This window comes from Miscanthus floridulus, chromosome 19, assembly GCF_019320115.1.
Source record: "Miscanthus floridulus cultivar M001 chromosome 19, ASM1932011v1, whole genome shotgun sequence".
Lineage (NCBI taxonomy): Eukaryota > Viridiplantae > Streptophyta > Magnoliopsida > Poales > Poaceae > Miscanthus > Miscanthus floridulus.
Window position 1 is genome coordinate 115,956,312 of NC_089598.1, and position 144,179 is coordinate 116,100,490.

General features: G+C 45.0%; 1 long non-coding RNA gene and 1 pseudogene across 3 annotated transcripts; both read left to right on the forward strand.

Annotated features, from left to right (window-relative positions):
* The first annotated feature begins 24,480 nt into the window (after window positions 1–24,480).
* LOC136529382 (uncharacterized) lies at window positions 24,481–62,702 on the forward strand. 3 transcript variants are annotated; one of them, XR_010777277.1, is made up of 6 exons: window positions 24,481–25,721; window positions 25,880–25,942; window positions 26,063–26,172; window positions 31,711–31,785; window positions 32,420–32,519; window positions 62,600–62,702. It is a non-coding gene; the product is annotated as an uncharacterized lncRNA (long non-coding RNA). The 3 variants fall into 3 exon arrangements; XR_010777276.1 differs by lacking the exon at window positions 62,600–62,702 and having other exon boundaries at window positions 24,481–25,727; window positions 32,420–33,118; XR_010777275.1 differs by lacking the exon at window positions 62,600–62,702 and having other exon boundaries at window positions 32,420–33,118.
* A 4,783-nt stretch (window positions 62,703–67,485) lies between these two features.
* On the forward strand, window positions 67,486–71,075 carry LOC136526667 (cytochrome b561, DM13 and DOMON domain-containing protein At5g54830-like; annotated as a pseudogene).
* Window positions 71,076–144,179: the final 73,104 nt, after the last annotated feature.

A 144,179-nucleotide genomic window follows, 5' to 3' on the forward strand; every position in this document is an offset into this window, starting at 1 on the left:
GCTAAGTGTCGTTTTTTTGCGTGGACTCTCCTACATAAAAGGATTCTCACAGCAAACAATTTGCTCTATCGGGGATGGACAAATGAGACACTGCAAGCTATGTGGGAATGACCTTAAAACACCCTTGCATTTATGCAAAGATTGTCCATACACCAAGGAAGTGTGGGAGATCTAAAACAGCGGTTGTAGTTAACAGCGATACGGTCGGTAAATTCCTCAGGCTCCTTACATAGCTTCTGGTGGAGATGCAGACACAAATTTGATAAGAATGAGAGGAGAAAAGTGGATGGGATCTTCATCTATTTTTGGTGGTATATTTGAAAGGAGAGAAATAGGAGACATTTTCAGCAGAAGGCCCTCAACCCAATTCAGGTGGCCACACTATGCAAGGATGACAGTATAAAGTACAGGATCGCCATGGCACCAAGGGCAGTTGCAGATGATATTTAGGATCTTTAGAGTGCTTGCTTTCTTTCCCTGTTGTCCCTTTGGTGCCTTGGTTGTTTTTTTCGTTCTTGAATAGTCTTTCTTTTGTCCCTCCTATTTTCAGTAGTCGCGCTCAGGGGTGGTAGCTCTATAATGGTTGGTTTAGTATTGTAAATACTTCCAAATCGTTTTTTTTCTCTTTTCTATCGTCTAATAAAAACTATGACAAAGCTTTTGTCGTCCTTTCTTAAAAAAAAAACAAAAGTTTGCTAGCACACTACTCGCGCGATCGCACGGCTCCAGCTCATAGCAGCTATACGTTCCTCGTTCTGTGAACGTCGTCTTAGTAATGTGGATGTCCTTGATTCGAAAATATTTACGTTCACGTTATAAAATGACATCCTAAGTTCTTGTTCCCATACCACATTCCGTCTCTTGTTGGAACATGGCTGCTAAGCTCCAGCATGCCAATGCCTCTAGCGTACGTTCTGGATGAAAACGTACGTGCCAGCTATGAGAGGCGCAGGGCCCTCCGCGGCTATCTGCAAACATGCACGACAACCCGACCAGTGGCGAAGCTACACGTAGTGTCGTGGATGCGGATACACCCACAGAAATTTTGAACATCGGTGGATATGGTTAAGTTTTCATCATGGTGATGACTTAAATCTACGCATCTACATGACAGTCGCACCGTCCTCATATTTGCTCTAGCTTCGCCACTGAACCCGACCGTACCGACTACCGAGCTAGTACGCGCTCCACTCCACCGGATCGCTGGCCGCTGGGGAGGAGGTGGTGGGTGGCACTGGCACGGCAGAGCTCGCACCGCGGCCGATGCCGCAAGGCCGCCCAGGCCCAGCCAGCGCCCAGAGCCCCTCGTCCACGTGGCTCACCGTGGGCACGCCCGCTGCCACTATAGCGATCCTGATCGACGGGCCACTGCCTGCCCGTCGTCTGCCCCCACAGGCCACAGCATCCATCGCGCGACCGACCCATGGGATAACGTCGCGCGTACGTGGTACGTCGTCGTCCTCCGGTCCGGAGTCCGGCCGGCCTGGCGCACGCACCGGCGGTCAGGCCTGCGGTGGCGCACGGAACTCTGCGCCAGCCAGCTACAGCTACAGTACATCCGCGCTTTGCCTGGACTCGCTTTCACAGAAAAAACAATCTGGCAAAGGGCACGGACTCGCTTTCACAGAAAAAAAAAAAAACAGGCGTGGGTCTTACAGCGTGTTGAGTTTCCACCCCAAAATCCAAAAAAGTACTACAGTATCCATCCCATCGAATCTTGCGATACATGCATGGAGCATTAAATGTAGACGAAAAAAAACTAATTACACAGTTTGGTTGGAAATTGCGAGACGAACGTTTTAAGCCTAATTAATCCACGATTGAACACTATTTGACAAATAAAAACGAAAGTGCTACAGTAGCCCAAATTTCCAAATTTGGACAACTAAACACGCTCTTAGTGAATAGGTTGGACGAAACAAATAGCACGTTGGCTTACTCGTATCTGGCTTATAAGTCATGTCTTATCAGCCAACAAACAATATTTTTCTCTTACATCAAACCAGTCAACAGTACTTGTCAAATTAGCTCAATCGAACAGGGCGAAAATAGTGCCACAAATTTTGCCTCTTTAGTATTTAGGAATAGAGGTACGATCTGGACATGGAAATCACAATCAGACGATCTAAGCGTGAATTTGGAGGAGATTAGGTGATGGATGAAAAAAAATAGTTTCAAAGAAATTTTGCATCTTTAGTATTAGGTATAGTAGATATAGATGGATATAGATTCACGTAAACTCGGTCTGTCATCTGATGTAAGTTTATAATAAAATTACCTGAATTTGTCTTTATCAGAATGAAACCAGATTTTACTATCCATATTTTTAAGCTACTTACCCTGCCACCCTTCCCAAAAACCATACACGCACAAGTACCACTTTTTTCCACGTGATAAATCATAGGTGATAAATCTTCTTTCTCCATTTGTCAACAATGGCATGCATCTATTCATTTATTGCACTTGTCCTATGTCCCTTAGGTGAAACCTTGTCCTTAGCGGCCTTCAAGTCAATATGACTATATTACTACCCGTTGTGCTAAGCCCCTCCCCACCCGCCCTTTCTATCTAGTTGTCTACTGCCGTCTGTGCTCGCTGGCTTGCATCACCTCACGGTAATCCACCAGAGTCACTGGTGCTCCTTACCCAACAGCCTCCTCTAAGCCTGGAGACTCCAATTCTGCCTGTAATCCTAGAGCCTTAACCTCGAAACTCTAATCTCTTAGCATGTCTATTGGTGACGGTAACACCCTAAATTTGACGTAGTTTAAAAATCACTAAAAAATTGAACTTTTTAAAACTTTGCATAGGAACTAGAGTATATAACCAACATAGATAATATTTACTAAATAAATTAACATAGGAAACAAAACTTGATGTGTAAAACTTGGTGTGTGAATGTTTGCTTGACTTGTTGAACTTATGGTTGTACACTTTTGCATACCCATGAATTCAAATTTGAATTCAAAATCATTTAAACATATGCACATATGATCTGGGAAATAGAAAAGAGAAAGGAAAATAAGAAAAGTCACTTGGGTTCAATCTCTCCCCTCTCTCCCTTTTTGGCCCGCAGCAGCAGCCCATTCCCTCCCCTCTCCCCTTCCCTTCGCCCACGTGAGCCGACCGCAGCAGCCGCGGCCCAGCTCCGGCCCAACGCGCGCCCGCGCCCCTCCCTTCCCCCCTCTCCTTCTCACTGACGCTCGGGGCCCGCACGTCAACTTCGTCGTCCACCTCGTTGCCGGCAGCCGTGCGTCAACGCCCCGCCAGCTCCACCCTGGTGCCAGCGGAGGTAAACGACGACACGATGCGATCACGGGACCCAACGGCGCCCTCTTTTCTCCTCCCTCAGTGTGAACTCGTCAACGCCGACGCCATAGTCGTCTCCGCACCGAGCTACCGGAGTAGTCGACAAGGCATTTCGCCGTGTGCATGGGCAAGCACCAGCTGTGGTGAAGTGACCTGACGAGGTCAACCACGAGCGCGCGTGGTGGATAAGAGCGTCGGGAAAATATCTTGCCGCCAGGACACCGACCTAGCCGGCCAATAAATAGGCCCGGCCGGCGAAGCTCTCGCCTCGCCCTCCCCACCATCCACTCTGCCGAGGACGGGAACACCCCATCTCCCCCTCTTCCTCTCCACCTTTCCCCGATTTCCCCCAATTCGGGAGTTCGTCGGCGCCATTAGCACCACCTCCCCTCTTCTTCTTCTCCGCTGCGCCCTTGGTTGATTGGAGTGACCGGTGAGTCCCTGAGCTTCTCCTTTTCCTTTTGCGGTAGCTAGTTGATAGTCTATGCCTCTGTGCCGCGCTGCCATCGAGCACCGTGCCCGCTAAGCCGCCGTGGCCGATGGCCGTCGACCAAGTTCTGGCCGGGCACTACACCACCACCACTACACTCCCCACTCACTCGCACACACGAACACGCAGTTAGTTGTTTAGGCTAGGGCCTTTAGGGCCGAATGCACCGCACGGCGCTGCCGCAACCTCTCTAGCGAGCCGCCACCACCATCGTGGGCACCCGCTGCCGTCGGAGACCCCGCCACCGGCTGCGGCGTGACCCTGTGAGCACCGTCCACCACTCATCCATCACCGCCGAGGGCTGACGCCGCTGACGTAACCCACTCCGGCAAGCTCAGCGCCTCCTCCCCTATTTCCATCACCAGCACGGCCACCATCCGTCGTCCCCCTCTCCCCTTCCTCTCTATCGCTGTCATGTGGGACCAGGTGGAGACGACGTTGCCGTCACCACACCGTCCCCGTCCGTCACCTCTCTCCCCCTTTCCTTCTCCGTCGCATGGGCCCGAGGCCATAACACCGACACCACCATCATCTGCTGACGTGGCGGGCTGGCCCACCTATCACACACACACACCACACACATAGCGCGGGGTACGCTTTAGAAAATGCTGGGTACACCCGGCTAGTGTACACAAAGAGCTAAAAATACATCTTCCTGGCTTAGAAAAATTCCAAGAAATTTTGTAAATAAATTAGATGCATTAGGGAATTTAACCATGTAGTTTGCACATATTTTCATGCACCAGAAAATGCACATAAATTTCTACCTAGTTAAATAGCTATAGAATAAACTTCTAAAATATATAACTTTTAAACCCTTACTCCTTTTCACAAGAAACCACCTCTAGAATTCATCTAAAATCCAACCCTATCATTTGCACCTAGTACCACCATATTGTTCTATGTCTACTTTTGCCCTTTGTTTTGTGGTTAGCGGTAGTATTATTTCGATCGATACGCCAGCAGACGACGGTAATTGTCAGGAGGACAAGTACCCAAATTTTGTAGATGTGCCGGAAGGTGACAACGATGAAGGCAAGTCCTAGCTCCCCTTCCTACCATTTTGCTTTAAACCACTAAAATGCTAAAACATGACTATGGAGATTATTACCCTAGAATATGAGCTCGGTTGCTAGATTAAGATAAATAGTTATCTTGTTATTTTATGAGCTCAACGCTATGGATAGATATTGGGATAATAATGGAATTTAAAATTTGTTAAACCTAAAACTAAACCCCGACATGGCGTGAGTGGTGGTAAACTATGGAGATAGTTTACCATGACAGAGATGCTTGGAGAGGATTCCTATGGGAGATACTCGCCTCGGTCACATAAAGTACCTCTCGTCTAGTGAAATATTATGTACAACCACATGTCTATATGGGTAGGCTGGATCTCACACCCCGTTAGATAGAAGTATAATTTCTACTAGGAGGCTGGTGTAGGCAGCAGAATATCAGGAGCCGACACGGGGGATAGGTTTCTTCCTTAGTCCGGTTGGTGTGGATGCTATGTGATCTTCCACGTTAAGCTTTTGGTTGTTGGCCATGTTCGAGCCCTTGATTATTTTTTGCAGTGTTCGAGCCATGTTTTCTTTTGTGATGATTTGGTATCATCACGTTGGGGAGATTAGGTATCTTCCTGGTATTTGTGTTTTCAACCCCTGAGAAGCCATAGTAGAATTATATGGACATCTAAGGTCACGCATATTCAGGTACGAGGTCTCATTAGGTCTATTTTGTCCACTGATCATGGATGAGGTTGCAGCTATTGTGTGGGAAAATTTGTACACCTCTGTAGAGTTACTTAAACCTATTCGAATAGCCACGTCCTTGGAATGGGCAAATGCTAGGATGAGATACTATGATTAGTTTTACCATTATGTGTAATGAAACTGGTAATGGAATTGATACTAATCCGGGTACTAGTGAGAATGGTAATACTCTGTTAGGGCCCAACTCTTAATTATAATCACCACTACACTTCTATTTCTACCCTATGGTTAGGGCTTGCTGAGTACATATGTACTCACCCGTTATTGACCCACAGACCTCGGCACGGAAGAAGACTATGACTTTGACGAGGAATCGTACCACGAGGATTAGGATTTCCGTGAGGAAATACGTTCGTAGGAGTATGACATCGAGGCTAGGGTTTCGGCCACGCTCAAGTTGTCTGTGGAATAGGACACCGCTTCATTGTATAATAATCCTGCTCTAGAGACCACCAATAATGTCGTTTCACGGCGTAGTATTCCGCTAGTCATGTAGCCTATGACCATGCCCCGTTGGGCCATTGCTGTAAGACCTTATTTCTAGATATCAATAAAGCTCGGAACCTTTAATTATATATCTATGTACCATTCTTGTGAGTTGGTGTGAATTTGTGCGTGATCCTAGCGCAAATACGGATGCACTTAGGACTCTCAAATTGAGGGGCCGACAGTGACATTATGGTATTTGTTGGCATTTCTTAGCATCACTCCTGCCAGAAATGCGTTGTTGGTAATTATTGAGGACACTCATAAATTTTTATATATATATTAAGTATCCGCAAGCGCACAGATAATATACCATTATAGCATTTCACTCGGGAGTATACCGGGTATTGTTATTTATATTTTCCACAGGGAGGAGCGATGGGATGGCATAGAGATATTAACAAATATGGATACTTATGACACGATAATTAATTTTCATGCTATAGCAGGGGTAAGTCAAATGATAAATAAATGATAAGTGTAAGGCATTGATAGTAATCCAGAGATAGAAATAGATACTTATAAATGCAGTATGGCTAGGCAGGAGATTAGTTAAGAGCAAAAGATTCCAAAGTCATTCCTTATTTACTAAGTCTTTTGTACACCCAAGTATATACACTCTCATCTATAGCATAATTAACTCTATATCTATGCATAAGGAACATTACTAAGGAAGATTAAGAACAGAGCTTGTCTCCCTTCGCAACCGGGTTCTACTTGCTCTACAAACGGGGAGTGGATTACAAAGGACTCAACGGGAGTGTCACATTCCCGATCTACCACATGACCTAGAGTGTAGAATGCATCCACAGGTAAACAATATTTAAGCACCACGCTTACATAATGTTGACCACTTAACTTACTCGAGTATTGAGCTAAGCGCTTTTGCGAACATATGCATAAATTCATTATCAATCATGACTATATCAAGCATATAACTAGAGCAAACTAGGAACATAATAAATAGCGACATAATATCAAAACATAGAGGGATACAATGGATATACCGGCCTCTAGACGGCGAATATGGAATCCTAAGCAATAGCCCAAACTCTACTTGAATCTTGCTAGCTAGCCTATACTAGAACTTTGAAGAATTGGAGCTCTATTATCTTCTCTCTGAAAATCCTAATTTCTGGTCTGATATTGACTTATGGCAAATCTCCTTGAGGGAGGGGGGTAGGGACTAATATATATAGGTCGGAGCGTCAATCCTGAGCCCTCGAATCAAACTGACTTGAATAAACGGTGTAGATGCAATCTAGGTGGAGGTGGAGAACCGACTTTCGAAGGAGGGGCTGATAAGTGGGCCCTAGAGGCCGGACAGCCTGCCGGCCCCACCTGGTGGTGCCTCGGCCTTCGCTTTGGTGTGGTGTCTTCTCGAGTCTTCTGGAACCTTCTGGGGAAGTTTTCGCTATGGATAAGCGTGATTTACTTTGACGATTTGATCCTCCTTGACGGGTTTCTAGATAAACCCTGCTGAAAACACAGACTCACCAAAACTCGTGAAAATTATTAGTTTAACCCCCTAAGTCTATGTTGGTGATCATTTTTATGCATTTATTCAAGTTATGTTGACAGTTTATGATGGATGGTAACTACCGTTGACAGTATTCTTCTATGTTCTAAATTCGTTGGAGAATATTTTAGGCGTTTGAAGAATAGGAGGTGTGATGGAATAGTGCACTAATTGATATTTGAAACTATTTTAGCCATCCTACCTTAGAATTTAGGCCATCATCCAATAATTATATCAACATTTCTTCTTGCCATAACTTACCTTCACATTATAGATGTACATTCACTCTTTAGTTGTGCCATCCTATATTCTCCTGACACATCTTAGCCTTGGAACTCTTGATGGTGTCGTCCTATCATCTACACATGCAACTATCTCTATCCCATGATGTTTAAACTTGTCGGTGTTTTGAGTAAACACCAACTAGTAAATTTATATTTTATTGCGCGTTGGGCCCGGATGGTGTGCTAAAAGACATAAGGTTTATATTGGTTCGGGTAGAATGTCCCTACATCTAGTTTGTTGCTGCTGCTCATATTATTGGTACTGAAAGGTTCGTAGTAGGGGGTATAAATGGTCGAGAGAGGGACAGGTCCCAAGTATCTAATGGAAAGGTTGAAAGAGCGCTGAGAGCTTGGGTGCTGCTTAGCTATGTGTTAGGTGATGCGTGGTGTGTTGAATTGATCCATCCCCTTAGTGGGGTGCCCTGCCCTCCCTTTTATAGATCAAGAGGGAGCAGGGATTACAAATGGGAGAAAGAAGAAAAACCAGAGACAAAGAAGGTCCTTCGAAGGTGTCGGGTCTTCCTTTTCCTTTAAGCCTGCCCTACTGACACAACAGACGGTGCCAGGGGTAGCATGTTCGGTGATCCTATTAGGGCCGTGCTCTGGCTTTGTTTAGCAAGTGGTCATGTCCCATCTTGCTCTGGCGGGCGACGCGACGCGCTAGGGTGACTAGTCGTGACCATATGGGGAGCAGATGGCATAGAGGCCCCCATATTCATTACTATAGATGACATGAGTTTTCTCTTGGATCATAGCAGTTGTCGTATGTTTTCGTCAGGATTCATGTCCAAGGGCAAATGTCGGTGCCCATAACACTGTAGGACAAATATCGGCGCCCACAACACTATTTGGGCTCCGACATGCCTAGAAGGCTTAAAGCGCCCATCTGGTCATATCGTTTTGGTACTCTCCTGTGGGTGTGTAGGGTATGGTCCTCGGTATTGCGGTTGACTTGAGTGCCCCGCTCAATCTACGTGCGCAGTTATGAAGGAGCAGTGCACAGACATCGGGAGAGGCGGAGCCTGCCCCTAGACATCGAGCGAGGCGGAGCCAGCCCTTAGTCGTCGGGCAAGGCAGAGCCTGCCCCCAGACATCGGGTGAGGCAGAGTCCAGCCCTCGGGGGTCGAGCGAGGCGGAGCTAGCCCTCGGATGTTGGGCGAGGCGGAGTCCACCCCCAAACATCGGGCGAGGCAGAGTCCAGCCCTCGGGGGTCGGACAAGGCGGAGCCAACCTTCGGTCATTTGGGCAAGAAGTGTAGTTGCGTTCTTATCTGTTTAGAACCATCAACATTTGATGGTTATTAGCTCCTCCTCTTTGGGTACCCCGATATTGTAGAGCATGGCACGGTGGCCGCAGTTGTATTTAGAGTAGAAGTGGTCAGCAAATGTAACCATTTAAGTTATGGGGGAGCCCCCGTGTGAACAACTTTTTGTATTCATGAATACATCAGTCTCTTTTCGTGATGAAATCACTTTAGAAGGCAAAGCTTGTCCCATCCATTTCCTAGCAATCATCATGCCATTCGGTCGATTCGAGCTACTTGCTGAAACAAAAATTCCCTGTGGATATAAAGGATGCGGACATCCCATGTAGGAATTTAATTAAGCAGGGAAGCCAGGCGGTGAAACTTGTAACAAATGGACAAGCTTTCAATATTTTGTTACAACAAATAGCTTCTTATTTGTTCTTCCCTTTTTTGTGTAAAAAAGGTTTAGCGCATCCCGACTCTTTTCGTGGTTAAGGTCACAAAAACTCACAGTGCGGGCGAGCCAATTCTAATCACGCTGGTGAGCAAAGAGACCATAGCCATCGGGGCATGGGTTTCCTGCAGTCCTACCAGTTATACTCAGGAATTGTAAAGGATGCGAACATCCCGCACAGGAATTTAGTTAAGCAGGGAAGCCAGGCGGTGAAACTTGTAACAAATGGACATGCTTTTAATATTTCATTACAGCAAATAGCTTCTTATTTGTTCTCCCCTTTTTTGTGTAAAAAAGGTTTAGCACATCCCGACCCTTTCCATGGTTAAGGTTGGAAAAACTCACAGTGCGAGCGAGCCAATTCTAATCACGCTGATGAGCAAAGAGACCATAGCCATCGAGGCATGGGTTTCCCGTAGTCCTACCAGTTATGCTCAGGAATTATTCCATAAATTAAGCTTTTAGGAATTAACATGAAAAAGGAAGGGCATGCGCAAAGAATGTTTGTTGGATAAACGAGCTCACATCAGCCCCCGAGTGAGGTCCAACCCTTTGCCGTTTGCAGGGGTCAGATGTCACGAAAGATCGAGGATTTTGATAACAAAACTGATAAGAGGAAGTATGTGTTTATTTAGGGGTAAAAACAACGTACATGCTCGATGTTCCAGGCATTGGTGAAGACCTCACCGTCGATGGTTTTCAGCTTGTAGGCGCCTGATCGGAGTACTTTCATGATGATGTACGGCCCCTCCCAGGGCAGGGAGAGCTTGTGGCGGTCCTTGTTGCTCTGTACTAGATGAAGGACTAGGTTTCCAATGTTGAAGGCTCGGTCCCGCACCCGTCGGCTATGGTACCATCACAACGCCTGTTGGTACTTGGCCGAGCGGAGGAGGGCGATGTCACGTGCTTCGTCTAGCTGGTCAATGGCATCCTCGTGGGATGCCTCGACTCCCTGTTCATCGTATGCCCTGATCCTTGGCGCTCCATAGTCAAGGTCGGTTGGGAGGACGGCCTCAGAACCATAGACCATGAAGAAGGGTGTGTAGCTGGTGGCTCGACTGGGAGTTGTCCTTAGGCTCTAGAGTATCGAGGGGAGCTCGGCGACCCACCGTGCACCGAACTTGTTCAACCGGTTGAAGATCCTAGGCTTGAGGCCTTGTAGGACCATGCCGTTTGCGCGCTCGACCTGCCCATTCGTTCGGGGGTGCGTGACGGTGGCCCAATCGACCCGGATGTGGCATTCATCGTAGAATCGAAGGAACTTTTTTTAGTGAACTGCATACCATTGTCTGTGATGATGGAGTTTAGGACTCCAAAGTGATGGACGATGTCGAGGAAGAACAGTACGGCTTGCCTAGACTTGATCACGGAGATCGGCTTCTATCCATTTTGTGAACTTGTCTATGGTAATAAGTAAGTAGGTGTATCCTCTAGGTGCCTTCTTAAGAGGTCCAATCAGATCAAGTCCCTAGACCACAAAGGGCCATGTGATGGGGATCATCTGGAGTGCCTAGGCTAGGAGGTGAGTTTGCCGAGCATAGTACTAACACCCTTCGTATGTGCACACGATCTGCTCGGCGTCTGCTACTGCAGTGGGCTAGTAGAAACCCTATCAGAATGTATTTCCAACCAAGGTTCTAGGCGCAATGTGGTGACTGTAGACCCCACCATGGATATCACTTAGCAAACGCTTCCCTTGCTCAATAGGGATGCAGCGCTGTAGGATCCCGGTGTGGCTTCGTTTGTAGAGTTCACCCTCCACAAGAACAAAGGACTTGGCGTGGCTTGTGAGCCGTCGAGCCTCTGCCTTGTCTATCGATAGTGCATCATGGAGTAGGTTGTTGAGGTAGAATGTTCTCCAGTCGACCAAAGGGTCGGGCTCTGTTGCTAGATCTTCTTCAAGTTTCATGACCTTGGGCCTAGACAGAGCCGTCGGTTGGTTAGCCCCGAGGCTGGATCGGGCAGACCATCGTTGGCCTATTTCGACCCTTCGTAGCACACCAAGGGTTTGTGTTGGTCATTGGTGAAGACACCTATTGGCACCGACTCTTGGCCAAATGCCACCTTTGCAAGCACGTTGGCTGCCTCGTTGAGGCGCCTTGGGATGTGATTGAGTTCGAATCCGTCAAATTTGTCCTCCAGCCATCAAACTTCTCAGTAGTATGCAGCCATCTTGGCGTTGTGATAGCTTGACTCTTTCATGACTTAGTCGATGACTAGCTAGGAGTCGCCCCAGACATCGAGGTGTTAGATGCCCAACTCGATGGCAATGAGTGCTTCATACTCGGCCACATTATTGGATGAGGGGAAATGAAGACGAACCATGTACCTCATGCGTACCCCGAGGGGTGACACGAAGACCAGCCCCACGCCAGTGACCTTCTTCATTAGCGATCCGTCGAAGTACATCGTCCAGTACTCTTGATCGACGACCGCCGTCGGCATTTGGACCTCGGTCCACTCTGTGATGAAATCAGCTAACACCTAGGACTTGATCGCTGTCTGAGGGGCATACGAAATGCCTTGATTCATCAACTCGAGTGCCCATTTTGCGGTTCTCCCTGTGGCATCTTGGCTTTGCATGACCTCACCGAGGGGGAAGGATGTCACAACCGTTACCGGGTGTGACTCGAAGTAGTGGCGTAGCTTCCTCTTTGTGATGAGGATAGTGTATAGGAGCTTCTGGATCTAGGGATAGTGGGTCTTTGAGTTAGATAAGACCTCGCTGATGAAGTACATAGCGCACTATACTTTGAAGGCATGCCCCTTTTCTTCCTGCTCCACTACCAGGGCAGCGCTGACCACCTGTGTGGTGGCCACAATGTAGAGCAGAATGTGTTCTCCCTCGATGGGAGGAACTAGGATTGGGGCCTTTGTTAGGAGCTGTTTAACCATGTCAAGTGCTTCCTGGGCCTCAGACATCCATTTGAAGTGATCGGCCTTCTTTAGAAGTCGATAAAGGGGGAGACCTCGTTTGTCGAGGCATGAGATGAAGCGGTTGAGTGTGGTGAGGCACCCTGTAACTCGCTGCACCCCCTTTATATCCTAAATCAAACCCATCCTTGTAATGGCTGATATCTTCTCTGGGTTGGCCTCGATGCCACACTTAGAGACGATGAAACCAAGCAGCATGCCCCTCGGGACCCCAAAAACACACTTCTCGGGATTGAGTTTGATGCTATTTGCTTGGAGTTTGGCAAAGGTCTGCTCAAGATCGGCTACAAGGTGGTCAGCTTGTTTGGTTTTAACCATGATGTCATCCACGTAGGCCTCAATGGTCCACCCGATGAGGTCCCCAAAACACTTGAGCATACAACGTTGGTATGTAGCCCCAGCGTTCTTCAGACCGAACGACATTGTGACGTAGCAGAACAATCCGAAGGGGGTGATGAATGATGTTGTGAGCTGGTTGGACTCTTTCATCGCAATTTGATGGTACCCGGAGTATGCATCAAGGAAGCAGAGGGTTTTGCACCCCGAGGTAGAGTTGACTATTTGGTCTATGCACGGCAAAGGAAACGGATCCTTTGGGCGTTGTATAGTCAACACATATCCTCCATTTCCCACTCTTCTTTTGTACAAGAATGTGATTGGCTAACCACTCTAGGTGGTATACTTCCTTGATGAACCCGATTGCCAAAAGTTTTGCTATCTCTTCGCCGATGGTCCTGCGTTTCCCCTTGTCAAAGCAACGCAGGCATTGCTTCACCGGCTTTGAGCCTAGGTGAATCTTCAAGGTATGCTCAGTGACTTCCCTCGGAATGCCTGGTATATCTGAGGGTTTCCATGCAAAGATGTCTTTGTTTCCGTGGAGGAAGTCGACGTGCGTGCTTTCCTATTTGGAGGAAAGCATGGTACCAATGCGCATCATTTTGCCCTCTGAGCTGTTAGGATCTATGAGGACTTCCTTAGAGCCTTCTGCTAGCTCAAAGAAGCCAGTCGACTTCTTGGTGTTAGGCGCTTCTTCGGTGACCTCCCTCTTGATGATGGCGAGCTCTCCCAAGGTGACGATTGCTGCGGCATGACCGCAACACTCGACCTCACACTCATAGGCACATTAGAAAGAGGTGTCGATGGTGATGACCCTGCTGGGGCCTAGTATTTTTAGCTTGAGGTATGTATAGTTGGGGACGGCCATGAACTTCGCATAGCATGGATGTCCCAGGATGGCGTGGAAGGTTTCGGGGAACCCAACCACCTCGAAGGTGAGGGTTTCCATCCTATAATTGAATGGATCCTCGAAGATAATGGGTAGATCGATCTGCCCAAGTGGCATGGCCTACTTTTCGAGCACGATGCCATGGAAAGGTGCTTAGGTTGGGTGGAGGCATGTCCGGTCGATGCCCATTTCGTCGAGCGTCTTGGCGTACATGATGTTGAGGCCACTGCCTCCATCCATCAATACTTTGGTGAGCCGCTTCAGACCGACGATCGGGTTAACTATGAGTAGATATCTCCCCTAGATGTGGGATGCTCTCTAGGTGGTCGGTCCGATCGAATGTTATGGTGGACTCTGACCACCGGAGGAGGGTAGGTGTGGCCGGTTCAGTCGTATAGACCTCACGACGCGTGACCTTCTGACAGCGTTTGGAGTCGTAGGCCACCGATCCTCTGAAGATCACGAGGCAACTATTCGGTGTCGAAAAGCCATCGTCCTTCTCCTCGGCATCATCCATGGTGGGGGTCGGGTCCTTTTTGTGCTCCCCTTTGTTGGAACCTTTGGACAAGAACCGCTGCATGAGGCTGCAGTCCTTGTACAGACGCTTCACCGGGAAAGCATGGTTCGGGCATGGCCCCTCAAGTAGTTTTTTGAAGTGGTTCGAAGTGCCCTCCGTGGGCTTCTGACCATCCTTACGGTCAGCAGCAGCCATGAGCGAGTCCTCATGCTGTTGCTTCTTGTTCTTCCTTTTGACAGAACGATTGGAGGTGCCTTCACTGGCACCATTGTCTTACCTTGCCTTGCCCTCAAGACGATAGAAAATCACTTCAACCGCTTCTTCTCCTGAGGCATGGCTGAAAGGTCCTTGTTTGGTTTTGGTAATTGAGTAACAACTTAGGTGGACTAATTGTGTTTATGTGAGATACACAGGTGATTAGTCCACAGGTACATGTGTGTGAGCAACATATGCCATGAAGGTGAAAATGGCTTGGAGATGTTGCAAAGCTCACACATGTGATGATGAAGGAGCTTAAATGCACATGAGACATGACATTGAGTCATGTGATCAAGGTGGACAAGATCAAGACAAGACTTGGCTTGATGGATCGGTTGCAAGTGTGAAGGGCAAGTCGGAGGGTTTGGAGTGATGGACCGTGTGGCGGTGAAGCTTGAGCAAGACTTAGCGCCGATGGACGATGGCAACGGTGAAGAGCAAGTAGAGTCAAGATCAATGAACCAATATGATCATGTGATGATATGAAGTGGATCATATCATTGTTGATCGTGTTGGTGCATGTGTTGCATCGACATTGAAGGAGATGGAATGGAATGCGCAAGGCAAAGGTATAACCTAGGGCATTTCATTTCATCGGTCATAGGTGTGTAGAGAAGTTTATGACCGGATTTAGGATAGATGGCCGTACTATCAAGAGGGGCAAACTTGTTTGCATATCGGTCATCTAGTGCCACTCGAGTGATCTAACTTTGCATTGTCGCTAGGATCGAGTGGCGTGGCAAGTTGAGTGGCTAACATCCTTTGGGAAATGATTGTGAAAAGCTAACACACATACACATGGTGGTATACACTTGGTGGTGTTTGCAGGGGTGAGATGGGTTTGGGTCTCTCTCTATCGGCGCTTTCGGAAAAATGGAATGCCTATTTTCTATTGCACCGGATGCAAATTCTTGGTGGTTAGCACATTAGAGCAAGGGTGAAGAAGTTAGAAGTGAAAACGAGTTGGTCACGAAGACGCTGGCGTCGGTCAACTGATCGGACGCTAGGTCTGAAAGCACTGGACGCTGGCTGGCTGTGTCTGGTCAGGCTGACGTACGATGACACAGAAGCTGGAGTGTGACCGGACGCTGACTGCGTCCGATCAAGTGTGACCGGACATGTCCGGTCGAGGTCGGTACCTTACTGGAAATGACCGGACGCTGGGGGTTCCGCGTCCGATCAGTTGAAAGTTGCTGCGTCCGGTCAAGTCAAGTGACCGTTGGAACCGAGACACATGGCCGTCTGCGGGCGACCGGACGCTGAGGTCCAACGTCCGGTCAACATGACCGGAGCGTCCGGTCGGCCCAACCGTTGCCTAGTGAAGGGGTAACAGCTAGTTTAGCCCTTGGGGCTATAAATAGAAGTGGCCTTCGGCCATGGCTGAAGTGGAGCACCTTGGGGGACTTTGTGTCCATACTTGAGAGTGCTTAGGAGCCCTCCATCTCACACATACTTGATAGCGATCATCCGATTGTGTGAGTGAGCGATTCTAGTGCGATTGCATCATGAGGTTGCATCGAGTGGCACTAGGTGATCGAAGTTGCAAGCCGGTGGTGCTTGTTACTCTTGGAGGTTGCCACCTCCTAGATGGCTTGGTGGTGGTCTCCGTCGAAGCGCGCAAGAAGCTTGTGCGGCGCTCTGGAGAAGTGCTTGTGAGGGGCATTGTGCTCACCCCGCGGGAGCCGCGAAGAGCAACTCTAGTAAAGCGTGTCATTGAGCTACCCTCACTCAAGAGGTAGGTTCTTGCGACGCCCGACGTGCGGGCTTAGCGGGTGATGCTAATTAGCTGCCGAACCACCAAGTGAGCGGTCGACACAACAGGGACTAGCATGTTGGCAAACACGTGAACCTCGGGAGAAAAATCATCGTGTCAACCTTGTTCTTCCCGTTGGTTTGCATCCCCATTACACAAGCTTGCCATTACTTTTATACATATTAATCTTGTGTAGTTGCTCTTGTAATTAGATAGCTTGTGTAGCTTGCTAATTACCTTCTTGCTTGTGTAGCATAGAAGTAGCTCCCTTGCATGGCTAATTTGGTTTTAGTAACCTTGTTAGTCGCATTGCTTAGTTTGTGTAACTAAGTATTTGCGCTCTCTAATTAGGCATTGGTTGCCTTGTTATTGAGCATTGCTAGTGAGCTTAGTTAGCTTTGTGCTTTTGCTTACTAGCATGTGTAGGAGCTCCCTTATTGCTTAAAATACTAGTGGCATAGGTTTGTGTAACCTTGCTCTTAGAATTGTTTAGGAGAGCTCTAACTAGCCCGACACCTTTGTTGCATAATTGTTATCTTTGCAAGGTGCTAGTGAACATATATAGTGGGGTATAGTCTTGGCTAGACCGATAGTTTTAATTCCGCATTTGTATCGGTTAGCCGACGTGTTTAAGTTTTAGAAAAGACTATTCACCCCCCCTCTAGTCGCCATCTCGACCCTTCAATGGCTGGTGGCGATGTCCAAGAGTTCCTTGGAGGTTCACGAGCCCTTGCGTCCCAGCTTATGAACCAAAGACTCATAGGTAGTCCTGGATAGGAAAGCTCCTATTATGTCAGCATCGGTGACGTTAGGTAGCTCATTGCACTGCCGGAAGAAGCGTCAGATGTACCCACGAAGGGTCTCACCGGCCTTCTAACGATAGTTTTTGAGGTCCCATGGGTTCTCAGGGTGCTTGTATGTGCCCTGGAAGTTCCCCATAAAGATCTCCATCAGGTCCGCCCAACTCTAGATTGTATTAGACGACAGGTGTTCCAACCACGCTCATGCCAAATTGGCTAAGAATAGTGGAAGGTTGCATATAATGAAGTCGTCATTATCCGCACCACCGGCTTGGCAGGCAAGCCGATAGTCTTCGAGCCATAATCTGGGGTTTGTCTCCCTAGAGTACTTTGTGATATTGGTCGATGGTTGGTACCTTGGCAGGAAAGCAGCGTTGAGGATGTGACGGCCGAAGGCCTAAGGGCCCGGGAGGCTAGGGCTTGGGCTTTGGTCCTCGCCACTGTCGTAGCGTCCATCGCGACGAGGATGATAGCCGCGGTGGGCTCCTTCTCTCGTGTCATCGTAGGTACGTCTACAAGCGTTGAGGGTGCTACGTGCGTCGCAGTTGTAGCCGAGACGCTGATGTACCGGGACCGTGGTGCGCTGCCTGCCACCCTACGGTACCTAGTGGACTGACGTGTCCCTGTCGGGTTGCTCGGAGAGCGTGCATTGGCTGACATCGACCTCGCTTTGCCAAGACAATGAACTTTCTGCCTACTGCGCCGCCGCACGCTAGAGTAGCGTGCGAATCTCATGGTGGGCATGATGGTCCTCGGGCATCGTGGCCTCTGGAAGGCCATGGAGCAGGGCCGCTGCAGCGGCAATGTTCTGGCTTACACGAGCGAAGCGAGGAAGGGTTTCATCATCGACGATGATCCTCCGATACACGTCATGGGCCATGGCTCATGCACGCCCACCGTCTCCTTGATGCTCGATCTCCCGATCGAGCTCCATGGATTCCCACATAAGCTGGAGTCGCGCTTCCTTGATCTCTTGGTATTGGGCTTTTAGCCGCTCCACCCCCATATGAGGTGGGGCCGCTGTCTCCCCCTCGGCCTCATCACCGAGGTTGTTCACTAGGGTATCCTCCTCCTCGGAGACACTTTCGATATGCCCCTTGGGGGTACCCGTCATGAAGCATTCCTAGGAGGGGTGATGACTCCCCCTGCTGGAGTCAGAGCCAGAGGATGACCCCGGCTCCTCTACGAGGAGGTTGTGGAGAGATTCCGTGACATGTTCGATCACCCCCAAGAACTCATTGTTTGTGGGCGGCAGGACCATATGTCGTGCCACAAGGTGGCTGACGTTCACCGTAGCATTGCGAAGACCGAACGGAAGCGCTGTCGGGGCACTCCGTATGTGGTGTTCTAGAGAGAGAGGTTCTCCTTCAATGAGCCGCACCATGTCATTGGTGTTAGAAAAGGTGACACGGCGCTGGTCTTCCCTAGATGGATGGGGTCCTAGGGAGACAACGAGCCAGTGCTCAAGCCTCTCGTAGTTGAGGCCGATGGAGGGGAGAGGTTGGATGATGACGTGAGCCAACGCCAACTCTCTTTCCACCGTGATGATGAAGTCTAGGTCTCCAAAGAGCATGTGTGCACCCGGGACCCAGCTGATTCTGTGGCTAGCCATCCGTGGCCTGATGTTAACGTTGAAACGCGCAAAGGTCCCCTACCTAGTGCGCCAACTGTCGGTGTTTTGAGTAAACACCAACTAGTAAATTTATATTTTGTTGCGCGTTGGGCCTGGATGATGTGCTAAAAGACACAAGGTTTATACTGGTTCAGGCAGAATGTCCCTACGTCCAGTTTGCTGCTGCTGCTCATGTTATTAGCCCTGAAAGGTTCGTAGTAGGGGGTACAAACGGTCGAGAGAGGGACATGTCCCAAGTCTCTGATGGAAAGGTTGAAAGGGCGCTGAGAGCTTGGGTGCTGCTCAGCTATGTGTTAGCTAATGCGTGGTGTGTTGAATTGATCCATCCCTTTAGTGGGGTGCTCTGCCCTCCCTTTAATAGATCAAGAGGGAGCAGGGATTACAGACGGGAGAAAGAAGAAAAACCCGAGGCAAAGAAGGTCCTTCGAAGGTGCCGGATCTTCCTTTTCCTTTGAGCCTGCCCTGCTGACACGGCATATGGTGCCAGGGATAGCACGTTCGGTGATCCTGATAGGGCCATGCTCTGGCTTTGTCTAGCAAGTGGTCACGTACTCACGTCCCATCCCGCTCCGACGGGCGTCACGGCGCGCCAAGGTGACGAGCCGTGACCCTACGGGGAGCAGATGGCGTAGAGGCCCCCACATTTGTTACTGTAGATGACATGAGTTTCCTCTTGGATCATAGCGGTTGTCATATGTTTCTGTCAGGATTCGTGTCCGAGGGCAAATGGCGGCGCCCATAACACTGTAGGACAAATGTCGGAGCCCACAACTCTGTTTGGGCTCTGATATTCCTGGAAGGGTTTAAAGCGCCCGTCTGGTCATATCCTGATGGTACTCTCCTGCAGGTGTGCAGGGTATGCTCCACGGTATTGTGGTTGACTTGAGTGCCCCGCTCTATCTACGCGCATAGTTATGAAGGAGCAGTGCACAGACGTCGGGCGAGGCGAAGCCTGCCCCCAGGGGTCGGGCGAGGCAGAGCCAGCCCTCGAACGTCGGGCGAGGCGGAGTTCGCCCCTAGACGTCGAGCGAGACGGAGTTCAGCCCTCGGGGGTTGGTCGAGGCGGAGCCAACCTTCGGTCGTTTGGACAAGAAGTGTAGTTACGTTCTTGTCCGTTCGGAAACATCAACGTTTGATGATTATTAGCTCCTCCTCTTTAGGTATCCCGGTATTCGGTCCCCAACAAAACTCTTACTCCCCTTTGTCCATGTTGGTAGACCATCAAATTTAGAGTAGTGTTTCTCTATTGTGAAGTTGGTGCTCTAGAGCTGTTTTTACATAGCTAGAGCTCTTTTAAACAAGATCTTAGAGCATCTCATTCTTGAAACGTTAATTTTCCTAAGTTTTAGGAACTTTATAAAAAAATATCTACCTTTATATATCCAAATAAATTATTATAAAAATGTCATAATTAATCTATTGACATTAATTAATAAAAAATATAAACATTAGTTTTTATTATATATTTAGTTAAATTTGGAAAAATAGTAAAGATTTTACATGCCGGAGGGTTGGCGCATGCAGAGGGCCTCCCAGCTCGCGTCCAATGTGGGATCGCCATACGGGCCTTGTTCTTTTATCTTATAATTCGTTTTTTTTGGCTTGTTTTTTCAGTTGGAATAATATTTTTCTTTCTCAACAAATCAGTCGGAAGAGTGTTTCGGCTTGTTTTTTCAGCGAAGCGAACGGAGCCACGATTGCTGTATAATGCTGCACTAATTAAATTAGGCCTTGTTTAGTTCTTCTCCCTAAAATTTACTCTCTATCTTATCGAATGTTTAGACACATGAATGGAGTATTAAATATAGACTAAAAAATAACTAGTTGCACAGTTTATGACTAATTCGCGAGACGAATCTTTTAAGTCTAATTAGTTCATGATTTGGCAATGTTGTGCTATAGTAACACATGTACTAATAACGAATTAATTAGACTTAATAAATTCATCTCGAGGATTATTAACGTATTCTGTAATTTATTTTATTATTAATATTCAAACACCACACGTGACATTTCTATGACACCCGACATAATACCCAAAACTTTATACCCTACCCGACATAACTGAAAAACGACGACGAACCTTCCCGTGCTCTACAGTACTAATCTGATCCTGACCCCTAGGCTCTCTAGGCCTGGCTCGTCCGCTCGTCCCGTTGCACACGTGAGAGACGATATGATGGGGGTTGCTACAATATTTTTGCAGGAGAGACGGAAACCACTATGAGCTGCACAAAGAGAGCTTAAAAAGTAGCTTCACTCAGATTTTAGTTGTTTCGAAGAAAAGAGAGAAAAATATGTTTATAAACAGTGCCTGCTACAATATATCACTACCACAAAAAGTATGTATAGAAACGTGACCACTTTTATTATTGAAGCGGCTCAATCGAGGGCCGCCTTGATAGAACCTTGTGTAACGATCTATCTACAGAGGCGGCTCAATCGCTATCCAGCCCGCCTCTATAAATGGATGATAAAATATCAGGTAAAGCAGAAGCTGCAAAGAGCTAGCTATGACCCTGGTCGCTTCGCTGAAAAGTCATAACTGAAAGTACTGTTCACTGATTTGTTGTGAGAGAAAAATACTATTCCTTCGCTGAAACAGTACGGCTCATAAGACAAACGAACAAGGCCTATGTCTAAGAAGGGACCTAGTACATATAAGAACTTCTCTGTATCCTCTAGCAGGAAGCCTTTCAATTGCACTGATATGCTAAGATAATTTCGATTTAGTGGATCAATCAGAATCCGGGCACCTAGCTTTAACAAGAGGTAGCTGAGTCCTTTTTTTGTACATGTTTAACTAGTCATATAAATCCTAGAAGTCCGTACATTAGTGCACGGAGAGAGAACAACATGTGCAAACATTTATAAGTGCCAAAAAATTGTATCAAGGTGTATCACTACTATATAAACCATTTTTACAATGCAATTTTCACCATCGGTTGTATTAAAATCAACAATGATACATCATCACTGCCGATTCATTACAAATCCGCGATGAAAATAATTATATACGTCAATTTGCTGGATTGGTTTCCGTCGTTGGTTCAAGACATAAACTAACCATAAAAGCCGGTCAAGAGTATATAAGTGATCACAAACCCTAGCCCACACTCTCTCTCTCCTTCACACACACACACACACTCTCCTGGCTCCATCTCTTACTACTACCCACGTGCACTCCCTCGGCCAACTCTCTCACCGGACACTGCCCTCTTTATAGATGTCCAACGGGCCAGCCCGGCTCGGCTCGGCACGGCAACGGGCCGGCACGGCCCGATGGGGGTCGGGCCAACAAGGCACGACGTGCCCTGCGGGCCGTGCCGCCATGGGCTTCGTGCCTGGCCGACGGCCCAGGCACGGCCTGCTGGGCCATTTTTCGTGCCGGGCCGGCCCGAGAAGCACGGCTAATCCAGCGTGCCGTCCCGGCCCAAGGCCCACTACACCGACAGAGAGAGAGAGAGAGAGAGGGGGAGGCCAGGGCGCCAGGCCGCCGTCGTTGCTTCGGAAGGCCATGGACGACGCGACCTCTCCATCCGCGGAGGATGAGCGATGAGGAGGCCGGATCCGCGGAGGATGAGCGATGAGGAGGCCGGATCCGCGGAGAACGAGGCCGGATCCGCGCAGAGGAGGCATGTGGAGGAGCAGCAGCGCGTGGCGGTGAGGAGGAGGTGGCCACCGTCGGCGGAGGCGGGTTGGAGCGGAGGTGGGATTCGGCAAACCGCGGGGAAGCAGGAGCTCGAGGCGTTGGCGGCCGGCGGGACGGAGCTCGAGCACGCCGCACTCGCACCCAAGGCGCGGCCTCGTGGAGGGACAGGAGGAGAGGAGCCCGAGGCAGGTCGCGGATGGCCGCCGTGGCATTCTGCAGCTTGTGCGCGAGGAGGAGGCGGGCGGCTGTAGGGCGGAGAAGCAGGTGAACGGCGGGGAAGGAGAAGGCCGTGTCCACGCCGTGCGGTGCGGGGAACGGGATTACGGGAGGTGGCGGCGGGGAGGGGGAGGGGAAGGCCGGAAGGGAGTTAGGGTTCGGCCGGGGGTGGGAGCGTGCGCGTGCCAGCGTGGGGCTGCGGCTGCGCGGGCCGCGGGGCCATATGAGGAGGGGGAGGCGGGGACGCTGGACCGGCCGCGCTGGGCCGCGAGGAGGGGATGAGGAGTGAGGAGGGGGAGGGGGCTGGCCGGGCCGCTGCCGGGCCGGCTGACTCAGGCCGGGTCGTGCCGTGCCAGCCCACGGGCCTGAGCAGCGGGCCAGGCACGACCTGCTGCCTCGGGCCGGGCTAGCCCGGGCCCGCATGTCATCGGGCCGTGCCGTGCTCGTGTCGGGCTAAAAAAGCAGGCTTCGTGCCGTGCCGTCGTGCCTCGGGCTGCATGGACAACTATAGCCCTCTTTGCTACCCTCCCTGGTGGCGCAACGACCTCTTGAGTCTGTCCTTAGCGATACGCGGTGCGGCCCGCCGGCTCAGATTTATCCTCTCTTGGCATGATGGTGGTGAGGGGCCACCCCTCTCCTGGCGTGGTGGCGATCCACTCCCCTCTCCAGACGGCGGATCTAGGCAGCGGGTGAGGGCGACGACGGTAACGACTGTCTAGGATAGAGTTTTTTTTCTTGAAAAGGTTATTGGCTTCTTATCATAAGATTATAAAATCAACGATTACTTTTTTGTCGACAAGCAAAATCGGTGGTGATAAAATTATTATAATAGTGCATATTTGTTGATGAAATAGTATCAGATTTGACAAGAAGAAAGAAAGTACTCCCATAACATTAAAAATGCACGCTTCCTAGAGTGCTGGTGCTTGAAAACGCAAAACCAAAGGCACTTGACAACTGAACAAAAGAAATCAAGGAAGAAGCTCCAGAGCCATCTGATTTAGATCCAATGAATGAGAGTCATTGTCTGATTAGATGAAAAATTTCAGGCACCAGAAATATAGTTGAAATACAGCTAGCGGATCCCTTAAAAATGCTCTCTTAGACCAATGGTGATGAGTTTTCGAAAAGTCATTACAGTGGCTTACAGCAGTGACTGAGAACAACATGGCCGAGGCCGACGTGCCGCATGAACGCAGTTCGATGCCACAAGCAGAAGCGACGGCAGGCAAACCAACGGCCGAAACGTCATCGGCTCAGGTCGAGAGGACGATGCAAGCCCGCCCACCCCCCCGCCGTCCTTGGACCACTGGGCTGGCGGGCGGCTTTCTGTGCTCGGGGGGTGGATGGACGGTGGTAGGTGGTGTAGTAAAATTTAGGAGGCGTGTCCGAAGCACGTTGCACGGGGTGTTAGGATACTAATAAAAAAACAAATTACATAATCCGTCAGTATCCTACGAGATGAATTTTTAAGCATAATTAATCTGTCATTAGCACATGTTTACTGTAGCAAACATTACCAAATCATGAACTAATTAGACTTAAAAGATCCGTCTTGCAAATTAGACACAAATTATGTAATTAGTTTCGTAATTAGTCTATATTTAATACTCCATGCATGTGTCAACATTCGATGAGACCACGACTAAAATTGAGGAGAGGCAACCAAACACCCGTTTACTGTGTCAGATTGATTAGCAAGCCGTCCATTGCATGCCCCAATCTCCCGCTGATTCTGCTGCTGATCCAATCTCCCGCTGATTCTGCTGCTGATCCAGTCAGCGTACTACGTGCTTAATAAATAATCTCGGAGCGGCCTCACCCCCTTCAAGCTCAGCGTAGTACTGCCTTAAGCCCAGGTACAAGCCCCCGCCCCATCCAGCTGGCAGGCCATCACCCACACCCACTCCCACTCTCTCCGTTCTAGCTTCCTCCTCCTGCTCCAAGTACGGCTGCCGCCGCTCATCACCGGATCAAGAAGAACGGCCGATGGATTCGATCGGTCTCCTATCCAAGACGACGAACTGCTCCATGTTTTGATTGTGTGTTTATTACTCGTACGTACTGTACTGTATTTAGTTGCAGAAATAGGAAATAGCAGCGGTGGATTAGGCCCTGAAGAGATTGACAGAAGAGAGCGAGCACCCGGCGCGGCGGCCGGCATGGAGCGCATGCCGTCCCCGTCGCGTGCTCGCTACTCTTTCTGTCAGCCTCTCTGTCGTCCTGGGCCGACGCCGCCGAGCCTTGTTGCTCTGATCTGGGCAGCAGCTGCTGCGTGGCTACTGGTGCTAGTGGGGCGGCAGACGCTGAGACGCCACTCGCTCGCGCGGTGGAAACTGTGCCAGGATGCGCAGTCGCAGAGATGGACGACACGCATGCTGCGAGGGGACGACGGCTTTTGCAGGCACCAAGGACATGTCGCCTCATTATCTTCTAGATTTCCCATATTTTTTTCTCTCAATTTGATTCCTTTCGGTCAGGCTGTCGGGGGCTACTACCGAGGAAGAGGAAGAGGATGAGGCCGCCCGCCCATAGAGAGGAGCAGGAGCAGGAGCAGCCAAGCCAAGAGTACTTCCACGCCTCTCATGTGGTAGGTTTCGCAGTACACTAAAAATCACTTCCAAGGAAGGAGCCAGTCCGTGGTAGGTTTTGTGGTACACTGAAAAATGATTGGTACTACTAGTTTTATTTGCCGTTTATTTTTGCTTGCATGCTCCTGATGCAAGATTTTCTTCTCTCCCACTTCCTCACACTCCGGTCTTGCTGCCTCACCTCACCTTGGGAGCTGAATCATGACATGCCGACAGTACACTGCGGCACTGTAACGATTTAACAGAACAAAGACCGCATCATTTCTCCCTCTCTCACTCTCCCTCTCCCTCTCCCTCTCCTTTCTTTCTCATGGTGCGCATGTCGTCTTTGACACTGTAGCCATTATTCTAGCTAGCTCGCGCTGTTTCTGCTCTTGCTTGCTCGGGTTCTTCGTCTCGAGTTCTTGCTAGGTCCTCCTCCTGCGGCCATGGCGATCCAGGTGGTTGTTGCGCCGCCGGTGCTAATTAATAAGCTTCTGTTGGCTCAAAAATGGAGCGTGGAGGGCACCATGTGATGACCCAAATTTGGCAAAGACCCTGGACTCGACTTGCTTCTGCCAGATCTGGTTTGCATCTAAGGTTGGAGTGAGTACCTTCTTCTTCTGGTCTCTCTCTACGCACCGTCCACACATTTGGTTTTTTCATTCATGGTTTGGGCTGCCCCCCTCTGCACGAATTTTCATCTCCTCTCTCTACTACTCATAACATATCCTCGCCTCTCTTCCTCGACCTCTCAGATGCACGTACGCAGGGGTAGAGAGAACAACGCCGCAGCTCGTTACTGATGAAGAGGGTTGTTGGTAAGAGTCATTGCCCTTTTGTTTCATTGGTTTCATGGCTTCACTTCACAGTGAGTGACCTACCTATTCACAATGCATTTCTTGTGGTCCATGGCTATTCGCCTATTCTTGAATCCTCAGTGACTCATGTGCTGTTGCTGCTTCCATCGTCGTCGTCTTCTTTCCCAGGATATGGATTTGAGCATCATGAATTAATGGGGAACATCATTTGCAAATTTTACTTGACCAAGGTATGCATGCACAGACCCTTTTCTTTCTACTAGCTAACTGGCATGAGCTCTAATGCTATCTCTGAGGATATATAAAGTTCTATGGTTCAATATAAATTAATAGATTGTAGCTTGTTACAGTGGTTGCATGTGTTTACTGATTTTTTTTTTTTGAGGAAAGTGTTTATTGAATTTTGATGGACGAAGTTATGTTGGAGCTTTGGATGTTGATATGTTGCAACATTTCATTTAAAAGTTCACTCGTTTTACCCAAAACATGGCTAGAAATTAAGTTATTTGAGCATAGAAAGACCATTTCATGAGAGAAGCCCATTTGTTAGCATCTGTGGTTGAGTACACAGAATGGATTGCCTGCTTTCAAGTACTGTCATCTGAGTCTATCTCTTTCGGGAAAATGAGGTGCCGATTTGTAGAATATACAACTTGGTTGGTTTTTATTTTCGCTAACCACTGTGTCTTATGAAATTGAGATAATTCTAGCATGTAACCAAGATTTACAACAATTTGCTCTCCATGTTAGCTAGTGGAGTATACGGTATTTGCAGACAATGAAACCATTACATGAGAATGCACAACCGTAGTTTGCGTGCAATTTCAAGTGTATGGAATTGGTTGTCTTAGAATATTAAGAACTGAATTTAAGACCATGCAAGCTAATTTCATATCAAATAGTTCTATTTTTCTCCATGGGATGCTAGTTTTTTTTTTTATTTCAAGCTAGGCCATTTAATTTATTAAAAATCAGTAGCCCAGGATGGCTGGCTTCTTGTCATTAGAGACGAAAAAGTACTATTGTATCCATTACACTTCATTATTTTTTTTATAAATGTACTCTTAATCACTTTATAAATTTACATTGTCTTATTTTTTTTGTCCATGGTAGTATATAAGATGCTGCTTGTTTCACATGCGTATCTACAAACCAGCAACATATGATGACCAATAGAACTATATGTGAAGTAGCATGCATGCAGTTGCATATACTGATATACTTGTGTCTAAAATTCGCATTTTATTTCATTAAGAGGAAGTAGAGAAACATTACAAGCTACCCCTACAATGGTAAGCGCCGGGCTTACCAAAGAGGACGAGGACCAAAGAACACAAAAGAAAGAAGAAAACACCAAAAGAAGCTTGTTCATCTTAGTTCTATATATTGCTGTTGTTTTAGCCTATTGACTGAACTGCACTAGTCCACCAAATACATATACAGTTGGAAAAGAATCATAATCCAAAAGATTAAATTTGTGATGTGGTATGACACCAATTCTGTCTTGAATTGACCATGAATATGTAAGATGAGAGTACACAACTGCTGAAATGTCAAAACAGAAGGGTCTCAATGTAGCTTAGCCTGACCGTGAATAGCATCATACAAACATTGATTCACAATACCTTTATATGAGTGGTAAGGCATGTCTTCTATTACTTGAATCACCAACTTGAGTAATTCTCAACTCTAATATACATTTATATTATATTAGTTATTCATAAAATTATCTAGAAACATCATACTAATTACTCTAATGTCTTTGCTTGTGTCAATAATGGTTGAAGAAGCAATAATAGACTTTACCATAGAGTTTTTGCTTCCTCTTGTGTACTCTTTCCTTTCATTTATTGATTAACGATCAATAAGCTGAAAACTTTGAAAGAATTGGTTGTGTGTGCAGTATCAGAGGCAGAACTGTTCGCTTTTTCTAAAAAAAATTACTAATTACATTGTTATTTCATAGTGCCTCTTGCATGCATGATTGAATATGAACCTGGACCTTGATTTTGATCTGCCATATAGCAAGTTCATTCCTCGCATTCATGTGCTGGCTAGATTTTCTCAAAATTACATATGGTTGGATAATACAATTGTATTCATTCGATAGACTATAAGGTGTAAACCAAATATATGTTCTTTGCACAAAGGGTGGGATTAAGGATGTATCCTAGCTGTACAGAGCAGTAGATCATGGGCTAGGAACCCCAGCTACTAGGATTCTCATGACATGGAAAGGGTAATTTAGGTGAGGAGTAGATCATCAGACTAGTGGTGACAAACTAGCTGTTGCTATTTTTATTGGTGCTTCACCCGGTTTCTTAACTTGACCAAACTTTATTAGCCCAATTATTTAGTTAGCGGATGGCTGTGTTGTGGCACAGTACATCAGTCTTCTATAGCTCTATTGCGCAGCCAAATTTAAATTCACTTTGTGGCAAAACTGATGACTGTAATTAATGTAGGTGAGTTGTTTCTTACTACAAACTGATTGTGGTAGGCCGGCCACTATTGCATCGTTTCTTGTTTTTTTTTGGGTGGGGCGGGGGAGCATCGTTTCTTGGTTTGACCACCAATTAGTGTTGCTCTGAGCTATGGAGCCAGCACTGTAGTGTTTTATTACATGTAATCCTAAATATCTACCGCGACCAACTTCTCCAGTATAAATCTGCCACTCTGGTGCAGTCCATTGCAGATCGCTCACAAAGTGTGGCCACACCATAATACCCTTTGAATGGCCTTGCAAGACACCGCTACAAAGGTACCATGGTGTTGGCAAACACCAAGAGTAACATATGTGGATCTAGTGGCGGACCCAGGATTTGAAACGAGGGTAGTCCTAATCAAATTTTTTCAACACAATATAATAAAATCTGAAAAAATTCGCTGACCAAAAAATTGCAATAAAATCTAAAAAAGTTCACTCACTAAAAAAGTTGCAATAAAATCTAAAAAAGTTCAGTGACTATAGATCCAATCAGCCCAAGCCCTTCTCTCGCTCAGTCACTGTCCAGCGGGCATACCTGTCAGGCTCTTCCCCTACCTCTCGATGTCGCCTCCGCCATCGTCGGCGCCCGTGCGACGAGGCCGCCCCACGCGACCAAGTCCGCGGACCGAGCACCGCGCGGAGCCAACCCCCTGCCCCCCTCCCGCTACCGCGTCCAGCAGTCCACCGCACTACGCCCAACGCAGTCGCTCGCGCCCTGACCCACTCTCCCGCGCAACCGAATCGCGGCCGCCATTGACAGCGAGCTCCACGACCTGGCCCTTCCTCCTCCACTCGCCTCCGCGTCCATAAATCCCGCCCCCTCAGCACCGCAACCACACGCCGCAACCGCTCCGCCCATCCCCGAACCCTCTCCTCTCCCCAGTGCCTCCATCCACTGCCGCCACCGCATGGACGAACTCCATCTCGAGCTCTTGATCTCCCAACTCTGAACCCCTCCGGCGCAAGCACAGCGGTTGCGGCCACCCCGGCTCGTCCATCGGCTCCGACTCCCTTCCCATTGCCGCGGCCGCAGCCTCGTCCTCGGCCGGAGGGGGTGGAAGGAGGTCGGCCACGGGCGGCCATGGATGCGGCCCTGGAGTCCTTGGCGAGCTGCTCGGCGGCGGGTAGTCCCGGGCCTACCTGGACTACCCGCTGGGTCCGCCACTGTGTGGATCACTCACTAATCCAAATCAAATTTTATAAGTTTGACTAAGGTTTGTAGAAAATATCAGAAATATTTGTATCTCCAAGTAAGTTAATATTATGAAAACATATTCCATTATCCATCTAATGATACTAATTATATACCATAAATATTAATATTTTCTTATATATATTTGGTCAATGTTGAAACTCTTTGACTTCCTGGGAAGTGAGAATGACTTTCTTTCGCTATATTCTCTAAGTAACGGACAATAATAACCATAGCATATTACTCTCACACAGGAATAACTATACTACACTGGTAATGGCTCCTTTGATGAGCTTGTAATAGGCACCATCAAATGGCCCAAGTGGCAAAACCAGCCCACCCCGTACCATGCCGGGCCAGGCGGGCTGGCCCGAGCCTCTGCACATCATGCTCACGCCATGGCATGGCACGACTCACTTGTGGCATGCCTTTCGCCTCTCAACTTCACAACATGTGTGTGCGCACAAATATCACCTATTTAAGTTGAGTCAACCTTTAGTCAAAATGCCATATGGGACTAAGACTTTAATACACCCTAGCATTTAATATGGGTCTTAGGATTTATTTGATTTTAATTGAGTAAAAATAGGCCAAGCCCAATTAAAATCAACATATGTTGTCCCTTATGTGCTAGCCATCCAATTCATTGAGTGCATGATGTGGGTCGTCCAATTACAGTTGGGTTTGAGTTCTTGCCCACTCGGGATGTCATGAAACTTGGTAGATTAGTCCTTATTCCTTACGCATCTGTGTCCCTTGCCACCTCCCCAATGCTCCTCGCCTCCCCTCCCGGCCCTTAGTTCAATCCCGTCCTTCCAACATGGTTGCTCTCCTCTCCTCCGCCACGTCAATATGTAAATAATCCACTTGAGTATTTTTGTGTTTTGACATCTGAGTTCTAGTACACACCTCATCACTCTCCCTCCATGTCTTTAGATGTCACCCTGTTGGTCGCGATTGGATGAGGTGTCAGCCGGCCACATGCATGTCATCCTCTATTTGTCAATCAATCTCTTATCACTACTACACATATCCTTTTTACAGACGACAGCGATTTTTAACAGAGGCGGATGACATAAGAGATCACCTGTAACTAGGACGTGGAGCACTGTAGTTCATGAACCGCCTGTGGAAATCAAATTTTAGGGGCAGTTTTGTAGAATATGCGGAGTTGGGGCCGCATCTTATAGCTTTGGAGGCATCGCTTCTACTTGGTTTCTCTATCTGTTTCGGTCAATCTAAGCTAGGTTGTGTCGTGACTCGTGAGATTTCTTTCATGGGTTATGGTGACAGCAATAGGAGCTTGGTGATTGAGGACTTAGGTTTTGGGGAGGCTTCAAGGGTAGTACTAGCTCTTGAGGAGGGAGAGAAGATATACAAGATGGCGGCTAGTGGCCCATGCAGCCTCAGACACAAAACAGTGGCCCAGGCAGTGAGCAACAGCGCTGGTGGTGCTGCGTCAACCACCACCACAACGCTGCACAGCTCAGCCTCCACCTTCATGTCAATGGCACCACACCAGGGGCGAAGGTACACTACTTAGGGGGTGCAAATGCACCCCAAAAAATGGAAAAATAGTGAGTTGGATTAAAATTTCATCATATATGCACCCTTATGGACTTGTCTATGCACTCACAAGGCAAGTGCACCTCTTTTAATTTGCTCTAGCTTCGCCACTGGGCACCACCAGCAGACAGTATGACAGCTATGTCCCACAACTTTGTGCCCCTGTGAGTTTCATCTTCCTTGGTCATTTTGTGCTGTTGTTTTGGTTCTGGTGCAGCAGCTACCAGCAGGTTTATTTCATGTTGTTGCAATTGTAAATTTGTTAGTTACTGGTTTAGTTGTTTGAGTTTTTGAATTTTCTCTTCCATATAATGATTAGCCAAAGATTTCCTGCATACTGGAAAGTTGTGGAAATTGTTAAATGCAGTAGGTACCAATTTCATGTAGTTATTTTGAAGTGAAGACACCAGACAGTATACCTTTGCTCTTTTCTGTGCCACACTGAGAGCTTTGTATCCTCTGTTTGCTTGGCAAGGTCAGATAGCATATCCATATTTATGATCTGGACTTACTGTTTTGCAGTGTACCATCATCTTTGTCAATGTCCATACCTCCTGAGCTTTTCCTGGGGAAATCCCATTAATTTATAGATTCCTGGTATGTGATTGCGTCATTCCCAACATCTTCACTAACGTGAATAATCTTTGCAAAGTGAAGGGAATATCCAAACAGCCACTGATGTGCACTATTAAGTTTTAACTTGATCATTGAGGCAATTGCATTATTTTTATTTATGTATTATGCAAAAGAATATCCCCTTACCAGTTTGCTGGTAATGGAAACGAGATAGGGAAAACCATCCGTCATTATGTCATAGAGTGAAACAAACAGAAGATCCGTTAGTCCTATATATTTTCTTCATAACAGTTGAATTTTGTTCTCTAAAATCAGGTGAATCAAAAGTAAGGACAATTATGTCTAAGCTTTACATTATCTTCTACATGAACAAAAATAGGGAAAATGTACATTTCCAACTCTTAAGCCCTATATATTCTCACCATTCAATTGGGCAGTGATACGTACAATTATCCTTGCATTGTTGTCACTGGCATTAGAGACTAAGAAATTTGGTTTGGCAATATGAACAGTTATCCTTTTCATCCTGCAGGCCCATCAGAACTCCTATTATTATGTGGGCTTCAATAACAAAATACTGTTATTGAATTTCAGCTAGTTAAAAATGCTCTGATCTAATCCCCGCTCTGATAACCATTCTGCTGAAAAATGACAGTTTTATTCAGTTGGAAAACGTGGATTTTTTTTCCAAAAAAGTTTGCTGGGCCACAAGCTCGAGAGAAGTTCACTTCGAAGATATGTTGTGATTCGAAAAGGTAATGTGATAAAATCTAATTCCATCTCTGTGAAGTTTGCCCTGTCCTCTTTTGAAATTCTATGCTAAAGCTTAAACTCATCATCAAATGGTAACACATTATTTTTGTAATATCCTTATTTTTTAAAAAGAAAGAAAAAATGTGTGGACCAAAGTTTGACCTTTTGAACCACAAGTAGTATGGATGATCAGAGATGATGGTTGCGTTGAGCTCGCGGAAATGAATCTGTTTGGCTACTAACATGTATGATTTGGATATCGGGTATGTCTATGGGTTGCCAACCAAATTCGGGCCATCTATTCACCAAGGGTTTCTGTTCACGCTACAGTTAAAGACTAAGACCGTCGTTTCCTGTCTGCCGGTCCTATTCACACCGCCTCCGGACTCTGTGCCGCCTAGTGCCCCTCTGTGCCTCTGTTCCATATGCATAATTTGTTTTACCCCGTAATATGTCTCAAAATCTGGGATACCTTATGTCAGGACTGAGGGAGTAGTTAGGTCCTAAACAGTTCTAGATTGGTTTGGGTGTTTCAATTGGTTGTCAAATTTGTCATTGGTAGTCTGTAAATATGTACAGCAACATTATTTTAATTTCTAAGAATTATTGGTGCTGAATTTCAACAGTGTTGATACAAAAAATGTAGGTCTCATTTATCTTTCCCACGGTGCTGGTTTCACTCAAATCCGATAGGCAGTTTAGGAGTAACAGTTAAAACAGTGCTGCTGTCAGGTTAGGAATTTTCAGTGCAGAAATATTTTCATTTATTTTTGACCAAGTCAGATCCAAAGTTAGACATAAATTCTATGTAGATGTCCGAGATGTATTTACGTGATGCGATTAGTCGAGTAGTAGATTAAAAAATATGGCCGAAACAATGAGCAACTTGGAAATCTAGTCAAATTTTCAGAAACCGTGATAATTTGCAATTTAGGGTTTTAGTGAAGGATTTATTTTGGTATTCGTGAAATAGAGTTGTGATCATTGTGGAGTAGTTTTTTTTTAAGAAAAGGAAATATATTAATATCCTACCTTCTGCATCGATCAATGCATATGGCTGTTCTTTATTACAAACATGAATAAAACGGTCAGGGAATCTCAAATACATGGTTTTGTGCCATATTGGAAAACAACACCAAAACCCGCTACTGAAAAGCACGTCTATTACTAAAACTCTAGCCGTGTCTTGCAAACACTTCCATCGTGACTGTCTCAATGGTCTTGTAACCCATCTTCATCAAATGACAATCCTCCTCCTTATGTAACAGGGACTAGAACCTGGTCCAGTAAGTCCTGCAAATAAGATGCTGCTACAACTTTGTCAAACACAATGGCATTTCGTGTTAACCAAATCGCCCAACAAATTACATGCACTTGCACCCACAAGAATCTGAGATTTCAGTTTTCTATCTATCCCATCCAATCAGCCTGTAAACAGATTGTGTACACTAGTTGGAGGTAATAGATTAAAGGAAACATGAACAATTCTCCAAATAAACTTAGCAAAATGACTGTCAAAAAGTAGATGTTGTATAGACTCGTTCGAAGAACAGAAACAACACTTCATATCTTCTTGCCACTGCCGTCGTGCTAAATTATCCTTGGTTAGAATTACTCCCTTGTACAAGTACCACATAAAGACTTCGATTTTAAGAGATAGTTTTAGTTTCTAGATTAATGTGTTATATGATATAGCTTCTGCTCCTAAAAAAGCTATGTACATCGAATTGACAGAAAACAACCCATTCTGATGTAACCCCCACACAAAGCGGTCTCTCTGATTTGTTAGTTGTACATCTGCCACCATAGCCACCACATTCTACCATGCTTGCAAGTTAACACCCATTAGAGATCTCCTAAAGGCTACATTTAACAGTATCGTAGACAACACTGATCCTACATACGCATTTTTCCTTCTCACAGTGTTATATAATGCAGGAAAGAGTGATTTTAGTGGACGCGATCTTATCCACGAGTCCTCCCAAAATCGCACTTGAGACCCGTTACCTAGATCAAACTTGCCCAATGAAAGGAACTCCCTCTTGACCTTCGTAAGGCCAGCCCAAAACTAAGAATCCCCGGGCATGTATTGAGCCTGCGTCAAACTTTTGTTCCTTAGATATTTATTCCTAAGCAATTGTTGCCAAACCCCGTCTCCATTCATCAACTTAAACAATCATTTGCTTAGGAGGCACTTATTGTGAACATCTAAATTTAGGACTTCCAACCCTTCTTATTCTTTCGGTGTGCAAACTGCCTTCCACTTAGTCAATCTATACTTTTTCTTATGTTCATCACTCTGCCAGAAAAACCGTGATCTAAAGTAGTCCAACTTCTTCAAAACCCCTCGAGGAATTTCAAAAAAGGACAACATGAACATGAAAAGACTACTCAAAACAGAGTTAATTAAAATAAGTCTCCCTCCTACTGACAACATCTTACTCCTTCAACAATTGAGTCTTTTTTGAAATCTTTCCTCAACATGTTTCTAGTCCTTATTCACGAGTTTTCTATAGTGCATAGGAATTCCTAGGTATCTAAACGGGAATGGCCCTACATTACACCCAAAAATTTGTGCATATTCATTTTGATTGGCTTTGGCAGCCCCGTAGCAAAACAATTCACTCTTATGGAAATTGATGTTGAGTCCTGATAATTGTTCAAAAGCACAAAGCAAGAACTTCATATTTTTGGCCCTCTCTAGATCATTGTCCATAAAGATAATAGTGTAATCCGCATACTGAAAGACTAAAAGTCCCTCATCTACCAAATGCGGAACAACCCCTTTGATTTGTTCAGCCTCTTTAGCTCGTGAAATAAGGACAACCAACATGTCAACCACTATATTAAATAGAATCGGAGATAACGGATTCCCTTGACGCACTTCTTTCCTTGTTTGGAAATAGTGGCCTATATTATCATTGACCTTTACTGCAACACTCTCTCTAGAGATGACTTTGGATATCCATTCACACCAAGTTGATGAGAACCCTTTCATTCTAAGAACTTGTTGTATAGGCCCTGTTCGCTTATCTTATAATCCGTACTTTTCAGCTTGTTTTTTCAGTCATAATAGTGTTTTTCTCTCATAACAAATCAGCTGGAACAGTGTTTTAACTTTTTTTTCAGCGAAGCGAACGGGGTCATAAAGGGCCACTTTAGTTTATCGTATGCTTTTCCAAAGTCTAGTTTTAAAATGACACCATCTTATTTTTTTTCTATGCAACTCTTGAATTGTATAGCGACCTAGGATGAAAGTTGTCTGAGATGGCCCTATCAGCTTGTCAGACACTTTCAATAATCTATTATTTAGTACTTTTGTAAAAATCTTAAAGCTCACATTTAAAAGGCATATTGGCCTATATTGCTGTATCCGGACCGCATCAGTAATCTTTGGTAATAAAGTAAGTACCCTAAAATTTGAACTATGAATGGGCAGTCTCCCAGCATGGAATTTATGAAAAAGGCACTTCAAATCCGACTTCACAATCTCCCAAAAGAATTGGTAGAATTCAGCGAGAAAGCCATCCGGACTAGGTGCCTTGTTATGTTTCATATCCAAGACTGTCATTTTAACCTCCTCACTGAATGGAGTCATCAATACCTGTTTCTCCTCCTCTAAAACTTGAGGTATGTCATATCTCAAAGTCTGATCCATTGAGAAAGAATTTTGTATATAAGGTTCAAACAATCCTTTATAGTATTCAGTTATAAAATTTTCTAGGTTCGCATCTCCAACAATAATTCCTTCTTCCTGTTCTAACTGTGCAATTTGCCTCCTATTTGCCACCAGATGGAAATACTTAGTATTATCATCTCCTTACAATAACTTTGTTGCTTTTGATCGTTGGAGCCAGTAAATCTCCTTCTCTCTCAGCAACTTAGTTAATTGCCCTTTGAGGTGATGTCTAAGATCCTCCCCTTGCGGTGATAATAGACATGCCTCTGCCTTTCTGTCTAAGACATCTATCTTGGCTAAAAGATTAGATTTATGCTTCTTGTTTTGTGAGACTAAATTCCTAGCCCATCGTCTAAGGAAACATCACAATCTTATTTTATTTTGCCACCGTTCCATGGGTGATCGACCCCTATCCTCAGATTCCCAAACCTCTTTCACCATGTCAAAGAAACCATCTCTTGTTAGCCATCCCAGTTCGAATTTAAAATTCCTAGCATTGCCTCTATGAGATGGTTCCCCTCCATCTAGCAAAAGCGGTGTGTGATCTGAGATTTCTCGGGTAAGTGCCTGAACGGAAGCTAGCGGAAATTTTTGTTCCCAATCTGTTGTTACCAAAATACTGTAACACCCTCGGTGTTACCGCTTAAACAACTTGCTAAACTATATCATGAGCATCATGTTTATGTGTCAATGCATGTGATAAAGTGTGTAGATTAATTTTTGTAACTCAAAATGATCAACGAAAGTGCTAAATGAAAGTTGATTCAATAGTCATGTTATATCACTTAGGGCTTAAAATCAATTTTTATTAAGAAAAAATACTATAGAACATGTATGTGACACTTAAATAAAGTTGGAAGTACAAACTTGGTAGATGACAATGCAACATTTGTTTCGGTAAATAAATGTTGTCCAATAGTATTTTTGATAGCTCAATGATTGAAGTTGGAATTTAATTCCCGCCTCTAGAACTAAAATGATCAAGTCTGAAAACCTAATGACGATGCCATTTTGGCAATTAAATTTTGATTAAAATTTTAAACACTAGATTCGTGTTTTTGCACTGTTGGTTATACCAAAGTGAGTACTTGAGCATGGTGTAGGTCGAAGTCGTGTTGGAGATCACGTTGCTCTCGTAAAAATTGCCCAAACTTTGTTAGAACGCGTTGAGGTCATGTTTTGGCGCTCCGTTCGTGAAACTGCGCCTAGCCTGACGAACTTATTTTGGCGTGTCTCTATATCTCTCTATAGTTCATCTAAGTTTGCGTTTGATGCTCCTTGGGATAGCCTTTAGGACCCTCTTGTGCCTTGGCAAATTGGTTTGGTATCAACCGAGCTGGGTTGGTTTTGGTTGGAGCTTTAAAATTCGTGCACGCCACTAATAGCAGCCGCTCAGTCTAGGCTCGCGGTCACCGTGCGCTGTCGTTGGCTGGCCATTCATGGCTTTGGCCACGCTGTGGGCTGGTCTCAGAGGCTGCTGAAAGCTCTAGTTTGGTTTTGTTGAATTGATGAAACTCTAAGTGCTAACCTAGTTTATCAAGTGATCATGAGATACGTAGCACATTCCAAGTGGTGAAACAAATGAAGATCATGACATGATGATGGTGATGCCATGGTGATGATCAAGTGCTTAGACTTGAAAAGAAGAAAGAGAAAAACTAAAGGCTCAAGGCAAAGGTATAAATGGTAGGAGAAATTTTGTTTTGGCGATCGAGAAACTTAGTGAGTGTTATCACATTTAGGATCGATAGCCGTACTATTAAGAGGGGTGAAACTCGTATCGAAATGCGGTTATCAAAGTGCCACTAGATGCTCTAACTCATTGTATATGCATTTAGGATCTAGTGGAGTGCTAGCACCCTTGAAAATGTTTGTGAAAATATGCTAACACACATATGCACAAGGTGATACACTTGGTGGTTGACACATTTGAGCAAGGGTTAGGAACTTCACTGGCGGAGTGTTCGTCCGTAGAGTGCGGACAGTCCGATGGTGCCACCGGCACCCTATATAGAAAAGACGGAGGTCACTGTAAGTGACCGGACGCTGGTCTCGGTAGGACCGGTGTGTCCGGTCAGTAGAAGTGTGAAGACGCTGGCGTCGGTCTCTGACCGGACGTTGGGTCACTTAGTGACCGGACGCTAGAGGGTTGCATCTAGTCCTGCTGACGTGGTAGCGCATAGGGGAGACGCCGAGTGATCGGACGTTGGGTGTGTCCGGTCAAGCATGATCGGACCGGTAATGATTTCTCGCTTCTGGATGCTTACTGGAAACGACCGGACACTGAGGTTCAGCGTCTGGTCACTTCACAGTAGCGCGTCCGGTCATCACTTGACCGTTGGAATCGAGTGCTCAGTATTTGAAGAGAGGAGACACGTGGCGTGCATTGCACAACCGAACGCTAGGGTCCTACATCTGGTCGATATGACCGAAGCGTCCGGTCATTCCGTGTTGTGCCCAGTGAAGGGGTACAACGACTCTATTTCATGGAGACTTCTATTTAAGCTCCATGGTCGGCTCAAGCTCACTTTCTTAACCATTTGCATTGACATAGCAACCTTGTGAGCTTAGCCAAAGCCATCCCACTCATCTCCATCATTAATTCATCATCTTTGTGAGATTAGGAGAGAATTCAAGTGCATTGCTTGAGTGTTTGCATCTAGAGGCACTTGGTGTTCGTGTTTCACTGTGGGATTCGCTTGTTACTCTTGGTGGTTGCCATCACCTAGACGGCTTGGAGCAGCGAGGATCGTCGAGCGGAGGTTGGTGATTGTCTCTGGCTTCGATCATGGTGATTGTGAGGGGTTCTTGACCTTTCCCCGATAGAGAGTCAAAAGGTACTCAAGTGAATTGCTCGTGGCTTGTGTGATCCTCATCTTGTGTTGGTTGTGCGGCACCCTATTGAGGGTTTGGCGTGTGATATAAGTGAAAAGACAACAAACAGGGAAAGAAATAAACATATAAGTGATAGGAGGAGACAAGTTGGGAGAGCAAGCTCATAAACTTGTATGGTGCATTTGAATGTATATTTTATATGTTTGCTTGCATGGCACAAGTTTTAAATTTCAATATCTATGCTGGTGTGGTGTATGCTAGTTGTAGGTTTGAATGATGAAATAAAAATCTAGCATGCATAGGTTATCTAGTGATTTCATTTCGAAGTATTTTCAAGTGGTATTGCGCTAACTATGGTGCTAAGGATGGTATATTGGTGAACTCCGATTGGTATCATGGTTCAAAGGTCCATCTTTTATACCTTAGCATCATTTGGTAGACAGATCACTTGTTTCATGGTCATCAAAAAAGCAAAATAGTGTTGCATTATCAACTGCCGAAGCCAAATACATATCCGTCGGTAGTTGTTGTGCACAAATACTTTGGATGAAGGCCACTTTGACTGACTTTGGAATCATGTTTAAGAAAGTGCCATTGCTATGTGACAATGATAGTGCAATCAAGTTGACCAATAATTTGGTTCAACATGCAAGAACAAAGCACATTGATGCCCGCCACCATTTCATAAGAGATCACCAACAAAAAGGAGACATTTGCATTGAGAGTGTAGGCACCGAAGATCAACTTACTGATATATTCACCAAGCCATTGGATGAGAAGATGTTTTGTAAGCTAAGGAATGAGTTGAACATATTGGATTTCTCAAATATGTGTTGATGCACCTTCCACTTATATGGCATGTCTCTCCTTTGAGCAATCCAAGGTAAAAGTTGATTGGCATGGCATACATCCTTGCTAAGGACATGTTTAGTGCATCTAGACATCTTTCATATTTAATAGTCTCATTCATGAAAATCAAGTGAATTTGATGATTGTATGGTACCACTATTGCTTCTATGCTTATTTTGATCTAGTGGTAGCATATGACATGTTTGTGGGCTTGTAAACCTAGGGTTTGATCTAGAAAATGAGCTCTAAGTGTTTAACTTAACATGGTACAAGATAACCCTTATTTGGAGGTATGAAGAAGCTTGTCCTTGGATTAAACCGAGTTAAATATCTTTGGCAAATGATCTAGATTGAACCAAATTTGGAAAAATAATCCACGCCCCATTGATTGACATTGATAATCTCAACCTATCTACATTTTGAACTTTTGTGGTCATTGATGACAAAGGGAGAGAAGAACAAAGATGGTGCTATGAAAAACAAAGATATTAGTGCTATGGGGAGAAATAGAAATAGTGTACTAAGATAGTGAAAAGACAACAAAGGGGAAAGAAAAAAGATATAAGTGATAGGAGGAGACAAGTTGGGGAGAGCAAGCTCATAAACTTATATGGTGCATTTGAATATACATTTCATATGTTTGCTTGCATGGCACAAGTTTTAAATTTCAATATCCATGCTTGTGTGGTGTATGCTAGTTGTAGGTTTGAATGATGAAATGAAAATCTAGCATGCATAGGTTATCTAGTGATTTCATTTTGAAGTGTTTTCAAGTGGTATTGCGCTAACCATGGTGCTAAGGATGGTATATTGGTGTACTCCGATTGGTATCATGCTTCAAAGGTCTATCTTTTATTCCTTAGCATCATTTGGAAGACAGATCACTTGTTTCCTAGTCATCAAAGAAGGAAAATAGTGTTGCATTATCAACCACCGAAGCCGAATACATATCATTCGGTAGTTGTTGTGCACAAATACTTTGGATGAATGCCACTTTGACTGACTTTGGAATCATGTTTAAGAAAGTGCCATTGCTATGTGACAATGAGAGTGCAATCAAGTTGACCAATAATCTGGTTCAACATGCAAGAACAAAGCACATTGATGCCCGCCACAATTTCATAAGAGATCACAACAAAAAAGGGAACATTTGCATTGAGAGTGTAGGCATCGAAGATCAACTTGCCGATATATTCACCAAGCCATTGGATGAGAAGATGTTTTGTAAGCTAAGGAATGAGTTGAACATATTGGATTTCTCAAATATGTGTTGATGCACCTTCCACTTATATGGCATGCCTCTCCTTTGAGCAATCCAAGGTAAAAGTTGATTGGCATGGCATACATCCTTGCTAAGGACATATTTAATGCATCTAGACATCTTACACATTTAATAGTCTCATTCATGAAAATCAAGTGAATTTGATGATTGTATGGTACCACTATTGCTTCTATGCTTATTTTGATCTAGTGGTAGCATATGACATGTTTGTGGGCTTGTAAACCTAGTGTTTGATCTAGAAAATGAGCTCTAAGTGTTTAACTCAACATGGTACAAGATAACCCTTATTTAGAGGTATGAAGAAGCTTGTCCTTGGATCAAACCGAGTTAAATATCTTTGGCAAAAGATCTAGATTGAACCAAATTTGGAAAAATGATCCTCACCCCATTGATTGACATTGATAATCTCAACCTATCAACATTTTGAACTTTTGTGGTCATTGATGACAAAGGGAGAGAAGAACAAAGATGGTGCTATGAAAAACAAAGATATTAGTGCTATGGGGAGAAATAGAAATAGTGTACTAAGATAGTGAAAAGACAACAAAGGGGAAAGAAAAAAGATATAAGTGATAGGAGGAGACAAGTTGGGGAGAGCAAGCTCATAAACTTATATGGTGCATTTGAATATACATTTCATATGTTTGCTTGCATGGCACAAGTTTTAAATTTCAATATCCATGCTTGTGTGGTGTATGCTAGTTGTAGGTTTGAATGATGAAATGAAAATATAGCATGCATAGGTTATCTAGTGATTTCATTTTGAAGCGTTTTCAAGTGGTATTGCGCTAACCATGGTGCTAAGGATGATATATTGGTGCACTTTGATTGGTATCATGCTTCAAAGGTCCATCTTTTATTCCTTAGCATCATTTGGTAGACAAATCACTTGTTTCCTGGTCATCAAAGATGCAAAATAGTGTTGCATTATCAACCACCGAAGCCGAATACATATCCTCCGGTAGTTGTGCACAAATACTTTGGATAAATGCCACTTTGACTGACTTTGGAATCATGTTTAAGAAAGTGCCATTGCTATGTGATAATGAGAGTGCAATCAAGTTGACCAACAATCTGGTTTAACATACAAGAACAAAGCACATTGATGCCTGCCACAATTTCATAAGAGGTCACCTACAAAAAGGGGATATTTGGATTGAGAGTGTAGGCACTGAAGATCAACTTGCCGATATATTCACCAAGCCATTGGATGAGAAGATGTTTTGTAAGCTAAGGAATGAGTTGAACATATTGGATTTCTCAAATATGTGTTGATGCACCTCCCACTTATATGACATACCTCTTCTTTGAGCAGTCCAAGGTAAAAGTTGATTGGCATGACATACATCCTTGCTAAGGACATGTTTAGTGTATCTAGACATCTTTCACATTTGATAGGCTCATTCATGAAAATCAAGTGAATTTAATGATTGTATGGTACCACTATTGCTTCTATGCTTATTTTGATCCAGTGGTAGCATTTGACATGTTTGTGGGCTTGTAAACCTAGTGTTTGATCTAGAAAATGAGCTCTAAGTGTTTAACTCAACATGGTACAAGATAACCCTTATTTGGAGGTATGAAGAAGCTTGTCCTCGGATCAAACCGAGTTAAATATCTTTGGCAAATGATCTAGATTGAACCAAATTTAGAAAAATGATCCTCACCCCATTGATTGACATTGATAATCTCAACCTATCTACATTTTAAACTTTTGTGGTCATTGATGACAAAGGGGGAGAAGAACAAAGATGGTGCTATGAAAAACAAAGATATTAGTGCTATGGGGAGAAATAGAAATAGTATACAAAGATAGTGAGAAGACAACAAAGGGGGAAAAGAAATAAAGATATAAGTGATAGGAGACAAGTTGGGAGAGCAAGCTCATAAACTTGTATGGTGCATTTGAATGTACATTTCATATGTTTTCTTGCATGGCACAAGTTTTAAATTTCAATATCCATGCTTGTGTGGTGTATGCTAGTTGTAGGTTTGAATGATGAAATGAAAATCTAGTATACATAGGTTGTCTAGTGATTTCATTTCGAAGTGTTTTCAAGTGGTATTGCGCTAACCATGGTGCTAAGGATGATATATTGGTGCACTACGATTGGCATCATGCTTCAAAGGTCCATCTTTTATACCTTAGCATCATTTGGTAGACAGATCACTTGTTTCATGGTCATCAAAAAAGCAAAATAGTGTTGCATTATCAACTGCCGAAGCCAAATACATATCCGCCGGTAGTTGTTGTGCACAAATACTTTGGATGAAGGCCACTTTGAATGACTTTGGAATCATGTTTAAGAAAGTGCCATTGCTATGTGACAATAAGAGTGCAATCAAGTTGACCAATAATCTGGTTAAACATGCAAGAACAAAGCACATTGATGCCCGCCACAATTTCATAAGAGGTCACCTACAAAAAGGGGACATTTGGATTGAGAGTGTAGGCACTGAAGATCAACTTGCTGATATATTCACCAAGTCATTGGATGAGAAGATGTTTTGTAAGCTAAGGAATGAGTTGAACATATTGGATTTCTCAAATATGTGTTGATGCACCTCTCACTTATATGACATGCCTCTCCTTTGAGCAATCCAAGGTAAAAGTTTATTGGCATGGCATACATCCTTGCTAAGGACATGTTTAGTGTATCTTGATATCTTTCATATTTAATAGGCTCATTCATGAAAATCAAGTGAATTTGATGATTGTCTGGTACCACTATTGCTTCTATGCTTATTTTGATCTAGTGGTAGAATTTGACATGTTTGTGGGCTTGTAAACCTAGTGTTTGGTCTAGAAAATGAGCTCTAAGTGTTTAACTCAACATGGTACATGATAACCCTTATTTGGAGGTATGAAGAAGCTTGTCCTTGGATCAAACCGAGTTAAATATCTTTGGCAAATGATCTAGATTGAACCAAATTTGGAAAAATGATCCTCACCCTATTGATTGACATTGATAATCTCAACCTATCTACATTTTGAACTTTTGTGGTCATTGATGACAAAGGGGGAGAAGAACAAAGATGGTGCTATGAAAAATAAAGATATTAGTGCTATGGGGAGAAATAGAAATAGTATACGAAGATAGTGAAAAGACAACAAAGGGGAAAAGAAATAAAGATATAAGTGATAGGAGACAAGTTGGGAGAGCAAGCTCATAAACTTGTATGGTGCATTTGAATGTACATTTCATATGTTTGCTTGCATGGCACAAGTTTTAAATTTCAATATCCATGCTTGTGTGGTGTATGCTAGTTTTGAATGATGAAATGAAAATCTAGCATACATAGGTTATCTAGTGATTTCATTTCGAAGTGTTTTCAAGTGGTATTGCGCTAACCATGGTGCTAAGGATGATATATTGGTGCACTCCGATTGGTATCATGCTTCAAAGGTCCATCTTTTATACCTTAGCATCATTTGGTAGACAGATCACTTGTTTCATGGTCATCAAAGAAGCAAAATAGTGTTACATTATCAACCGCCGAAGCCGAATACATATCCGCTGGTAGTTGTTGTGCACAAATACTTTGGATGAAGGCCACTTTGACTGACTTTGGAATCAAGTTTAAGAAAGTGCCACTGCTATGTGATAATGAGAGTGCATTCAAGTTGACCAACAATCTAGTTCAACATGCAAGAACAAAGCACATTGATGTCCGCCACCATTTCATAAAAGATCACCAACAAAAAGGGGACATTTGTATTGAAAGTGTATGCACCGAAGATCAACTTGCCAATATATTCACCAAGCTATTGGATGGGAAGATGTTTTGTAAGCTAAGGAATGAGTTGAACATATTAGATTTCTCAAATATGTGTTGATGCACCTCCCACTTATATGGCATGTCTCTCCTTTGAGCAATCCAAGGTAAAAGTTGATTGGCATGACATACATCCTTGCTAAGGACATGTTTAGTGCGTCTAGACATCATTCATATTTAATAGGCTCATTCATGAAAATCAAGTGAATTTGATGAATGTATGGTACCACTATTGCTTCTATGCTTATTTTGATCTAGTGGTAGCATATGACATGTTTGAGGGCTTGTAAACCTAGTGTTTGATCTAGAAAATGAGCTCTAAGTGTTTAACTCAACATGGTATAAGATAACCCTTATTTGGAGGTATGAAGAAGCTTGTCCTCGGATCAAACCGAGTTAAATATCTTTGGCAAATGATCTAGATTGAACCAAATTTAGAAAAATGATCCTCACCCCATTGATTGACATTGATAATCTCAACCTATCTACATTTTAAACTTTTGTGGTCATTGATGACAAAGGGGGAGAAGAACAAAGATGGTGCTATGAAAAACAAAGATATTAGTGCTATGGGGAGAAATAGAAATAGTATACAAAGATAGTGAGAAGACAACAAAGGGGGAAAAGAAATAAAGATATAAGTGATAGGAGACAAGTTGGGAGAGCAAGCTCATAAACTTGTATGGTGCATTTGAATGTACATTTCATATGTTTTCTTGCATGGCACAAGTTTTAAATTTCAATATCCATGCTTGTGTGGTGTATGCTAGTTGTAGGTTTGAATGATGAAATGAAAATCTAGTATACATAGGTTGTCTAGTGATTTCATTTCGAAGTGTTTTCAAGTGGTATTGCGCTAACCATGGTGCTAAGGATGATATATTGGTGCACTACGATTGGCATCATGCTTCAAAGGTCCATCTTTTATACCTTAGCATCATTTGGTAGACAGATCACTTGTTTCATGGTCATCAAAAAAGCAAAATAGTGTTGCATTATCAACTGCCGAAGCCAAATACATATCCGCCGGTAGTTGTTGTGCACAAATACTTTGGATGAAGGCCACTTTGAATGACTTTGGAATCATGTTTAAGAAAGTGCCATTGCTATGTGACAATAAGAGTGCAATCAAGTTGACCAATAATCTGGTTAAACATGCAAGAACAAAGCACATTGATGCCCGCCACAATTTCATAAGAGGTCACCTACAAAAAGGGGACATTTGGATTGAGAGTGTAGGCACTGAAGATCAACTTGCTGATATATTCACCAAGTCATTGGATGAGAAGATGTTTTGTAAGCTAAGGAATGAGTTGAACATATTGGATTTCTCAAATATGTGTTGATGCACCTCTCACTTATATGACATGCCTCTCCTTTGAGCAATCCAAGGTAAAAGTTTATTGGCATGGCATACATCCTTGCTAAGGACATGTTTAGTGTATCTTGATATCTTTCATATTTAATAGGCTCATTCATGAAAATCAAGTGAATTTGATGATTGTCTGGTACCACTATTGCTTCTATGCTTATTTTGATCTAGTGGTAGAATTTGACATGTTTGTGGGCTTGTAAACCTAGTGTTTGGTCTAGAAAATGAGCTCTAAGTGTTTAACTCAACATGGTACATGATAACCCTTATTTGGAGGTATGAAGAAGCTTGTCCTTGGATCAAACCGAGTTAAATATCTTTGGCAAATGATCTAGATTGAACCAAATTTGGAAAAATGATCCTCACCCTATTGATTGACATTGATAATCTCAACCTATCTACATTTTGAACTTTTGTGGTCATTGATGACAAAGGGGGAGAAGAACAAAGATGGTGCTATGAAAAATAAAGATATTAGTGCTATGGGGAGAAATAGAAATAGTATACGAAGATAGTGAAAAGACAACAAAGGGGAAAAGAAATAAAGATATAAGTGATAGGAGACAAGTTGGGAGAGCAAGCTCATAAACTTGTATGGTGCATTTGAATGTACATTTCATATGTTTGCTTGCATGGCACAAGTTTTAAATTTCAATATCCATGCTTGTGTGGTGTATGCTAGTTTTGAATGATGAAATGAAAATCTAGCATACATAGGTTATCTAGTGATTTCATTTCGAAGTGTTTTCAAGTGGTATTGCGCTAACCATGGTGCTAAGGATGATATATTGGTGCACTCCGATTGGTATCATGCTTCAAAGGTCCATCTTTTATACCTTAGCATCATTTGGTAGATAGATCACTTGTTTCATGGTCATCAAAGAAGCAAAATAGTGTTACATTATCAACCGCCGAAGCCGAATACATATCCGCTGGTAGTTGTTGTGCACAAATACTTTGGATGAAGGCCACTTTGACTGACTTTGGAATCAAGTTTAAGAAAGTGCCACTGCTATGTGATAATGAGAGTGCATTCAAGTTGACCAACAATCTAGTTCAACATGCAAGAACAAAGCACATTGATGTCCGCCACCATTTCATAAAAGATCACCAACAAAAAGGGGACATTTGTATTGAAAGTGTATGCACCGAAGATCAACTTGCCAATATATTCACCAAGCTATTGGATGGGAAGATGTTTTGTAAGCTAAGGAATGAGTTGAACATATTAGATTTCTCAAATATGTGTTGATGCACCTCCCACTTATATGGCATGTCTCTCCTTTGAGCAATCCAAGGTAAAAGTTGATTGGCATGACATACATCCTTGCTAAGGACATGTTTAGTGCGTCTAGACATCATTCATATTTAATAGGCTCATTCATGAAAATCAAGTGAATTTGATGAATGTATGGTACCACTATTGCTTCTATGCTTATTTTGATCTAGTGGTAGCATATGACATGTTTGAGGGCTTGTAAACCTAGTGTTTGATCTAGAAAATGAGCTCTAAGTGTTTAACTCAACATGGTATAAGATAACCCTTATTTGGAGGTATGAAGAAGCTTGTCCTCGGATCAAACCGAGTTAAATATCTTTGGCAAATGATCTAGATTGAACCAAATTTAGAAAAATGATCCTCACCCCATTGATTGACATTGATAATCTCAACCTATCTACATTTTAAACTTTTGTGGTCATTGATGACAAAGGGGGAGAAGAACAAAGATGGTGCTATGAAAAACAAAGATATTAGTGCTATGGGGAGAAATAGAAATAGTATACAAAGATAGTGAGAAGACAACAAAGGGGGAAAAGAAATAAAGATATAAGTGATAGGAGACAAGTTGGGAGAGCAAGCTCATAAACTTGTATGGTGCATTTGAATGTACATTTCATATGTTTTCTTGCATGGCACAAGTTTTAAATTTCAATATCCATGCTTGTGTGGTGTATGCTAGTTGTAGGTTTGAATGATGAAATGAAAATCTAGTATACATAGGTTGTCTAGTGATTTCATTTCGAAGTGTTTTCAAGTGGTATTGCGCTAACCATGGTGCTAAGGATGATATATTGGTGCACTACGATTGGCATCATGCTTCAAAGGTCCATCTTTTATACCTTAGCATCATTTGGTAGACAGATCACTTGTTTCATGGTCATCAAAAAAGCAAAATAGTGTTGCATTATCAACTGCCGAAGCCAAATACATATCCGTCGATAGTTGTTGTGCACAAATACTTTGGATGAAGGCCACTTTGAATGACTTTGGAATCATGTTTAAGAAAGTGCCATTGCTATGTGACAATAAGAGTGCAATCAAGTTGACCAATAATCTGGTTAAACATGCAAGAACAAAGCACATTGATGCCCGCCACAATTTCATAAGAGGTCACCTACAAAAAGGGGACATTTGGATTGAGAGTGTAGGCACTGAAGATCAACTTGCTGATATATTCACCAAGTCATTGGATGAGAAGATGTTTTGTAAGCTAAGGAATGAGTTGAACATATTGGATTTCTCAAATATGTGTTGATGCACCTCTCACTTATATGACATGCCTCTCCTTTGAGCAATCCAAGGTAAAAGTTTATTGGTATGGCATACATCCTTGCTAAGGACATGTTTAGTGTATCTAGATATCTTTCATATTTAATAGGCTCATTCATGAAAATCAAGTGAATTTGATGATTGTCTGGTACCACTATTGCTTCTATGCTTATTTTGATCTAGTGGTAGAATTTGACATGTTTGTGGGCTTGTAAACCTAGTGTTTGATCTAGAAAATGAGCTCTAAGTGTTTAACTCAACATGGTACATGATAACCCTTATTTGGAGGTATGAAGAAGCTTGTCCTTGGATCAAACCGAGTTAAATATCTTTGGCAAATGATCTAGATTGAACCAAATTTGGAAAAATGATCCTCACCCTATTGATTGACATTGATAATCTCAACCTATCTACATTTTGAACTTTTGTGGTCATTGATGACAAAGGGGGAGAAGAACAAAGATGGTGCTATGAAAAACAAAGATATTAGTGCTATGGGGAGAAATAGAAATAGTATACGAAGATAGTGAAAAGACAACAAAGGGGAAAAGAAATAAAGATATAAGTGATAGGAGACAAGTTGGGAGAGCAAGCTCATAAACTTGTATGGTGCATTTGAATGTACATTTCATATGTTTGCTTGCATGGCACAAGTTTTAAATTTCAATATCCATGCTTGTGTGGTGTATGCTAGTTTTGAATGATGAAATGAAAATCTAGCATACATAGGTTATCTAGTGATTTCATTTCGAAGTGTTTTCAAGTGGTATTGCGCTAACCATGGTGCTAAGGATGATATATTGGTGCACTCCGATTGGTATCATGCTTCAAAGGTCCATCTTTTATACCTTAGCATCATTTGGTAGACAGATCACTTGTTTCATGGTCATCAAAGAAGCAAAATAGTGTTACATTATCAACCGCCGAAGCCGAATACATATCCGCTGGTAGTTGTTGTGCACAAATACTTTGGATGAAGGCCACTTTGACTGACTTTGGAATCAAGTTTAAGAAAGTGCCACTGCTATGTGATAATGAGAGTGCATTCAAGTTGACCAACAATCTAGTTCAACATGCAAGAACAAAGCACATTGATGTCCGCCACCATTTCATAAAAGATCACCAACAAAAAGGGGACATTTGTATTGAAAGTGTATGCACCGAAGATCAACTTGCCAATATATTCATCAAGCTATTGGATGGGAAGATGTTTTGTAAGCTAAGGAATGAGTTGAACATATTAGATTTCTCAAATATGTGTTGATGCACCTCCCGCTTATATGGCATGTCTCTCCTTTGAGCAATCCAAGGTAAAAGTTGATTGGCATGACATACATCCTTGCTAAGGACATGTTTAGTGCGTCTAGACATCATTCATATTTAATAGGCTCATTCATGAAAATCAAGTGAATTTGATGAATGTATGGTACCACTATTGCTTCTATGCTTATTTTGATCTAGTGGTAGCATATGACATGTTTGAGGGCTTGTAAACCTAGTGTTTGATCTAGAAAATGAGCTCTAAGTGTTTAACTCAACATGGTATAAGATAACCCTTATTTGGAGGTATGAAGAAGCTTGTCCTTGGATCAAACCGAGTTAAATATCTTTGGCAAATGATCTAGATTGAACCAAATTTGAAAAAATGATCCTCACCCAATTGATTGACATTGATGATCTCAACCAATCTACATTTTGAACTTTTGTGGTCATTGATGACAAAGGGGGAGAAGAACAAAGATAGTGCTATGAAAAACAAAGATATTAGTGCTATGGGGAGAAATAGAAATAGTGTACTAAGATAGTGAAAAGTCAACAAAGGGGAAAGAAATAAAGATATAAGTGATATGAGGAGACAAGTAGGGGGAGCAAGCTCATGAACTTGTATGGTGCATTTGAATGTACATTTCATATGTTTGCTTGCATGGCACAAGTTTTAAATTTCAATATCCATGCTTGTGTGGTGTATGCTAGTTGTAGGTTTGAATGATGAAATGAAAATCTAGCATGCAAAGGTTATCTAGTGATTTCATTTCGAAGTGTTTTCAAGTGGTATTGCGTTAACCATGGTGCTAAGGATGGTATAATGGTGCACTCTGATTGGTATCACGCTTCAAAGTCTATCTTTTTTACCTTAGCATCATTTGGTAGACATTGTCTCCTATATTTCCTATCTAAGCATATGTGCAAGCTACAATCCAAACTCTTAGCACATATGTAGGGGGAGAAATTGCTACCATATGGGGTTCATGAAACTTGTTCATATCCTTTACACATGGTAAATATGCTTGGACAAGCAACATGGATTCAATTGAATTTCAATTCATATCTTTGCGAAAGGGTTGTCATCAATTACCAAAAAGGGGAGATTGAAAGCTCTAGTTTGGTTTTGATGTATTGATGAAACCCTAAGTGCTAACCTAGTTTATCGAGTGATCATGAGATAGGTAGCACATTTCAAGTGGTGAAGCAAATGAAGATCATGACATGATGATGGTGATGCCATGGTGATGATCAAGTGCTTGGACTTGAAAAGAAGAAACAGAAAAACAAAAGGCTCAAGACAAAGGTATAAATGGTAGGAGCTATTTTATTTTGGTGATTAAGACACTTAGTGAGTGTGATCACATTTAGGGTCGATAGCCGTACTATTAAGAGGGGTGAAACTCGTATCAAAATGCGGTTATCAAAGTGCCACTAGGTGCTCTAACTCATTGCATATGCATTTAGGATCTAGTGGAGTGTTAACACCCTTGAAAATGTTTGTGAAAATATGCTAACACACATGTGCACAAGGTGATACACTTGGTCGTTGGCACATTTGAGCAAGGGTTAGGAACTTCACTGGCGGAGTGTTTGCCTGTAGAGTGCGGACAGTCCGACGGTGCCACCGGCACCCTGTATAGAAAAGACAGAGGTCACTGTAAGTTACCGGACGCTGGTCTTGGTAGGACCGGCATGTTCGGTCAGTAGAAGTGTGAAGACGATGGCATCAGTCTCTGATCGGATGCTAGGTCACTTAGTGACCGGACGCTGGAGGGTTGCATCCAGTCCTGCTGATGTGGTAGCGCATAGGGGAGACATTGAGTGACCGGACACTGGGCGTGTCCGGTCGAGCATGACCGGACCGGTCATGATTTCTCACTTCTGGATGCTTACTGGAAACGACCGGATGCTGAGGTCCAGTGTCTGGTCACTTCATAGCAGCGCGTCCGATCATCACTTCATCGTTGGAATCGAGTGCTCAGTATTTGAATAGAGGGGACACGTGGCATGCATCGCACGACTGGACGCTGGGGTCCTACGTCCGGTTGATATGACCAGAGCACTCGATTACCCCATGTTGTGCCCAATGAAGGGGTACAACGGCTCTATTTCGTGGGGCTTCTATTTAAGCCCCATGGCCGACTCAAGCTAACTCTCTTGGCCATTTGCATTGACATAGCAACCTTGTGAGCTTAGCCAAAGTCCTCCCACTCATCTCCATCATTGATTCATCATCTTTGTGAGATTAGGAGAGAATTCAAGTGCATTGCTTGAGTGTTTGCATCTAGAGGCACTTGGTATTTGTGTTTACTACAGGATTCGCTTGTTACTCTTGGTGGTTGCTGTCACCTAGATGGCTTGGAGCAGCGAGTATCATCTAGCGGAGGTTGGTGATTGTCTCTGGCTCCGATCGTGGTGATTGTGAGGGGTTCTTGACCTTTCTCCGGTGGAGAGCCAAAAGGTACTCTAGTGAATTGCTCATGGCTTGTGTGATCCTCATCTTGTGTTGGTTGTGCAGCACCCTATTGAGGGTATGGCGTGTGATGCCAATTAGCGCGTGAACCTCCAAGTGAGTGAATCGCCACAACGAGGACTAGCTTGTCGGTAAGCAAGTGAACCTCGGTAAAAAATCATTGTGTCATCATTTGATTCCGAGGTGATTGGTCTTCATTGGTATTCATTCTTGTGATTGATTGGTTCACTCCTCAACTCGGCGGTATAACCATCTTGCTCACTCTCTTTACATTACCGCAAACTAGTTGTCAAGCTCTTTAGTGTAGCTAGTTGTGAGAGCTTGTTAGTTTGGTTAGTGTGGCTCTTTAGTTAGCTTTTGAGAGTGCACTAACTTAGTGTAGTGACATAGATATTGAGTGGATAGAAACTCTATAAACTAGAATTGTGGTAGGTGGCTTACAATTTTAGTACGCTAGCGTAACACTTACTTCGTCTCATAATTATCTAATCGGTTTGCTAAGTGTTGTTGTAGAAATTTTTAATAGTCTATTCACCCCCTCTAGCCATTAGGACCTTTCAACTGCCTATCGCACGCTAGGCTAGGCTAGCCTCGATCATGTTTTGTGAGGCTAGGCTAGCCGTAGGGTTGCTATCACGTGGCCATCGTGGGCGCGCTGCCGGCCACAATGTGGGTAGGCTAGGGTGATGTCGCGGCGACTACCATATGGTCGACGTGCCTCCCATCTCGCCGCTCGATCCAACTACCACATTGCAACCCAGCATGGCCCCTCTGTTTGTCATATCTGAGTCGATGACCTTGGTCACTGTGGCGAGGGTGATGCCCCTCTGCCTTGCCTATCCCCGATAGCCAATACTGATGAGACCACTCGAGCTTGGCTGCTCCAACTCAAGTGTGTCATGCCAAGCCCTCCCACTACTTTGTCACTCATGTGCACATGCTTGCACTACCGTCGCCAACCAAACCCACTCGTCTTAATCCGATCATATCCGCTCACCTGCTCGTTCATCGACCACGCCATGAGCAGAGCCATCACTTTTCTTCCTCCTCTCTTCGACCGCTCAGCTTAGCAGCAAATCCTCATACTCATGAGTGGTTTAGGTAGTTAGCTAGACGTCTCTCTCACATCGAGTCCAACCTTGGACAGCCGGCCGCCAATTTGGCGTTTTTCTTGCCGTCGGCCAAGTGCACCGCCGCGCCGGTAAATCGAGGAGGGAGTCCGCCATCGGAGCAGTGGCACACCGGTGTCACGCTCGGCACATCGTCGTGAGGTGCGGGCGCACGTGGCCGAGTCGCCTCGTCGCTCCTCTACCTCAACCACCACTGCAACGTGAACCCTGGTGAGCTACTGGTGCTCATCCGTCACCGCCACCACCTCGGTAGAGCCTTAGGTCACTAGAACGTGCATGCCATGGCATGGATCCACCCGTCGCGGGGGCTAGCCCTTGATAGTGCGCCGTTAAGCTCCCCACCACTACCTAGGAGTGCACGCTTATCGATAGGCAAAGGTCGGCTCCTAACCCCTGTGGTAGCAAGATCGGGGTGTGCAGCGCAGCCGCCCATGCCGCTAGTCGCCATGCTGGCGAGCGCAGGGTAGAGCAAGGACCTCCCCGTTGTGGGGGTGGAAACATTCGAGGTCCTTAGTGCAAAGCTTGTCTTGGGTGTAATAGTGCTCTGTGACGCCGCGTGATAATCTGTTACGCTAAGGGTTTTTCTGAAAAGGTGCGGGGGCGTGCATAGGCTCCCCGTTGTGGGTCGCTTGTTGGAACGGCCTGCTACACGCACGGGCTCCCCGTCGCGGGCCAGGGCCAAAATCGTTGGCCACCGGCTTTTCCTTTTTCTAAAGCGTTTCCAAATTAGTTTCTAGGGTAAACTTGTAAATTCAATATCAATTTGGATAGCTGATCAAAAATTGTGAAACCAATTTTGTTAGGTTCCTAAAATCATGACCTATCTGCTAATGTATTTTGTTCACTTAGTTTCATAGAATTTTCAAGAGTAGATTAATTAATTTGAAGCACTTAAAATGGGTAAAACATGAACTTGTAGGAATTATTGTGATGAATTGGTAGAAGTACTGGCCCAAAATTTTTTTACAGTAGATTCCTAACATTATTAGGTGCTCACTGTAATTTTTATAGCTCCATAATAATTAGTTTGCTAAGGTAAATAATGAATTCTAGTTTATATATAGTAAATAAAAGGAAATAAAGAAACACCTAGGGATTTTATAACTAAAACATTGTGAGAAATTAGTGCCTAGTTCGACAACTTGGATATGTGGCCTAGTACGTTAATCGTCAGAGCTAGCTCGTTAGCTTGAGAGGCGTAATCGTATTTTAAGAGTTGCGATAGTCGTTGATTATTTACGTCCCTATGTTGTATCCACGTATTTCATGATAGGGGCGATGTTGGATCGTGGAGTCATTCATAGTAGCGGAAACAGATGATGACTTGATGATCATGCCATCATTATGAAAATCTAACTTTGTTATATTTTTCTAGGCAAGCCTCGGTGCATAACCCTTATTATTCTGCACTTATCTTTTGTGTATGCATTAAGTTTTAGGAGTTGAATGAAACTCACTTGTATATGTATATATATATATATATATATATCTTTATCCTATGAGTCTTACTTGTATGACAACATAGTGTAGATTTCTATGCTACAGGACTCCAGTAGAAGTCGAGTGATTGCCTGTCACTCGTGAGAGATAGGAAATATATTATTGTTGTTATTATATCACATGGAATATATATATATATATATATATATATATAGGTTGGTTACACCGTTTTCCCTGACCGTGTTGGTTAAGGACCGGCCATTGCATTGGATTCTAGTCAGGTCATAGACTTATTATCTGAGGACATACTTGTTTATAGGAGCAGGGAAGGCTCATTGCTCTCTTGTCGTGGGTTTTGGCTCTTTCTGGACCGATTGATTGGAGGTGGGGATGGTGGAGGTCTAAGCACCACACTGAGTCTGGGACTCAGGTGTGGGGGCTTAGAGTCTAAGTTTGGACGGGGACCTAGAACCCTTGACAGGAGAGTGGTGGGTTGGTCTTGCTTGTGCCTAGGGTACAAGCAGGGCGTGTGTTTTAGGGTACTCAATTGGGCACATTGATTCACGAATCGCTGGGTAATCCGGTATGACTTGTCTACAATCTAGCACCGTAGTAAGAACTGGAATATGAAAGATGGTAAAATAGTTCTAATTGCTCATCACCTGCTTGAAAGTAGCATAGGTGCTTACATAGAATGGTTAGTTAATTAACTAATGATGTCTGCTAATAAAATTGAATATAAGGATGCATGCTTAGTAATGCTTCCTGCAGATGCAATAAACCCACAAGCTAGATAGCCTTGCATATTCTTGGAGTCTTTTCTTTCCTCCTAGTAGGTAAGTCTTGCGGAGTACAATTGAGTACTCAGGGTTTATTCTACCCTGTTGTAGGTGACAGGAACATGTGGAGATGACACTTGTGTGTGGAAACCTCCTGGTGGGCTCAGCGAGGATTTTCTTAACGTTGCGGACATAGAGTTTATTTGAAACTTCCACCCAAAATGTTTTACAATGGAAAAACTTATAACATGTTATGATGTATATAACAGATCATCATGTTAATGTTTGACTTGTCATTTATTGATTTTATTTCTGCTGAAACTATGATAACATGGTTATATTTCGTTGTTATAAACATTAAATATTATACTCTGATGTTGCACAGAAAGTGATGTAAGCTTTATTCTCCTATTTATGACCCTGTTAAAAAATGTGGATTTTTGGGTTCTTTCATGGGGTGTGCTCAACAGAATTGCCTGATGTAGCTCACCTTCGGGGTGATTAGTGTCTAGTGGAAGACAAACATCTCCGTAAGTGTATTATTTTGGGCGGTTCTACCACAGGTGGTATTAGAGCATATATGAGAAAATAAAGCTTCAAAATCCTTTTCTAAACTAAAATTTGACAACCTATTTTTATAAAAAGTTAGGGCGTTGGCATACGAAGCATATAACTAGCCCTATTGCTATAGTTAAGCATCTAGAATAGGTTTAACTAGGTTTTCTCCGGTGGACTGACTCTCACATAGTATACGATCTTTGAGTTAGTCGCGCTGGTATTGCCTTAGTCATCATGACCATATGACGGGTAGATGCGCCCTTCATAGATGTCACGCACGTTGTATTGTGCATGACTAACTCGTCCCTATTTAGGAGTTACTGCTAAACTGTGGCTTCATGTTCCGCATTCGCCTGTGGTTCACGCCTGCCATGACCCATGTCTCCCCGTACTCTTTTCTGTGCTCTTATCGGACCTTCTCCCTGTAGTCGTACTAGTTAGTAATGGCCTTGGACATCGCTCGCCTCGAACGTGCAAAAAATTCGATCGATTCGTTTGTAGTGATCCTGCACAGGAACCTTGGTGGACCGCGCCAGGACCACTAACCGCTCTACCACTATAAGCAAGGCCTGGCCTAGCCATTGGTACCACCACCCGGTGGACTCTAGCTCGCCTAGCTTTTCCTTTTGAGCAAGCTTTTCGCTCAAACCTTTCTTGCAACCACTTGCCAGGAATGGCAGGAGCCTAGGTTAGCAGTTACTGCTTGAACATCGAGGGCTTTCCCAAAATCCTATATGCCACCCCATAAAAGCTCAGAGTCAAGGATCGTCCTAAGTATGAGGGCTGGGAGTATGAAAAGCATGGCACTTAGCGGTGTAAATCTACCGTTTATATTGGGAAGAGTGAGGAGTTTTCTAACATCACTGAAGCCTGGAATGTGACCACAACCTAGTTTTGCTTCATCAACACCTGCCAAGTTGTGGCCCGCAAAGCCTTGTGGCACCTTTGCTAGATCTATGAAGAGCCCATTGCTCATACCCCCATGAGGTTCTTTCCACCTTTGGAAAAGAATCAATGGGTATGGAGGGCTCATATGGAGGCTTTGTAGGGGTGGGATGCACAAGAAGACAGTCCAACCATGGTGCACTTGACCACATACCTACTTGCTCTTGTTGAGCAGTATGATCGGCAAGCCTCGGAGCTAAGGAGGTGCCTTCAGTGAGCCAAGGAAGCTAAGATCTTCTCTAGGATGCTCCAAGTTCAGCTCGCCGAAGCGCATGCTTGTACGATAGCTGTAGAAAGTAATGAGACTGCCATGGTAGAAGCTCTAAAGGAGGCTGAAGATCGGCATGTCCATTAGCTAGGAGAGGCTTATCTTGCCACCAGGGGCAAGCAGAGGATGCTAGCTACTGAAAGGCATGATCCCTTGATCCTAGATGGTATCCCTATCCATCCACTGGAAAGGCGAAGGGCTGGTGCGGCAGTACCGCCAGCACCCCCACCTTTGGAAGTGTCAGAAGTAGAGCCCTCGCTTCCCCTCACTCAGCCACTGCCAAGAGATGAGGCAGATCCATAGCCAGGGCAGTAGGAGAATCCGCCAAGCTCGGGAATGAAGATGTGTGGTCTGACAAAGTAGACTAGTTGCCTTGGGAAGATATACCCGTAGTTAGTGGTGTCTTTCGTCGCTGTCATCCAGTATTGTAATCTTTCCATTGCATTTCGTCTGTAGTTGCTGAGATCGTCCGATCATGGGGAAGGTGAACGATGTGTCGAGAATGGGAGAGTAAGTGCCTATATGTTGTACCAGCATAAGGATGTTTGGTTGTGCATTTTATTTATTTTGCTGTGTATTGCGTCTGTCCACCCTTAAGTCTCATTAGACGTGCTTAGGGTTTTCAAGGACGATGTTAAGTGGGTTACAAGAGAAGTTGCCATTCAGATGCCAGTAGATTAGCCATGATGGGATAAAGTAGGACACTGTATCGACTAATTGTGGATGTCCTAGCAGAACAAATGAATCTTTTTAAATCAAATCCGTTGTTGGATTTAAATTCCTTGTCCCTTGTTGCGAACGGAAACATTGTTGTCTAAATCTTCCCTTGCAATACTCTATTTCTATGGTCTATGATCCCACTATTTTTCACTACGTGTAAGTTGGTAAAGTGGCCTGGTTAATAGCTTATGGTGCCACGATGAAACCGAGGGCCCCTATGGAACAGCTGCCACATGATGATGCTACTTGGCATGCGCTGGTATTGAGGGTGTTGACCAGTCCCTTTGCCAAGGTACACCGCTGTACCACTCTTGCTATAAAGTATCCTTCTTGGAAATATTCAGGTGTTCAAATGGGAAATCCACAATGGGTTGATGAAATAGTATTTCCTCAAAGTAACCAAGAGAATATGGTTTTGGTGGAAGTAAGTATGTCATGATCTCAGTTCATACAAAGGTTGGCGTATATTGTGGACAAGGAAGGAAAGAAAAAGAAGAGTAGTATGGAAGAGTTAGTCTCGGATAGTAGGGAGTGATTGGAAAAGTCTGAGTGGATGTCATATCCCAAGCACTGTGTCTAGCTAAACCATGCTACGCATGTCGATCACTATTACTGAGTGTCCTACGGACCCCGTCTGTGTTAGGGTCCACTAGCACCCTATCCTCGTGTAACCACGACATTATGCCGCACCCACCGTACTCGTGCATTGTGCGTTTCCCCTTTTTTCCTAGCATCCTATCGGCTCTCGATCCTTGCCCTCGTCCCCATACTAGACCCCCCTTTCCCTCTCTTTTTCTTCTCTTGGGAACACAGTCGCCCGCACGCCTCCCTCATCGAGCGAGCCCCTCTCATATCTTTTTTCCTCCCTCCACTCAAGCTCGCACAGGGAGCATACCATGGCTGACCTTATCCCCACAACGTGAACCATCAGTGTTTCCCTTCCATGCCACCTCCACTTCTGGTGTGCTGCACCCCACCTCCATTTGCCACTACAAGATGCCCTTGGCCTTTGCTCTCCTTCATTCCCATCCCCCCTCGCATTCGAAGCAGGGCTACGAGATCCAGTCGTCATCCGAAGAACTAGGTTCATCAGTCAGAGGCGACTATGAAATCTGAGAAGAGGAAAGGATCTGGTTTTTGTCAAAGAAGTTCAAGTCCACCTTTGGTTAGTCGGTCTCAAGGTTTATGATATTTGAGTTCTCTATCTCCTATTTCTGGATCTGTTGGACATACATCATGTTTTGGATAATCATTTTCTTATTGTTTCTCCATTGCCCTCGTCTATCCCGACTTCTAGATTAAGCCTTGGTTGTACTAGGTTGCTCTTAACCATGTAGCTCTAAATCCCTATGTGGTTTAGCGTTCGACGTCGTGTAATCTTTTTGATGTAATTTTAGATCTACAAAGTGTAATCGTATTTCTACCTTTCTGATTCGTGTTTCAAATCTTGAGACAAGATTTTGTTTAAGGGGGGCAAAGCTGTAACACCCTCGGTGTTACCACTTAAACAACTTGCCAAACTATGTCATGAGCATCATGTTTATGTGTCAATGCATGTGATGAAGTGTGTAGATCAATTTCCGTAACTCAAAACGATCAACGAAAGTGCTAAACGAAAGTTGATTCAATAGTCATGTTATATCACTAAGGGTTTAAAACCAATTTTTATTAAGCAAAAATACTATAGAACATGTATGTGACACTTAAATAAAGTTGGAAGTACAAACTTGGTAGATGACAATGCAACTTTTGTTTCGGTAAATAAATGTTGTTGAATAGTATTTTTGATAGCTCAAGGATTGAAGTTGGAATTTAATTCTAGCCTCTAGAACTAAAATGATCAAGTCTGAAGACCTAATGATGATGTCATTTTGGCATTTAAATTTTGATTAAATTTCTTAAACACTAGATTCATGTTTTTGCACTATTGGTTGTACTAAAGTGAGTACATGAGCATGGTGTAGGTCGAAGTCGTGTTGAAGATCACGTTGCTCTCGTAAAAATTGCCCAAACTTCGTTAGAGCGCATTGCGGTCAGGTTTTGGCGCTCCGTTCGTGAATCAGCGCCTGGCTTGATGAACCTATTTTGGCGTGTCTCTATCTCTCTCAGTAGTTCATCTAAGTTTGCGTTTGATGCTCCTTGGGATAGCCTTTAGGACCCTCTTGAGCCTTGGCAAATTGGTTTGGTCTCAACCGAGCTAGGTTGGTTTTGGTTGGAGCTTTAAAATTCGTGGACGCCACTGATAGCAGCCGCTCGGTCCAGGCTCGTGATCACTGTGTGCTACCATTGCCTGGCCATTCATGGCTTTGGCCATGCCATGGGCCGGTCTAGGAGGCTACCTATTCGTGCTAGGCTGGGCTGGCCTAGTCATGTTTTATGAGGCTAGGCTAGCCGCGCCATCGTGGGCGCGCTGCTGGCCAGGACATGGGCAGGCCAGGGTGATGTCGCGGCGACCACCGTGTGGTCGATGTGGCGCCCATCTCGCCGCTCGATCCAATTACCACATCGCAACCTAGCATGGCCCCTCTGTTCGTCGCATCTGAGTCGATGACCCCGATCGCTGTGGTGAGGGTGATGCCCCTCTGCCTCGCCTGTCCCCAGTAGCCGATACCGACGAGACCGCTCAACCTTGGCTGCTCCAACTCAAGTGTGTCATGACAAGCTCTCCCACTACTTCATCACTCATTTGCACATGCTTGCACTATCATCACCAACCGAACCCACTCGTCTTAATCTGATCGTATCCGCTCGCCTGCTCGTTCATCGACCATGCCATGAGTAGAGCCATCGCTTTTCTCCCCCCTCTCTTTGACCACTTAGCTTAGCAGCAATTCCTCATACTCATGAGTGGTTTAGGTAGTTAGCTAGATGTCTCTCTCACATCGAGTCTAGCCATGGACTGTCGGCCACCAATTTGGCGTTTTTCTTGCTGTCGGCCAAGTGCACCGCCACGCTGATAAATTAGGGAGGGAGTCCACCATCGGAGTGGTGGCGCACCGGTGTCATGCTCGGCACACCGTAGTGAGGTGCGGGCGCACATGGCCGGGTCGCCTCATCCCTCCTCTACCTCAACCACCACCGCAGCGCGAACCCTGGTGAGCTACTGGTGCTCATCCGTCACCGCCACCACTTCGATAGAGCCTTAGGTCACTGGAACAAGCATGCCATGGCATGGCTCTGCCCATCACCGGGGCTAGCCCTCAGTAGTGCGTCGTTAAGCTCCCCACCACTAGCTAGGAGTGCGCGCTTATCGATAGGCAAAGGTTGGCTCCTTACCCCTGTGGTAGCAAGCTCAGGGTGCCTAGCACAGCCGCCCATGCCGCTGGTCGCCATGTCGGTGAGCATGGGGTAGAGCATGGACCTCCCCATTGTGGGGGCCAAACCATTCGGGGTCCTTAGTGCAATGCTTGTGCCCGGTGTAATAGTGCCATGTGATGTCGCGTGATAATTTGTTACACTAAGGGTTTTTCTAAAAAGGTACGGGGGCGTGCACAGGCACCCCATCGGGGGCCGCTTGTTGGGCTGGCCTGCTACTTGCATGGGCTCCCCATTGAGGGCCGAGGCCGAAATGATTGGCCACTGGATTTTCCTTGTCTAAAGCGTTTCCAAATTAATTTCTAGGGTAAACTTGTAAATTCAATATCAATTTGTGTAGCTGATCAAAAATTATGAAACCAATTTTGTTAGGTTCCTAAAATCATGACCTATCTGCTAATACATTTTGTTCACTTAGTTTCAGAGAATTTTCAAGAGTAGATTAATTAATTTGAAGCACTTAAAATGGGTAAAACATGAACTTGTAGGAATTATTGTGATGAATTGGTAGAAGTACTGGCCCTGAAATTTTTACAGTAGATTCCTAACATTATTAGGTGTTCACTATAATTTTTGTAGCTCTATAATAATTAGTTTTCTAAGGTAACTAATGAGCCCTAGTTTATATATATAGTAAATAAAAGGAAATAAAGAAACACCTAGGGATTTTATAACTAAAACATTGTGGGAAATTAGTGTCTAGTTTGACAACTTGGATACGTGGCCTAGTACGTTAATCATCAGAGCTAGCTCGTTAGCTTGAGAGGCGTAATCGTATTTTAAGGGTTGTGATTGCCGTTGATTATTTTCATCTTTACGTTGCATCCACGTATTTCATGATAGGAGCGATGTTGGATTGTGGAGTCATCGGGAGTAATGGAAGCAGATGGTGCCTTGATGATCGTGCCACCATGATGGAATGCTAACTTTTGGTTACATCTTACCCAGGCAAGCCCCGGTGCATAACCCCTATTATTCTACACTTTATTCTATGCTTGTGCATTAAGTTTAAGGAGTTGAATGAAACCCACTTGCATATATATATATATATATCCTTATTCTATGAGTTTTAGTAGTATGATAGGATCGTGTATATTGCTATGCTACATGACTCTGGTAGAATTCAAGTGATTGCCTATCACTCATGAGAGATAGAAAAGAATTATTGTTGTTATTATATTACTATCACATAGAAAATATATGAATGATAATTGGAGACCGGGTGGAATGGTACTTTAGATCTGGACTTGGTTTGGCATTCGAGCGAGGCTTGGATTGCACTTGTTCTGCCTGTGTTGGTTAAGGACCGTTTGTTGCATTGAATTCTAGTCAGGTCACAGACTTATTATCCTGAACACATACTTGTTTATGGGAGTAGGGAAGGCTCATTGCTCTCTTGTCGTGGGTTCTGGCTCTTTCTAGACTAACTGATTGGAGGCGGGGATGGTGGAGGTCTAAGCACCATACTAAGTCTGGGACTCAGGTATGGGGACTTGGAGTCCAAGTTTGAATGGGGACCTAGACCCCTTGACTGGAGAGAGATGGGTTGGTCCTGCTTGTGCCTGGGATACAAGTGGGGCGTGTGTTTTGGAGCACCTAGCTGGGCACATTGATTCACAAATCACTGGGTAATCCGGTATGACTTGTCTATAATCTAGCACCATAGTAAGAACTAGAAGATGAAAGATGGTAAAATGGTCCTGATTGCTTATCACCTGCTTGAAAGTAGCACAGGTGTTTACATAGAATGGTTAGTTAATGAACTAATGATGACTGCTAATAAAATTGAATATAAGGATGCACATTTAGTAATGCTCCTGTAGATGTAATAAACCCACAAGCCAGATAGCCTTGCATACCCTTGGAGTCTTTTCTTTCCTCCTGACGGGTAAGTCTTGTGGAGTACAATTGAGTACTCTAGGTTTTATTACCCCCTATTACAGGTGATAGGTGGATGCTAGAGCTGACTCTTGTGTGTGGATCCCTCCTGGTGGGCTCAAAGAGGATTCCTTTACGCTACGATCATAGTTTTATTTATAACTCGCACTAAATGTTTTTATAAATAGAAGTTTTATAATTTGTTGTCATAGTTTATATATCAATGCTTCATCATATCATGGATATATATTTATTTTTGCTGTAACTCTGTTCACATGTTTATATTCTACTGTTATAATCAATAAATATTATACTCTGATATTGAATAGAAAGTGATGTAAGAAATGACCTAAGAATGTTGTAAGCTTCATTCTCTCATTTGTGATCCTAATGGAAAAATATGGATTTTTGGGTTCTCCCTTGGGGTGTGCTCGACGAAACTACGTAATTTAGTGTCTTCCCTTGAGTACTTAGTGTCTAATGGAGGACAAGTACTCCTGGGAGACATTAGATTAGATAGTTCTGCCACAGGTGGTATCATAGCCATAAATGAGGAAATAAAGCTTCGGAACCTATTTCTAAAATTAAAACTTGACAACAAATTCTTTTCAAAAAGTTAGGACGTTGCATGCGAAGTTATATAAGTAGCCCTATTACTATGGTTATGTATCCAGGATAGATGGCACTCTGCTGACTTAGGTAGGCTTAATCAAGTTTTCTGCTGGTACACTGACCTCAAGCATAGTCCGATAGTATCGCCTAGCTACAGGGAGAGAACGATGCGTCAAAAATCTAAGAATGGTTGCCCTATATGTTGGCAATAGTAGAAGGACATATAGGGTGTGCATTCATGCACATCCTGTTTGTGCATGGTAGTGCCCGTATTGCTTGCAGATACGCCATCCATAGGTGTCAACGCGTGTCATATTGTGCATGATTGACCCATCCTTGTTCCAGAGTTATTGCTACACTGTGGCTTCGTGCTCCACGATTCTCCTATGGTTCACGCCTGTCGTGACCCATGTCTTCCCATACTCTTTCCTACGCTCTTGTCGAACGCTTGTCCTACAGTCGTACTAGTCAGTAATGGCCTCGGACATCACTTGCCTAGGATACACAGAAAAATTTGGTCGATTCATTTGTAGTGATCTTGTGCAGAAACCTATGGTGGACTACGCCAGGACCACTGACTGCTCTGCCATTATAAGCAGGGCCTAGCCTAGCCATTAGAACCACCACTTAGTGCACTATAGATCGCTTATCTTTTCCTCTTGAGCAAGCTTTTCGCTCAATCCTTCCTTGCAACCACCCACCAAGGATGGCAGGAGCCTAGGTTAGTAGTTACTGCCTGAACACTAAGGGTTTTCCCAAAATCCTATATGCCACCCTACAAAAGCTTGGAGTCAAAGATCGTCCCGAGTATGAGGGCCATGAGTATGAAAAGCATTGCACTTAGCGGTGTGAAGTTACCATCTATATTGGGAAGAGTTTGGAGTTCCCTAGCATCACTAAAGCCTAGAATGTGACCGCAATTGGGTTTTGCTTTGTCGACACCTACCAAGTTGTGGCCCGCAAAGCCTTGTGGTACCTTTTTTAGATCTATGAAGAGCCCATTAGTCATACCCCCATGAGGTTCTTTCCACCTTTGGAAAAGAATCGACGGGCATGGAAGGCTCGAATAGAGGCTTTGAAAGGGCCGGATGCGCAAGAAGATAGTCCATCCATGGTGCACTTGACCATGTACCTACATGCTCTGGATGAGCAGTATGATTGACAAGCCTTGGAGCTGAGGAAGTATCTTCGGCGAGCCAAGGAAGCTAAGATCTTCTCTAGGATGCTCTAGGTGCAGCTTGCCAAAGCGCATGTCAGTGCGGCATCCGTAGAGAGTTGGGAGACTGCCATGTCAAAAGCTCTAAAGGAGGCTGAAGATTGGCATGCCCATCAGTTGGGAGAGGCCAACCTTGTCACTAGGGCCAAGCAGAGGATGTTGGCTGCTGAAAGGTAGGATTCCTCGATCTTGGAGGGGATCCCTGTCCACCCGTCGAAAAGAAGGAGAACCGGTGTTGCAGTACCGTTAGCACCTCCACCCTCAGAAGTGTCAGAAGTAGAACCCTTGCTTCCCCTCACTCAGCCACTGCCAAAAGAGGGAGAAGGTCCATAGCCAGAGTGGTAGGAGAATCCGCCGAGCCTAGAAATGAAGATGTATGGTTTGACAAAGTAGATTAGTTGCCTTAGAGAGATGTGACCATAGTTAGTAGTGTCTTTCATCGCTGTCCTCCAATATTGTAATATTTCCATTGTATTTCATCCGTAGTAATTGAGGCAGTCCAATCATAGGGAAGGTGAATGATGTGTCGAGAATGGGAGAGTGAGTGCCTGTATGTTGTACCAGCATAAGGACGTTCGAAATGTGCATTTTATTTTATTTCGTTGTGTTTATTGCATTCATCTACCCTTAAGTCTCGATTAGACGTGCTTAGGGTTTTCAAGGGTGATGTTAAGCGGGTTACAAGAGAAGTTACTATTCAGATGCCAGCAGACCAGCCGTGATTGGATAACATAGGACACTATAACGACTAATTGTGGTTGCCCCAGCAGAACACTTAAATCTCTTTAAATCAAATTTGTCGTTGGATTTGTGTTCCTTGTCCCTTGTTGCAAAACAAACCCTTGTTGTTTGAATCTTTCCTTGCAATACTCCTCTTATTTGGTGGTCTAGGACCCCACTGCCTTCATTGCGTGTAAGTTGGTAGTAGTTGCCTGGCTAATAGCTTATGGTGCCACGATGAAACCGAGAGCCCCTGTGGAACAACTGCCACATGGTGACACTGCTCAGCACGCGCTGGTATTGAGGTTGTTGACCAAGTACCTTTACTAAGTTACACCACCATACCACTTTTGATACAAAATATTCTTCTTAGAAATATTCAGGTGTTCAAACAGGAAATCCACAACAGGTTGATGAAATAGTGTTCGCTCAAAGTAAACAAGAGGATGTGGTTTTGGAGGAAGCATGTATATCATGATCTTAGTTCATACAAAAGGTTGGATTTCCACATCCTCTTGTATCGTGACGCTGCCACTACCATCACATCATCATCATGTCAGCACTGGTCCACTGCATCTCTGTGAGGTTGCCGGTCGTGTGCGTGTTGTCTCTGTCGCGCGCATGTGGGTGTGCCACCGTCGTCATGCCATTTACGACACTGTGGTGCATGGGCCACGCTGGTCGAACATGGGCACACGTTGTCCGTAGCGCCGGTGCGTGGGCCTCCTATGCTCACCGCTCGTGTCCTACCAAGGCAAGGACGAGCCGAGCCCACTGTCGTGTTCCATTTCTCTTTCTCTCTCTACTCTCCGCCACTGCCGAGTCGCGTCATGACGAGTCAGAGAGTGAGGACCTCTCATCAATTCTTCGTGCTCGCGTCTCCGCCTTCACGTCCCCTCTCCAGTCGACCCCACCCTGCTTTGACTTGCGTCACACCGAGCTCCAATTTTGGAGCTTTGCCCGCCGCCGTGCCGTTAAGGCCCGTCACCGCCCACACCGTGGCCAGCCTCCACCACTTCACCCTGCGCTAATTCCTCTACATCACTAGCTCGCCTTGGCTCCCTCTTCATCATGTGGACACTAGTCGTAGCTCTAGTGCTGCCTCCTCGCCGCTGACATGGCCATGCCCTTATGGTCCGCCATTCACCTAGCAGCACGCACGTGGCCAGGCTCGCTCGGGTCATCTCTGGCTGAGTCGGCTTCTTAGTGAGGTCACTGGTGAGTTGTCATTGCTGCGGCTACCCCTTGTTGTTGCTACGGCTCACCAGAACGCCATCGCCATTGCCGTAGGGTGCCCGCCATCATGGAGAGGTCCTTCTATGGCGTCTCGGCACGTGCAACCGCCGCCCAACATTTCGCGTCGAACCCTAGGTGAGTGTCAACCTCGTAGATAGGTCAGCGCTAGTGCCAGCGCTTGCCGCACCGGAGCGTGCAGGGGAGGCCAGAGACCTTGTCGTTGTAAAAAGGAGAAAGATCCAAGGGTTCTGTTGCAAAGTTATTGTCTATAGAAATAGTATGTGTAGTGTTCACGCTATTTTCTGATAACGCGAGGGCATTTTTGCTAATGTGCCAGCACGCGCAGGCTTCCTCGCCGCGGGCCGCCTCGCATGCGTGGGCCGGTGCCACATGGGCCGCACCGAGGGCCGCCGTGCGCTCGCGCGCGCGCGCATTGCATCACGTGGGCCACGTTGGGCCAAAACCAGTTTAGCTTTTTCGTGGAGAATAGAAATAGCTTTTCATTTGTATTTCTAAGCTGATCTTTGGTAAATCATATAAAATTATGTAGGTATCCAAAAATTGTGAAACCAATTTTATTAAGTTTTTAAAATTATGCTCTATCTGTTAGTATATTTCGTTCATATATATACTTATCGATACTTGGAGCTATTAAATCATTTGAGAGTGCTTGATATTATTAGGTTAAATATTATAGGAATTTTTGTGGTAAAATGGTGATAGCTTTAGCTTTAAAAATTTTACAGTAGCTTTATGGTATTATTATGTGCTAACTGTAATTTTTGTTACTTTAGAATAGACTTAACATAAGGCTAGTTAAATGCTCTTTGTTTTAAATATGCATTAAATCATTAGTAGAAATAAAGATATATCCTTCGTTTGTAAAGCTAGGTGTTTATTAGTTGAACCCAATACTTTACTCGATGAAGATGATAGTTAGCTTAGTATCTTAGTCATTAAAGCTAGCTTAGTAGTTTACCATGTGTATTCTTATTTTAAGAGTTGTTGTTGCCGAAATGCTAAGTGTTGCATCATCATCGCATGTATGTAGATTACGAGTTGGCGGAGATCGTGACCATCGGAGATCATGAGTTCGAGGAGTATGAGGAGATCCTCGTGCAGGATGAGGTCCTAGAGCCGCCACTGATTGACTGAGCTGACACCGCGCCTGCTCAAGGCAAGCCCCAGTGCATGACCCTTATTTTGAATAATCTCTGGATATATATATATATATATATATATATATATATATATATATATATATATATATATATATATATATATATATATGTGTGTGTGTGTGTGTGTGTGTGTGTGTGTGTGTGTGTGATGTGCATTTATGTTATAGGATTTATGTTGAAACTACATGCATAGATAACCTACCTATGAGTCCTATTAGCATAGGTTGAGTAGCTGCTATACTTAGGCTATCGGTAGCGTGAGTAACCTGTCGTTACTCACAATAGGTGATTAATATTATCACTCTCATGATAAAATGGTGAAAAGAAATAAAGACCGGACACAGATATGGTATGGGTATTGGTGGGTCTTATAGGTTGTGTCCCGCGGCCAATAGGGCATAGCTTGATTACACTATTTTCTCTGTCCGTGTTGGTTAAGGACCGATCATTTCATTGGACTCTAGTCAGGTCACAGACTTATTATCATAAGCACATACTTGCTTATGGAAACGGGAAGGCTCGTTGCTCTCTTGTCGTGGGTTCCGGCTCTTTTCGGATCGACTAATTGGAGGTGGGGATGGTGTAGGTCTAAGCACCACACTGAGTCCAGGACTCAGGTGTGGGAGTTTGAAGTCTAAGTTGGACGAAGACCTGGACCCCTTGACAGGAGATTGGTGGGTTGGTCCTGCTTGTGCCTAGGGTACCAGCAGGACATGTGTTTCAGGGTACTCAACTGGGCTACATTGGTTCGCGAATCGTCATGTAATACGGTATGACTTGTCTACGATCTAGCACCGTAGTAAGAACTAGAAGATGAAAGATGGTGAAATGAATCTGATTACTCAACTTTTGCTTGAAAGTAGAACATGTGCTTACATAGAATGGTTAGATAATGAACTAATCATGACTGCTAATAAGAAATCTACATAAGAATTCACTACTAGTATTGCTTTTGGCAAAAAGGAAACCCAACAAATCATAAAACCTATCATATCCTTTGGAGTCGGAAAATTATTCCCATTAGTCGGGTAAGTCTGGCGAGTACATTGTGTACTCAGGGTTTGTTTACCCTTGTTGCAGGTGCAGCTTGACGAGTAGCTGTTGTGTGGAAGATTCTTCTGGTGGGCACAGACGGATCCTTTTATCTTATCGTTAGATGTTTATTGTAATTCCGCTGTTTAAATTTCGCACTCTAAACTTAGTATTGTAACAATATATTTTCTAAGAACTCCTGTGGTATGAAATATTGTAAACTCGTTCTTATTATTGGATCATAGAGGAGATACGTGAATTATTCGAGTTCTCTCTTGGAGTGTGCTCGACGGAATCGTCCGATGTAGCTTACTTTCGGGGTGCTTAGTGTCTGGTGGAAGATGAACGCCTCCACAAACGTATTATTTCGGACGGTTCTACCACAATAGCAATGGCAAGGGGCATGTCAAATCTTATTGGATTGACGGGAAGGACGGGATGAGTGTGCATGAAACACATGAAAAATATTACACATAAGCGATGCCGATCGGAAAATGGTGCGGTCATATTTGAGTTCACTCGTCCATTAACACCTTCATGCAGCGGAAGGGTGGAGTGCAAGAACATAATCGATCCGACGACTCCTCTGAAGGTCATCTGGACCATGGGTGCTCAATGGTCACCGGGCCCCTTAAGTTTGAAGAACATGCACTCGGACACAAGCAATCGTCCTATCAGGATTCTTCTGCTGAGCGGCCTGGCTGAAGCAGTGGAGGACCTCCGCCCGGTGCTTGGTGTTCATGGGTTTATGATGTTTGTGGCATGGGCTATTCTGCTGCCAGGGGGAATCATGGCTGCGAGATACCTGAAACATCTGAAAGGCGAGGTCTGGTTCCAGGCTCACACCTATCTGCAGTACTCAATCATAGCTGTCATGTTCTTGGGTGTTCTGTTTGCAGTCGCTGAGCTCCGAGGTTTTTCTTTTATATCCAGACATGCTCGAATTGGCGCAGTAGCATTGACATTCGCATCTATGCAGCCAATAAATGCCTATCTTCGACCGCATAGAACAGAGAATGGAGAGTCTCCGCCTGGAAACAGAGTGGTTTGGGAATATCTGCATGTTCTGACCGGGAGATCTGCTGCGCTTGCTGGAACCGCGGCGCTCTTTACTGGTTTGCAGCATCTTGGGCACAGATATGACAGTAAGACCATCAAGGGACTTACATGTGGGCTGATCTTATGGGTTATAAGCGTTACTTTGGTAACCGCTTACCTTGAGTATATGGCGATTAAGCGAAGAACAGCAGGTGCTGATGGTGTTTCAGGAAAATGGGTGCTTGGCAGCACTGAGGAAGATGATACAGTCGATCTTTTGCAATCTGAAAGGGTAGTCAGTAAAATGGAGTCTAATTCATCACCTGAACCAATGGAAGTACAGCTTGAGCCACTTAAAAGACGAGACAAAATTTTCACCATACATATGGACATAAAAGTATTTTAACTAAAATTCTTTATAGATAGAACGAGCGGCATATACATCTCAGGATAAAAGAAGTTTCAGTTTCAGATTTTTTGTTGACATATATATAAAGGGGGGATTGGTGAGAGCCCCATCTTTGACTTGCTCGAGAGGTATTATCACGCCACATGGTATAGAATAGGTTTATCTTTTGTCTTTTGGAGCTTAGGTCCTTGTCTTTAATCTCCTAACTTCTTAGCAGCAATGTATGTAATGTATATCTGTACAATTTTGGTAATAGTTATAACTGAAAAGAGGATACAATTTTTTCTTTAAATATCACGCGACTCTGAAGCATTTTCACATATGCTACTATCTGACATTATCTGTTTGTGATATGTTGTGTATATACATTATGTGACTTGGAACTAGAAACAACCGTCCAACGAAATCACAGTGCGCCTGCATTTTGTAAAATCAGCTATCCACATTTTATCTGTAGGCTACAATTATCCTTTGTGCTATTTTTTTTAAACAATTTGTGCTAATTTTTTGCCTTCTTAATATTAAAACCAGTGGCCATCTATGCCTACCTGATGCAATGGGGCATGTTTGGTACCAATTGAAAGGGGTCCAATGTTGGGTTGCTCTGCATCTTGGTATTACCTATGTACTGATTCCATGATATTGCTTGCCAAAATACCAGAAATGCATTTACTTCTAAACTACATATTCATACCCGCCTTTTGTCGGCAAAAACAGATTTCCTTTTTGCTGTTGTGACATGCAGGCAAAAGTAGTTGCCCACTTGTCTTCTACTAACGTGCTGCAGTTTGTTGACCCTGGAAATCATCCACAATAACCATTGAGTTGGCTCTCATCTGCTCCAAGCAAAAAAGACCAGGCTCGAGGTACTTGCATCAATGCACGCGTTAATTAACATAGCATTTGATGTGCTCTTGCAAGTATATAGCTAATGCGAGTTTTTGCCCTGGACAGCTACCGCTGGTGCCTCGGAATTTGCAGTTCGACATGGCAGAGGAAGAAGAAAGCCCCCCCCCCCCCCCCCCCCCCAGAAGCACAATGACAAGCCGAAGCGGAGAAGGGACCAGGGACCAACATGGAAGTCACAAGAAGCATGACGATGTGCACGTGATAGCCTATGTGGGCCCGCAGGGAGAGCCTTTCCGGCCAACAGGGATCCTTAGCAAATTCAGCAACCAGTGCTCCATTTTAGAAAGGGAGAAGGTGTCTATCACATATGAAAATTGGAAGGATGTCCCAGAAGAAGGAACACGTGTGGAAAGACATGCTGAGGCGGTTCATGTATCCAGAGGGCTATGATAAAGAGAAGTGCAAGGGGCATGTCATAGTCCTGGCAGGAAAAGCACTTCAAAACTTTAGGTACAAGCTCAACAAGGAGTATGTGCAGAAAGGGGAGACACCCTTCACCCGTTACAATTACATCTTGCCTGAAGTTTGGGAACAGTTCGTCAGACAAAAACAAACCCCAGAAGCAAAGTTCAAGAGCGAGTACTTCTCCGAGCTTGCTAAGAGGAACCAACACCACCACCACCACCTGGGCATGACAAGGTATGCTGCTAAGAGGCCACAGTGGTGGGCAGAAGAAAGGGCTTTAGCTGAGGCCGGGCTATCGGATCCGTACACAGACTGTGATGTGAGGGCACGGGACTTCCTCAAAGGCCGCAAGCCAAAAAAGCTAAAGGAGGGCAAGTCCAAGTTCAACGAGCCACAGACCGAGGAGGCGGAGAAGTGGATCTTGGAGGTCACTACGGTCGAGAAGGGAGGGTCATTCGAACCTCGCCAAGAGAGGGACGTACTAACTGAGGCGCTGGGAAACCCTAAGCACCGCGGCCATGTCCGTGGCGTATCTTCAAGGAAGAGCTGGAATACCGTGGATTCCTAGCAATCCAACTCAAGCACATACCACATGAGGCAAAGATACAAGGAAGGGCTCATCTAGAAAGGCAAAGATGAGACAATGAAGGTAATGATCATGGGGTCGATATAAGATGCTTTCACGAGCACCGACCCCATGATGGTGGAGGTGAGGTCGCAGCTATTTCGCCAGGCTGGCGTGGTGCTACCATAGGTTCAAGACGTCGTACAAGGGTAGATGGTGCCATCGACCAGAGGACTCCCTAGGTACCCAGTCGACGACATCGTGGAACCTACTAGCTGCACGCTTTAGGTGCCCTTCGGTAGGGCATAGAGGACGAAGGATGTGGCCACAGGAGTGACACTGCCACCCAAAAGCGGTGCCTTGTACGGTGGCAAGTCGATCCCACCTGACTACGCTAGGGTGGACGTGATGTGGACCGACACAGAATTTGATGAGGATGAAATCGATATTCCCACCAAAGAGGGGAGCAGAATCATCGACGCTACTCTTGGCAAGCACGTGCTATGGAATAAGGGTGACATTGTCTTGGAAGTGCCAACGTCGGCGTCAGCTCGCTCATAGCCTTCTCCCCCTGGTGACCCGGGTGATGACGATGACAACAACGATGATGACAACAGTGGTGATAATGACAATGTTGGCCGCCTAGGCAGCAATCCTCGAGGCAGTCCGGCTCCCAGCAACAGCAGTCCATAGGGAGGGACAGCGGCAACACCGAGCGATGTGACACCACCGCCTACAAGTGGTTTGAACGAGGGCACAAGCCAATGTCCTCCCCCATCAAGGAAGCCTATAAATGAAGAGGAGGCCATACCCTGCAACCACACCAAGAGAAGTTGGGCGGCCTATAAAATAGCCGACAAGTACCCATACTCAACTACATTTGAAAGGTTTGCTACTAGCGAACATAGTCAATCTATAATTCAATTGGAGATGCAAGCTGCTTTTTTCACTCCCTAACATCTTAAGCCCCGGTGTTGTAGGCCGAAAACACCGCCATCGATTTGGGGCCTGTCGGATGATTGCCCCGACCGCTACGAGCATGGGAAGTTCATGATGACCTTAGACGACTGTAACAACCCAGGTTTTCCAATACCCAAAAATCTAAACTTAAAAAATTTTATAACAAAACACATGCATGGTGAGTGTGCATACTAGGGAACCACCCATGTAGTTGCACAAGTAGAACCAAGTTAGCATGGTTGAGTGTTTTGCATTTAATTCAACTTGTGAGTTGCTTCTTCATGATTTTATGTGATGTAATAAAATCAATCCAACCTTTATAAATAAAATGTTTGTGTGAGTTGCCAACCTATGGCTTGGACCCTAAAGCCCTCGATGACCTCTTGTGGACCCCACTAGGGTGTATACATGTTGGCAACACATGTAAACATGCATAGGAGCCCTAGGCGTAGTGTGGAAATAGAAATAGAAATAGAAAATCAATTGGAAAAAGGAGGAAAATGGAAAAGCCAAAGAAGCCCTGCAGCAACAAGCAGCCCAGCCCCCCCTACCAGCCCATGTCGCCTGCGTAGCCTAGCTCCGCTCCCACGCGCGCTGCTGCCAGCCTAGCAACACGGCCCAGCTCCCTCCCGCGTGCGCCCGTGCCCGCGTGAGGCCAAGCCGGCCCAGCAGCAGCCCACACCACGCCCGCCCGTGTTGTAGCGCGCCATCGTCATCTTCTCCCCTACCGCTGATAGCCCAGCCTCGCATATCATCCCCAACCCTCGCCCTTCCTCTGCTTTTCCAAAAGTAGAGCACCGACGACTGGGGGAATCCCACGGTCCCCTGTATGCCCTGGCTGTTGCGCTCCAACACGTGGATGCGCGTCATTTCTGCAGCCCAGCGTGCCTCGCCTCTCCCAGCCAGTGTCGCGATGTGCATGACATCATTGCAGACCCATGCCCCCCTGACACCACTATCCTCGCCTTGACCATTGGGGATTCAAAATTGGGAGCACCCAACCACCCGTGATCCCGTGCGGAGCCCCAAACCCTAGCCTAGAGGCTGTATCCGCCCTCCACGTACCTCCTTCCCCTCCATCCGTCGTCCACCACCCGCCATGGCCAAGCTCGGGCTATAATAGCCCTGAGCCGGTACCCTAGCCTTCCCCTATCCACTCTAGCACCACTGGTGTCTTCAACCACACGCGAAGACTAAGAGATAGAAAGGAGAAGGGAGGAAGGAATGAGAAGGAGGAAGCCGAGTTGCCGCCGCCGGGAAGCCACCGCCGAAGCCAAAGATGATGCCCCGATCGTCTACACCGGTGTAGCAGCTCGGCACAACACTACACCACCTCATCACTACACTGCCTTGTCACCATGCTGCTAGCCTAGCACCACCACCACTACCGGTGAGCCCTAACGCCACCTCTACTCGCCATCGTGGACACACCCTGCCAAAGGCTGGCTTTTTTCGCCGTTGTCATGCTCTGCACACATGCACATGAGCCAAGGCCTGGCCTTGCCAAGCCACTAGAGCTCAAGAACACCGATGCACCATGTTGTGTGGGAGCAGTTTGCCATGGCCGGTGCTTGGCAATGGCGAGGAGCGTTCAACTCAACTTGGAACGGTAGAGGTGCACACGACTCCATGGCAATCTCCGCCTCACCAAGGGACACGCTCCGCACCAGCCGGTCGAGGGAGAGAAGCCATAGGAGCCATTGGTCGTGTCTGCCTTACTAGGACCACCATGCTCCCAAGCCACCACCATGTCAGAGATGTTCCCGTCGATCCTGGCCGCCTCGTGGAGCGAGGAGGGGCCAATGGTGACCGCCGTAACCCCGCGAGCCTCACCGCATGCTTGGTTATGCCTAAAGCCTACTCGAACCCCCCTCACTACCACCATGGTGACCTCGCCGGAGCTCCGCCACGTGTTTCGCTGTGGAGCAGACTCCGTCGTGGACTTTGGTCACTAGCGCCACCTTCTGTAGCCCAACCGTGACCCTAATTGCAATAGAGACTAGGCTTTTTCACCCTGGCCATGCTCACCCATAGCACCACTACGTCCACCATGGTCGCCGCCCTAGCCATCATTGCGAACCCCCATAGCCACACCTAGCGCCCTAGTCAAGATCACTGAAGCTTGGCAATGTTGACAGAGCCTGGTAGAGTATCCCGATGCCTTGAAAGACCTCACCGTCGATCCCATGCCACCGCCGCTTGCCGTAGAGCTATCGTCGGTCAAAGAGATAGAGCCCTAAGGTACCACCTTTAACCCCTTGGTGGGTTCGTCTCGAGCCCATGATGTCGACGAGCCCATTCGTGGCCTCACCGATCCATCGTGGCATGTAGCGCTGTGAGCTCACCGCTGGTGGGGAGATGGCCAAGGAAGAGGAGGGAGCTGTCGCACCTCCGCCTCCCCGTTCAGTGCGCCTGGTCCACCGTGAGCCATAGAAAGAAGAGAAGGAGTGGGCGCAGTCCACCATGGACCCTCTCTATGGTCCATAGACCCATGCCGCCTGAACCACCGTGAGCCGCGCATGTAGACCAAGCCTAGTAGGAGCCCAGCTACGCCACATGGCCGCCTGTCTAGGTGACACGTGTTTGAGCCCGGCCCAATCCAGCCCGTCGAGCCCAGCCCAAGCCCGATCAACGTTCACCATTGACCATTAACCGTGGATCCAGTCCCACTTGTCAGCGACTGGATTTGCCTCGCCCAATACCATGCTGCCACGTGTCAACCCTAGATTTTCCTTTTCTTTTTCTTTTTTAGAAAATGATTTAAACTTAGAAAATTCGTACGACCTCTGAAAAATATGAAACCAGTGCCTAAATTTTTCTAAAAATGAGCTCTATGTCATAGGCTTGTGTTTGAGTGCATTTGGACCTTTTGAATTTCTGTTGCTTCTTGTGATCATCTATAGGAGTCGCTTATCGTGGCTATATGTCTTGTTTGATAGATTTGAAGGAGCCACAGACTGAGGAGCATGGCCTTGACTACACTAAGAAGCTTGGAGATGACCTACCAGGTGCCATATCCCACCCAACCTTGTAGAATCCTATTAGACATGCTACAATGTAGATGCTAGTGCTTTACTTTTATGCAAATGATCTGTGATAGGTTGCATGGTAGAATTGCTTGTGAGCCATTACCTTGTCACAACCTATACCCCTGCACACCCGCTATTAGGTTAGATGCTCGCTTACTTTTTGGCTACTGCTTCTACTATGCATTATATCTGTGATGTGATGCTTGGTGGAGGATTGTATGTGAGTGGTTAAGGCACTAGGTGGCAGTAATGTGGTAACAGCCGGGGAGATCTTGGTGTGTGTTTTGGGTGTGTGGTGAGGGTTGAGTCGATCCAGCAAGATCTTACGATGGGTTGTTGGACAAGTATTGCCAGAGGGGTGTGACCTAGGCATCCCTTTTGAGTGTTACCTATGATGGGTGCATGTGAGATGAGGAGATCCCGAGGTGGAGTGTTTTGTGGGATGAAGCCCTAGGATGGAGGTGTCGTCGAGGCATGGGGTGTTGGTTATCCCCTGTTAAGAAGATATCATGTACAGTCCATCTAAGGACCCTACGTAGCCCTAGCACATGGAAGACCATTGCGCCTACCACCATAGGCAGTGTGCCCTTCACTTGCTTTAGCTGTGGTCAACCGAGCCACAAGGTCGCTGACTGTCCCATGAAGAACGCCGCACCACCTGCTCCAACCCTAGCGAGATAGGCTTCGGTTTAGGGTATGCCGCACAAGAACGTTGCTGGAGCCGCCCATGGTCACCTCACCCATCTGACCGTAGAGGACGCCCAGAATGCCCCCAACATGGTGTACGGTATGTTCATTGTGCATGGAGCTACAGCTTCAGTACTATTTGATTCAGGTGCTACCTATTCTTACATATCAGCCAAGTTTGCACAAGAGGAGCCTATAGACACTAGTTCACCCTTGGGTCGCATTATATGCATGAAGAGATGTCAGGGAGTGAGCATCATCATTGAGGGTCACCCTTTTCTAGCCAGTCTTACCTTGCTTCCTTCTGATGGACTGGATGTCATACTAGGGATGAATTGGCTGACTCAACACAAGGGAATAATATCTTGCTCACCACGGTATGTGGAGATAACACACCTGAGTGGTCACGTAATCTGATGTGAGCCCAACCTTGACAGGATAGTTTCCATGTTGTGCACCTTGGAAGCCAAGTCAGTTGAGGAGGTGCCTGCAGTATGTGAGTACCCTGATGTGTTCCCCGAAGAGTTGCCAGGTATGCCACCTGATCACAATGTGAGTTTGTGATCGACCTTCTGTTGGGTATAGGACCTATTGCTAAGAGGCCCTACCGCATGCTAAGAGGACCTATTGCTAAGGTTTGCCACCTGATTGGGTAAGTTACCTCATTTCGATGGGACTAACTTTGCCAAATGGAAGTACTTGATGAGAGCCTATATTATAGGTCTTTATCCCGGCATTTGGGAGGTTGTTTGTAATGAATTTGAGCCACTGGTTGATCCCAAGAATCCAACCATGGAAGAAATGAGAATCATCCACCTCAACGGTCAATCTACTAGTGTGCTACTTAGTGCCTTGGATGGTGATGAGTACAATAGAGTGATTGGTGTGGATGTTGCCAAGCAAATTTGGGATACTTTGCATCTTGCACATGAAGGGGTTGACAAAGTGAGAAAAGCAAGAATTGATTTGTTAATGTCCAAGCTCAACCAATTTGTTATCTTGGATGGAGAAGGGCCACAAGAGATGTTTGATAGGTTGATGACCATGGTGGGCAAGATTAGAGGCTATGGTTGTGATGAGCTAGATGATCACAAAGTTGTCAAAATTATGTTGGAAGCTTATTCACCAAGAAATGAGACCGTAGTAACTCTAATTAGAGTCAAGAAGAAGTTTGAGTACTTCACACCAAATGATGTACTTGGGAGGATCTTGACCTTTGACATACAAAGAGAAAAAGCAAATGAGAGGAAGAAGCTTGGAGAATTGCAAGCAAAGCTAGAAGGCATCAAGATCAACAAGAATGTATCTCTCAAGGCCAACAAATCAAGCAAGCAAGGCTCTACAAGCAAGTCCAAGACCAACAAGCAAGCTTCAATTAGCAAGGCCAAAGCAATCAAGCAAGTTCAAGAAAGAGTAGAGACCACCTCATCCTCTAGTGAGAGTTAACATGATGATGACCAATATGAGAAAGTGGATGATGTAGCTCTCTTTATGAGGAGGTTTCACAAAGGGTTGAAGAAGCAAGGGTACAAGGTAGTAAAGAGGAAGTTTCCAAACAAGAAGAAGAGGACATGCTATAATTGTGGAAGCACCAATCATTTTATTGCCAAGTGTCCACATGTGATCAAGGAGAACAAGTATAAGAAAGAGGAGGACAAGGCCAACTAGAGAAAGAGCAAGAAAAACATGGGAGAAGCTCACATTGGGCATGAATAGGATTCATCTATTGAAAGCTCAAGTGAAGAAGATGAGAAAGTTACAACCATTGCTATCCATGAGCCATCTTTTTCACCAAGACTCTTCACCAACATGTCCGATGATGACTACTACTCCCCTCACATTTGTCTTATGGCAAAAGGTGAGAAGGTAAAATCTAAATCCAAGGCCAAAGCTCCTCCACCTCCACCTCCTAGTGATATCTCTAGTAGTGATATTAGTGATAGCTCTAGTGATGATGAATCTAGTAATGAAGAAATTAATAAATTAACTAAGAACTTACATGGAAAGACCAAACTATTCATCGCTAAACTAATGGAGGACTTAGAGAGTGTCCAAGCTGAGCTAGAATCTAGAGAGGAAACTATTATCCAACAAGAGGATATCTACATTGCTAGCAAGGAAGCTCTTGCATTAGAGAGAAGTGAGGTGGAATCCTTGCGCAAGGCCTTGGCCAAAGAACAAGGGGACCATGCTATCACAAAGAAAGAAAATATTGCTCTAAAGAAAAAGTATTATGGCTTAGATGAAAAGCACAAAGAACTTGAGCTACAATATAACATTCTTTGGGATAGCAACTCACATCCCTCTAAGGCAAAGGATGCCTCTACTACCTCCACTAGTCAAGGTTGTGTAAAATGTTATAATATTGATTTGAATGCCTATTCCACTAACCTTACAAACATAGAGGCAATGAGAAAAGAAATTGCTAGACTCAATGAGATCATTGGCAAGAGCTGCTTGAGTGGTAAGGATCAAGTAAGTGATAAGAAGGCAAATGATTCAAAAGTGCCTCAATTCAAGCATGGGAGACACCCCTCAATCAAGCAAGGGCTTGGGCACACTACAGGAGCCAAGACAAATGGAAGAAAGACCATAAATAGCTATGAGTGTGTCAAGTTTGAGAGGAAGAAAAGAGTTGGTATAGATCAGCCTATAAAGACAGCGGTGTGCTGCAGTGAAGGCCGACTGTGCCGCTCCTCGCAAAAATAGGAAGGCTACCAATTCTGCTTCTCATCAAACTAAGCCTAAGAAGAAGGTGTCCTAGCAGAAATAGGTTCTACAGAAACCAAAGGAATCAGTGTGGGGCACTATGAACAAATATGCATACCAACCAAAGTTTCAACCACCTCGACAAAGCTTGACTTTGTGTTTTGTTTTAAGGAACAACAGCAGTGAAAAAGTGGTTGCCAAATATGTTGGAAAGAAAGCCAACACATATGTGAATACTTCTATTTGGGTTCCTAAATTTCTTGTAACTAACATGCAAGGCCCCAAGTCATATTGGGGTCCTAAATCAAGCAACTAAATCTATTTTGTAGGCATACTCATCTGGTGGGTCAAGTTGGGTGCTTGATAGTGGATGTACAAATCATATGACCGGAGAAAGGAGTATGTTCTCATCATATACCCCGAAGATGGACTCAAATGAAAATATTCTCTTTGGAGATAACTCTAAGGGGGATGTGATTGGTCTCGCTAAAATAGCTATAACCCTTGAGCATTCAATTACAAATATTTTACTTGTTGATTCGTTAGGTTATAATTTGTTGTCCGTCTCTCAATTATGCGAGATCGGCTTCAATTGTCTATTTATGGATAAGGGTGTGGAAGTCTTTAGAAAGGAGGATTCCTCTATTGTCTTTAGGGTCATTTAAAGAACAAGCTTTACTTAGTTGATTTCAACAAAAGTAAAGCTAATCTTGAGACTTGTTTAGTGGCAAAATCTAGCATGTGGTAGCTTTGGCATCGCCGACTAGCCCATGTTGGGATGAGGAACTTGGCCAAACTTCAAAAGGACAAACACATCCTTGGGCTAACAAATGTTCACTTTGAGAAAGATTGGATATGTAGCGCTTGTCAAGCCGGAAAGCAAGTTGGCATACCTCACCCACCAAAGAGCATCATGACCACGATGCAACCATTGGAGCTCATATATAGGGATCTCTTTGGACCGGTCGCCTACCTAAGTATCGGGGGTAACAAATATGGTCTTGTTATTATTAATGATTATTCCTGTTTCACTTGGGTATTTTTCTTTTTTGATAAGTGTCAAGTTAGAGACAAAGTGAAGACTTTTGTTATAAGAGCTCAAAAGGAGTTCGGTCTCCCCATCAAGAAAATGAGAAGCGACAATGGGACCAAATTCAAGAACACCCAAGTTGAGGAGTTTCTTGATGAAGAGGGCATCAAGCATGAGTTTTCAACTCCATACACCCTCAACAAAATGGTGTAGTAGAGAGGAAGAACCGTACACTCATTGATATGGCAAGGACAATGCTAGATGAGTACAAGACGCCAGACATCTTTTGGTGTAACGCCGTCAACACCGCATGCCATGCCATCAACCGCCTCTACCTACACAAGAAGTTGAAGAAACCTTCATATAAGCTTCTAACCGGTAACAAGCCTAAGGTGTCTTAATTTAGAGTGTTTGGGTGCAAGTGTTTCATACTTAACAAGAAACCCAAAATCTCTAAGTTTGCACCTAAAGTTGATGAAGGTTTTCTTCTTGGTTGTAGATCAAATGAGCATGCCTACCGTGTCTTCAACAAAACCTCTAGGAGAGTTAAGATTGCAGTAGATGTGACATTTGATGAATCTAATGGCTCTCAAGTGGAGCAAGTTGATTCAAGTGTTGTAGGAAAGGAGGATCCACCATATGAAGCAATCAAGCAATTGGCTATTGGTGATATTAGACCACAAGAGGATGAAGTCACTGAAGTAGTGGTTCCTCAAGTTGCTGCTAAATCAATTTCCGCTGTTGTACCTGATGCAACTCTAGAGCACGGTAGTGTTGCACTCCCTCTAACAGCAGTAGCAAGTCTAACTCTGATTCAAGGACAGAACCTATAACCCATATTCGAGCAAGAAGATAATGAAGATCCAGAAGATGGATAAGAGGCCATTGATCATCCAAGGCTAAGGCAAACAATACAACGGGATCATTCCATTAACAACATTCTTGGGAGTCTTCAAAAGCGGGTAACAACTCGTTCACATTTAGCAAACTTTTATCAATATTACTTGTTTGTTTCCTCTTTGGATCCTCTTAAGGTAGAACAAGCACTTGGAGACCCAGATTAGGTGATGGCCATGCAATATGAGCTCAACAATTTCAAAAGAAATCAAGTGTGGACCTTGGTGGAGAGACCCAACACCAATATCATTGGCACCAACTGGGTCTTCCGCAACAAGCAATATGAGAATGGCGTGGTGACAAGAAACAAGGCAAGATTGGTTGCTTAAGGTTTTACTCAAGTAGAGGGCTTGGACATTGAGGAAACATATGCACCGGTGGCAAGACTTGAAGCAATCCGAATGCTTCTAGCCTATGTCGCTCATCACAATTTTAAGCTATATCAAATGGACGTAAAGAGTGCATTCCTCAATGGCCCTATTCAAGAACTTGTCTATGTTGAACAACCACTGGGTTTTGAAGATCCCAAGTTCCCCAACCACGTCTACAAACTCCAAAAGATGCTCTATGGGCTTAAGCAAGCACCAAGAGCAAGGTATGAATGCCTTAAGGAATTTTTGCTTAAACAAGGCTTTGAAATAGGTAAGCCGGCCCTACCCTTTTCACTCACAAAGTTGGTAAAGATATATTTGTGTGCTAAATATATGTCGATGACATAATATTTGGTAGTACTAATCATACTTTTTATGAGAAATTTAGTAGGATCATGACAAAGAGATTTAAGATGTCCATGATGGGTGAATTGAAGTTCTTCCTTGGATTTCAAATCAAGCAAGTGAAGGATGAAACTTTCATTAGCCAAACGAAGTACACCCATGATATGCTCAAAAAGTTTGACATGATGAATGCCAAGCCTATCAAAACTCCCATGCTAACCAATAGACATCTAGATCTCAATGATGAAGGGAAAGCCATGGATAATAAGGTATATCGCTCTATGATCGGCTCTCTACTTTATTTGTGCGCATCTAGGCCTGATATTATGCTTAGTGTGTGCATGTGTGCTAGATTTCAAGCTAACCCAAAAGAGTGGCACTTAGTGGCCATTAAGAGAATATTAAGATATTTAGTACATACTCCTAACCTTGGCTTGTGGTATCCTAAGGGCTCTAAGTTTGATCTACTTGGGTATTCGGATTTTGATTACGCCGGTTGCAAAGTAGATCGAAAAAGCAGTTTAGGGACATGTCAATTCCTTGGATGATCCCTAGTGTCTTGGAGTTCTAAAAAGCAAAATTATGTAGCCCTTTCTACTGCCAAGGCCGAGTACATTGCGGTCGGTGCATGTTGTGCCCAACTACTTTGGATGAGGCAAACTCTTCATGATTTTGGATGTCATTTTACCAAAATCCCATTATTATATGACAATGAGAGTGTCATTAAGCTTGCAAACAATCCCATAAGCCACTCTAGAACCAAGCACATAGACATCCATCATCATTTCTTAAGAGACCATGAAACCAAAGGAGAGATTAAAATTCACCATGTGAGCACCAAAAAGCAGCTAGCCGACATCTTCACAAAGCCCCTCGATGAGTCAAGGTTTTGTGCTTTGCGTAGTGAGCTAAATATACTTGATTCTCATAACATGGTTTGAATTTTAGCATGCCTCTGTTTGATAAACTAGTATCTAGGCAAAAGAATTGAAAATTTTCATATTGTGCATGAAACTAATTTATAAAAAGGCAACTTATGTATCATGGTCATGGTCTGTATTGATTATTTGTTTTTAGTCATAGTATATAGGTGACATGTGTCCATATCTTATATAGAGACACTCATATAGATTATAGCTAACTTCCACTATTTTGGGGAGTGCAGCAGTGCCGCGCCTACCGTGCGGCAGTGCCACACTTTGGATCCCAAATTGAGATTCAGCCCAAATGGTTTTACTGTGGGGCCCATTTATTCTTCCTCTTATCCTTAGGTTAGTAGTAACTTCTTTCCCTCTCTCTCTTCCCCCTGACACCGACACCCGCGCCTCTCTCCTCTCACGCCCGCGCCATCGTCGTCGCTTGGCCGCGCATTGCCGATATCTGGCACTACCACGGTAGCTGCCAGCACTCCCTCAACGTCACTGACGGCTGCTACTACTCCTGGCCCAAGCAGTTTCTTCCCTCTCCTCTCCATTCCTCGTTTGAGAAGATGGAGCAAGGAGATAATGACCGAAGGGGGAAAAGAAAGATGAATGAGCAAAATGACAAGGATCCACCTCGCCGTGGTTGAGGGAGGTCAACAGCAGCAGGCAGTAGTGTAGCTCCAAGGGGACTTGGTGATAGGGGGAGGCACGTGCAATACACGTGCAATATATTGAAGATGAGGAGAGGCTAGACATGATAGGTCGCACCACTGATGCCATTCCTGACACCCCATAACATCTCTCTGAGTTTGATGGCAGATACATGAGAGATTTTGAGGGTGAGATCATCATGAGATCTCCATATGACTCATGCCAGCATGCAGTTGTCAACTATTCTAAGAGTTGGAAGCTAGTGGAAGAGACAAGGGGGATCAATCCCTATGCAGTGCGTAAGGATTTGGGCATTTATTATAGATTATGGAATGAGTTTCATTCCAACTTTTATGCCACTGCCATTCTTGCATCCAAGAAAACCAAGATTATCAAGATGTAGTATATTGATTAGGATGAGATGCAGAGAAGGAAGAGACTGAGTTTGACAAGGTAATCAAAATTTGTGATAGATTCTAGCTTTCAGACATCATGAGTTTCCAGTATAACTAGAATGAGGAGGTACTTGCACAGCTTCATGCCACATACTTCTATGACCAGACCTCTGATGAGATTCACTGGATGACTGATGGTCGACACTACCGAGTTGACTTTGTCACTTTCAGCCGGATTCTTAGCTTTGGGGAGGAGCACAGAGGTTACACTTACATTCATGATGAGCCTTGAGCTGAGATCTGTGACATCAGTTACATGTGGAGAGATAGAAGGATTGCAGATGGCAAGAGGAGTGGTCTACATAGCTTTTATTACATCCTCAACAACCTCATCAAGAACACCATCAACCCAAAGGATGGAGTGGCCTCAGATATTAATGGCTGTGTAAGAAATGTGTTGGCTAGATTTGCTCTAGGTGGGGACAGGTTCAATGTCCCTAGATTCATGTGAACTGAGTTGAGATTTGCAGTGGAGGATGGGAGGAGGGGGCTGCCCTATGCTCCTTACCTCATGTTCATGATTGAGAGGGTCACTGGATTTTATTTTCTGAAGGATGGGATGCACATCGTCTACAAAATTGAGAAGACCTAGATAGCTACAGCTACTCAGGGAGTGGGGAGTTCTCATGCTCATGTAGATATCCCTGAGTCTTCCCGCTCTAGGTCTCATAGAGGAGGCAAGATGAAGAAGTTTCATAAGTGGTTGAAGGCAATCTTCAGCAAGTGCACCTATGCAGCTGACAGAGCATATGAGACATAGCTTGAGCAACGTCAGCAGCGTGGACAAGACCTTCCACCACCTCCTCCTATTCCACCTCCTCCACAGTATAACCTTCCAAGTCTCTCCAACATAGATTCAGATGATGAAGACAAGTAGCAGGGACGAGCAGCAGATTGGGATGAGACCCTAGAGGGATACCATCAAAGATAGGAGCCGAGGCGTTCCACTCGCTACACTACCACTACTCACCATTAGGGCCATGCATGTATTGACTCTGACGATGATGATGGTGATGGTGGTGCCAGGACTGCTGCAGGAGGTGATGATATTGATTGGACGAACATCAAGGGAGATGACAAGTAGGTGTTGATCTTTCTTCTTTTCTTCTCTTTTTGGTGCTTTATGCCAAAGGGGGAGAAAATTAGAGGGGTCAACAACTTTTTCGATGCCATGGAGGTTGCTGCGTTCATATCCATTTAAAATAGTCTTCGTTAGGTAAGAGTTTGAGAGTCCATTAGAAACTATAATTATGAAATAATGCTACTATTTGACTCTTTGTATGGGATATGGACATATATTAATCTATGTTGTCGCTTGTGATACAATTGTGCTAGAATGTATATCTTTATATATATCACATGTTGTGTGGTGTCTGTTCTGATCTGTGCTATTACAGCAAGTGTTGTAGTGCCGCACTCAGCTGCAACAGCAAACCATGTTGTGCATAAACTGTCATTTGCATCATGATTTACATACCTGACACAGTTTGCAGCACCCCACAGGAGCATGGATGTTGGTAGAGCCCCATCACTTTCACTAAAATGTGAATCTTGGCTTCTTATGCCAGTTTTAGAATTCAATTCTCCATTCACATACTTAGGGGGAGGCTCTACACCCATAGCTCGAAAAGTCTCCATATTTATTTCATATCTTTTGTAAGCTCTAATTGGGTTGTCATCAATCACTAAAAAGGGGGAGATTGAAAATGCAATCGAGCCTTAATTGTGGGTTTTGGTGATAATGACCACACAATTAGAGAACTAAAGAGATTTATCGAGATGACAAGTAGAGAATTTATATTCGAGGATGCTACATGAAACGGATGAGCCCCCAATTATAAATGTAGATGGCTTCAAACTCAAAGGAGGTTTAAATTCTTTTATATATTGAATTTGAGTATAGGAAAAGCTATACTATTAAGGGGGGGTACAATGCTTAAGCTAATATGTGCTACCAAGTGCTCAAACAACCACATGCATCCTCAGATTCATAGCCAAGACAGTCTACACTTCACTATTACCCTTGTTGTCTTGCATGGTGTGGTACTGCTGCACTTGAAGAGAGGCTCTCCCGACCCCTTGGTCATGGGCTCTGATTCGCCTAACCCCTTGGTCACGGGCTCTGGCTCTTCTGACCCCTTGGTCATGGGCTCCGATTCGCCCAATCCCTTGGTCGTCGGCTCCGTCTCGCCCGACCTCGAGGCCACGGGCTCCGTCTCACCTGACCTCGAGGCCGCAGGCTTCGTCTCGCCCGACCCCTTGGGTGTGGTGTCCGTTGTGGGCTGGGGGTATATATACCTTTTCCTTTTCTCTCCAATGGCTATATATGATTTAAGTGACCGTTGGGGGCTAGGGGGTATATATACCCTTCCCCTCCCCCCCCCACCAACGGTAACCAGCTCTCTTCTTCCTCACTTCAGCACGCCCAAAATTTAGAAGGAGCTCTCGCTTTCTCTCACTCCATTGTTGACCTCAAGCCCCAAGAAAATCCATTTATTTCCCCATCAATCCTTGAGGGATAAGGGTTCAAACCTTGATTAGAGAGCAGCTCCATTGATTCAAAAACTCTAAAGGGCCCTTGGTTCATGTTTTAGCCGGCGATTGTGTTTGTTACTCTTGGAGCTTGGCTCCTAGCCGGCTAGAGCATTGCCTGTGGACATTGCCAAATTGTGTGGCAGCCCTGGGAGGTTTGTAACCATCTCTTGAAGCTAGTAAACTCACCCCTTATCTCAAGAGTTAAGTCTCTTAACTTGAGAACAAGGAAGGGCTAGAAAGCTCTAAGCCCTAGTGGCTAACCTCAACAACGTGGAGGTAGGCAAGCCTTGGTGGCGAGCCAAACCATGAGATAAATCATTGTGTCACTTGTGCTTGATTTACATTACTTGCATGCCATATTGTTGATTGAGTTGATTTCTAGAGTCTGAGGCTAATCAACTTGTGTGTGGTGTTCTCCCCACTTTCAGCTATCGATCTGTGATCTACTACCCTTTAGGAAGCTAAAAATTTTACCCAATCTAAATTTCGTTTGGTAGATTTTAAACTATGAACTAATCTCTCCTTCAGGTGCAGTAGTGCCGCGCTCACAAAGCTGCAGTGCCGTGGGTGAATCTGACTTCGATTTGAGTTGAATTTTTACAGGCCTATTCACCTCCCTCTAGGCGTTCCAGAGATCCTACAAGTATGAGTTCACCATTGTGTCTTTTCGACTCACCAATGCCCCCGCCTACTTCATGAATATGATGAATAAGGTATTCATGTAACACCCAAAAATTTCAACTGCAAATTAGTAATTAACTTTGAGCATTTATTTGATTTTCTATGTATTTTTAACCAAGGCCAAATAATAAATTTTGGTTAAATAAAATTAACTATAAGGTTTAAAAACATGTTTGTTGCATTCATGCCGAAGCATACTATTTTTGGTTGAGTGTAGGGCTATATTGTTTGAAGTTGAATTCAAATTTCATTTGAATTAGGCTTCGATTTGAAAACTAGAAAATAGGAAAGGATTTTCTTTAAAATTTTTCTTCTTCCTCTTTTCTAGCCCAACTGCTGAACCGGCCTAGCCCTTCCTGCACTTGGCCTACTAGCGGTCTAGCCAGCGACTCCTCCTCCCTTCCTTCTCCCACACACGGCTTGCTCCGCACCAGCCCGCTCGTGGCCCACTTCGCGCGCGCCTGCTGCTCACCGCACGGCCCAGCTCGGCGCCGCAGCTCGCATCAGCCTGCCCCGCGTCACGCCCACTCTCTCCCTTTCTCTGGCGACCAGGACCCACTCATCAGCGCCCATCCTCCCCTTCCTTTCTTTGCTACCGATGATGGCGCTGCCATCTATGGCAACACGCCATCGTGCCCACGCCCGCATGGAAGGCGTTCAAAATCGCCTGCCTCATGCTCCTTGCAATCTACCGCACGCCGCCCACCTACAAAACCCCAAGTCAGACCCCTCCCTCTCTCTCCTTTTCCTGTCCGCGCTCAAGCTCACCACCGCTGCTCTGCAATCTGCCATTCCCGAGCCTAATCCCCATTGCCGATGCCTCTTGGAGCTCCGCCATACTTCCCACGACCATAGGTACCCCCAATTCCTCATTTTGGTAAACCATCGCTCGAATTTCCCAAACCCACGCCCATCTTCTCTCTCCAGTCATAGCTGTTGTCGACCCGTACCTTTAGAGATCTCCCAGACGCTGCGACTACTTCCTTCGACCTCACGGTGAGATGCTTGACCTACCCGTGCTCTCCATTCATTGAATGACGCACTAGAATGTCGTACCGACAAGTTCCAATCACATTGAAAATGGCACTGCTACTGGACCATCACTCCAACATGTTCCCTACCCTTGGTTTGCACCCTGTTGAGTTCATGAGCGCCCATAGTTCATTTTCGTGTGTTTGGTTTCGATCGGGATGGCCGGAATCGCCTTCTCGGCGTCCGTCGCCGAGCTTGACTCACCGCATGCCATGGTGTTGGCCACGGGAGTTGCCTTCTCCAGTGATCCCTTTGTGCCTTTGTGCCAGCACCGTCAAATCTTGCATGGATGGCCATGATTAAAACATACCAGTTCGGTATGTGGCCGGTCCACCGCGGATCGTGGACTCGGTCCACAGCGCCGCTTCAGCGCACGCCCACGCACGCGTGGTTCACCGCGCCACACACGCGTAGACACATGGCCGCCTAGTCTATAGCCACACGGTCAACCCACGACCAGCCATGCATGTTTTGCAGATTAGCCCCTCGATTTCCAGAGAATTAACCCACAGTCCAGTTCAGTTCAAATGAATTGTTTTTCAGTCCTATTTTTATTCACTTTAGACCCTGTAGTTTTAGGAAATAGTGCGCACCATCCATAATCCGTGTAAATTTAGATTTTAATTGTTTTAATTCAAAAATAAGTGTTCTATTATTCGTAGCATTACGTAGAATAGTTTTATAAGCTTTTTAATCTATGTTCTACTGTTTGGTGTAGTGTTCTAATAGAAGTCTATTTGTCAGCATGCAATGATTGGAATGGATGCTTGATTGGTGAATTGGAACATGTTTAGAGGGTGAGCAGTTCGTGGTCACTGAGGATCAACAAGAAGATCAGTAGTACCTAGAAGAGAACTTTGAGCAAGGCAAGTGTAGCAAAGCCCCTTGCACCTATGAACTTTATAATTCATATTCATGCATGTGTCTAATTTGAAATACCTTTAAGGACTTTACCTAGATTATTACTTGTACCATATATCCTTGTTACCTAGGGATTGGGTATACATTTTGGATAGATGTTGTAGCACTTAACATAAAATAATTGTTAAACATGACTAAAGGCATTATGCAATGTGATAAAATGGAGCTTTTTAGCAACAATTAGGGGGCTAGAGTACGGGGCTAAGTGCTCTAGTGTCTCTCCATGAGGACTTAATCCTGAAGCGGTCACCTAGGAGGTTTCGTATAACCCCGAGTGTCATATGGCTCTGACTTTAACATGTTACCTAGATTGTGCTAGCTCGTCTGTAGCTTTCCATAAGGGCAAGAGGGGGGCACTAGTTGGTATGTTTTCTTTCCTGCTAGGGTGTGTGTACCGTGCCACGACCATGCATGCCACTCCTAGAGGAGGGCCACATACGGCTAGATGACTGAAACCTTAGCAGCTATGACTTGTTAGTGTGACTAGCGAAGGGTTACATAGTGAAACCCTGCCACACTTCCTAGGTAGAGGTGTTGTGGGCTTTGCAAACCCCGACATTGGGAATCACGGCTCGGTGGGTAAAGTTGTACAATTTCTATAGAAATATTTGACTTGTTATAATAGTCGTGCCCACGGATACGAGCGATCTGGATCCTTCATGATTAGTGGTTACTATGGATGGATTGAGAAATGATATAAACTTGATTATACATTATTACCACTTGGGATTTGGGATTGTTCACTAAAGTAGTGATTCAAGATGCTAAAACTTGATCAACTAAAATTGTGAACCACGGTCAAACCGTGTCTAGCCTTTTAGCCTCATAGATCTCTTTGATATACTTGCTAAGCATGGTGAACTTACACTTGCTTTACATTCAATGAAAATCCCGGATGGGTAACAGATAGCGTGTATCAAGAGTATCCGGAGGATGTCTAGGACTACTAGGATGATGTTCACCAGTTGGAGTCCCTGTGGCAGTTTGGGTTTAGTTTTCCGCTATGTGTAATAATGTTGCCAATGAGCAAAACTATGTATTAACTTTATGATGAGATATGTGATGTAATAAGTACTTTGCTTTGATATTATTACAATTTGATGGTATATGTGTGTTTGGACATCCTGGGCGCACATATATGAGTACTTGATTTTGCTATGCAAAATTGGGTGTGACAAATTGGTATCAGAGCTATAACTGACTGTAGGACGATCAACCTAGTTAGAAATAGATGTTTTTAGGATCACATTATCTTTATTTTGCTACCTTTAATTTGCTATAAAATTTTTGCTTATATTCTATCATTTATCTGCTGCAAAAATTATCTTATTCTAATACTCAACCTTTTCAATCTTATAGATGGCCCGCACCAAGCTGACACCCCATAAGAGGACCACTGTGATGCCCACAAGGAGGACAAGGTTCATGTTTGGAAAGCGCGTTCTTGCACATCTAGTGGAGGCTCTGAGGAGCATGGAGGAGGAACCGCCTGTGGAGGTGCCCATGGGGGAACCTCTGGAGGACATGATGGAAGATGAGTCCATGGACGAAGAGATGGAAGAGGGGCCCATGTTTGAGGAGCCCATAGAGATAGAAGAATCTAGGGAGGAGCCCATGGAAGAAAATGCTCAGGGTGGTCAGGAGGGAGCTGGTGATCTTGATGATGGAGATGATTCCGATGGTTCTGATTCTGATGATGGTGGAGATGGTAATAGAGATGAGGGTGGTGATGGTGACGGAGATGGAGGAGATGGTGGAAATAATGGTGATGATGACCATGATGCACTGCTGGCTCAAGGGTGGACCATGGAGATCCGCTATGATCTGCAAGGAGATGCCTACAACCACCCCAAGCTTCTCTCACTCGTACGCCACTACCACACCAGGTGCATTGGACCCACCCCGACTACACCGACTTCTAGGAGACAGAAGTGTACATCCATGAAGGGACTCGGGTGTGCTACATCCACTGTGCTATCACTGCACGGCTCACGCGTGCAGCCGCCATCCGGGATGCTGTTCGACAGGCATTCGTGGTCAACCACGACCGCCACTTTGATGACATTGCATGGGAGGAGGATCGTTATCTTCCCCGCCGTCGGAGCGGCCAGTCTACTTGCAACATTGCTGCACCACTTGGAGAGGCGAACCCTAGTCTTAGGCCTACCTTGATGAGCTTGGCCTAGACCAACACCGACTTGGATCAAGCCTTGGATGAGCTAGATGTCGTGGGAAGGCATACCTGCAGCTTGCCCGTGAGAATGCTACATTGAAGCAACATCAAGGAGGTCCTGATGTGGACGAGCCAGGTGTTCCTGCTCAATCACCCCAAGGAACAGAGGAGAATTTGGAGACCCCAACACCAGCACCAACATTCACCCATATGAGGATTTCCTAAAAATATGTAATAAACACGCATAGATGTGCGAGAGTGTGTTCGGTTTCTTTTTCTTTTAATGGTTGAACAATTGTCATTGAATGGTTGGATGATTATCATGATGAACAATGTTTGATTTGGATTTTTGACATGATTGTGATGACTTGTGGGCATGTCCACGGTCATTTAGTTTAAGATTAAGGCCCAAGGATGATATGAATAAATAGTTGAGTTTCTTTTTAACTTGCTGTCCATTATGCATTATTCTGAGCAGTCCACCTTTATCAGTTCATATCTCATGTTCTAGATGTCCAATGGTCATGAAAAATTTATGGAGATAAGTAGACTTCTACATATTTCTTTTGGCTCTAGAATCACCTCAATACCTATTATAAATTGTGAGATACAGCTGTTGTAAGTTGATATTTCTGTGCTGTCAGAAATCTGGAGCAGTACTGTTTGTCGTCTATTTTTTACTGATTAATCGTCAGAATCTAAAAAAGTGTTCTAAATAAAAGTTGTAGATAATTTCATAAGCTTTCCAGAAAGGTAAAATTCGCATCCAGATGATAAACAGAGAGTGATATATGCTCATTTTACTGCACTATTGTTTGTCCAACTCGCTGGAAAAGTTCAGAACAATTATCTTCTTGTATACCCTACATATATCTCTTGTCTTGATCTTGTGATACCTACTCTTACTAGACCATTATCTCTTAAAGGTTATATATTATGGACATATGAGACTTATATGATGTATCTACAGATGGTGAACACCATAAGGAACAACCAGGAAGGCGAGGACCTGCCACCACCCCCTCCTGTCACTATGGAGCGGCTGAGGATGATACAAACCTAGTTGCTTCAGCAGATGGCTCAGAACATGTAGAATATAGGGCATGGGAATAGGAATGCACCCTCTCAAGTCAGAGACAAGAGGGGAGAGTTTCTGAAAGAACATCCACCTGTCTTCAAGCACTCCACTGACGATTGGCTACGTGCTATTGAGAGGCAACTTGAAATTGCCCAGTGTGATGACAAAGAGAAGGTCTTGTATGCTTCTGGACAACTGCAAGGAGCTACACTTGATTGGTGGGACTCCTTCCACTTTGGCCATACCGAAGCTAATCCCATCACCTAGCAAGAGTTCCGTGGTGCCTTCTGCTCTCATCATGTGCCTGCTGGATTGATGAAGCTGAAGAAGGAATTATTGGCTCTCAAGCAGGGGAGCATGTCTGTTGCAGAATATCGTGACAAGTTCATACAATTGTCACGGTATGCACCTACTGAGGTGGATGATGATGAGAAGAGACAGGAGCTATTCATAGAAGGTTTGAATGATGGTCTCTAGTACCAATTGTTGTCCCATACCTTTGCTAGTTTTTAGCAACTGGTGGACAAGGCCTTGGTTATAGAAAACAAGCACCGCCAAATGGAGGACAAGAAGAGAAAGTTCCTGGGGCAATAGCAAGGGAGTAACTCTCATGTCTGCACTGCTCCTCAGCAAGCTTACCCATAGTAGCGCTATCAAGGTCGGTCTAGTCTGGTCAATCACAACCTGCAACCACAGCGTGCATAGCAACAGCAGTAGTATAAGGCACCAGCTCCGCGCCAGCAGCAAGTCAACAATGTTCCTATGAGGAATAATGTCCCCAATGCTCCACAGAAGAATGGCGCACCAGAGGCACCAAATGCAGTTAATGATAACAGATGCTTCAATTGTGAAGAACCAAGACATTACTCCAACAGATGCCCCAAGAGGACGGCTAACATGCAACAGAACTATGTCCAGGGAAAGTTCAACCATGTAACTACAGAAATAGCTCAAGAGGCACCGGATGTAGTGATCGGTACGTTTTCGATCAACTCAAACTCAGCTACAGTACTTTTTATTCTGGTGCTTCGCATTCCTTCATATCATATACTTTCATAAAGAAGCATGGTATTCCTGTATGTGTTATGAAGAAACCCATGTTAGTAAACTCACCTGGAGGGGAAATAAAAGCAAATTGGATATGCTTAGCTGCTAGTCTCAACATAAGGAGGGTAGAATTTCAAGCCAACCATGTAGTCATAGACTCATCTGGTATTGATGTTATCTTAGGTATGGATTAGTTGAGGTCCCGAAAGGCAGTTATTAATCTTGGGAACAGTTCCATGAATCTTACCACTCCATCTAGAGAGAAAGTTGAGTATGTGGCAACATAGTTAGCCGTGGAAATATGTAACACCCCGGTGTTAAGCCTACATTTAGGCGCTGCAAATCATGCATAGCATGCATCATAAAGCATATTAATCATACATGCCTAATCATGTAAATAACAACTGAAACACTGTTTCGAAACATATGAAACATGCTCGTGAAACATGAATGTTGCATATACTTGTTTAGAGTTGTGTTTGCCTGAATTTCTTGCTAGATTAGTAAAACATGGTTGGCTACTATTGTAAATCATCTAGCAATGTTTAGTTCAATTTTTGGAGCAATGTTTGTATTCAAATTAATTCAAAATTTGGCTTCAAAAAAATAAATTCCCAAAATTAGGGTTTGGAGTCAAACATTGACTTTGATTTGATAATTCAAAATCTAGAAAGAATTTAGCTTTGGTCATAAAAGCAAAGTTGTAGAGAATTAAATTCTAAGCAACTTTCATTTTTGGGACATTTTCAAAAGATGTCATTTTCTTGCTCAAAGTGATATTTGAAAACTGGTAATTGAAAAAATTCTTGAAAAATAAAAATGGAAAAGGGCTTTTCTCAGTCGCGGGCCGCCGCCTCATTTCTGGCCCGCCAGCCGAAGCCGGCCTGGCCTGCCTCCGCAACCGCCGCCCGCTCACCCGCCTTCGCCTTGGCCCAGCTTGCTCGCCATGGCCCAGTCCACCCGCGCGCTGTCTTCTCCTCCCACGCGCCGCGCCCGACCGCGTCAGGCACGTCGCGCCGCGTGGCGAGCGCATGCTGGTGACACTGGCCAGGTGGCGTCCCATGGCCCCCGCAAGCACGCGCGCCGCGCCGATATCATGCCACCGTAGCTCCGCATTCAGGCTGTCCGAGCGCAGCATTCCGCACTCAGCCAGCCGCAGCAGCTCCTTCCGCGCGTAGTGAGCTTCGCCACCGAGCGCCGCAGTCGCTCCGCCGGCGATTTGCTCCTCCTCCCGCGCCTCATTCCCCGATTCCTCCCGCCGTCAGCTCCGCCTCGTCAAGCCCTTTCGGTTGCGCCCGTGTGTGGCTGCCGTAGACGAGGTGAGAGGCCGTGGTGGCTGTTTTCTTCCCCGCTCGGCCGTGGCCAAGCTCGTCGGAGCTCGTGCCCGCGCCGGTGAACCGCTCCACCTCGGTCTTCCTTCTCTCGCGCATCAGCACCGCTCTGCCCCTGCGACCCTCGTGCGTGCCTTCCCGTGGTTTGCCGTGGCCGGGAAGCGCCCGCCCGCGGGTACGCCGCGCTGCCGTGGTGCCTGGCCACCGGCGTAGGCGTGTCCCCTTCGCTCGGCCGTTGCTGGGCCAGGTTGGCCGTGGGCCGAGCCCCGAGCCAGGCTTGGGCTGCGCTGTGGCCATGGGCCAGCGGTTTCCCACGGGCCGGCCCAGCATTGTTTAAATGATTTGTTTTCATTTATTCTTTATTATTTGAAATCTGAAATGGTTTGAAAAATGTTTGGGTGCTCAAATTTGATCCAAATTTGTTGAAACAAATTTTGCTAGGTTCCTTATCATCAGATCTACTTGGGAAAATTATTGCATGTCATTTTTGGGATACTTTTCCGTAGGATTTTATTTAATCATGTATATTGCTGATAACTTGAAAAATGTGTAGAAAAATCTATAGGCTTCAGAAAAATATGATTTCAAGTTTGTTAATCTTCTTATGTCATTTACTTCCTAGGAAAAATATGTTTCATGCATGTACTGTGGGAAAAGTTTTAGGTGTAGTTCAAGTACCTTTAATGGCTGATTTTTGTTATTTTTGCTAGAGAGCAAACTTTGTATAAAACATGCTTGTGATAATTTTTGGACAGTCATTATATGCTATGAAGAACCTAGGAAAAATATTAATTCTATTGTTTGACACTTTTCATAGTACAAAGTAATTTCATGCTCATTTTTATGCTATAGCTTGTCATTTTTGTGTAGGATAGTTTACTTATCCAAATGCCATGAAATTTTTATGGTAGTTTGTTTAGGATAGTATTATGCTACTGTAATTTTCTCAGATTTTTAGGAGCATCAGAAATATATGTTGCTATTCAAACCTATTATTAATTAGGGTTTAAGCAAGTGTTGCTTTAAGTATAATTAAGAAATTAGTAAAGCTTTGGTGTATCTTTGAAGCATTTCATAAGATATGTTGACTTAACATATTAGAAGTAGAAGAGAATGCAGTAGATGACATGTGCTTGTAGTATAGTTTCTTGGATGATGTTGACTACCTTGCATTTCGACATATCCATTGCATTCATCTTCTTCGATGCACCGTGTGCATAATCACTTACGCGCATTGCATCATACAGGATCGCAAACCGAGAATCCAGTCATCATACCCAAGGAGCCTGAGGAGCAGCTCGAGGTGCAGCAGCAGGAAGTGCCAGAAGCCGATGAGGAGGACGTTGAGGAACTTCCGGAGTGCCCCGATCACCGTCCGAGCTCCTTCGAGAGAGGCAAGCCCCGGAGCATTTTTCTCCCGATTTGCAATTATTTAATTAAATGCTTTACTTTAATTGATGCATTACGTTCAGGAGTTGTTTGCAACCGTTGCTGCATTATACCTTGTTTGCCTTTGTTATACTATATCCTTGTTACCCTGGTATCCGCAGTCGAGTCAATGCTTAGCTGGCTTAGACCGGTAGAAGTCGGGTGATTTCCTGTCACCTGTGAGCTATAGGTGGTTACCTGGATCTGCTTGGATGACTATGAAGTCATGGTATAACTAAGTGTTAAATGAAGTTGAGACCGGACGGAGACTTGCAGAGTTTTGGACTGTAGTGTTTCCGTCTGTGTCGATTAAGGACCGACCGTTGTTGGGCCTCGAGTCATGTTGAACGCATGCCTTACATTTAGCTGGCCGGATAAAGTACCTTCCGACCGCGAAGCTGGGAGATTTTTCGGGCCGAGTAGATTGCCCGCAACGCACTATGCCGGAGCAGGTGTGGTAGGACACGGGGGCGGGATGATAAGACCAAAGTGCAGTCGGTCGGCCCCCGGGTACATGTGGTTCCTGGCAAACTCGAGATTCCTGGAAAGTTGACTCGGTGATCAATATCTCACTTTAGCGGGTGAGTGAGGTTTGTGTAAGGAACAAATCACCAGCTGGTTAGGAATCGATTCGAATCGCCATCGCTCCTAGATAGTGAGCACTTGACTTGAGTTACTTCATCGTAGTAAATGTTTATGGAACACTTGGACAGTTTTAATGAATATGACAGTATGGAAGTTATTTAATGATCGTTGGTTATCATTATCTGCTTAATCACATGTTCACTCTAGTATAGGTGCAAATCTAGTCGACAGGTTAATAATAATTAACTTGGCAAAAATGCTTTTCTAAAGATTCTCAAAATGCAAAAAATGCTTCTTTTTGCAAATGAGTCAGCTACCCTACTATAAAGCCCTTCATAATCCTTGGTGTCATTTATTTTTGGTTATGTCGGGTAAGTCTAGCTGAGTACCTTCTCGTACTCAGGGTTTTATTCCCACTTGTTGCAGATGGGCAGATATATTACGGCTACTGTATCAACTGCCTTTATCCTGCGATGGGTGATGCTTAGGACCATGGGCATGGTCATTCCTTACGTCTCATCTGATGCTTTTGTTGGAGATGATCATTCGCTGGCACTATATTTAAACTCCGCGTGAGTGTGTGTGTGGTTTGAACAAATGACTTCTGCTACTTTTATTCGAACTGGTTTGTAATAACTATGTTTAAACTCTGATGTATCTGTGATGCGAACTTTTATGTAAGTTGTGATGGTGACCGCTAAACTTATTACGATCATGGCTGGGACACGAGTTGGTTTGAAATCCTTCGTGATTTCATGGACTACCGGGTTATACGGGCTTAAGTTTGTTCAATCGTCTGCTCTAGTGGATGATTTTCTTACTTAATTTCGTATAATTGGTCGGTTCTGTTACAGCTGGTATCAGAGCATGGTTTAGCGTGTTACTATTCACAAGTGTATTTAAAACAAAAAGGCATTTGGAAAACGTGATTTTAAAACTATAAAGTGTGCCAGTGATCATATCCTTTATGCCCAGTTAAGGACTTTAGGTGGCTTAATTAAGTACTGACTGGGGTTCTTGCATCATATTTCTCTTTCGTCGCTCATACGGCGTGCTATTGTATGAGTGCCACTTGTTTGAGTGGTAATGTATGGATCATTTGCCTCTATGCCTCGGTAAGTGTGAGTTGTGAGAGCATGATCGGATACACCACCGATCTAGGGTAAATGCTTATATGATGCTGGAGTAATTACATGTTCTACGCATGTTTTACAAAGGTATCTCATGAATGGGTCTTCCGTCTGTGGAGGCGATGCCGTCAATAGGACGATGGTTCGGGTAGTTACTACCGTTGTACACGTATCTGGAGATTCGTGTAGAGCGTGTAGATAAAACATTACTGCTTTTATGCATTCATTGGGAATTGGGCTGAAATGAATCTTCTACAGGTACATAACAACGCTCTCGTGTAGAACGTATTAGCTACGTATTGAGAGATCGTTGTATGCCACAGAATTCATCGTTAGAAATTATTTATTTCCTAAGTTTGTGAGAACGTACGACACGTACATACATCATGTTACTTGTGCATTTCATTCATCTCATGCATTCCTCCCCTTATAAATTGATTGTCTCATCTTGATAAAAGATGTATCACCAAAAATATGTTTCCCCGAGGTAATAAGAGAACTTTTGCTATAGATGGCCCGCACGAAGCAGACCGCCCGTAAGTCCACCAGAGGAAGAGCACCTCGACGTCCGTTGGCCCTGAGGGAGCACCGCACCACGGACACCTTCTTGAGCAAGTTTGGCATGCCAACTTTGCTTTGGAGAGTGCTCCATGATGTGGGGTACCCAGAGGGTCAAGAGCCGGTGTACTCTTAGAATAAGAGCCAGTTAGCAGAGGATGGACTTGTAGTGGTGGAGATCACGGTTCCTGCTCTCGGTGATGCTCCAGATTGGGATGGTTGGCATTTGGAGTTTGAGGGCTGCACTCCAGCTGAGGGTGCAGAGGGAGCAGCCTTCCGTGTCATCAGGGACATTATGAGCAGATTTCCCAGTGAGCTTGCAGCAGCTCTAGCTGGTACTTTTCCTAGGGATGATCCTCGTGATGCCATTTGGGTTCAGCCTCAGGGAAGTGCATTGGTTAGAGGTCCAGCTGAAGGACAAGCTAGCGACAACCAGGCAATGAGTGCTATGTTCGCCGCCATCAGAGCGTATGAAGGTCTCGAGAGTACCTACTGGACTTTGACTGGCTTGCGTAGTGAGGATAAGCTAAAAGGGAAGAGGCAGAAGAAGAGACAGGCACATGCTATAGCTAGCTTGCAGGAGCAGTTGGCTGATATGAACTTACAGAGAGATCAGGCGGTTGAGAGAGGTGATAGAACTATGCAGCAAGTGCATACGTTGACTCAAGCCAACAACAATGTAGACCGCCTGATTGGACAGCTGGTTCAGGAAAGGAATGAAGCCTGGAACGCAAGAAACCTTCTGCTGCAGAGGGTCGATGAGCTAGAGGAATACAACGGCTACTTGCACGAGGAGTTTCACGCGCTCTACAATGGGGTTGGCCCATATGCTCCACCAGTCGCCGCTGGCATGGACGTTGACAACGACAATGAGGACGAGCCTGTAGTTTCACCTGGGGGCGATGGTGACGTCTCCGATCTTGATGATGGCCCCGAGGAGTAGGCTAGTTGCCTTGCGCTAGTATCTAGGTCTCGTCGCGATGGCATTTCTTTTGTTGGCATGTAATCTATCGTATGTTGCTTCGAACGTATGAGACTTGACATGTGGTTGGAACTTGATTTTCGAATGCGATATCTGAACGCATAAAAAGTCCAGTGTATGTATGCTAGCAATGTGATTGTATGGACGCGATGTTTGCCGTTGAAGTAATTCGATTAAGTGCTGTTGTTTTAATTGGGATGCGATTGTTGTGCCTCTGTTTTATTGTATGAGTTTATTCTCTCCAGTAAATTCAGTACGGCATAAATTTTTCCTTCACTCGCAATTATTATAGCTTCACTCAATCGTTACTTGTTGCTGACATATGCAGATGACAAACACTCGCCGAACCACGTATGAGGCCGCTGAGCCCGGTGCCAACGGTGCAGGGACCGGTGGTGGTGGTGGTGGTGGAAACCATGGCAACAACAATGAACCTCCCCATGAACCGCATTTGCCACCTCCTCCCCCGTTTACCCCCGAGATGTTCCTCGCACAGCTGCTCGGGAGTCAGCGCAATGTGGAACAATCCCAGAAGAACATGGAGGATCTTCTTCGAACCATCGCCAACAATGTTCAACGTGGTAACAATCAAGGTGGTGGCATAGGAGTGAACCAATATAGCAGCTTCAAATATTTCATGGACACCAGGCCGCCAGTATTCAAGGAAGCAACAGAGCCACTCGATGCTGAGGAATGGATCAACACGATGGAAGATAAATTTCGTGTGTTGAGGATGACTGAGGTTCTAAAAACGGAGTATGCTGCACTTCAATTGCAAGGACCGGTGGGAATGTGGTGGAAGCACCATCGCACCACCTTCCCTCCAAATGCTCAGATTTCTTAGAGAGAGTTTGCTGAGGCCTTCCGTGGAGTCTATATTCCACCCGGGCTGACCAAAATGAAGTTGGGAGAGTTTCTGGCGTTGAACCAGGGCACCAAGACCGTGACGCAATACCTGCATGCCTTCAACAACTTGTGTTGCTATGCTCCCGACATGGTTGACACAGATGCTAAAAGAATAGCCAGTTTTAAGAGGGGTCTCAATCCAAAAATGATGAAGCATGTTGGTACCAACAACCGCGTCAGATTCAATGACTTCATCAGCGACTGTCTGAAGCAGGAGAAGAATAACAACGCCAGCACCATAGCCAAGACACGCAAGAGAGCCTTTAAAGGTGGGCTGTCTCAAGCTAGAGCCCCTATGGGAGGTCGTCCCCCATATCGCCCATCGGCACCTAGCGCTAGGTTTCGGCCACCTCAGCCAAGAAGTCAGAATTTCCGTGGACCTCAAAAGCCGTACAAGATGGCAGTACAGCCCAACAAAGCAGCCGCAACTACGGTACAAGGCAGTTCCAAGGGAGTTGTGGGATCTGCCGGGACAGTGAGAGGACCCTGTTATAACTGTGATCAGCCTGGTCATTTCTCGAGGTTTTGTCCATACCCGCCCAAGAAGAAGCAGTAGACTTATAATGCTAGAGTGCATAGTACGACAGTGGATAAAATTCTAGAGGGAGAGCCTATCACTGCTAGTAAGTTTCCTATCAACGAAAACCCTACAGTTGTTCTATTTGATTCTGGATCATCGCATTCTTTTATGAGTCAAGCATTTGCACAGAAACATGGACAACAATGCACAGAATTGGGTTATGGGTACCGTATAAGCTCAGCAGGGGCTGATGTTTTGACCAACCAGATGGTTCGAGGGGCAACCCTTGAATTAGGTAGCAGGAAGTTCTAAGTGAACTTGATAGTTATGCCTAGGTTAGTCTTGGATGTCATTATAGGGATGAATTGGATGAAGGATTGGGGAGCAGTCATAGATATTGGAAGTCGAGTACTTACCCTTAAGGATCCCCTGGGTGAGGGTACTTTCCAAGTACCATTGCCTCAGAGAACAGACCTGATAAGTGTTACCTGTGCTATGGCAGTCATTCGTATTCATCAGATTCCGGTAGTGTGTGAATTCCCGGACGTATTCCTGGATGAGCTACCTGGTCTTCCGCCAGATAGGGAGATTGAGTTTGGAATTGAGCTAGTCCCCGGAACAGCTCCAATTTCAAGGAGACCCTATCGGATGCCTCTAGATGAGTTAGCTGAGCTGAAGAAGCAATTAGAAGATCTATCAAAAAAAGGGTTTATTCGGCCAAGCAAGTCTGAATGGGGATGTCCCACTTTGTTTGTGAAAAAGAAGAAAGAGGGCACGTTGAGAATGTGCGTAGATTATAGGCCACTCAATGCTGTGATCGTCAAGAATAAATATCCCTTGCCACATATTGATGTTCTGTTTGACCAATTATCCAAGGTCAAGGTGTTCTCAAAAATAGATTTGAGATTCGGTTATCATCAGATTAAGATTAGGCCACAGGATATACCAAAAACTGCATTTTCCACCAGATACGGGTTGTATGAGTATCTTGTCATGTCTTTTGGCTTGACAAATGCTCCTGCATACTTTATGTTTTTGATGAATACAGTTTTCATGTCAGAATTGGATAAGTTTGTGGTGGTGTTCATCGATGACATTCTGGTGTACTCCGAGAACGAGAAAGATCATGAAGAGCATCTAAGAACTGTCTTGACCAGACTTAGAGATCATCAATTGTATGCTAAGTTTAGCAAATGCGAATTCTGGTTGAAGGAAGTTCCTTTCCTTGGTCACATTCTGTCAGAGAATGGAGTTTCAGTCGATCCAAGTAAGGTGCAAGAAGTTATGAATTGGAAAGCACCGACTACAGTTTCTGAGATTAGAAGTTTCTTAGGACTAGCCGGTTATTACCATCGCTTTATACCAGATTTCTCGAAGATCGCCAAACCAATGACAAGCCTCCTACAGAAGGATCACAAGTTTGTGTGGACAGAGGAGTGTGAAGCAGCTTTCCACACATTGCGGAAACTGTTGACCACTGCTCCTGTTCTAGCACAACCAGATATCGAGAAACCATTTGATGTGTTTTGCGACGCATCGAAGACTGGATTGGGTTGTGTTCTTATGCAAGAAAGGAGAGTCATAGCTTATGCATCACGTCAATTGAGAAAGCACGAGGTCAACTATGCAACACATGATCTTGAACTTGCTGCAGTTGTGCACGCCCTAAAAATTTGGAGACATTATCTACTTGGTAATGTATGCAATATTTTCACGGATCACAAGAGTCTTAAGTATATCTTTACCCAACCAGAGCTAAACATGAGACAGCGTAGATGGTTGGAATTGATAAAGGATTACAACTTGAATGTGCAATATCATCCTGGTAAAGCCAATGTAGTGGCAGATGCTTTGAGCAGAAAGTCACATTATTTAAATGTGCAGCCATTACTTGAAGATGGATTCGATCTAATGCATCCTGCTGTGTTACATAGTATTCAAATTAGTTGCTCTTTGGAGAGTAAGATAATAGAAGGCCAGAAAACCGACAAGGGAATATTCCATATCAAAGAGAAAATAAAAGAAAAGTCGTCTCAACACTTTAAAGCGGATGAACAGGGCGTGTTGTGGTTTGACAACCGCCTTGTGGTTCCCAAGGATTGAGAGCTTAGGAATAAACTCATGGATGAAGCTCACCTTTCTAAGCTATCTATCCATCCCGGAAGTAGTAAGATGTATCAAGAACTAAGATCTCGCTATTGGTGGACCAAAATGAAGAAAGAAATTACAGCATATGTTGTCAGATGTGACACATGTTGTCGAGTGAAAGCAATTCACATGAAACCTGCCGGTATGTTGCAACCCTTATCAGTCCCTAGTTGGAAGTGGGACGATATAAGTATGGATTTTATCATGGGTTTGCCCACTACTCAAAAAGGACATGATTCGATTTGGGTAATTGTGGACCGTCTTACCAAGACCGCTCATTTCTTGCCTGTCAAAATAGATTATCGACCACCTCAATATGCCGAGAAGTATATCGCAGAAATTGTGAGGTTGCATGGTATACCAAAGACCATAGTATCTGATAGAGGCTCATAGTTCACGGCCCACTTTTGGGAACATTTACACAAAGGCTTGGGAACTAGTTTGATTCATAGTACCGCTTATCATCCTCAGACAGATGGTTAGACTGAACGAGTAAATGTTGTTTTGGAGGATATATTAAGAGCCTGTGTATTGTCTTCCAAGGGATCATGGGAGTCATGGTTACTGTTAGCTGAGTTCTCTTATAATAATAGTTATCAAGAAAGCATCAAGATGGCCCCATTCGAAGCTTTATATGGCAGAAAATGTAGAACACCATTGAATTGGATCGAGCCTGGTGATAGAAAGTATTATGGCATTGACTTTGTAGAAGAAGCCGAGAAGAAAGTTCATATTATTCAGCAGAATATGAAAGCAGCCCAATCACGTCAGAAAAGCTATGCAGACAGAAGAAGGAGACCCCTTATGTTTGAAGTTGGTGACTATGTTCATCTGAAAGTCACGCCAATGAAGAAGAAAAGGTTTGGAATCCAAAGAAAGCTTGCCGCGAGATTCGTAGGACCATACAAGATCTTGGAACGAAGAGGTCCGGTAGCCTACAAGTTAGAGTTACCTGAAACAATGAGTACCGTTTTCCCAGATTTCCATGTATCACATCTCAAGAAATGTTTGCATGTTCCGGAGGAAAGAATAGAACCTCGAGGTATTCGACTCAAATCAGATTTGGTGTATCGTGAACAACCAGTCCGAGTGTTAGACACGAAGGAACGTGCTACTCAGAATAGTGTGGTGAAAACATACAAGATACAGTGGGATCATCATGATGAGGGAGATGCAACTTGGGAAACAGGAGAGTATCTACAAAAAGCTTATGAAGAATTTTATAACAAATGGTTCGTAACCCAAATCTCGGGACGAGATTTTTATAAGGGGGGAGGGCTGTAACACCCCGGTGTTAAGCCTACATTTAGGCACTGCGAATCATGCATAGCATGCATCATAAAGCATATTAATCATACATGCCTAATCATGTAAATAACAACTGAAATACTGTTTCGAAACATATGAAACATGCTCGTGAAACATGAATGTTGCATATACTTGTTTAGAGTTGTGTTTGCCCGAATTTCTTGCTAGATTAGTAAAACATGGTTGGCTACTATTGTAAATCATCTAGCAATGTTTAGTTCAATTTTTGGAGCAATGTTTGTGTTCAAATTAATTCAAATTTTGGCTTCAAAAAAATAAATTCCCAAAATTAGGGTTTGGAGTCAAACATTGACTTTGATTTGATAATTCAAAATCTAGAAAGAATTTAGCTTTGGTCATAAAAGCAAAGTTGTAGAGAATTAAATTCTAAACAACTTTCATTTTTGGGACATTTTCAAAAGATGTCATTTTCTTGCTCAAAGTGATATTTGAAAACTGGTAATTGAAAAAATTCTTGAAAAATAAAAATGGAAAAGGGCTTTTCTCAGTCGCGAGCCGCTGCCTCGTTTCTAGCCCGCCAGCCGAAGCCGGCCCGGCCTACCTCCGCGCCCGCCGCCCGCTCACCCGCCTTCGCCTCGGCCCAGCTTGCTCACCGTGGCCCAGTCCACCCGCGCGCTGTCTTCTCCTCCCACGCGCCGCGCCCGACCGCGTCAGGCACGCCGCGCCGCGTGGCGAGCGCATGCCGGTGACGCCGGCCGGGTGGCATCCTGTGGCCCCCGCAAGCACGCGCGCCGTGCTGATATCACGCCACCGCAGCTCCGCATTCAGGCTGTCCGAGCGCAGCATTCCGCACTCAGCCAGCCGCAGCAGCTCCTTCCGCGCGCAGTGAGCTTCGCCACCGAGCGCCGCAGTCGCTCCGCCGGCGATTTGCTCCTCCTCCCGCGCTTCATTCCCCGATTCCTCCTGCCGGCAGCTCCGCCTCATCAAGCCCTTTCGGTTGTGCCCGTGTGTGGCTGCCGTAGACGAGGTGAGAGGCCGTGGTGGCCGTTTTCTTCCCCGCTCGGCCGTGGCCAAGCTCATCGGAGCTTGTGCCCGCGCCGGTGAACCGCTCCACCTCGGTCTTCCTTCTCTCGCGCATCAGCACCGCTCTGCCCCCGCGACCCTTATGCGTGCCTTCCCGTGGTTTGCCGTGGCCGGGAAGCGCCCGCCCGTGGGTATGCCGCGCCGCCGTGGTGCCTGGCCGCCGGCGTAGGCGTGTCCCCTTCGCTCGGCCATTGCTGGGCCAGGTTGGCCGTGGGCCGAGCCCCGAGCCAGGCTTGGGCTACGCTGTGGCTATGGGCCAGCGGTTTCCCACGGGCCGGCCCAGCATTGTTTAAATGATTTGTTTTCATTTATTCTTTATTATTTGAAATCTGAAATGGTTTGAAAAATGTTTGGGTGCTCAAATTTGATCCAAATTTGTTGAAACAAATTTTGCTAGGTTCCTTATCATCAGATCTACTTGGGAAAATTATTGCATGTCATTTTTGGGATACTTTTCCGTAGGATTTTATTTAATCATGTATATTGCTGATAACTTGAAAAATGTGTAGAAAAATCTATAGGCTTCAGAAAAATATGATTTCAAGTTTGTTAATCTTCTTATGTCATTTACTTCCTAGGAAAAATATGTTTCATGCATGTACTGTGGGAAAAGTTTTAGGTGTAGTTCAAGTACCTTTAATGGCTGATTTTTGTTATTTTTGCTAGAGAGCAAACTTTGTATAAAACATGCATGTGATAATTTTTGGACAGTCATTATATGCTATGAAGAACCTAGGAAAAATATTAATTCTATTGTTTGACACTTTTCATAGTACAAAGTAATTTCATGCTCATTTTTATGCTATAGCTTATCATTTTTGTGTAGGATAGTTTACTTATCCAAATGCCATGAAATTTTTATGGTAGTTTGTTTAGGATAGTATTATGCTACTGTAATTTTCTCAGATTTTTAGGAGCATCAGAAATATATGTTGCTATTCAAACCTATTATTAATTAGGGTTTAAGCAAGTGTTGCTTTAAGTATAATTAAGAAATTAGTAAAGCTTTGGTGTATCTTTGAAGCATTTCATAAGATATGTTGACTTAACATATTAGAAGTAGAAGAGAATGTAGTAGATGACATGTGCTTGTAGTATAGTTTCTTGGATGATGTTGACTACCTTGCATTTCGACATATCCATTGCATTCATCTTCTTCGATGCACCGTGTGCATAATCACTTACGCGCATTGCATCATACAGGATCACAAACCGAGAATCCAGTCGTCATACCCAAGGAGCCCGAGGAGCAGCTCGAGGTGCAGCAGCAGGAAGTGCCAGAAGCCGACGAGGAGGACGTTGAGGAACTTCCGGAGTGCCCCGATCACCGTCCGAGCTCCTTCGAGAGAGGCAAGCCCCAGAGCATTTTTCTCCCGGTTTGCAATTATTTAATTAAATGCTTTACTTTAATTGATGCATTATGTTCAGGAGTTGTTTGCAACCGTTGCTGCATTATACCTTGTTTACCTTTGTTATACTATATCCTTGTTACCCTGGTATCCACAGTTGAGTCAATGCTTAGCTGGCTTAGACCGGTAGAAGTCGGGTGATTTCCTGTCACCTGCGAGCTATAGGTGGTTACCTGGATCTGCTTGGATGACTATGAAGTCATGGTATAACTAAGTGTTAAATGAAGTTGAGACCGGACGGAGACTTGCAGAGTTTTGGACTGTAGTGTTTCCGTCTGTGTCGATTAAGGACCGACCGTTGTTGGGCCTCGAGTCATGTTGAACGCATGCCTTACATTTAGCTGGCCGGATAAAGTACCTTCCGACCGCGAAGCTGGGAGATTTTTTGGGCCGAGTAGATTGCCCGCAACGCACTGTGCTGGAGCAGGTGTGGTAGGACACGGGGGCGGGATGATAAGACCAAAGTGCAGTCAGTCGGCCCCCGGGTACATGTGGTTCCTGGCAAACTCGAGATTCCTGGAAAGTTGACTCGGTGATCAATATCTCACTTTAGCGGGTGAGTGAGGTTTGTGTACAGAACAAATCACCAGCTGGTTAGGAATCGATTCGAATCGCCATCGCTCCTGGATAGTGAGCACTTGACTTGAGTTACTTCATCGTAGTAAATGTTTATGGAACACTTGGACAGTTTTAATGAATATGACAGTATGGAAGTTATTTAATGATCGTTGGTTATCATTATCTGCTTAATCACATGTTCACTCTAGTATAGGTGCAAATCTAGTCGACAGGTTAATAATAATTAACTTGGCAAAAATGCTTTTCTAAAGGTTCTCAAAATGCTAAAAATGCTTCTTTTTGCAAATGAGTCAGCTACCCTACTATAAAGCCCTTCATAATCCTTGGTGTCATTTATTTTTGGTTATGTCGGGTAAGTCTAGCTGAGTACCTTCTCGTACTCAGGGTTTTATTCCCACTTGTTGCAGATGGGCAGATATATTACGGCTACTGTATCAACTGCCTTTATCCTGCGATGGGTGATGCTTAGGACCATGGGCATGGTCATTCCTTACGTCTCATCTGATGCTTTTGTTGGAGATGATCATTCGCTGGCACTATATTTAAACTCCGCGTGAGTGTGTGTGTGGTTTGAACAAATGACTTCTGCTACTTTTATTCGAACTGGTTTGTAATAACTATGTTTAAACTCTGATGTATCTGTGATGCGAACTGTTATGTAAGTTGTGATGGTGACCGCTAAACTTATTACGATCATGGCTGGGACACGAGTTGGTTTGAAATCCTTCATGATTTCATGGACTACCGGGTTATACGGGCTTAAGTTTGTTCAATCATCTGCTCTGGTGGATGATTTTCTTACTTAATTTCGTATAATTGGTTGGTTCTATTATAAAATATGTCGAGTTAATCAATTGGAGAGCACAACTATAGAGGATATACGGATAGTAAACAAGTATCCGAATGTCTTCCCTGAGGAGTTACCTGGTATGCCACCTGAACAAGATATTGAGTTTATAATTGAACTTTTACCTGGAACTGCACCCATAGCTAAGAGACCTTATAGAATGGGAGTGAATGAATTAGCAGAACTTAAGAAACAAATAAGGAAATTGCTAGATAAGGGTTATGTCCAACCTAGTTCTTCACCTTAGGGTGCACCAGTATTGTTTGTAGAGAAGAAAGATGGTACACAAAGAATGTGCATAGATTATAGGTCACTTAATGAGGTCACAATTAAGAACAAATATCCACTGCCTAGAATCGATGACCTGTTTGACCAGTTGAAAGGAGCTTGTGTGTTTTCCAAGATCAACCTCCAATCTGGATACCATCAATTGAGAATAAGACGTTCTGACATTCCTAAAACTGCTTTTGTGACCCAATATGGACTATATGAGTTCACAGTCATGTCCTTTGGTCTGACAAATGCACCTTCATACTTTATGTATTTGATGAACAAAGTATTCATGGAGTACCATGACAAGTTTGTCGTGGTGTTCATTGATGATATATTAGTCTACTCTAAGAATGAAGAGGAACATGAGGGACATTTGAGGTTAGTATTGCAAAAGCTTAGAGAACATCAGCTCTATGCTAAGTTTAGCAAATGTGAGTTCTGGCTAAAAGAAGTATCTTTCCTTGGTCACATAATCTCTAATGGAGGAGTAGCAGTAGATCCCAAGAAGGTTAGAGATGTGTTGAGTTGGAAGCCATCTTAGGATGTTAGTGAGATTCAGAGTTTCCTTGGTATGGCTGGGTACTATAGGAGATTCATCGAGGGATTCTCTAAGTTAGCCAAGTCCATGACTGCTCTGTTAGAGAAGAATGCTAAATTTGTATGGACTAAGCAATGTTAGGATAGTTTTGAGGAGTTGAAGAAGAGACTGACTTCTGCTCCAGTGCTTATCTTACCAAAAGCTTCTATATCTATTGTGATGCCTCACGACAAGGTCTAGGCTGCATTCTTATGCAAGAGGGTAGAGTTGTTGCCTATGCATCCAGACAACTGAGAAAACATGAGTTAAATTATCCAACTCATGATCTAGAGTTAGCAGCTGTGGTACATGCTCTCAAGATTTGAAGGCATTACCTGATTGGTCATAAGTGTGTGATTTATACGAATCATAAAAGTTTGAAGTATATATTCACTCAGTCAGATCTGAATTTGAGGCAGCGCAGATGGCTAGAGTTAATCAAGGATTATGATTTGGAAATACACTATCACCCAGGAAAGGCTAACGTTATAGCAGATGCTTTGAGTAGGAGTTATGTGAACATGGCCTATACAACTCAGCTACCTACAGAGTTGTGTGAGGAGTTCGAATACCTAAATTTGGGTATTGTGGCTAACACCATAGAGTTAGAGATAGAACCTACTCTAGAATGAGAGATTTGTAAAGGACAGTTGAATGATGAAAGGATTAAAGATATTGCTGTACGTATAGTGATTGGTCAAGCCCTAGGATTCAACATGGATGATTAAGGAACAGTGTGGTCTAATAAAAGGATTTGTGTGCCAGAAGTGAAGTCTATTAGAGAGTCTATTTTGAGGAAAGTTCATGACTCGGCCTATTCCATACACCTGGGGAGTACTAAAATATATCTTGATCTTAAAGATTGATATTAGTGGTATGGACTAAAAAGAGATGTAGCTGAACATGTGGCCATATATGATACGTGCCAAAGAGTAAAGGCAGAGCATCAGAGGTCGGCAGGGTTATTACAACCTATGAAGATACCTGAGTGAAAATGGAAAGAAGTTGGAATGGATTTCATAGTGGGATTACCCCATACACAGAGGGGATATGACTCTATCTGGGTAATTGTAGACCATTTGACAAAAATAGCACATTTCATTCCTGTCAAGACAACTTATTTTGGTGCAAAGTTGGCAGAGCTATACATGGAAAGGATTGTATGTTTACATGGAGTACCAAAGAATATTGTTTTAGATAGGGGTACATAGTTCACATCCTATTTTTGGTAGAAATTGCATGAGTCCATGGATACGAAGTTGAACTTTAGCTTAACTTATCATCCTCAAACAAATGGGTAGACAGAGAGGACAAATTAGATTTTAGAGGATATGCTGAGAGCTTGTGCTCTACAGTATGGAACAAGTTGGGATAAAAGTTTGCCCTATGTCGAATTCTCATATAATAATAGCTACCAGAAAAGTCTTAAGATGGCACTGTTTGAGGCGTTGTATGGCATAAAGTGCAGGACACCACTGTTTTGGAATCAAACGGGGGAAAGTCAAGTCTGTGGACCAGAAGTTTTGCAATTGGCGGACAAATAGGTACAAACAATAAGGCAAAACTTGAAGGTTACACAGTCTCAACAGAAAAAGCTATGCTGACACGAGAAGAAGGGATTTGGTGTTTAAGATTGGTGACTTTGTCTATCTCAAAGTTTCACCTATGAGAGGAGTTAAGAGATTTCATACTAAGGGAAAGTTGTCACCTAGGTATGTGGGACCCTTCAAGATCATCAACAAGAGAGGAGAAGTTGCTTACCAACTGGAATTACCATAACAACTCTCAGGTGTTCATGATGTCTTCCATGTATCGTAGCTTAAGAAATGTTTGAGAGTACCTGAGGAACAATTACCTTTGGAAGAACTGGATATCCAAGAGGATCTGTCATACAAAGAATATCCAGTGAGAATTTTGGAAGCAGCGGAAAGAATAACAAGGAGCAGGATTATAAGAATGTTGAGGTTCAGTGGAACAGACACTCTATGGATGAGGCAACCTGGGAAAGAGAGGATGATCTAAAATCTGACTATCCCAATCTTTTCAAACCATCCGAATGTCAAGGACGAGATTCATCTTAAGGGGTGTAGGTTTGTAAAACCCAAAAATTTCAACTGCAAATTAGTAATTAACTTTGAACATTTATTTGATTTTCTATGTATTTTTAACCTAGGCCAAATAATAAATTTTGGTTAAATAAAATTAACTATAAGGTTTAAAAACATGTTTGTTGCATTCACACCGAAGCATACTATTTTTGGTTGAGTGTAGGGCTAGATTCTTTGAAGTTGAATCCAAATCTCATTTGAATTTGGCTTGGATTTGAAAACTAGAAAATAGGAAAGGATTTTCTTTAAAAGTTTACTTCTTCCTCTTTTCTAGCCCAACTGCTAAACTAGCCCAGCCCCTTCCCTTGCTCGACCTACTGGCGGCCCAGCCAGCACCTCCCCCTCCCTTCCTTCTCCCACACATGGCCTGCTCCGCACCGGCCCGCTCGTGGCCTGCTCCGCATGCGCCTGCTGCTCATCGCATGGCCCAGCTCAGCGTCGTGGCCTGCATTGGCCTACCCTGCGCCATGCCCATGCCCATTCTACCCCTTTCTTTGGCGACCAGGACCCGTTCATCAGTGCCCGTCGTCCCCTTCCTTTCTTCGCTGCCGGTGATGGCGCTGCCGTCTACGGCAACACGCCGCCGTGCCCGCGCCCGCATGGATGAAAGGTCCTAATATGGCTAGAGGGGGGTGAATAGCCTATTTAAAAATCTACAAATCAACTAGAGCAATTTGATTAGTATGACAAATAGCGAAATGCAAACTTACTCTAGCTCTACAAGGGTTGCAAGCCACCTATCCAACAATTCTAGTTGCAATGATAGCTAGACACACAATTTGCTATGATACTACTCACTAAGAGCTCTCAATCTTTCTACTCTAAAGAGCTCCACTAAGCAAACTTAAAAAGCAAAGCAAGCTCTCAAATCTAATTACACTAAAGAGCTTGCTACAACTAATTTGCAAGAATGTAAACGAGTGAGTAGGATGGTTATACCGCCGTGTTGAGGAATGAACCAATCACAAGATGAATATGAAACCAATCACAGGGAGAATATCAAATGACAAGAGACAACCGATTTTTCTCTCGAGGTTTACGTGCTTGCCAACACGCTAGTCCCTATTGTGTCGACCAACACTTGGTGGTTCGGCGGCTAAGAGGTGTTTCACAAACCTCGTCCACGTGATTGGACACCGCAAGAACCTACCCACAAGTGAGGTAACTCAATGACACGAGCAATTTACTAGAGTTACCTTTCGGCACTCCGTCGGGGAAGGTACAACTCCCCTCACAATCACCGGAGACGGCCACGAACAATCACCAACTCATGCCAATCCTCCACCGCTGCACCGAGCCACCTAGGTGGTGGCAACCACCAAGAGTAACAAGCGAAATCCACAGCGCAACACGGATACCAAGTGCCTCTAGATGTAATCACTCAAGCAATGCACTTGGATTCACTCCCAATCTCACAAAGATGATGGATCAATGATGGAGACAAGTGGGAGGGCTTTGGCTAAGCTCACAAGGTTGCTATGTCAATGAAATTGTGCAAGAGAGTGAGCTAAAACCGGCCATGGGGCTTAAATAGAAGCCCCCATGAAATAGAGCCATTGTACCCCTTCACTGGGTACTAATCGGGGTGATCGGACGCTCTGGTCGCCCGATGTAAGCCACGTGTCATTCTGAGTTAAACCTGAGCCGCCAAATCTCAATGGCTATTAACTGACCGAATGCTCCAGCACAAGTGACCAGATGCTCAGACCCCAGTGTCCGGTCATTTCCAGTAAGCTCCCAAAACCGTCTTTTGCCGATCGAACACGTCTGGTCATGCTTGACCGGACATAGACCAGCGTCCGGTGCTTAACCCTAGTCACTGTGCCATCTGACAACTCGATCGGACGTAGCCCTTCAGCATTCGGTCACTGGGTGATCCAGTGTCCGGTCAGTTGACCGACGCCAACATCTTTGCGACCAACTCCATTTCACTTCAAACTTCTTCACCCTTGCTCATGTGTGCCAACCACCAAGTGTATCACTAGAGGAGAGGCATGTCATATAGTGGGGGTGCATCAACATATATTGGAGAAGTCAAGTATGTTCAATTCATTCCTTAGCTTGTAAAGCCTCTTCTCATCAAGTGGCTTGGTGAATATGTTAGCAAGTTGATCTTCGGTGCCCACACTCTCTATGCAAATGTCCCCTTTTATTGGTGATCTCTTATGAAGTGATGACGGACACCTATATGCTTTGTTCTTAAGTGTTGAACCGGGTTGTTGGTGAGCTTTACGGCACTTTCATTATCACATAGAAATGGCACTTGCTTGAACTTGATCCCAAAGTCACTCAAGGTAGCCTTCATCCAAAGTAATTGAGCACAACAACTACCGGCTGAAATGTACTCTGCTTTGGCGGTTGAAAGTGCTACACTATTTTGCTTCTTTGATGACCAAGACACAAGTGATCTTCCTAATAGTTGACATGTGCCCGATGTGCTCTTTCTCTCAACTTTGCATCCCGCATAATTGGAATCTGAATATCCAATCAACTCAAATCTTGCTCCTTTGGGATACCATAATCCAACATGTTGTGTATGCTTCAAGTACCTCAATATTCTCTTTGTTGCTTTCAAGTGACTTTCTCTTGGTGAGGCTTAAAATCTAGCACATATGCATACACTAAACATCACATCCGGTCTTGATGTGGTCACATAGAGTAGACTTCCAATCATAGACCGATACATCTTTTGATCCACCATATTGCCACTAGCATCACTATTTAAGCTTCCACTTGTCCCCATTGGTGTACTAATAGCTTTACTCTCATCCATTACAAACTTCTTGAGCATGTCCTTGATATACTTGCCTTGACTCACAAATGTGCCATTCTTCATTTGCTTGATTTGAAGACCAAGGAAGTAACTAAGCTCTCCAATCATAGACATCTCAAACTCACTTGCCATCATCTTGCCAAACTCCTCACAAAATTCTTGATTTGTTGATCCAAAGATGATATCATCAACATAGATTTGCATTATAAACAAGTCATTTCCAAGCTTCTTGGTGAAGAGAGTGGTGTCAACCTTTCCCATCTTGAATCCCTTAGAGAGTAGGAAATCCCTCAATCTCTCATACCATGCTCTAGGTGCTTGCTTCAATCCATACAAAGCCTTTCTCAACTTATAAACATGGTTAGGTTTCTTTTCATCTTCAAAACCAGGAGGTTGCTCAACATACACAAGCTCATTGATGTACCCATTGAGAAATGCACTTTTCACATCCATTTGGTACAACTTGATGTTGTGGGCACAAGCATAGGCTAACAAGATCCTAATTGCTTCCAATCTTGCAACCGGGGCATATGTTTCTCCAAAGTCAAGACCTTCAACTTGAGTGTAACCTTGAGCCACTAATCTTTCTTTGTTCCTTATTACTATACCATCTTGATCTTGCTTGTTTCGAAAGACCCACTTGGTTCCAATCACATTATGATCCTTAGGCCTCTCAACTAAATCCCATACTTGGTTTCTTGTGAAGTTGTTTAGCTCTTCATGCATAGAATTGACCCAATCAATATCCCTCAAAGCTTCATCTATCTTCTTAAGTTCAATGGATAACACAAATGAGAAATGCTCACAAAATGAAGCCAATCTTGACCTTGTTTACACACCTCTTGAAATATCACCAATGATAGTGTCCAATGGATGATCTCTTGCAACATTGGTTGGTTGAAGCACTTGCACTTGATTGCTAGCATTTGATTGATCACTTGGTTGAGATGATGAACTAGCCATTTGTTGATCTTGCACATTTCCATCACTAGTGCTTACTTGGATTTGATCATGAGAACCACTAGCTTGCACATTTGAGTTAGAGAGCACTTGATTCTTGTCATCCTCAATATCTATCACCGCTCTAGGCCTTATATCACCAATGTCTATGTTCTTCATTGCATTGACAAATTGAGTGCCTCTTACATCATCTAGACTCTCATCTTCCTCTTGGGAACCATTTGTTTCATCAAATTCCACATCATGAACCTCTTCAAGAGTACCACTAGCCAAATTCCAAACTCTATAAGCCTTGCTAGTAGTGGAGTAACCAAGCAAGAAACCTTCATCATATTTCTTTTCAAACTTACTCAATCTAGTGCCTTTCTTCAATATATAGCATTTACAACCAAAAACCCGGAAGTATGCTATGTTGGGCTTTCTTTCATTTAAAAGCTCATAAGGTGTTTTCTCCATCATGGGGTGATAATAAAGTCGATTGCTATAGTAGCAAGCCGTGTTGATTGCTTTGACCCAAAATGAATGACTCACATTGTACTCACTCAACATTGATCTTGCAATATCAATCAAGGTTCTATTCTTTCTTTCAACTAGCCCATTTGATTGAGGAGTATACTTGGCCGAGAATTAATGTCTAATTCCAAATTCATCACACAACTCATCAATTTTAGTGTTCTTGAATTCACTACCATTGTCACTTCTAACTTTCTTGATTGTTGTTTCAAACTCATTGTGAATGCCTTTGACAAATGATTTGAATGTTGCAAACACATCACTCTTGTCAACAAGAAAGAACACCCATGTGTATCTAGTGAAATTATCCACAATCACAAATCCATATTTGTTTCCACCAATGCTAGTGTATGTAGTTGGTCCAAACAAGTCCATGTGCATCAACTCAAATGCCTTAGATGTGCTCATCATGCTCTTCGTAGGATGTGTATTACCAACTTGCTTTCCGACTTGACATGCACTACATAGTTTATCCTTCTCAAATGTGACATCTTTCAAGCCTCTAACTAAGTCATGCTTAATCAACTTGTTCAATTGTTTCATTCCAACATGACCAAGCCTTCTATGCCATAACCAACCCATGCTAGACTTAGTGATCAAACATGTTGACAATTGAGCTTCTCTAGCATTGAAATCAACTAAGTATAGATTCTCATATCTAAATCCTTTGAATATCAAGTTAGAGCCATCTACACTTATGATCTCTACATCATCCATACTAAATATGCACTTGAAACCAAGATCACATAATTGAGCTACCGATAATAGGTTGAAGTTCAAGCTCTCTACTAGTAGCACATTGGAAATGCTCAAGTCATTGGATATTGTAATCTTACTAAGCCCTTTGACCTTGCCTTTGCCATTGTCACCAAATGTGATACTATCAATCTCATTGCTCTTGTTTTCATTGATTGAATTGAACATTCTTGGATCACCGGTCATGTATTGTGTGCACCCACTATCAAGCACCCAATGCCTTCCTCTGGCTTTATAATTTACCTACAAAAGAAGATCAATTCATTTTAGGTACCCAAACTTACTTGGGTCCTTATAGGTTAGTTACCAAGGTCTTTGGTACCCAATTGGCCTTCTTCTTTGGGCCCACAATTGATGTACCAATGAACTTAGCCTTCACACCGTTGGCACCCTTATAAAGCATGTAACAAGAATCAAATTTGATTGAGGATACATTAGGTAGCTTGTTCTTGTTAGTCTTGCAATTTTGCTCTATATGCCCAACTTGCTTGCATCTATTGTAAAACCGACCATTGCCCTTCATAAAGCTAGCTTTGGGAGTGACAAAGGTCGCCTTGCCTTTCTTGGGGATATAGCCTAATCTCTCTTTGTTGAGAGAAAACCTTTGGCTACCCAAACACTTTAGCAAGCGGGCATCTCCACCATAGGCATTGCCTAAGGCACAGTGAGCTCATTCACCTCCTTCTTGAGGGTCTCATTTTCCACTTTTAGTGAGGCATCACAAGTGATTCCATCACTCAAGGATGAAGTAGAAGTGGTAGTGCTACAAGAGGGGTTAGTGGGAGCAACCAAAATGGACTCATCAATAAGATCATATGTTAGTCCCACATCACATGATATGATCACTTGCTCTTTCTTGGCTTCCTCCACTTTGACTTGCTCAATGAGAGATGAGTGAGCCTTTTTAAGCTTAGAGTGTGCTTTGCCAAGCTTCTCATGGGCTTCCATTAGCCTGTCATGAGTAGCATATAGCTCATCAAAGGATTGCTCAAGAAATTTTACTTTCTTGCGTAATTCTTTGCACTCCTTTCTCTTCATCTCATTGTAAGCATGCACTTGCTCACACATGTCCAAGAGCTCCTCCTTGGTGTACTCCTCATCCTCATCATCATCATCATTATCATTCCAACAAGAGTCACTTTCACATTCATCATCATCACTCTCATCATATTTTACCTTGGTAGGCTTTGCCATGAGATATGTCGATAGAGTGTCAAAGATGGAGGGCTTGTTGTTGATGGCAATACTTGCTAGTGCTTTCTTGATAGATTTCTTGTCATCATCACTAGAGCTATCACCATCCAAGGAACCATCACTATCCCAAGTGACTACATAGCCTCCACCCTTCTTCTTCTTTTGGAAGGTCATTCTCTTCTCCTTCTTTTCATTCTTATCTTTCCCGTGCTTCTTCTTCTCATCTTCATCATTATCACTATTGTAGGGACAATTTGCTACAATATGATCGGGGCTCTTGCAATTGTAGCATCTTCTCATATACTCTTTGCTCTTGGTGTGATCTCTTCTTTTTCTTGCACCATGGCCCTTCTTCTTCATGAATTTTCCCATCTTGCGGACAAATAGGGCCATAGCTTCATCATCAATATCACTAAGATCATCATCATCGCTTGATTCTTTCTTGGACTTGCCCTTGTTCTTGGATGATGATGAGTTAGCCTTGAATGCTATACTCTTCTTTTTCTTGTCTTCTTCTTCCTTCTTGTCATCCTTGTCATCCCCCTCCCTTTTCACACGGTATGTCTCTTGGGTCATGACATCACCTAGTACTTGGTTGGGGTAATCTCCTTCAACCCTCCTCTTATAATGAGCAATCTCAACATCTCAAATCTTGGAGGTAGGCACATCAAGAACCGATGAGAGATATCATCATCCTTAATCTTCTCTCCCAATGCCTTCAAATCATTGACAATCACTTGCAAACGATGGAACATCTCTGAAATGCACTCATCTTCTTTCATCTTAAAGCTTGTCAATTTATCCTTGAGGATATACAACTTGGCACTCTTCACCGCCGGTGTGTCCTCATATGTTTCCTCTAATCTCTTCCACACTTCATTTGCTCTTTCACAATCCTTGATTTGCTCAAACACCTTGGAATCAATGGCATTATATATGGTGTTGAGAGCCATTGTATTGCATTGCTTGTTGATCTTATCTTGGTTGGTTGGATCATTGGAATCAATGATAGCATAGTTATTCTCAGTCACTTCTCATACTTGATCATTGATTGAACCAAGATACATCCTCATCTTTCTCTTCCAATAATCATAGCATGTGCCATCAAAGAACAGTGGTTTGCCCCCCACATGGTTGAACACAACTTGAGCCATAATTTGACACCGAGGTTGTTAAGCCTTTAATCAAACAGTGACCACGGCTCTGATACCACTTGAAAGGTCCTAATATGGCTAGAGGGGGGGTGAATAGCCTATTTAAAAATCTATAAATCAACTAGAGCAATTTGATTAGTATGACAAATAGCGAAATGCAAACTTACTCTAGCTCTACAAGGGTTGCAAACCACCTATCCAACAATTCTAGTTGCAATGATAGCTAGACACATAATTTGCTATGATACTACTCACTAAGAGCTCTCAATCTTTCTACTCTAAAGAGCTCCACTAAGCAAACTTAAAAAGCAAAGCAAGCTCTCAAATCTAATTACACTAAATAGCTTGCTACAACTAATTTGCAAGAATATAAACAAGTGAGTAGGATGGTTATACCGCCATGTTGAGGAATGAACCAATCACAAGATGAATATGAAACCAATCACCGAGAGAATATCAAATGACAAGAGACAACCGATTTTTCTCCTGAGGTTCACGTGCTTGCCAACATGCTAGTCCCTGTTGTGTCGACCAACACTTGGTGGTTCGGCAGCTAAGAGGAGTTTCACAAACCTCATCCACGCGATTGGACACCGCAAGAACCTACCCACAAGTGAGGTAACTCAATGACACGAGCAATTTACTAGAGTTACCTTTCGGCACTCCATCGGGGAAGGTACAACTCCCCTCACAATCACCGGAGACGGCCACGAACAATCACCAACTCATATCGATCCTCCACCGCTGCACCGAGCTGTCTAGGTGGTGGCAACCACCAAGAGTAACAAGCAAAATCTATAGCACAACATGAATACCAAGTGCCTCTAGATGCAATCACTCAAGCAATGCACTTGGATTCTCTCCCAATCTTACAAAGATGATGGATCAATGATAGAGATGAGTGGGAGGGCTTTGGCTAAGCTCACAAGGTTGCTATGTCAATGAAAATGTGCAAGAGAGTGAGCTAGAACCGGCCATGGGGCTTAAATAGAAGCCCCCATGAAATAGAGCCGTTGTACCCCTTCACTGGGTACTGATCGGGGTGACCAGATGCTCCGGTCGCCCGATGTAAGCCACGTGTCATTCTGAGTTAAACCTGAGCCGCCAGATCTCAATGGCTATTAACTGACCGGATGCTCCGGCACAAGTGACCAGACGCTCAGACCCTAGTGTCCAGTCATTTCTAGTAAGCTCCCAAAACCGTCTTTTGCCGATCGGACACGTCTGGTCATGCTTGATCGGACACAGACCAGCATCCGGTGCTTAACCCTAGTCACTGTGCCATCCGACAACTCAACTGGATGCAGCCCTTCAGCGTTCGGTTGCTGGGTGATCCAGTGTCCGGTCAATTGACCGACGCCAACATCTTTGCAACCAACTCCATTTCACTTCAAACTTCTTCACCCTTGCTCATGTGTGCCAACCACCAAGTGTATCACTGGAGGAGAGGCATGTCATATAGTGGGGGGTGCATCAACACATATTGGAGAAGTCAAGTATGTTCAATTCATTCCTTAGCTTGCAAAGCCTCTTCTCATCAAGTGGCTTGGTGAATATGTCGGTAAGTTGATCTTCGGTGCCCACACTCTCTATGCAAATGCCCCCTTTTTATTGGTGATCTCTTATGAAGTGATGACGGACACCTATATGCTTTGTTCTTAAGTGTTGAACCAGGTTGTTGGTGAGCTTTACGGCACTTTCATTGTCACATAGAAATGGCACTTGCTTGAACTTGATCCTAAAGTCACTCAAGGTAGCCTTCATCCAAAGTAATTGAGCACAACAACTACCGGCTGAAATGTACTCCGCTTTGGTGGTTGAAAGTGCTACACTATTTTGCTTCTTTGATGACCAAGACACAAGTGATCTTCCCAATAGTTGACATGTGCCCGATGTGCTCTTTCTCTCAACTTTGCATCCCGCATAATTGGAATCTGAATATCCAATCAACTCAAATCTTGCTCCTTTGGGATACCATAATCCAACATGTTGTGTATGCTTCAAGTACCTCAATATTCTCTTTATTGCTTTCAAGTGACTTTCTCTTGGTGAGGCTTAAAATCTAGCACATATGCATACACTAAACATCACATCCGGTCTTGATGCGGTCACATAGAGTAGACTTCCAATCATAGACCGATACATCTTTTGATCCACCATATTGCCACTAGCATCACTATTTAAGCTTCCACTTGTCCCCATTGGTGTACTAATAGCTTTACTCTCATCCATTTCAAACTTCTTGAGCATGTCCTTGATATACTTGCCTTGACTCACAAATGTGCCATTCTTCATTTGCTTGATTTGAAGACCAAGGAAGTAACTAAGCTCTCCAATCATAGACATCTCAAACTCACTTGCCATCATCTTGCCAAACTCCTCACAAAATTCTTGATTTGTTGATCCAAAGATGATATCATCAACATAGATTTGCATTACAAACAAGTCATTTCCAAGCTTCTTGGTGAAGAGAGTGGTGTCAACCTTTCCCATCTTGAATCCCTTAGAGAGTAGGAAATCCATCAATCTCTCATACTATGCTCTAGGTGCTTGCTTCAATCCATACAAAGCCTTTCTCAACTTATAAACATGGTTGGGTTTCTTTTCATCTTCAAAACCAGGAGGTTGCTCAACATACACAAGCTCATTGATGTACCCATTAAGAAATGCACTTTTCACATCCATTTGGTACAACTTGATGTTGTGGGCACAAGCATAGGCTAACAAGATCCTAATTGCTTCCAATCTTGCAACCGGGGCATATGTTTCTCTAAAGTCAAGACCTTCAACTTGAGTGTAACCTTGAGCCACTAATCTTTCTTTGTTCCTTATTACTATACCATCTTGATCTTGCTTGTTTTGAAAGACCCACTTGGTTCCAATCACATTATGATCCTTAGGCCTCTCAACTAAATCCCATACTTGGTTTCTTGTGAAGTTGTTTAGCTCATCATGCATAGAATTGACCCAATCAACATCCCTCAAAGCTTCATCTATCTTTTTAGGTTCAATAGATAACACAAATGAGAAATGCTCACAAAATGAAGCCAATCTTGACCTTGTTTACACACCTCTTGAAATATCACTAATGATAGTGTCCAATGGATGATCTCTTGCAACATTGGTTGGTTGAAGCACTTGCACTTGATTGCTAGCATTTGATTGATCACTTGGTTGAGATGATGAACTAGCCATTTGTTGATCTTGCACATTTCCATCACTAGTGCTTACTTGGATTTGATCATGAGAACCACTAGCTTGCACATTTGAGTTAGAGAGCACTTGATTCTTGTCATCCTCAATATCTATCACCTCTCTAGGCCTTATATCATCAATGTCCATGTTCTTCATTGCATTGACCAATTGAGTGCCTCTTACATCATCTAGACTCTCATCTTCCTCTTGGGAACCATTTGTTTCATCAAATTCCACATCATGAACCTCCTCAAGAGTACCACTAGCCAAATTTCAAACTCTATAAGCCTTGCTAGTAGTGGAGTAACCAAACAAGAAACCTTCATCACATTTCTTTTCAAACTTACTCAATCTAGTGCCTTTCTTCAATATATAGCATTTACAACCAAAAACCCGGAAGTATGCTATGTTGGGCTTTCTTTCATTTAAAAGCTCATAAGGTGTTTTCTCCATCATGGGGTGATAATAGAGTCGATTGCTATAGTAGCAAGCCGTGTTGATTGCTTTGACCCAAAATGAATGACTCACATTGTACTCACTCAACAATGATCTTGCAATATCAATCAAGGTTCTATTCTTTCTTTCAACTAGCCCATTTGATTGAGGAGTATACTTAGCCGAGAATTGATGTCTAATTCCAAATTCATCACACAACTCATCAATTTTAGTGTTCTTGAATTCACTACCATTATCACTTCTAACTTTCTTGATTGTTGTTTCAAACTCATTGTGAATGCCTTTGACAAATGATTTGAATGTTGCAAACACATCACTCTTGTCAACAAGAAAGAACACCCATGTGTATCTAGTGAAATTATCCACAATCACAAATCCATATTTGTTTTCACCAATGCTAGTGTATGTAGTTGGTCCAAACAAGTCCATGTGCATCAACTCAAATGCCTTAGATGTGCTCATCATGCTCTTCGTAGGATGTGTATTACCAACTTGCTTTCCGACTTGACATGCACTACATAGTTTATCCTTCTCAAATGTGACATCTTTCAAGCCTCTAACTAAGTCATGCTTAATCAACTTGTTCAATTGTTTCATTCCAACATGACCAAGCCTTCTATGCCATAACCAACCTATGCTAGACTTAGTGATCAAACATGTTGACAATTGAGCTTCTCTAGCATTGAAATCAACTAAGTATAGATTCTCATATCTAAATCCTTTGAATATCAAGTTAGAGCCATCTACACTTATGATCTCTACATCATCCATACCAAATATGCACTTGAAACCAAGATCACATAATTGAGCTACCGATAATAGGTTGAAGTTCAAGCTCTCTACTAGTAGCACATTGGAAATGCTCAAGTCATTGGATATTGCAATCTTACCAAGCCCTTTGACCTTGCCTTTGCCATTGTCACCAAATGTGATACTATCAATCTCATTGCTCTTGTTTTCATTGATTGAATTGAACATTCTTGGATCACCGGTCATGTATTGTGTGCACCCACTATCAAGCACCCAATGCCTTCCTCTGGCTTTATAATTTACCTACAAAAGAAGATCAATTCATTTTAGGTACCCAAACTTACTTGGGTCCTTATAGGTTAGTTACCAAGGTCTTTGGTACCCAAATGGCCTTCTTCTTTGGGCCCACAATTGATGTACCAATGAACTTAGCCTTCACACCGTTGGCACCCTTATAAAGCATGTAACAAGAATCAAATTTGATTGAGGATACATTAGGTAGCTTGTTCTTGTTAGTCTTGCAATTTTGCTCTATATGCCCAACTTGCTTGCATCTATTGTAAAACCGACCATTGCCCTTCATAAAGCTAGCTTTGGGAGTGACAAAGGCCGCCTTGCCTTTCTTGGGGATATAGCCTAATCTCTCTTTGTTGAGAGAAAACCTTTGGCTACCCAAACACTTTAGCAAGCGGGCATCTCCACCATAGGCATTGCCTAAGGCACAGTGAGCTCATTCACCTCCTTCTTGAGGGTCTCATTTTCCACTTTTAGTGAGGCATCACAAGTGATTCCATCACTCAAGGATGAAGTAGAAGTGGTAGTGCTACAAGAGGGGTTAGTGGGAGCAACCAAAATGGACTCATCAATAAGATCTTATGTTAGTCCCACATCACATGATATGATCACTAGCTCTTTCTTGGCTTCCTCCACTTTGACTTGCTCAATGAGAGATGAGTGAGCCTTTTTAAGCTTAGAGTGAGCTTTGCCAAGCTTCTCATGGGCTTCCATTAGCCTGTCATGAGTAGCATATAGCTCATCAAAGGATTGCTCAAGAAATTTTACTTTCTTGCGTAATTCTTTGCACTCCTTTCTCTTCATCTCATTGTAAGCATGCACTTGCTCACACATGTCCAAGAGCTCCTCCTTGGTGTACTCCTCATCCTCATCATCATCATCATTATCATTCCAACAAGAGTCACTTTCACATTCATCATCATCACTATCATCATATTTTACCTTGGTAGGCTTTGCCATGAGATATGTCGATAGAGTGTCAAAGATGGAGGGCTTGTTGTTGATGGCGATACTTGCTAGTGCTTTCTTGATAGATTTCTTGTCATCATCACTAGAGCTATCACCATCCAAGGAACCATCACTATCCCAAGTGACTACATAGCCTCCACCCTTCTTCTTCTTTTGGAAGGTCATTCTCTTCTCCTTCTTTTCATTCTTATCTTTCCCGTGCTTCTTCTTCTCATCTTCATCATTATCACTATTGTAGGGACAATTTGCTACAATATGATCGGGGCTCTTGCAATTGTAGCATCTTCTCATATACTCTTTGCTCTTGGTGTGATCTCTTCTTTTTCTTGCACCATAGCCCTTCTTCTTCATGAATTTTCCCATCTTGCGGACAAATAGGGCCATAGCTTCATCATCAATATCACTAAGATCATCATCATCGCTTGATTCTTTCTTGGACTTGCCCTTGTTCTTGGATGATGATGAGTTAGCCTTGAATGCTATACTCTTCTTTTTCTTGTCTTCTTCTTCCTTCTTGTCATCCTTGTCATCCCCCTCCCTTTTCACACGGTATGTCTCTTGGGTCATGACATCACCTAGTACTTGGTTGGGGGTAATCTCCTTCAACCCTCCTCTTATGATGAGTAATCTCAACATCTCAAATCTTGGAGGTAGGCACATCAAGAACCGATGAGAGATATCATCATCCTTAATCTTCTCTCCCAATGCCTTCAAATCATTGACAATCACTTGCAAACAATGGAACGTCTCTAGAATGCTCTCATCTTCCTTCATCTTGAAGCTTGTCAATTTATCCTTGAGGATATACAACTTGGCACTCTTCACCACCGATGTGCCCTCATATGTTTTCTCCAATCTCTTCCACACTTCATTTGCTCTTTCACAATCCTTGATTTGCTCAAACACCTTGGAATCAATGGCATTGTATATGGTGTTGAGAGCCATTGTATTACATTGCTTGTTGATATTATCTTGGTTGGTTGGATCATCGGAATCAATGATAGCATAGTTATTCTCGGTCACTTCCCATACTTGATCATTGATTGAACCAAGATACATCCTCATCTTTCTCTTCCAATAATCATAGCATGTGCCATCAAAGAACGGTGGTTTGCCCCCCACATGGTTGAACGCAACTTGAGCCATAATTTGACTCCGAGGTTGTTAAGCCTTTAATCAAACAGTGACCACGGCTCTGATACCACTTGAAAGGTCCTAATATGGCTAGAGGGGGGTGAATAGCCTATTTAAAAATCTACAAATCAACTAGAGCAATTTGATTAGTATGACAAATAGCGAAATGCAAACTTACTCTAGCTCTACAAGGGTTGCAAACCACCTATCCAACAATTCTAGTTGCAATGATAGCTAGACACACAATTTGCTATGATACTACTCACTAAGAGCTCTCAATCTTTCTACTCTAAAGAGCTCCACTAAGCAAACTTAAAAAGCAAAGCAAACTCTCAAATCTAATTACACTAAATAGCTTGCTACAACTAATTTGCAAGAATATAAATGAGTGAGTAGGATGGTTATACCGCCGTGTTGAGGAATGAACCAATCACAAGATGAATATGAAACCAATCACCGAGAGAATATCAAATGACAAGAGACAACTGATTTTTCTCCTGAGGTTCACGTGCTTGCCAACACGCTAGTCCCTGTTGTGTCGACCAACACTTGGTGGTTCGGCAGCTAAGAGGTGTTTCACAAACCTCGTCCACGCGATTGGACACCGCAAGAACCTACCCACAAGTGAGGTAACTCAATGACACAAGCAATTTACTAGAGTTACCTTTCGACACTTCGTCGGGGAAGGTACAACTCCTCTCACAATCATCGGAGATGGCCATGAACAATCACCAACTCGTGTCGATCCTCCGCCGCTGCACCGAGCCGTCTAGGTGGTGGCAACCACCAAGATTAACAAGCGAAATCCATAGCACAACACGAATACCAAGTGCCTCTAGATGCAATCACTCAAGCAATGCACTTGGATTCTCTCCCAATCTCATAAAGATGATGGATCAATGATAGAGATGAGTGGGAGGGCTTTGGCTAAGCTCACAAGGTTGCTATGTCAATGAAAATGTGCAAGAGAGTGAGCTAGAACCGGCCATGGGGCTTAAATAGAAGCTCCATAAAATAGAGTCGTTGTACCCCTTCACTAGGTACTAATCGGGGTGACCGGACACTCCGGTCGCCCGATGTAAGCCACATGTCATTCTGAGTTAAACCTGAAACGCCAGATCTCAACGGCTATTAACTGACGGGATGCTCTGGCACAAGTGATCAGACGCTCAGACCCCAGTGTCCGGTCGTGTCCAGTAAGCTCCCAAAACCGTCTTTTGTCAACCGAACGCGTCCGGTCATGCTTGACCAAACACAGACCAGCGTCCGGTGCTTAACCCTAGTCACTGTGCCATCCGACAACTCAACCAGACATAGCCCTTCAGCATTCGGTCGCTGGGTGATCTAGTGTCCGGTCAGTTGACCGATGCCAACATCTTTGCGACCAACTCCATTTCACTTTAAACTTCTTCACCCTTGCTCATGTGTGCCAACCACCAAGTGTATCACCTTGTGCACATGTGTTAGCAAATTTTAACAAATATTTTCAAGGGTGTTAGCACTCCACTAGATCCTAAATGCATATGCAATGAATTATAGCATCTAGTGGCACTTTGATAACCGCATTTTGATACGAGTTTCACTCCTCTTAATAGTACAGCTATCTATCCTAAATGTGATCACACTCACTAAGTGTCTTGATCACTAAAACAAAATGGCTCCTACATTTTATCCCTTTGCCTTGAGCCTTTTGTTTTTCTCTTTCTTCTTTTCGAAGTTCAAGCATTTGATCATCACCAATGTCATGATCTTCGTCATTGTTTCGTCACTTGGAGTAGTGCTACCTATCTCATGATCATCTTGATAAACTAGGTTAGCACTTAAGGTTTTATCAATTAACCAAAACCAAACTAGAGTTTTCAATGGAAGGCGTTCAAAATCGCACGCCTCATGCTCCTTGCCATCTACCGCACATCGCCCACCTACAAAACCCCAAGCCAGACCCCTCCCTCTCTCCTTTTCTTGTCCACACTCGAGCTTGCCACCGCCACTCTACAATCCACCGTTCCTGAGCCCAATCGCCGTCGCCATCGTCGTCGCCTCTCGGAGCTTTACCATACTTCCCCACGACCATAGGTACCCCCAATTCCTCATTTTGGTAAACCGCCACTTGACTTTCCCTAACATGTGCCCATCTTCTCTCTCCAGTTGCCGCCACCATCGACCCATACCTTCAGAGCCCTCCCGGACGCCGTGACTACTTCCTTCGACCTCGTGGTGAGATGCTTGACCAACCCGTGCTCTCCATTCATTGAATTATGCCCTAGAACACTGTACTGGCGAGTTCTAGTCACGGTGGCCATGGCGTCGCCGTGGGACCGTCGCTCCAGCGCGTTCCCCGCCCTCGGTTTGCACCCCATTGAGTTCGCGAGCGCCTGTAGTTTGTTTTCGTGTGTTTGGTTTCGATCGGGGTGGCTAGAATCGCCTTCCCGGCGTCCACCGCCGAGCTTGACTCGCCGCCGACCATGGTGTTAGCCGTGGGAGTCATCTTCCCCGGCAATCCCTCTGTGCCTTCACACCAGCACCGTTAGATCTTGCATGGACGGCCATGATTAAAACATACTGATTTGGTATGTGGCCGGTCCACCGTGGACCGTTGACTCGATCCACAGTGCCGTGTCAGCACGTGCCCACGCATGTGTGGTGCACCACGCCACTCACGCGCAGACACATGGTCGCCCAATCAACAGCCACGTGGTCAACCCACGGTCAGCCGCGCACATTTTGTAGATTAGCCCCTTGGTTTCTAGAGAATCAACCCGTAGTCCAGTTCAGTTCAAATGAATTGTTTTTTAGTCCTGTTTTTATTCACTTTAGAGCCTATAGTTTTAGGAAATAGTGTGCGCCGTCCATAATCAGTGTAAATTTAGATTTTAATTTTTTTATTCAAAAATAAGTTTGGTTTATTTACAGGAATGTCATTGGAACCTTATTTCATGCATAACTTTTGTGTTTTAAGTCCGATTTGAGTGATTCTTTCGCTCACATCTTCATAGCAGTACGTAGAATAGTTTTATAAGATTTTTAATCTATGTTCTATTGTTTGGTGTACTGTTCTAATAGAAGTCTATTTGTATGCATGTAATGATTGGAATGAATGCTTGATTGGTGAATTAGAACACGTTTAGAGGGTGAGCAGTTCGTGGTGACTGAGGATCAACAAGAAGATCAGTAGTACCTAGAAGAGAACTTTGAGGAAGGCAAGTGTAGCAAAGCCCCTTACACCTATGAACTTTATAATTCATATTCATGCATGTGTCTAATTTGAAATACCTTTAAGGACTTTACCTAGATTATTACTTGTACCATATATCCTTGTTACCTAGGGATTGGGTATGCATTTTGGATAGATACTGTAGCGCTTAACATAAAATAATTGTTAAACATGACTAAAGGCATTATGCAATGTGATAAAATGGAGCTTTTTAGCAATAATTAGGGGGCTAGAGTACAGGGTTGAGTGCTCTAGTGACTCTCCATAAGGACTTAAACCTGAAGCGGCCACCCAGGAGGTTTCGTACAACCTTGAGTGTCATATGGCCCTAACTTTAACATGTTACCTAGATTGTACTAGCTCATCTGTAGCTTTTCGTAAGGGCAAGATGGGGACACTAGTTGGTATGTTTCCTTTCTTGCTAGGGTGTGTGTACCGTGCCACGACCATGCGTGCCACTCCTAGAGGAGGGCCACATACGGCTAGATGGCTGAAACCTTAGCAGCTACGACTTGTTAGTGTGACTAGCGAAGGGTTACATAGTGAAACCCTGCCACACTTCCTAGGTAGAGGTGTTGTGGGCTTTACAAACCCCGGCGTTGGGAATCACAGCTTGGTGGGTAAAGTTGTACAATTTCTATAGAAATATATGACCTGTTATAATAGTTGTGCTCATGGATACGAGAGATATGGATCCTTCATGATTAGTGGTTACTATGGATGGATTGGGAATTGATATAAACTTGATTATACATTATTAACACTTGGGATTTGGGATTGTTCACTAAAGTAATGATTTAGGATGCTAAAACTTGATCAACTAAAATTGCGAACCGTAGTCAAACCGTGTCTAGCCTTTGAGCCTCATAGATCCCTTTGATATACTTGCTAAGCATGGTGAGCTTACACTTGCTTTACATTCAATGAAAATCTCAAATGGGTAACAGATAGCGTGTATCAAGAGTTTTCGGAGGATGTCTAGGACTACTAGGATGATGTTCACCAGTTGGAGTCCCTGTGGTAGTTTGGGTTTAGTTTTCCGCTGTGTGTAATAATGTTGCCAATGAGCAAAACTATGTATTAACTTTATGATGAGATATGTGATGTAATAAATATTTTACTTTGATATTATTACAATTTGATGGTATATGTGTGTTTGGACATCCTGGGCGCACATATATGAGTACTTGATTTTGCTATCCAAAATTGGGTGCGATAGTTCATGGAGGAACTGGATAAGTTTATGGTGGTATTCATCCATGACATTCTTGTCTATTTAGCTAGTATAGAAGAACATGAGCAGCATATGAGAGTAGTGTTGGAGAAGCTAAGACAGAATCAGTTGTACACCAAGTTCAGCAAGTGCGAATTTTGGCTTGAAGAAGTCACCTTCTTAGGTCACATTCTCACTGCTGGTGGCGTAGCTATTGATCCTGCCAAGATTGAAGCTGTAAAAGAATGGGAACAACCCCGCAATGCGACTGATATCCAGAGTTTTCTTAGGTTGGTAGGATACTACCACCGCTTCATTGAGAACTTTTCCAAGATAGCCTAGCCGATGACCAACCTTCTAAAGAAGACCAATGAGTTTGAGTGGACGCCCGAGTGCGAGCAAAGCTTCTAGACCTTAAAACAGAAGCTTACCACCACTCCTATGTTAGCATTGCCTGACATTCAGCAAGACTTTGTGGTCTATTGTGATGCATCTAGACAGGGACTCGGTTGTGTTCTGATGCAAAATGGGAGAGTTATAACTTATGCTTCCCGATAGATGAAAGACCACAAGCAATGCTACCCTACCCATGATCTTGAGCTTCTAGCTGTTGTGCACCACCCTCAAACGGATGGCCAGACAGAGAGAGTGAACCAGATCTTTGAGGATATGCTCTAAGCTTGTGTTCTGAAATCTAGGTCTGATTAGGAGAGGAGTTTGCCACAAGCAAAGTTTTCTTACAACAATAGCTGCCAGGCAGTCTTAAGATGTCACCATTTGAGGCCCTATATGGGAGGAAGTGTAGGACCCCTTTGATGTGGTCAGAAGCTAGGGAGAGATTGTTCTTTGGCCTCACAAAGATCAAGGATGTCAAGGAAGGAGTCGCCCAAGTGCGAAAGAATCTGAGAATTGCTCAAAGCCGATAGAAGAGTTACAAAGATAAAAGGCGAAGAGACCTTGAGTTAAAAGTTAGGGACCATGTTTATCTCAAAGTCCCCCCACTACGAGACACCATCTGGTTCCATGTGAAAGGAAAGTTGGTGCCAAGGTATGTAGGACCTTATCGGATTTGTCAGAGGGTTGGCAAGCTAGCCTACAAGTTGGAACTGCCTGAGGAATTGATCAGAGTGCACCCAGTATTCCATGTATCCCAACTACACAAGTGCCTGAAGCTACCAGATGAGCAAGTACCTATAGAGGCACTTGATATACATGACACTCTAGAGTACAAGGAGCACCCGATATAGATACTCAACAGAGCCGAGAAGGAAACTAGAAGCACGACCATACCTATGTGTAAGGTTCAATGGAGCAACCACACTGAACGAGAAGCCACTTGGGAGAAAGAGTCAGAACTTCAGATGTTTTACCCCTACCTCTTTGAAAGGTACACCTCACCTTAAATCTCGAGATGAGATTCCTGTGAGAGGGAAGGACTATAACAACCCAAGTTTTCCAATACCCAAAAATCTAAACTTAAAAATTTTTCTAACAAAACCTATACATGGTGAGTGTGCATACTAGAGAACCACCCATGTAGTTGCACAAGTAGAACCAAGTTAGCATGGTTGAGCATTTTGCATTTAATTCAACTTGTGAGTTGCTTCTTCATGATTTTATGTGATGTAATAAAATCAATCCAACCTTTATAAATAAATTGTGTGTGTGAGTTGTCAACCTATGGCTTGGACCCTAAAGCCCTAGATGACCTCTAATGGACCAAACTAGGGGTGTATACATGTTGGAAACACATGTAAACATGCATAGGAGCCCTAGGTGTAGTGTGAAAATAGGAATAGAAATAGAAAAGGAATTGGAAAAAAGGAGGAAAATGGAAAAGCCAAAGAAGCCCAGCGGCAGCAAGTAGCCTAGCCCCCCCTCCCCGCCAGCCCACGTTGCCCACATAGCCCAGCTCTGCTCCCACGTGCACCGCCTCGGCCCAGCAATGCGACACAGCTCCCTTCCACATGTGCCCGGGCCCGCACCGGGCTGAGCCGGCCTAGCAGCGGCCCACGCCACACCAGCCCACGTTGCAGTGCGATGTCATCGTCTTCTCCCCTACCGCTAATAGCCCAACCCCACCTGTCATCCCCAACCCTCACCCTTCCTCTGCTTTTCCAAAAGTAGAGCACCGGCGACTAGGAGAATCCCACGGTCCCCTGTACGCCCTAGTCATCCATGCCCCTAGCCGTTGCACTCCAACACGTGGATGTGCGCCACGTCTATAGCCCTAGCATACCTCACCTCTCCTAGCCAGCGTCGCGATGTGCATGACATCATCGTGGACCCGCGCCCCCCTAACACCACCATCCTGCCTTGACCGCTAGGGATTTGACATTGGGAGCACCCAACCACCCGTGATCCCACGTCGAGCCCTAAACCCTAGCCTAGGGGCCCTATCTGCCCTCCACGTACCCCTTCCCCTCCATCTACCATCCATTGCTTGCCATGGCCGAGCTCGAGCTATAAAAGCCCCAAGCCGGTGCCCTAGCCTAACCCTATCCACCCCGCCACCACTGGTGGCTTCACCAACCACTGGTGGCTTCACCAACCACATGCCGAGACCGAGAAAGAGGAAGGAGAAGGGAGGAAGGAACAAGAAGGTGGAAGCCGAGTTGCCGCCACCGGGAAGCCACTACCGGAGCCAGAGATGATGCCTCGATCATCTACACCGGCATAGCAGCTCGGCACGGCACTGCACCACCTAGTCACTGCGTTGCTAGCCTAGCACCACCGCCACCACCAGTGAGCACCGACGTCGCCTCTGCTCGCCACTATGGACACGCCCTGTCGCGCCACCATGTTCGCCCCCTTGGGAGGGCCAAAGGCTAGCCTTTTCACCGTTGTGATGCTCTGCACACACGCACACATGCACATGAGCTAAGGCCTGGCCTTGTCGAGCCACTGGTGCTCGGGAATGCCAATGCGCCACGCCATGCAAGAGCGTGCCCACCATGGTCGAAGCTTGGCCACGGCGAGGAGCGTTCCGCTCAACTCAGGATGGTAGAGGTGCACGCGACTCCACACTAGTCGGTCGAGGGAGAGAAGACATAGGAGCCGCCGATCATGTCTGCCTCGCTGGGACCACCGCGCTCCCAAGCCACCACCGTGTCAGAGATGTTCGCGTCGATCTCGGCCACCTCGTGGAGCGAGGAGGGGCCAATGGTGACCGTCGTAACCCCACGAACCTTGTTGCGTGCTTGGTTAAGCCTAAAGCCTACACGAACCCCCTCGCCGCCGTCACGGTGACCACGCTAGAGCTCCGCCACGTGTTCTGCCATGGAGCAGACTCTGTTGTGGACTTTGGTCACTGGAGCCAACTTCTATAGCCCAACTGTGACCCCATTGTAAGAGAGACCAGGCTTTTTTGTCCTGGCCACGCTCGCCCGCAGCACCGCCGCATCCACCATGCCCACCGTCATCGTAGCCATCGCTGCGAAGCCCCATAGCCGCACCTAGCTCCCTAGTTGGGATCATCGAAGCTTGGTGATGCCAACAGAGCCCTATAGAGTATCCCCGATGGCTTGAAAGACCTCGCCATCGATCCCACGCCATCGCCACCCACCATAGAGCTGCCGTCAGCTAGAGAGAGAGCCCCAAGGTACCACCTTTAACCCCTTGGTGGGTTCATCTCGAGCCTACGATGTCGACGAGCCCCTTCGTGGCGTGCAACGCTGTGAGCTCGCTGCCGGCGAGGAGATGGCCAAGGAAGAGGAGGGAGCCATCGCACCTCCGCCTCCCTGTTCGGTGCACCTGGTCCACCGTGAGCCATAGAAGGAAGAGAAGGAGTGGGCGTAGTCCACCATGGACCCTCTCTATGGTCCACACACCCGCGCCGCTCGGACCACCATGAGTCGCATGTGTAGACCAAGCCTAGTAGGAGCCTAGCTGCATCACATGGTCGCCTGTCTTGGTGACACGTGCCTAGGCCCAACCTGGTCTAGACCGACCCAACCCGGCCCATTATCCATCCCGCCGAGCCTAGCGTGAGCCCAGTCAATGTTGATCATTGCCCGTGGACCTGATCCCACTTGTCAGCGACTGGATCCACCTCGCCCAATCCCGTGTTGCCACATGTCATGCCCTGGATTTTCCTTTTCTTTTTCTTTTTCAGAAAATGATTTAAACTTAGAAAATTCATACGACCTCAGAAAAATATGAAACAAGTGCCCAAGTTTTTCTAAAAATGAGCTCTATGTCTTAGGCTTGTGTTTGAGTGCATTTAGATCTTTTGAATTTCTATTGCTTCTTGTGATCATCTATAGGAGTCGCTTATCATGGCTATATGCCTTGTTTGATATACCCAAAGGAGCCACAGACTGAGGAGCACGACCCCGACTACACTAAGGAGCTTGGAGACGACTATCAGGTGCCACATCCCACCCAACCTCATAGAATCCTATTAGACATGCTACAATATAGATGCTAGTGCTTTACTTTTATGCAAATGATCTGTGATAGGTTGTATGGTAGAATTGCATGTGAGCCATTACCTTGTCGCAACCTATACCTCTGCACACTCGTTGTTAGGTTAGACGCTCGCTTACTTTCTAGCTACTACTTCTACTACACATTATATCTATGATGTGATGCAAGTGGAGGATTGTATGTGAGTGGTTAAGGCACTAGGTGTCGATAATGTGGTAACAACCGGGGAGATCTTGGCATGCATTTTGGGTGTTTGGTGAGGGTTGAGTCAATCTGGCATGATCTTACGATGAGTCGTTGGATGAGTCTTGCCAAAGGGGTATGACCTGGGCATCCCCTTTGAGTGGTACCTATGGCAGGTGCATGTGAGACGAGGAGATCCTAGGGTGGAGTGTCTTTGTGGGATGAAGCCCCGTGATGGAGGTGTCGTCGAGGCACGGGGTGTTGGTTATCCCCTATTGAGAAGATATTTTGTCCGGTCCCTCTAAGGACTGGTATGTTGAGAGAACCGAGTCATAGGACCCTACATACACACCACTCGCTCTTGAATGGGCTATGGACGGTTACTCGACCAGCTAGGGCAGTGCCATTACTGCTAGGTTGGAAGTGGATAGTGTAGGAAGGTACGGGCATATGGCCCACACCCTCCTAAGACAGTGTAGTGACCTTTGGGGGGCCGGTACTACGTCTCACAGTCTCAGCGTGTCGGTGGACTCCGGGGTGGCCCAGGGCTGAGTGGTAGGGTGGCACCATACCGGTTGGGAGGCAGTTGGTATTAGCCTAGGCGGGGCACCGCCGATGATGGTGATCTTGTGGTTCTAGGTGTATACGTTCCACAAAGTTGATTGATCTATACATATAGCCGTGTCCTTGGATATGGACATTCCTATGACCTACGCTTCCCTCGATTAGTTACTGGAGTCCTTTCTTCTCTCCCCCTAGGTTCTTGTGTTGGTTTCTAGCTTGGGCCGATGAGGCAAGGTGCGAGCAGGAGTCGTCCTTGTCATCTAGAGAGTGTGAGAGTGGTGAGATGTATGTGATGGGATGGGAGAACATGTGGATAAGACGGGTTAAAAGTTGATGAATTATTATTATTAAAACTTAACATACTCGCATAGGAAATTACAGCCACAAATAGGTTTTTTGCTCTACCCTTGCATTCCACCACCACAAAGCAAACGCAAAGCATAGGGTGGAAGCCAGTGGTCAGTACAAATCGTATTGATAATTGTTTGACAGGTTCTGAGCCCGAGTACGACTACTAGGGAGACGATTGGGAGGATTAGAGGTCTTGTTCCTACGCTCAAGTTCGGTTGAGAAGATGGGGTCGACGTCCGCTACCATTCTACTTGATGGTGTTCTAGATGCTGCATGCTCTGAATGATTCCGCCAAGTGGCGATGTAATAATGAGTAAACCTTGCTATTTGTACTCTCTTGAGATATGTATTCGATGTATGACTATGATATCAACTATTATTTGATAATGTGATGGGATGATCACCTAGAACTATCATGTTATACTTCGAATTTGTGGATTTCCCTTCGAGGAAATCGGGATCGTTGCAACAACCTCATTGAAGAGAAGTGGGAGGTAAGGAGGTTCCATCTATGGTACACGGAAGCAACGAAAGCGGGACTATGCACATTCGTCATGAAGATTCCGGTGGAGTACTTCCACACGCCCCGAATGGTGAAGTCCTCGTAGATTTCCATGACATGTATAGACTACTACGGTGGAAGGACCTCGACGTCGCCCAAGTCACCTTATTTGCTATGTAAGTTAACTACGACTTTGACACCACTGCATCGTTATATGTACTTTAGGAGCAAATTAATAATGCCATGATGACTTTTCCTTGTAGGATACAGGCCTACGTAAGCAAGAAGGTCTAGGGAAATGGGTGTGTCATGGCTACCCACCAGTTCGGGTAAGTCGAAAATATACTTGGAACATATATATATAGCTACTTGGATCATGACTTCTCATATTTGAACATTTCAATTCTTCATTGTGTGAATCGTGCAGCAAGGGCATCATGGGCCACTAGATTGCATTTATAATCTATCCTCCGGATGGAAGGGCTTGTATATTTGACTCTTTGCGGGATACAAACAAAGCGGGTTACAAGCACTTTGAAAGCTGTTTGAGATAGTAAGTGACAGAACTTATTCATTTACAGTTAACATACGTGTTCAAATTGTCATTGACACTAGTGGTTTTTCATATAGCGCTTATAAGAAGTACGTGCAAGATCCCAACTGCTATGATCAAAGATCTGAGAAGAAGAAGATCAAGAACGGCATGAAACTGAAACTCAGGCACGAGTTCCCGGTAAGTACATCAAAAGTCTTGTGCTATTATATCAAGCATGCTACTACTTGTCAACTCTTTGCTACTACTCCTACAACAACTACTACTACTACTACTCCTGCTACTACTACTCTACACTACTCTACTACTACTACTCTACACTACTCTACTCTACTCTACTCTACTCCTATACCTACTACTACTACTATACTATACTGTCCTACTACTACTGCTCTCTATATATGCTCTAATGATTGTGTATTATATATCGTGCAGTGCGCCAAATAACCCTATGCTCAGTTCTATGTGGATTCTACGTTTGCTAGTACCTGAGGACGTGCACCAGATTCAGCAGCAGATGGCGGCAGCTGAAGAAAGCAGAAGGATGGTGGCGAAGGGAGAAGGTCGACCAAAACTTCAGACAAGTAGTAGCGGATATATGTAAGTTTGTCACAGAGTGCGCGCATGAAGGGCGACCGTTGTTCAACAAGGAAAGCGAGTTAGCTCTTGATCTAAAGTTCGAGAAGATCAGAAAGTGGAGCACCAAGTTACAAATCAAGGATTACTTGTTGCCGGACCTCTTTTTCGACAAAAGTTGACAGCGGGGTGATCTTAGTTTCACATGTAAACATTTGACATCATGCATGTGTAATAACTTTGAATGATGTTGGTTAACGATGGAGGACACCAATGAATGTGTTATATATATGTTTGTGCTCGATATGCGTAATATATGTTTATATATGTCTTGATTCTGCTTTTATATGTGTTTGATTTGTGAAAATAGAATTCAAATTCAAATTCAAATTCAAATAAAATTACCGAGGCTATTTTATTAAATGGAAAAATATTAACGGAGGCGGGCATGTAACAACAGACCCACCATTAAAACTTTATCTGTGGTGGTCGCATTATAGAGACTGCCTCGGTTAATGGTTTAATAGAGGCGGGCGCTTTAAGGCAACCGCCTCCGTTAATCATTAACGGAGGCGGTTGCCTTAAGGCGCCCGCCTCCGTTAAACGATTAACCGTGGCCGGCAGGGTAACCGCCTCCGTAAAGTCATGATTAACAGTGACCTTTGATTGGAGGCGGTTGCAATGCCCGCCTCCATTAAGCATTTTCGTCTGCCTCCATTAAGATTTTTGTATTAGTGGATGCTGTCAAATAAAGTTGTACCTCAAGCTTTGGGTGTTTGGTTGTATTGGCGGTATAGATGGAGCTATTAAAACTACTAGTGTGTTATTTTCATGTTGTAATGTAACCATTCCTTTTTACCAAAGTTATGGTTTCAAGCAATTACAGTGGGTTGCTGCAGCAGGATCAAAATCAAATGGCACATGGTACATAATAGCATAGATTGATCTAACGGGCTGGTATTTAGTTGATGAGTTAAAACTATATATTATAGCTAATTACATATGTAACTCTGTGGAAGTGTCAATGACAAGGCACAGTGGCGGAGCTAGCGCTGAAAGCAAGCAGGGGCCAAACAGCTAGGACCTCAAGAATGTACTGCTGTGGGCAAGCATGGCATCATGAGCTGCCAGATAGCTAGCAAGCATGTATGCAGCAGACATCTAGTTAGTTAAGGTCTAACGATAAGCAGTAATACACAAAACAACCATGCATGCAGCCATGCGAGTGTGGAAATATGTATGCACTTGCACATGACGATCCTTGGATCTTGATGCATGGCAGGGGGGGGGGGGGGGGGGGGGGGGGGGGCAGGGCCCTCTTTGGCCCTAACGCAGCTCCGCCGTTGACAAGGCAATCATTAAGACGAAATTGCATATCTAATGTTAATTATATATGCAACTATAGTCAATTACAGATGTTGATGTGAAATTTCAAGAGATTAACCAATCCGTTGAAATTTCAAGAGATTAATCAATCACACTTGTTCGGTTGGACTGAAAAACCATTGTTCATGCTTGAAAACACTGTTCATACTGGTTTGTTGTGAGAGAAAAATACTGTCATCGTTGGAAAAACAAGCTGAACAAGCCGGCTTCTTGCTCAGCCGAACAAGCTCGCTAACTTTATCTAATGTAGGCAGAATTACCATCTCAAATGGTTCCAATATCCAAACCCCATGACAAACAAGCTAGAGTTTAACAAGCTATTAACGCAGTAGACGATATATCATTCCGGTTAGCAACTCAGTAGCATACTGCTCCTGAGGAAAGGCTAGAAGGGAATATATTCTTAATTAACCTGTGGGTTTCGCATAGCTTTACTACATGTCTACATCATATGAACAAGTGTGATAAAAAGTGCCTGGTTAAGGATGCTAGAATGTATAATATAATGAACTGCGACACATGAATGGACTGATTAGCCAATAATTTCGAACAGACATAAATTACGCACTCTAAAATATAGTCAGTAACCAAAACATCAAGAAACAAGAATTGTATTCTTCTTCTGAAGAAAAGAAAGAAGAATAATTCTTACAGCAAACTAAGATTTTGACAAAGAACAAGTTCCAGAACAGAAGCTTACCAGTGGTTGGAGTCGCCCACGCGCCCCTCCTCTTCCCTTCCACGACCTCTGGTGTCACCGGAACAACAAACTCCACCACGACGGGCTTGCTCTCTGCCGCCTTACCCACAGCCTTGCCTTGCTTCGACGAAGCCATCGGCCCCGACTGGCCCTTCTCCACTTTCCCAGTGAAAGCCCGGACGCGGACCGACTCGGCGGAGGCATCCGAGGTGCAAGACGACGCGCTGAGCGGCAAGCTCGGATGCAGGAGCTGCGCGTCGCTCCTCCTCGACGGCGGCCCAGGCGGTGTGTGCCGCGGCGACGGCACTGGGAACGCACCCTTGGGCGCGCCACCACAACCCCCGCCGACTGCATTCCTCTTTGCGCCCTCGTCCGCCTTGGTCGCGGCGGCCACACCCGCAGGCTTCTCTGGCGTCCCCGCCGCCGCCGGTTCCGCCGCCTTCCTCAGGGGCTTCGGCGACGGTTTCCAGGCCTGGCCTTGTTGCCACCCGGCACCAGCATCGGCCTCGCCTCTGCCTCCGGAACCGCGATGTTCAAGGACCGGACCCTCGGTGCCCCGGCCATGGAAACCACCACAGACTGTCTCCAATAACGAGCCCCAAACCCAAAATGGGTCCGGCACAGTACTTTGCATAGCCGAATCCATCGTCCAACAGCAGACCCAAAGACACGACGCATTTTGCCTGCTTGCCCAAACGCTACGCAAAAAAGCGCCTCCTCTCTCCTCGCTACGCAAATCGCCGAGCTCGCCCGGTCGGGGCCAAGCTCGCCAGCGCGCGCCCACGGCGGCCGGGGCGGAGCTCGCCCGCACCCGCGACGGGGCGGAGCTCGCCCGCAGCCGGTGTTGGAGGAGGCTCGCCCGCGCAGAGGTGGAGCTCGCTCGCGTCGAGGCGGAGCTCGCCCGCAGCCGGTGTTGGAGGAGGAGCGCGTGGCGAGGCAGGGAGCAGCCGTCGGGGAGCGGGGCCAGGCCGCCGGAGCAGGAGGCCGCGCGCGGGGGTGGACGGCCACGGGGCCGCCGGAGCGGGATCCGGCGCGCGGGGCCATCGATCCGCCGGAGCTGGATCCGGCCGCGGGGCCGTCGATCCGCCGGAGCTAGACGGCCACGGGGCCGCCGGAGCTGGATCCGGCCGCGGGGCCGTCGATCCGCCGGAGCTGGACAGCCACGGGGCCGCCATCTCCCTCCTCCGCACAGGGCGCGGGCGCAAGCTCCGCCGAGGCGCGGGCGCGAGCTCCGCCGAGGCGCGGGCGCCACCGGCTAGATCCGGGAGAGGGAGGGTCGGGGAAGAAGAAGGGGAGGGAGGGGGGCCGGATCCGGCCAGGAGAGGGAGGGAAGAAGGCAGGCCACGTCCGCGGCGGCCGCCGCTTGCTCCGAGCGCCGCTGGCGAGGCGCTGCTGCCGCCTGGGGAGAGGAGAGTGAGGGAGCATGGGGATTTGGGGCTCATTGTTGGAGAAGTCGAGAATGGGTTGCGTCGGAGATTTCACTGTGCGTTACCTAAAGGATCGAATGCGTATCCGATTTGGGTCAGCCTGTTGGAGTCAGTCTAACCCGCAGGTTTTTACCGCCCAAAATTTCAAATTTTACCGGGTTTTCCACTCGGCGCTCCTCAAGAACCCAGCAAAGAATTCCAAACGCCCGTAGAAAATTACCTGCCTCGTCGAGCAACTGTTCCGAGGACGTGGGAGGAGTGGAATCCAAGGAGAGAGGAGGGGGCGAAGCGGTTGGCGGAGACCGGAGAGGTTGAGGGGACAATGCACTAGCTCGCTAGCGGCTAGCGTGGGCCCTGGGCTCTTCTGTTTATTTTACACCTGTTTTTATTTTGGGATTTTTTAATCAGACCAACACAATTCTCCAAGTTTAGAGAAACGTTATTACAATTCACCATATCTGTTATTATAAATACAATTCTCCTCCCTATATGCCATTTTCTAAGCCTACCACGTACAAGGACCAATATCAGGACGTATTCTACCGAATGCATACGGACATCGAGTCTTGTCTCCTCCGTCTGACCAACCCGCCCACGGACGCCACTCCTCGCCGGACTCGCGTCTCCATGCCCCGGGTCTGCTTCGCCTTCCTGTGGACTTCCGCTCTTGGCGTTGCTCCAACTACTGTGGCCGCGGACGCCGCAGCCCTTTGCCGTGGGGTTGGCCAGCTCATACGGCTCGCCGCCGCCAGCTCATACGGAGCGCCGCCCTCCCAGAGGCAGAGCACGCAGCCGCCCCAGGCAGAGCACGCAAACACCCCAGCGCAGCACCGAGAAGGGGCCCCGGTGCGTGAACAGCCACGATGCGCCGCCCGCGTCGTGCTCCTCCCGCTTCGCCGTCGTCTCCACGTACCGCGCGGAGTACTGCGCCGCGCCATCAGCACCGAAGCGGAACGAGCCAAGGTAACCATGGCCGTCGAGCAGGTGCACGGTGGGCTGTGGTCGTCGGCGAACATCCCGGGACCGACGAGGCGGGTGCACGGTGGCGGCCGCCGCGCGGTGCCAGCCGACGTCACCATCGCCACCACCTGTCCGTGGGCGTCCGGCCGGTGCCGTGGCTGTCTGAGTCCAAAATCATCGCCGTGCCGCGGCCGTGGTCTGTCACCGGTGAACCATTAAGGCTGGCGTCAGTCGTCATGCAGAACGCGTTCGTTTCCATGTATATGCGCTGCAGAGACATGGTCGCGGACTCGCAGCGGAGGCAGTGTCCGTGTCATTCTGAGATGCTGCCATGCTAGCGACCAGTGAAGCACAGCATAATGTTGTGACCATAGCGCATCTACTGTCAATTGTTTAAGCAAATGATTGCAGAATCAGTGCGTCTAGATTCTGCAACAATAGCAAGTGTCATCTCAACTTATGCGGAGTCTGCAAACATGGTACAGACGAAGAACATCCACCGCTGCTTACTGATTCATGGATGTCGTGGGAGTACAGATATTGCCACAGGTTTAATCGATGTGCATGCCCAAACTGCCATCCTGCTATATTCCAAGACGCCTTGCTCGTCGCCGCAGAACGTCACTAAGGTGCTCGACACAGCCAGCGAGCTCTCCTGGCTGCTCTGCGCAACGGGGCGCCAGGGAAACGCCACGGCCGGCGCTGCCATGGGCGAGTCGTTCCGCCCGAGGGCCTCAGCCACATTCGCCGCCGTGCCCTGCGGCTCCGCGTTCGGCAGCATGTCCACTGCGTATGACTCTTCCCCCGACGGCATCACGACGGTCGACTTGCTGGGCATGAACACGGGCACGCTCTCCTTCATGCCGCATGCCAGCATGCGCTGTTCTCGTACTGCATCTCCGACCAGGACGACGACGCCGTGCTGCTCCTCGGCCACAGCGACCTCGCCGTAGCCGCTGTGGAGGAGATGGTGGCGCTGCTGCAGGTTGCCATGGCATGCGTGTCCACCGCGCCCGACGCGCTCCTCCGTTGTCGCAGGCTGCCGTGGGCGAGCACGGCCGCTCCGCGCTCGCGCGCCATGGTGGTGGTGCACGGCCTCGCCGCGCTCATGCGCAGGCCACCGCGGCCGCGCGCCGCCGCTCCACCTCCGGCCCCCACGGGCAGGCGCCAGCACAGGAGAGGTGAGCGTCATTCGCGTGCGTTGTTCTTCTTCTAGCCCGCCGACGCCGCGGAGTGCGCCGCGCACGTGCGCGGCCAGCGCCGGGGTGGTGGGGGTAGTGTCCGTGGCGGTTCGGCGCCATCGGCCACGGCGGTCGCCATCTACACGGAGAAGGGCGCGACGAGGCGGAAGGTCCGTGGCACCGCGACGCAAGCGCGGCGGGTCGTCCGTGAGCGGGTGGGAGACGGGAACTCGACGCCCATATGCAATCCGATTGATAGTGGGCCCTTTATGCTGTGGACGCAGAAAATGACATAGATGAGAAAGAATTGAAATTATAATGGCAGATATCCAAATAGATGAATTATAATGGTTTTTCTTTAAACTCGGAGAATTATAATGGTCAGATCAAAAGTCCCTTTTATTCTTCGAGAGGGGTATGTTGCAAAAGTTTTTAACTTTTGTGGGAGAGAAGAGTTTGGTTGTATCTGTATCCTGGACCGCTGCGCGTGGGCCCAGTGGCTTCTTGTTGTCTGATGGCGTACTTTTCCAACATGGCCCACCTATTTTATACATTTGTCAAAATACTGTATAACGGCCG